The sequence below is a fragment of the Geotrypetes seraphini genome, chromosome 17, assembly GCF_902459505.1.
Source record: "Geotrypetes seraphini chromosome 17, aGeoSer1.1, whole genome shotgun sequence".
Classification (NCBI taxonomy): domain Eukaryota; kingdom Metazoa; phylum Chordata; class Amphibia; order Gymnophiona; family Dermophiidae; genus Geotrypetes; species Geotrypetes seraphini.
This window is the reverse complement of record NC_047100.1, coordinates 30,558,197-30,663,196: the sequence shown is the minus strand read 5'-3', so window position 1 is coordinate 30,663,196 and position 105,000 is coordinate 30,558,197. Positions and strand designations below refer to the sequence as shown.

The following is a 105,000-nucleotide window of genomic DNA, read 5'->3' as shown; positions in this document are numbered from 1 at the left end:
TCCAACTCAAGTCAGGTGATGTCTGTATTGGTACTAGCTGTCAATCTTTCTCTTTATATCTGTCACCTTAGTATTGACCAGTCATTGCAGCAAACAGCCAAAGCCCATGCATCAGAGCAGCTCCTAAAATCTGGCCTCAGGCTACCATTATGAGACTGATTCAAGCCTTGCATACTGCCTCTGAAACACAGAGCTGAGCAGACAGTAAGCCCCAAGGTTTGACTCAACTCGCTTAAGTTTACTTGTGCTTTTACACTTTGTACAGTTGTTTATACAGATGGGGGGGGGGGGGGGGGTTAAGCCATTTAGTGTTTGATCCTTTTATCCCTTTCTTTGTGTTTGGGATTAAGGGCTTTCTATCTGTTTAGAAATTGAATTCTCTTGAGAATAAGCAGGATGTAATAATCTTACTGATGGGTGCTGTTAACAGACGGAACCTGGGCAGGAAATACTTTTTTTTTTTAGCGTTGGGAAGCGCATGCCCATTTACTCGTTTGCCTTATACTTGTCACCGTCATGTTGCAGGTGCCCATTTCTTGTTTTCTTAGGGCTCCTTTTACTAAGCCATGCTAGCTAGATGCTAATGCCTCCATTGAGCTGGTGTTAGTTTTTCTGCATAGTGCTGGGGGCAGCAAGCGATAAAAGCGCTACCACAGCTTACTAAAAGGAGCCCTTAGTGTCTTTCTCCATAACCCGCTAGGTTCTCTTAGGCCTTTGGTACTACCCCAGTCAACTTTAAATTTTCCAACATAAAGTTGTTTAATATTATTGTAGTCACTTTTTTAGATGTTTGTATATTAAGAATTTTTTTTTTTTTAATTCTTTATTCGTTTTTAAACTTTCATCAAGTGTACAGAAATCATAATAAACACTATTAATTAGATCCCTTGAACATCTTATCATTGTATCTTATAAATATAAATGCAACCCTCCCTTTAAGCCCATTATTCATTATAAGATCATAAACCCTCCCATTAAACCCTTCTCCTCTTTCAACACTAAGTGGTGTATAATTAATAGAAAAATGGCATTTAATTTTTTAAACCGCTCTGATGAACAGATTGGAGCAGTTTACAATGCAAAGTTTTTCTAAAGAATAGAAAGTAATGCCACTGTATGGTTCTTGTACAATCCCAGACTGTTTGTAGGAAACCTCATTTACATAATTTTTTTCAGACTTTTTCTTACCTCAGGTATTCAGTGTTCTCCCCAGAAATTTTTTCCAGCCGGGTGGCATGAAAAAGTAGCCGGGTGGGATGGGGAAATTTGGTGGCGGGGAAAATTAAATGTGCACTGTTTTAATTAATTATTTTCCAATGCTCAATATGACTTCCTTTAAGGTTTGACACTTAGGCAGTGTTCCAGTAGCATTTAAGCCACCCTTGAAAAAAAGTAATGCAGATCCTCTTATTCCAAATAACTACTGGCCAGTATCAAACCTTCCATTTCTTTCAAAACTACCGTACTTGAGTGGTATTCAACCAACTTCAAACTCATGTTGAATCTAATGCACAGAGACAGTAATTCCTGCCTTAGGGCTCCTTATACAAAGCTGCAATAGCAATTCTGCCACAGTAAATGCACTGAAGCTCATAGGAATTGAATGGACTTTGGTGCATTTGCCATGGGAGAATTGCTACTATAGCTTTGTAAAAGGGGCCCTTACTGCATAAACTCCATAGTCACCTAGACCAGTGTTTCTCAACTTCTTCAAGTACCCCCTAAGTCTAACAAATACCAAATGAGTACTCCATCCCAAGCCCGCCCCTGACCTCACCGCCATTATCTAATATAATAAAATGCTAGGCCGCGCATGCACACTAAAAAATCGTGTTCCCTGATCCGTTGCGAAAACACGATTGCGCATGCATGGGTTTTACGTCACCACTTGCTTGCGGTGGCTTTCAAATAAAAAACAAAAATTACACAGCTGCGGCAACCTTACTCACCCCCGCCTCTCACTGTGAATGGTACCGGCTCATCTCTTGAACTGCACCAGGATTGAGAGAGGAGTTGCAGCGCCGGCTTTCAACTTAAAACAAAAAAAAAAAAAAACCCAACTGGAGATCGCCGCTTTCACACGGCTCCCATTGTGCAAACCCCCCCCCCCCCAACTTGAGATCACCGCTCTCACCCGGCTCCCACTGTGCAACCCCCCCCCCCCCAACTTGAAATCGCTGCTCTCACCTGGCTCCCACTGTGCAAACCCTCCCCCCCCCATGGGAGGATGCGCCGCAGCAAAGTGCTGCACAGGTTCTGGAGGGGGAGAGACATATCGCTTCTGCACCGGTACAAACATCCCTCCAGCGTTGGCAGTCGCTGCACGTTAAACAGGCTGCTTCGGGCTTTCTCCTGCAGTTGAGTCCCTCTGCCGCGGCACCGATGACGTCATCAATGACGCGACAGAGAGACTCAACGGCAGAAGAAAGCCGAAGCAGCCTGTTTAGCGTGCTGCAGCTGCCAACGCTGGAGGGAGGTTTGATATTAAAGTCATCTTGCTGGGAGGGTCGCAGAGTCAGCGGGGATTGGGCTGGGAGGGGAGAGAAGCGTCTGCCTCGGGTGCTTCAGGTAGCAGCAGCGTTTACAATTCGCTGCTGTTGCTGGCTTCAGGCCTTCCTCTCTGGCCGGTCCTGCCTACTTCCTGTTTTCATGAAGACAGGACCGGCCAGAGAGAAAGACCTGAAGCCAGCAACAGCAATGAATTGTGAATGCTGCTGCTGACCAATGAAGTAGTTAAATGAGGAAAGGGAGCAGAGTGGGAGATAATGGCTTGGAGGGAAGGAGGCAAAAGGAAGGAGGAGATGGAGAGAGGCCATATGGGACAGAGAGAGAGGGCGGACACTGGATGGAAAGAGAAGAGAGGGCAGTGAATGGAAGGGGCAACATAGAGGGTGAACAGTATTCTAGCACCCGTTAATGTAACGGGCTTAAAGACTAGTAATAGTACTAATTGTAATGCAATTTCTTCCATTCATTTTTTATATACACAATAGAATCTTATTAATTCATAATGGTAACTACAAAATTTTTTTTAAAAACCCACAAAGCACACTGTATGCAGAGAAAATGTCAATTATCATTTATATTTGTTTTATTTTTCAAAGAGGTCAAGGCAGATGCTTTTAAAATATGCAATGTCGCCTCAGTAACAACTATAGAAGAATAGACAGCAGATTATAAATTCTCAAAACTGACACATTTCGATCACTAAATTGAAAATAAAATCATTTTTCCTACCTTTGGTTATTTAATTATTTTCTGGGAGGAATTCCCTTCTTCCAACCAACATCTCTCTCTGTCCCTCCATGAGTCCAACTTTTCTTCTTCTCTCCTCCACTTGTATTGGCAACATGTCTCCCTCTCCCTCCTCTATTATGTTCATGCATCTCTCTGTTCTTCCTCAAGGTCTCTCTCCCTCTGTCTCTTCTGTCTGCACCTCCTATAGTCCAGCATCTGCCTCCTGTCTTTCCCTTTGGTCCAGGCCTATCTCTCTGTCTTTTGCTTACAACACCCCCCAGCTCAAGCATTTGTTCTCCTTTCTCTACCTCTCTATCTCCCTTCCTCCCTCCCTGGTCCAGAATCTTTCTACCTCTCTACAGTCTCTCTCTCTCTTCCCTCTATACACCCCTAAGTCCCAACATCTGCTCCCCTGTCTTCTGCCTCTTTGTTTCAGGTTTCTCCCTCCCTCTCTCTACCTTCTAACATTTTGAGTCCTCCCACCTTTGATCTGGGTCTTTCTGTCTCTCTTACTGTCTTCCCCCTCTCAGGGCCTGGCATCTCTCTCCTCGGTACAGGGTGTTTCCCCTATCTACTACCCCCTCTAGTCCAGCATCTGCATTGTCTTCCCCCTCCCTTTTGGTTCAAGTCTGCTTTCCCGTCCCTCCTCATGGTCTTTTTCTGTCTCTCTCCCTCCCCCCTGGTGTCCAGATCCAGTGTCTCTTTGGCAATCCCAATTCTGCTGGTGCCCTCGCAACGGGCGGGGCCTTACCTCAGCTGCTTCCCACACCCAGTAAGAGAGGTCATCTTCCATGCTGTGACTGCCGCTTATCGAGGACCAATCTTTAAAGCTAATTTAAGGCAGCCTGCAGACCGAACTTAGTAAGCTGCCGTTGGGTCAGACCAATGATCTTATCAGTAGCCCGTGCTCATGGTGGCCAATTCAGGTCACAGTACCTGGCCAAAACCCAGTGGCGGGACTGCAGCAAAGGGAATGTGCTGCGGGGGCCGACAGCAGCCTGCTAGGTTCGTTCTGCGGGCTGCCATAATTAGCTTTAAAATTGAGACTAAAGGGGAATCCGGAGGATGCTGAGGGGTAAGCGCCCGGCTAAAAGATGCTAGGGAGAGCACTGCTCTTGGTTGAGCTGACAACTTTTCAGCAGCACATTGTAGCTGCAAATGAAGGGTCATGGGGCACTAGCAAAGCTGAAAAGCATACAAGAGGAAACAGACTCACAAAATTATCATAATGATTTTAGTCTGCAGTTATTTATGAAAACCGATCAATTGTATATTCTTCACAGCAATTCCATGCAGTTCCATTTACCTGTATCAGATGTACATAATACTCCATCCAGTACTTGTTTTTCAATGCATATTCTTTTCATTTGCAAAATTCTACCTGTCCATTATTCTGAAATGTCCCTTCTAAAATTCTGTTTCTAAAAGTTATGAAATGAAGAGTAAAGTGCATTTCCTAACCACCTTATACAAATGAATCAGAAAAGAGCAGATGATGCACTGTAGGTTCTGGATAGGAAAGTTCTTTTTGTTTGAACACTGTAAAATTGTGTTAAAGTAAAACTAATCCTATTGATAGTTCAATTAGCAAACTAAGTACCCTAAATTTGTCTTATGGAGAATGTGATAAGCAGGAGCACGCTACAGGGCTTCAAAGAAGGTTTGGATAGGTACCTGGAGGACAAAGGGATCGAGGGGTACAGATAGGAGTAGAGGTAGGTTATAAAATTAGTCAGGGACCACTGTTCAGACAATAAGCCTGATGGGCCACCGCGGGAGCGGACCGCTGGGCAAGATGGACCTCTGGTCTGTCTCAGCGGAGGCAACTTCTTATGTTCTTAAATTTAAACCTTTCAAACATCAATTTTGAGTCATTTAGATTTATATGCAGCTAGAATGCATACAGACTTGATTGCTAAGTCCACTTGCACAGAGATTAACAGTGCACCTGAATATAACTGGTTTTCAGCAAAGATTTGGAAGGAAAAGGCAGTAAAATACAAATCTAAAACGAGAGCCCTATTTACTAAGAAATCATATTTTTCCATAGGCACCAAACGGGATCTAATTTTTAGTAACTAGGCCCCTCCCTGCTTCCTTCTGAAAGGTCAGATTAGTTTACATTTTAGGTATTGCCTTTCCCCTCAGTAGCCAAACTGCCTAGCACATCCACAACTCCTCTGCTAATGCCCCTTTCTGCAGAAAATCCTTTGCGCTGCAGAAGAGGAAGCCTGGATTTTGGCAATGCACTCTGAGAAAGGAAAAGCAGTGTAAACACACAACCCCCACAAGTACTCAGGGAAGCTTGCAGCGTGCAGCACTGCTCTCCGCCTCCACTGTGCCCGCAAAATCAACCAAATGAACACAGGGTAGCCCAATTATCCTTTCAGTGCGGGCTAAGCTATTTATTTAGCCTCTCTATGCTTGCAGCTTGCCCATCCTGCCATCCCTTGAGGATTGTGTTGGTTGCTGTCGCACCCATCCGGCACTAATTATGTGCACTCACCTTGTGCAGCTTCCACATGGTCCCTGGAATGTTTGCCCAACTCCAGGCACTGGTAGCAGACGGGAATCTTGCACTGCACGCAATACATGCTGTGGTTCTCCAGCTTGTGGGCTGTGCAGGTAGCGATCTTGCTGGGGCTCAGCCTGCGGCTCACCCGGCCCTGAGCGGGGCTCACCAGATGGTGCTTAGCCAGGGGCCTGTGAGGCAGATGGCAGGGCTCACAGTAGAAGACATCGCACATGTAAAGCTTAATGCGGTATAAACCGGCCTTTTTTTTTTTTTTTTACAACTCTAATATTATTGCATTAATTTTTTTGTATCCAAAAAGGTTCGAAGCTGCTCTGGCTCAACAAATACATATTTTATCTGATATTTACATGGATAGGATAACAAGAAATTGTCCCATTTTTACAGCTTCTTCCCTCACAACTAGAAACAACTTTCTGCGGTCCTGTGGTATTTTAGTAACATCTGGGAAAGTTCTAATTTTTTGTCCCATAAACACTATGGGGAAATCGAAAAAAGGCCTTCATAATTAAATTCAAAACCCAGTACAATAGAAACATAGAATACGACGGCAGAAAAGGGCCACTGGCCCAACAAGTCTGCCCACTCTAAGGACCCTCCACCCTAAGCCCTTCCTCAAAGTAAACCCACATGCTTATCCCATTTTTTTCTTAAAATCGAGGACGTTGCTTACCTCAATTACCTGAAGTGGAAGATCATTCCAACGATCAACCACCCTTTCAGTGAAGAAATATTTCCTAGTGTTGCTATGAAATCTCCCACCCCTGAGATTCAACAGATACTCTCTTGTTGCCGTAGGTGCAATGTTCCTCAGTATTCGATTTCCTCCTTATAATTTTCTAATAAGATGCACACAGTTTGTATACAGCACAGACAACTGAAGAGCAGACCTTCAGAGCCCTATGCAAGTGTCCCCTTGATAGTCATAACAGCATGAACACAATACAGATAGCTGGAAAGCAGATTTTTAGCAGTCTCATGCAACCATCACACATCTAGAAGTTGTAAGAATGTGATACACAAGTATGACAAATGATACAGAGAATGAATGGAATAGGTAGCTGAAGGCAGTAGAGAGGGTGCTGCAGGGCAGGAATGAGGTGCATTGGCAGAGCTCTGTGTATGAGGGTCTCCGTACCAGGGAAGGAGTGAGATGCATTGGTAGAGGGATCTCTTTGTCTGTGTGAGGGTCTCAGAACTGGAACAGCAGAGCAGAAAGGAGGTGCATTGGCAGAGCAAGAATACTGGAATAGGAGCAGAAAAGGTCTTGGCACTGGCGATGTTGCAGGGCAGGAGCGAGGTCCTTTAATAGAGCTCTGCGGGGGAGGCTCCATTCACATATCACTTGCCCCTAAGCTGATTTTTGACTGCCTTCTCTCCCTGCTCTAATCTTTATTCCTCCCAGCATGATATGAGCTCTCCATCCTATTAGAGCTTTTTATCTGCTTTCATCAGTTTCTAGAGCTAGTGGACCCTGTGCGACTCTGGAGTCCTGTACGGTTCAGAGTTATTGTTTATTCTGAACTTATCTGTAATAGAAGTCAAAGGGATTCACAAATTAAAATTCTAAAACCAAATCAAGGGGGTGGGGAACCCCCTCCAATTAACTATAGTGCAGGTTAAAGCCTGCGCAGGAGAAAGCAGATGCAGCTCCCTCTTTAAAGTCATGGCAAAAGACACCTCTAGGCACAGATCACCCATCGGAAATCCATCCCTGGCCGTTGCCCAGAGTCACTGCTGTCAGACAGAGGAGGAATGAGAGCTGTGCCAAAAGACCTGGGATGACATTTCAAGTCTTCTACTTTTCATATCAAAAAAGCTGAGTTATCGATGTGAGCTATGCAGACCTTTGCAGGTAAAGTGACACTTTTATCAAGTGGAATTTATATTTCCTCTGTCACACACACACAAATCTCAATGACTTGGGGCCTCTTCTATCAAACTGCAGTAGCAGTTCTAAGCACAGAGAGCCACGCTAAATGGCCTGCGCTGCTCCCGACACTCATAGGAACTCTTTGGCCTCCTTTTACGAAACTGTGATAACAGTTTTGAGCACGGGGAGCCGCAGTGAATGGCCCACGCTGCTCGTGACACTCATAGTGTTCATATGAATGTCGGGAGCAGCGCAGCCATTCGGCGCAGCTCAGCAGTTTAATAGAAGAGAGGGTGAGTGCAAGGTAATACAGAAAACATCCACAAATACATAGCAAAATAAAATAAAAATCAACCTGTAGATAAATCGTGGGCGAGAAAATAAACATACAATTTAAGTAAGCTGAAACTGATGGGGAAAATATATGTATAACTAGTGTTTTAGCCCATTATATTAACGGGTGCTAGAGTACATGTCTTTTTTTGGGGGGGAGGGGGTGTGTTCTTTTGTCTCTTTCTCCTTGGACGCTGTCTGTCATTCTTTCTGTCTCTGTCTCCCTGGCTGCCTGTATTTCTCTGTTGTGTCATGCCTGCCTGTCTCTCAGTGGCCCCTTTCCTATGTCCATAGTGCCCCCAGTGCTGCATTCCTATGTCCTTAGTACCCCAGTGCTTCCTTCCCATGTCCTTAGTGTCCCCAGTGCCTCCATCCTGTGTCCATAGTACCCCCAGTGTCTCCTTCCCATTTCCTTAGTACCCCTTCCTACAGCTTTAGTGCCCCCCAGTGCTGCCTTCCTTTGTCCTTAGTGCCCCCCAGTGCTGCTTTCCTATGTCCTTAGTGCCCTCAGTATTTCCTTCCTATGTCCTTAGTGCCCCAGTGCTTCCTTCCCATGTCCTTAGTACCCCCAGTGCTTCCTTCCCATGTCCTTACTGTCCGCAGTGCCTCCGTCCTGTGTCCATAGTACCCCTAGTGTCTCCTTCCCATTTCCTTAGTACCCCTTCCTACAGCTTTAGTGTCCCCAGTGCTGCCTTCCGTTGTCCTTAGTGCCCCCCAGTGCTGCTTTCCTATGTCCTTAGTGCCCCCAGTGCCTCCTTCCTGTGTCCTTAGTGCCCCATGCCTCCTTCCTGTGTCCTTAGTGCCCCCAGTGTCTCCTTCCTATGTCCTTAGTGCCCCCAGTGCTGCCTTCCTATGTCCTTAGTGCTTGCAGTGCTTCCTTCCCATGTCCTTAGTACCCCTTCCTACGGCTTTAGTGCCCCCAGTGCCTCCTTCCTATGTCCTTAGTGCCCCAGGTGCTGCCTTCCTTTGTCCTTAGTGCCCCAAGTGCTGCCTTCCTTTGTCCTTAGTGCTTCCTTCCTCTATCCTTAGTGCCCTTTCCTATGTCCTTAGTACCCCATTGCTTCCTTCCCATGTCCTTAGTGGCCCCAGTGCCTCCGTCCTGTGTCCATAGTACCCCCAGTGCTGCCTTCCCATTTCCTTAGTACCCCTTCCTACAGCTTTAGTGCCCCCAGTGTCTCTTTCCTATGTCCTTAGTGCCCCCAGTGCTGCCTTCCTATGTCCTTAGTGCTCGCAGTGCTTCCTTCCCATGTCCTTAGTACCCCTTCCTACGGATTTAGTGCCCCCAGTGCCGCCTTCCTATGTCCTTAGTGCCCCAAGTGCTGCCTTCCTTTGTCCTTAGTGCCCTCAGTGCTTCCTTCCTCTATCCTTAGTGCCCTTTCCTATGTCCTTAGTACCCCATTGCTTCCTTCCCATGTCCTTAGTGGCCCCAGTGCCTCTGTCCTGTGTCCATAGTACCCCCAGTGCTGCCTTCCCATTTCCTTAGTACCCCTTCCTACAGCTTTAGTGCCCCCAGTGTCTCTTTCCTATGTCCTTAGTGCCCCCAGTGCTGCCTTCCTATGTCCTTAGTGCTCGCAGTGCTTCCTTCCCATGTCCTTAGTACCCCTTCCTACGGATTTAGTGCCCCCAGTGCCGCCTTCCTATGTCCTTAGTGCCCCAAGTGCTGCCTTCCTATGTCCTTAGTGCTTGCAGTGCTTCCTTCCCATGTCCTTAGTACCCCTTCCTACAGCTTTAGTGCCCCCAGTGCCTCCTTCCTATGTCCTTAGTGCCCCAGGTGCTGCCTTCCTTTGTCCTTAGTGCCCCAAGTGCTGCCTTCCTTTGTCCTTAGTGCCCTTAGTGCTTCCTTCCTCTATCCTTAGTGCCCTTTCCTATGTCCTTAGTACCCCATTGCTTCCTTCCCATGTCCTTAGTGGCCCCAGTGCCCCCGTCCTGTTTCCATAGTACCCCCAGTGTCTTCTTCCTATGTCCTTAGTGCCCCCCAGTGCCTCCTTCCCGTGTCCTTGGTACCCGCAGTGTCTCTTTCCCATTTCCTTAGTACCCCTTCCTACGGCTTTAGTCCCTCAGTGCCTCCTTCCTATGTCCTTAGTGCCCACAGTGCTGCCTTCCTATGTCCTTAGTGCCCGCAGTGCTTCCTTCCCATGTCCTTAGTACCCTTTCCTACAGCTTTAGTGCCCCCAGAGACTCCTTCCTATGTCCTTAGTGCCCTTTCCTATGTCCTTAGTACCCCAGTGTTTCCTTCTCATGTCCTTAGTGGCCCCAGTGCCTCCGTTCTGTGTTCATAGTACCCCTAGTGTCTCCTTCCCATGTCCTTAGTGGCCTTTGTGCCTCCGTCCTGTGTCCATAGTACCCCCAGTGTCTCCTTCCCATGTCCTTAGGGGCCCCAGTGCATCCGCCCTGTGTCCTTAGTGCCCTCAGTGCCACTTCCTATGTCCTTAGTGCCCCCCAGTGCCTCCTTCCTATGTCCTTAGTGCCCCAAGTGCTGCCTTCCTTTGTCTTTAGTGCCCTCAGTGCTTCCTTCCTCTATCCTTAGTGCCCTTTCCTATGTCCTTAGTACCCCATTGCTTCCTTCCCATGTCCTTAGTGGCCCCAGTGCCTCCGTCCTGTGTCCATAGTAGCCCCAGTGTCTCCTTCCCATGTCCTCAGTGGCCCCAGTGCATCTGCCCTGTGTCCTATGTGCCCCCAGTGCCTCTTTCCCATGTCAATGCCTCTGTCCTGTGTTCTTAGTACCCTCAGTTTCCCTTCCTATGTCCTTAGTGCCCCCAGTGCTGCCTTATGTCCTTAGTGCCCCCCAGTGCCTCTGTCCTGTGTCCTTAGTGCCCCCCCTGGGTGCGGCAGGGCGGGGCGGGGGGGGGGAGGCGAAGATGATGAACCGCTTCCTTAGAGTGAGTCAAGGGAGGGAGTAAAAGCGCGCATGCGCACTCTATCGCCATCTGGTGGAAGCGGTAAATAAAGACAATGTGAATGGGCTGAAAAGTAAAAGATACAGTATTTCAATTACAATGGCGCCATCTGGTGGAACCCATCACAAAGGACAACGAATGGACTGCAAGTGAAAAAAAGATGTATTAAATAAATAAATGTTTAAAACAGTTGTAATATGTAATGTTTAAAAAAGGCACTATAATAAATATCAGCATTCAGACCATAATAGTGAAGGGTATTAAACTGATAACTGAGTCTCTTTTCTTCCTTATATAAAATATTGTTGATGTTGCCTGGTCGCCATTCATGCTTTAAAGGCGAGGCTTACTATTGCCCATACGAGAAACAGGACTCTATGTGAGATCTCTGCAAACATGTGGTATGCATTGATTCCTTCACAGATCCACATACTAATAAAGGTTTAAATATACATCATTTATCCGATTGCAATGCCTATCAAGTTGTTCATCATAATTTGTCCATGTGATAAACTATTCTATTCAAACTGCTATCGCAGTTTTTATTTAGCGCGGGGAGCCAGTTCATACATTGCCTTTTTTATTGTTTCCACTAGATCAGGTGTGCCCAATACGTCGATCGCTCAGGCAACCCCAGTCGATCGCAGAGCCGGGTTCTCATCCCTTCTTTTTCCCCCCCCCCCCTCCTGAAAGGCCGCCTCTTGAAGAACGCCGGCCAATCAGAGTGCTGGTAGGGCGTGGTGAAAGTCGTTAGGGGAGGAGAAAGAAGCCTGTTGAGGTAAGAGCTAGAACTTCTTAGTCCTGCCCGATTCGAATCGATACGATTAAAACTAAAAAACCCAAATCGGCCTCGCCCCCTAAAGCAGAATCGGCAGCACTGCCTCTTGCTGTCTGGCCGCCGCCACCCCTGCTTTAGAGGGCGAGGGGGGAGGGTCAGTAGGGAAGTCAGTTGTTAAGTCCCCGTCGCCCTCCGGGCCCCCCAGACTGTCGCTGCTGGTGGCAGAGGAAGAGGAGTCCTCGGCGCAGAGAGGGCGGTGGACGTGCTTGAAGGAGCGGGGAAGGGAGAAGTAGGAGTAGACGGGCTTGTGCAGGTCGTCGGTCGGGTTTAGGTAGAAATCGAGAGGGGTGCTGGCGTGGAGCCGCTGGCTGGGGACATGTTAATGTAGCTTGCCCTCGTTATTCTCCACGGAAAGTTTGGGGTTGGCCCTGTTGGTTCACATCTTGCCCTAGCCGTTGGGCTAGCAGCTGCAGCTGGGCGATATCCGGCTTTCTCCGCAGGTTGCCATATGCCTCAGGAGCTGTCTTCCCTCTGCCGCGGTCTCACCCCTCCAATGAGTCAGAGGCAGGATCGGGGCAGAGGGAAGACAGCTCCTGAGGCCTATGGCAACCTGCAATCATTGCTAAAGTACCAGCGATCCTCCCTGCAGGAATTAAGTAAATGGATGTGGCAGGACAGGGAGGAACATGCAGGGGGGGGATGTGGAGGCCTTCAAGGGGGTAGTGCTGGTCTTCAGGGGTGGGGTGCAAGCCTTCGGGGAGGGGGGCCCTGGTGTAGAAATACATGGAGGGAAAGGGGGGTTCAAAGAGATAGGCATATACTGGACTTTGGGGGGAAGAAATAATGAGTCTAAAAACAGGAGTGGGAGAGAGATAGTGGATTTAGGGAGGGAAGGAACAGAAAGGGAGAGAAGTTGGACACAAGGGATGGTGTGGAGGGGGATAGAGATACTGGATAGGAGGGTAGTTGGGAAAAGAAAGGGAGAGATGGTGGACCCTGGGGTGGTGGGGAAGGAAGGAGAGATGCCGGATGAAAGGGTAGTTGAGAAAAAGTGCATTTGTGGATGGAGACGAGAAAAAGGAAAGATGCCAGACTTCTAGGGAAGGGAAACAGAAAGGGAGGACAGAGATAGAAGAAGAAAGAAGAAGACCCTGGCAAGCAAGTTATCAGAAGACAACCAGAGCCTGGGACCAACAAGATTTTAATAATGACCAGACAACAAAGGTAAGAAGAATGATTTTATTTTCAATTTAGTGATCAAAATGTGTCCGTTTTGAGAATTGATATCTGCTGTCTATATTTTGCACTATGGCCCCCTTTTATTAAACCACAATAGCGGTTTTTAGTGCAGGGAGCCTATGAGTATCGAGAGCAGTGCAGGGCATTCAGCACAGCTCCCTGCGCTAAAAAACGCTATCGCGGTTTAGTAAAAAGGCAGGGAGTGTATTTGTTTATTTTTGTATAGTTGTTACTGAAGTGACATTGCATAAAGTCATCTGCCTTGATCTCTTTGAAAAAAAACCCAAAATATAAATTATAAATAACATTTTCTCTGTGTACAGTGTGCTTTGTGTTTTTTAAAATTTTATTGTTGGTAGATTATTTTGACTTGGTCATTTTAAAAGTAGCTTGCAATCCGATTTCTGCAAATAATAACAAGTTGTTATTAATATTGACAGGGGTCGCCATGCAACAAATTACTCAAAATTGGAAAGATTATACTAAATTAAATTATACATTTTGGTGGAATTCAGTTTCTCACATATATAAGATGGAAAAGGGGATAGCGTTACAACAAGGGAATATTCATAATTTTAAAACAATATGGGGGCCATTGACTAGTTATTCTAATGATCAGACATTTTAGCACATGGGTAGAACATATGTGGGGTTGGGGTGGGGAATGTATATCATATGGAATAGGAATAAGGATAAAAAGGGGGATATTTAATTTATCATATAAGAATATTTGATTGTAAATACAAGTGAAATGTGAAAATGGTTTTATTATGTTTAATTCAATTGATGCAAGATTCAAAAATGAATAAAGAATTAAAAAAAAAAAAGCTTGCAAGCCATAAAAGTGTGGGCACCCCTGCACTAAATGGTGTCATTGTAATTGAAATATTATACTTTTCTTGTGTACCATTTTCCCTTTTGCATTTGTGTTTTGTAAAACTTTCAATAAATTTTCAAGGGAAAAAAAAGAAATACTGTATCTTTTACTTTGCAGCCCATTCACATTCAGTGTCTTTTTTTACTATTTCCACCAGATGGCGCCATTGTAATTGAAATACTGTATCTTTTACTTTTCAGCCCAATCACATTCAGTGTCTTTTTTTCACTGTTTCCACCAGACGGCGCCATTGTAATTGAAATACTGTATCTTTTAATTTTCAGCCTGTCTTTTTTTTACTGTTTCCACCAGATGGTGTTAAGGTTTTTAGCACGGACCTGCACATTAAATGCCCCAGCACTTATAGAATTCATGTGAGCACTTATCTCACTGGCCTGCAATAAAAGCCTCTGCACTGCTTACACATCACTGTTGCCTCCTTGGGGATCTTCTCGCAGAGCTAGCACTTGAGCGTTTTAAAGGTGAGACACTGAGTAGGGGGAAGCGCGTCATTCGAGGAAGACATCTGGGCGCTCACCTAAATTAGCCGGGCGGAGCGCCTGGCTAAAAGACGCTGGGGAGAACACTAGGTATTCATTTGCTTTTCTACAAGCGAAACAGAAGGAGCTAGTCTTTTCTGCTTGTATTTATTTTTCTTTAAAGTCATGGGTTTTTGTTTTGTTTTTTTGTACCTGATTGCAGGAGATCAGACTTTGAGGAAAAGTCTGTTTCCAGGGGGTTGGCTGCCTGTCAGTACACCCTCTGGATAGCCTGCAATTTCAGATCAGGGCATAGGGACTGTTCCCTTAGGATTCATGCCTTTTTTGTAATGGATGTCTGTCTGGTGAGTGACCATGTTCTCCATGCTCTGCAGTGCAGGAGGGAGCAAAATATAATCTGCCCAAGTTTCTTCAACCCCTAAAAGGGGTCCTGATACTCTCTCCAACTGAGGGCAGCCCAAAAAGTTGAAAGTAGGCCCTGGAGATAGCACCCTTGCAGCCATGGTAAAACACAATTCGCTGCATTTAAAATAAATTAAACTGACATCTGGCATTCACAGTTTTCAATAAAGTCACTTAACTTCTCTGGATCCTCAAAATTAAGAGTCTTATTGTCATATGTGACCTTCATTATGGCTGGATAAAACAGCCCATATCTCGCCCCTAGACTCTTTAATTTCGGTCTAAAGTCCAAAAGTTTCTTTCTTTTCTAAGCCGTAGCCCTGGCGAAGTCTGGCACAATGTATATTTTTGAATCCTGATATTTTAAATTCCGGTTTTCTTTAGCCAGTCTCAGGATTTCTGCAACCTGCTGAAATCTTAACAGCTTGAATATCAAAGGACGTGGTCCCAGCTGTTTATTTGATCTTCTTGTCGGAATTCTGTGAGCCCTTTCAAACTCCATCGGATACTTGAACTTTAACGGCAGGATTTTAGGTAAAAAATTTTCTAGAAATGAAACAGGATCATTTTTTTCTGATCCTTCTGGCAGCCCAATTACCCTCAAATTATTCCTTTTACTGCGATTAATACAATCTTCCAGATCACTTGTAAGGCTCATAAGTAACTTTTTATTTGTTTTAAACTGTCTAATCTCTGCTTCAGTCACCTCAGTTCTTTTTTCTAACTGATCCATTTTTTTATCTAACACTGCCATTTTCCTTGTAAGAAGCGCCACTTCATCAATGGCTTCTTGTATCTTTTTTGAATTATTCAGTACTATTTCTTTAATCTGTCTGAGTTCATTTCCTACATCAATTCTTTCCTCACCTGGCAACGGAGCTTTTGAGGGGGGTCAACGTTTCTGTTTTTTATCTTTTTGCACTTACTCCGCTTGTACCAGCCACCTCTCCCTTTGATTGTTTTGAAGCTGCCATTATATTCACAGAAACACCGTCTCAAATGAAAAAATTTCTTCTTCAAAGCTTATTTATCCAAGATATGAGGGAGCTACTATATCACCCGTCCATTCCGTTGCAGCTCCAAGCCACGCCCCCCAAGATACTGTATTTCAATTACAATGGAAACAATACAAAAGGCAATGAATGGACTGGCTCCCGTGCTAAAAACTGCGATAGCAGTTTGGATAGAATAGTTTATCACATGGACAAATTATGATGTAAACAACTTGATGTATATTGAAACCTTTATTAGTATGTGGATCTGTGAAGGAATCAATGCATACCGCATGTTTGCAGACAAAGCAGCAACCGCAGGCTCGAACCAGGTAAAATAGATGGCATCAAGATCTCACATTCGGCCTCTTTTACAAAGCCGCACGGCAACAGCCCCAAAGCCCTTTAAATCTCTATGGGCTTCGGGGCCGTTAGCACAGCACAGCCGCAAGCGTGGATTTGTAAAAGAGGCCGATAGATTCCTGTTTCTCGTATGGGCAATTGTAAGCATCGCCTTTAAAGCATGAATGGCGACCAGGCAACATCAACAATATTTTATATAGGGAAGAAAAGAGACTCAGTTATCAGCTTAATCCTATTAGTTCATTCGTTGTCCTTTGTGATGGCTTCCACCAGATGGCGCCATTGTATTAGAAATACAGTATTTTTATTACTTTTCAGCCTATTCACATTCACTTTTTTTTACCGTATCCATCAGATGGCGCCATTGTATCAGAAATACAGTATTTTGATTACTTTTCAGCCTATTCACATTCACTCTTTTTTTTACCGTTTCCACCAGATGGCGACACTATAATTGAAATATAGTATTTTTTACTTTTCAGCCCATTCATCGTTCATTGTCTTTTTTACCATCTGCACGAGATGGCGATACTACTACATTACTATTATACATAGATTTCACCCATCAGTTTCAGCTTCTTTAAATTGTATGTTTATTTTTATTTTATTTCCTATGTATTTGTGGGTGTTTTCTGTATTGACTATATAGCCACAGGGCATCTCCGGATCTTCTCTTGTGATATATGATGACTTACCCCCTCTTCTACGAAACTGCCATAGCTAATAGAAGAGGGCCAAGTCTTTTCTCTGCATGTCCCTAGAGGCTTTGGTGCATTTCTCGCGGGGGACTCCCTACTGCAGCTTTGAAAGGGAAGCCTTTGGGGATTTTTGAATGTCTTTGGGCTGGCGCGGTTCCTTTTTCTCGCTGACCTCTTTTGGTTCCTTTCCGTTTATAAGGTGAGAGAACAGAGAGTCATGAGCTTGATGCCCGTCACCTTTTCCGTCTGAATACTGAGACTTGCTTAAACATTTATTAATTACATCTCTTTTCACTTTGCAGCCTATTCACATTCAGTCTTTTTTTTCTCGTTTCCACCAGATGGCGCCATTGTAATTGAAATACTGTATTTTTAACTTTTTTCAGCCTATTCACATTCAGTCTTTTTTTACTGTTTCCACCAGATGGCGATAGAATGCGCATGCGCACTTCTACTCTCTCGACTCACTATAAGGAAGCAGTTCGTCGTCTTCGGCCGCCCCCGAACCCCCTTGAGCCTCCCATCCCATCCAATCGCGAAGACGCGGCTTCGCGATTTCCCTGTCTCTGTCTCTAATGATGTCATCAGGGTCGCGAAGTCGCATCTTTCAAGTGCTGGGGACGCTGCTGGTTCCGGAAGGTTTTTTGTTGTTTTGGGGTGCATGGGAGGCTCAAGGGGGTCGGTTGCACAGTGGGGGGAGATGGAAACAGGCTGATCACCGGTTCTACTGCACAGGGGGATGGGAGGCAGGCTGGCTTCTGGGGTGGGGTTGGGTCAAAGTCTGGAAGGCAGTGAGGGGGACACAGGACAGAGGCACTAGGGGCACTGTCAGAGGAAGGAGGCACTGGGGGCACTAAGGACACAGGACGGAGGCACTGGGGCCACTAAGGACATGGGAAGGAGGCACTGGGGGCACTAAGGACACAGGACGGATGCACTGGGGCCACTAAGAACATGGGAAGGAGGCACTGGGGGTACTATGGTCACAAGACATAGGCACTGGGGGCACTTAGGACATGGGAAGGAGGCACTAAGGACGTAGGAAGGGGTACTAAGGACATGGGAAGGAAGCACTGGGGTACTAAGGACATAGGAAAGGGCATTAAGGACACAGGACAGATGCACTGGGGCCACTAAAGACATGGGAAGGAGGCACTGGGGAGTACTAAGGACGTAGGAAGGGGTATTAAGGACATAGGAAGGAAGCGCTGGGGGGCACTAAGGACACAGGACAGAGGTACTGGAGGCACTAAGGACGTAGGAAGTGGTACTAAGGACATGGGAAGGAAGCACTGGGATACTAAGGACATAGAAAAGGGCTCTAAGGACAAAGGAAGGAGGCAATGGAGGGCACTAAGGACATAGGAAGGGGCACTAAGGACACAGGACTCGTTATTCCAATGGTCAAATTTCATAGCACATTAATAATGGTTATATTAGAATGGGGAGGGAAGGGGAATGTATATTATATGGATTTAAAAAATGAAAAAAGGGGAGGGTTATATTTTATATGATAAATTGAATTATTTGTAATCACAATTTTTCATGTATTATTTGAAGTTTTATGTACAATTAAAATATTGTAAGAATGAAAAATTTATAAATAAAATATTTTAAAAAAAAAGAAAAAAACAACAACACAATTCGGAGTCTTTAAGATGCACAAGTTCTCCAAAAGTTCTAAGGGGTTCCCAGGTGGTGGCTACTGGCTCGGATGATGGCAGTGGCCTGTGTCTGAATTCAAGAGGGCCTGGGATAGGCACGTGGGATCTCTCAGAGAGAGAAAGAGATAATGGTTACTGTGGATGGGCAGATTAGATAGGCCATTTGACCTTTATCTGCCGTCATGTTTCTATGTTTCCAATTTATTAATATACTTTATCAGGTTTATTTGGCCAAGAAAAAGATACCTTCTGCTCCTCTTCTGGCATCCTTGCCGGCTATAGGGGTTCCACCATCCCAGAATATGGGTAGATAGTAACATAGTAGATGACGGCAGATAAAGACCCGAATGGTCCATCCAGTCTGCCCAACCTGATTCAATTTAAATTTTTTTTATTATTTTATTTTTTTTAATTTTTCTTCTTAGCTATTTCTGGGCAAGAATCCAAAGCTTTACCCGGTACTGTGCTTGGGTTCCAACTGCCAAAATCTCTGTTAAGACTTACTCCAGCCTATCTACACCCTCCCAGCCATTGAAGCCCTCCCCTGCCCATCCTCCACCAAACGGCCATACACAGACACAGACCGTGCAAGTCTGCCCAGTAACTGGCCTAGTTCAATATTTAATATTATTTTCTGATTCTAAATCTTCTGTGTTCATCCCACGCTTCTTTGAACTCAGTCACAGTTTTACTCTCCACCACCTCTCTCGGGAGCGCATTCCAGGCATCCACTACCCTCTCCGTAAAGTAGAATTTCCTAACATTGCCCCTGAATCTACCACCCCTCAACCTCAAATTATGTCCTCTGGTTTTACCATTTTCCTTTCTCTGGAAAATATTTTGTTCTACGTTAATACCCTTCAAGTATTTGAACATCTGAATCATATCTCCCCTGTCTCTCCTTTCCTCTAGGGTATACATATCCAGGGCTTCCAGTCTCTTCTCATACGTCTTCTGGCGCAAGCCTCCTATCATTTTCGTCGCCCTCCTCTGGACCGCCTCAAGTCTTCTTACGTCTTTCGCCAGATACGGTCTCCAAAAGTGAACACAGTACTCCAAGTGGGGCCTCACCAATGACCTGTACAGGGGCATCAACACCTTCTTCCTTCTACTGACTACGCCTCTCTTTATACAGCCCAGCATCCTTCTGGCAGCAGCCACTGCCTTGTCACACTGTTTTTTCGCCTTTAGATCTTCGGACACTATCACCCCAAGGTCCCTCTCCCTGTCTGTGCATATCAGCTTCTCTCCTCCCAGCATATACGGTTCCTTCCTATTATTAATCCCCAAATGCATTACTCTGCATTTCTTTGCATTGAATTTTAGTTGCCAGATCCTTTTTCATGTTTTCCACTCCCTCTTCGGTGTCTACTCTGTTACAAATCTTGGTATCATCTGCAAAAAGGCACACTTTTCCTTCTAACCCTTCAGCAATGTCACTCACATACATATTGAACAGGATTGGCCCCAGCATCGAACCCTGAGGGACTTCACTAGTCACCTTTCCTTCCTTCGAGCGACTTCCATTAACCACCACCCTCTGGCGTCTGTCCGACAGCCAGTTTCTGACCCAGTTCACCACTTTGGGTCCTAACTTCAGCCCATCAAGTTTGTTCAACAGCCTCCTATGAGGAACTGTATCAAAGGCTTTGCTGAAATCCAAGTAAATTACATCTAGCATATGTCCTCGATCCAGCTCTCTGGTCACCCAATCAAAAAATTCAATCAGGTTCGTTTGGCACGATTTACCTTTTGTAAAGCCATGTTGCCTCGGATCCTGTAACCCATTAGATTCAAGGAAGTACACTATCCTTTCTTTCAGCAACACTTCCATTATTTTTCCAACAACTGAAGTGAGGCTCACCGGCCTGTAGTTTCCTGCTTCATCCCTGTGACCACTTTTATGAATAGGGACCACATCCGCTCTCCTCCAATCCCCAGGAATCACTCCCGTCTCCAGAGATTTGTTGAACAAGTCTTTAATAGGACTCGCCAGAACCTCTCTGAGCTCCCTTAGTATCCTGGGATGGATCCCGTCTGGTCCCATCGCTTTGTCCACCTTCAGTTTTTCAAGTTGCTCATAAACACCCTCCTCCATGAACGGCGCAGAATCTACTCCATTTTCTCGTGTAACTTTGCCAGACAATCTCGGTCCTTCTCCAGGATTTTCTTCTGTGAACACAGAACAGAAGTATTTGTTTAGCACATTTGCTTTCTCCTCATCACTCTCCACATATTTGTTCCCAGCATCTTTTAGCCTAGCAATTCCATTTTTTATCTTCCTCCTTTCATTAATATATCTTAAAAAATTTTTATCTTCCTTTTTTACATTTTTAGCCATTTGTTCTTCCGCCTGTGCCTTCGCCAAACGTATCTCTCTCTTGGCTTCTTTCAGTTTCACCCTGTAGTCCTTTCTGCTCTCCTCTTCTTGGGTTTTTTTATATTTCATGAACGCCAACTCTTTCGCCTTTATTTTCTCAGCCACTAGGATGGAGAACCATATTGGCTTCCTTTTTCTCTTGTTTTTATTGATTTTCTTCACATAAAGGTCCGTAGCCATTTTTATCGCTCCTTTCAGCTTAGACCACTGTCTTTCCACTTCTCTTATGTCCTCCCATCCTAACAGCTCTTTCTTCAGGTACTTTCCCATTGCATTAAAGTCCATACGTTTGAAATCTAGGACTTTAAGTATCGTGCGGCCGCTCTCTACTTTAGCCGTTATATCAAACCAAACCGTTTGATGATCGCTACTACCCAGGTGAGCACCCACTCGAACATTAGAGATACTCTCTCCATTTGTGAGGACCAGATCCAATATCGCTTTTTCCCTTGTGGGTTCCGTCTGAGCAGAGCCTCTTGAAAGGCATCCACAATCTCCCTACTTCTTTCCGATTCCGCAGACGGAACATTCCAGTCCGCATCCGGCAGGTTGAAATCTCCCAACAGCAGAACCTCCTCTTTCCTTCCAAACTTTTGGATATCCACAATCGGATCCTTATCAATTTGCTGCGATTGAGTCGGAGGTCTGTAGACTACACCCACGTAGATAGAAGTTCCATCTTCTCTTTTCAGAGCAATCCATATCGCTTCTTCCTCTCCCCAGGTCCCTTGCATTTCGGTCGCTTGGATATTGATCTTTACATAGAGAGCTACTCCTCCACCTTTATGACCATCTCTGTCCTTCCTAAAAAGATTATATCCCGGTATGTTTGCATCCCATCCATGTGATTCACTGAACCATGTCTCTGTGATAGCAACAATATCTAGATCTGCCTCTAATATCAGGGCTTGCAGATCATGAACTTTGTTGCTTAGACTGCGAGCATTTGTGGTCATCGCTTTCCAGCTATTTTTCAGCGATAATCTCCTTTTTCGTATGGATTTTTGTGTCGTTTCACTTTCCGTTGCAATACTAAGAAATGAGTTGCTGATATTGCTTATGTTGCAGCCTTTACTACTATCACATCTTTTCTTTTGCCGGGGGTGGTCTCTATAATTGTCCTTCGTACATACACCACTCCCACCTTCTAGTTTAAATGCCTAGAAAAATATTGTCTAAATTTCTCTGCAAGGTTTCTTTTTCCTGCTGTAGTAATATGTAGCCCATCAGTGCAATATAGCTTCTTGTCCTTCCATGTATTTCCCCATCCTCCTATGTACCTGAAGCCTTCTTGATGACACCAGGCTCTGAGCCATCTATTAAAGTCCTCTGTGTTTTTCACTCTTTGCTCTCCCTTTCCATATGCAGGCAGTATTTCAGAAAAAGCTAAAGTCTTTACAAAGCTCCCGAAAAGCTTTCTGTGCTGCAAGTGTGGAGTTGTTGGCCAGGTCATTTGTTCCCAGATGGATAACAACATCAGTGTTAAAATCCTTAGTTTCTTCCTTAATTATAGTCAGTATTTGCCTGGAACTCCTAGTAGCTGAGGATCCTGGAAGACATTTCACTATTTTGGTCTCCTCGCCTTGTGTTCCAAGGTTAATGCCTCTGATGATGCAATCCCCCAACAGTAATAGTTTTCTGTTTTTGGCTTTTTTATTTGTGCTTAGGGTGCGCTTGTTCTCTTGAGTTACCTTCATTGGTTCCAGTCCCACCTCCCTTCTGTTTTCTTGAGTATCGCAGTGCACTAGTGGAGCGAAGGAATTCTGTAGAGGTAATATTAGTGAAGGTGGATGTTTCTGTGTTGCATGTCGCAGTCTTCCTGAGCCTACTGTGACCCATTTATTCCTGGGCTGTTTTATTCTTTGAGGTAGAGGTGGTAAGTTGGTATGATTTTGTGGAGTGATGGAAGCTGCTTTAATTGTATTCAATTCCTGTTTAAGTTTGCAGAGCTCCTCCTTAATACTGGCAAGTTGAAGACAGATGGGGCAAGCCTTAAGCCTCCAAATAGTATGTCTTGGAATTAAAGCACCACAGTGATTGCATAGAATAAAGGTCATCTTGATTGGTTGTGAAGTCCTGATTATATGGGTCTCTATATATGAATAGTGGTCCCTGGGGTTGGTGGGACTATAAGTCTTACCCTTATTCCTATGAAGGGAAAGGGAAAGAGGAAATAAGATTTAACAGAGGAAAGAGAAGGGTTTATTTTTTTGTGCTTTTTTTTTTTTTTTTTTTAGTAAGAAATAGGGATGAGAAGAGAAATTAAGCAGATATAATGCTGAAAACCAGTGAAAAGAGCAGAATATGAAATGCAGAGCAACTTTTCTTATTGAATGAAGTTCCAGGGCAGCCTTGTTCACAGCAATGTCCCAAAGATAATGCAATTAACCTTAGAAGTAAACCAGAGCCCCTCCCTTCTCCACCTAATCAGCAGAAAACAATGGCTGAATACTAGTAAGACAGAAATATAGACTCTATACCACCTAAAACACAGTATTTTAAACAAAATGCAGGTTCTATCAGTGCTACCCTAAAACACAGGATTTATAACAGGATTTTCCCTACTTTAGTCACCCTGAGCCACAGGCACCAGGATTTAATTAGAGTTAACAAAGTCTTACCCTTTTTCCTATGAAGAGGAAGAGGAAATAAGATTTAACAGAGGAAAGAGAAGGGTTTATTTTTTTAGTCTCCCCCAAGTTGTCTTAGGATGTTTCGGCAGCTGACAACCAGGATGATATGACTACCTTTGCTTACGCAGCCTGGTACTACCACTGCAGGGGATGTTATGGTGCTTGTGAACCTCCAAGATCTGGGTGAGGACTCCACAGTGCGAAAATTCTTCAAATCTGTGGCTTTCGTTAATTTGATCTCTGAGTCCCTCCAGGCACTGAAGTTGGAGATTGGGCAGTCAGCTGCTGCAGAATGCTTTGAATAGTGCGATGCATTCTTCTCTGATCATCCAGGTATTGTCAAGATGCTTACGGACCACTGAGGGTCCCTTGAGATGCACTTAAGCCATGTCCAACTCTAGCCGATGGCGGACGCCTTTAGCCAGAGTTTTGCATCCCCAGATTACTCCAGAGACCTGCTTGCTGTTAAGAGGGATGGCTATAATATCTACTGCTGTCATACAGGTTGGTATGTACTGTTTCATTCATATTTTGGGAGGGGGGTCAATGACCATTGGGAGAGTAAGGGAGGCCATGCCTTCATGAGTCCATTAGTCATCTGGTCAGTTTGGCTAACCTTTTGATACTTGTTATTGAAACATGTCTAATTGCAAACATCCAAGTTCTTTGCCCTGGATATTTTCTGTAATTTTCTACTGCATAAAAACATCCAAATCATAAGTCTGCCCTAGTCCTGCTCAAAACAGATCCCCTTGAGATTTAGATGCACTGCAGAAAAATAGCATAGAAAACGGTCTAAAATACGTGTTTTGAAATGGCAGTTTGGATGTTTGAGCAAACAAAATGTCCAAACGCTCCCTTATGCCATTTTTGGGACATTTTTCTCTTTTGTAAATGAGCCCCTAAGTGCAACAATTCCAAAGTTAGAAAAAAAGAAGCATACCAACAACAGTAATAGAAGAAGAAGTTGAAATTTTATTTACTGTAACTTATGGAGGTCTAACATAAGTCACCTGATAGGGCCACATTTTGCCCTCCTAAGAGCTGCATAAAAAAAATCAAGAAAGCATAAAGGACTATGAAATTGAAACCAGTGAGAAGAAATGCATAATTAACATAGCCAAAATCTCAAGTCTGTGCAAATTATATAATGCAATAAAACCATGATGCCTAGTACTAAGGACATTTTCAATATATATGGAACTAATAAAGATAGAAAAAATATTCAAAATCCTCAAACCTTGCAAATCTAACATGTAAACTATCTGACTGAAAACCTTGTATCGTAAACTTGTACTGAAATGAAGTATGTTTAACCTGAGCTCTTTGGGGACAGCTGGATAGAGAGCGACTTATCCAAATCTATTTATCAAAACACAGCCATAGACAAAGGAACTACATGTCCTTCCAGATAAGTGTTAAAGTTCAAAAGGATCTTTGAAAAAGTAATAAAACAGCTTTAAACTAGCTCTTGAGTTGATGTGAATTGGGTGTAGTGGGGATGTGTCAAAGCTTTCAACACGTAACATAGTGGAATGAGCTCTGCAGAGCTCTGATACTGTCATTTAAATCCAGATCATGTGTCCCTTGGTCACCAAACTGTAATGCCAGCTTTCTTCTTTCAGAGCAGAATCGGAACGTGTGTTGAGGGACGTGACAGAAGAGCACGCGAACGTTGCAGGTGCCCTTTGGGTCTGGACTAAGCTACTCAGCTGGCTGAAGAAATCCAGAATCTAGAGGTAAAGAATTCTTGAACGTTTGTGCTGAAGATGTTATTTCGATAGGCTTTCTTGACCTATTTATTCTCTTCCGTTATCCTATTAGGACCTGTTATTTCTTTGAATTTGGCTCCCACCTTTTCCCTAGTCACTCTAGGTGAGCTACATTTAGCTACAATAGTTTATTTCCTTGTCCTCAATCTAAGGGGTCCTTTTATAAGGTGTGTGTGAAGTGCCATGCACCCAGGTAAAAAGATCCCTAAGTTTGTACTCAGTGGAGGATGAAAATGTGCCGTCGGGATTTAAATCCTGAGTCCCAGTTTACTGGTTTGTGTTAATCACTAGGCTAAGTATTTAAAACACTTATACCCTGCCTGAAGCCAAGCAGAAGACCAAGCTTCTTTTGCAAAGCCGAGGGAGTTAGTCTGCCCAGAGATTACGTTTCTGAGAACAGCTTTCAAAGCCCAAAAATTATATATTGGAGAATGCCTGTTAAAATATATATATCTAATATAATAAAACCCTAAGCGCGCATGTTCCGTTTTCCATGAACCTGTAGGTCCCCACTGGCAAGAGTGCGCATGCGCGCTGGTACTCCCTCCCTCGACTCACTATAAGGAAGCAGTTCATCGTCTTCGGCCGCCCCCCTGCCTGCCACACCCGAACCCCCGTTGAGCCTCCCATCCACCCCAAAACAACAAAAAAACCTTCCGGAACCAGGAGCGTCCCCAGCACTTTAAAGATGCTGCTTTGTGACTCTGATGACATCATCAGAGACAGAGACGCGGCAGAGGAAATCGGCATTAGAAGGTCGTGAAGCAGCGTCTTTAAAGTGCTGGGGACACTGCTGGTTCCGGAAGGTTTGTAGGTCGTCTCGCAGTGGGAGGGTCAATGAAGTCAGCTGCACGGTGGGGGGAGGGGGGGGGAAGATGGAAACAGGCTGATCACTGGTTCTACTGCACAGGGGGGATGGGAGGGAGGGAAATAAAAATTCCGGGGGGAATGGGGGGGGGTAGAAATTTTAAAGATGCTGCTCATTGGGTCTACTACACAGGGGGATGGGAGAGAGGCAGGCTGGCTTCGGGGGTGGAGTTGGGTAAAAGTCTGGAAGGCAGTGAGGGGGACATAGGAAGGAGGCATTGGGGGCACTAAGGACATAGGAAGGGGCACCGAGGGCACTAAGGACACAGGACAGAGGCACTGGGGGTACAATGGACACAGGACGGAGGCGCTGAGGGCACTTAGGACTTGGGAAGGGGGCCACTGAGAGACAGGCAGGCATGGCGCAACACAGAAATACAGGTAGACAGAGACAGAAAGAAAGATAGACAGACAGCGTCCAAGGAGAAAGAGACAAAGAAACCCCCCCCCCCAAAAAAAAAAAAAATAGACATCTACTCTAGCACCTGTTAATGTAACGGGCTAAAACACTAGTATATCTATATACATTTGAAAGTAAAACTGGTTGCAATGAAGTTCAAAAGCAGACATAGCCACTACCTGCCGTAATGTGAATTAATCAAAATCATGTCATCTTTAGGAAGTTGTCACTGTAACCCATTCTGAACTCTCCGGGCAGGACGGGATGTAAAACAAATGAATAATTACAAGGGGCCGCTGAAAAGTTCTCAGCCCAACCTCCAAAATCGGCAAAGTCTCCATTGAGGGCTGTACACTTAGTCCATTGGAAAAATCCAGAACAAAAAAGAGGAAAATCACTCGATGGAGACTGGCCCAACTTGGTTTAAAACATTTATATGTTCTATGCAGTTCACAATGATTAAAAATGCTGCAAATTGAGTAGAACTAACAAAGTTGGAGATGAGTGACTAATAGTTTTAGTTTCCTAAATTCCCCATAGTCATTAGCATGCAAAAGTAATTTTTCCAGATCTTTACCCTATAATGCTGCTTGATAAGAGAAAAGATGTCGATGATGTCTTTTAACTGGTGGAGAGACAACTTCAGGTGTGAGCTTCTCTTATGTCTAAACCGAATAGTACCTTAAAGCAAAAACATCCAAATTTAAACTTCGTACTTGCTTCCATTGGCAACCAGTGGAAGAGTCGGACTTCTTCAACCCAAAAATCAGCCTGACGGTTTCCGTGTGCCTATCCCAGGCCCTTTTGAATTCAGACACAGTCTGTCTCGGGTTGGGCTGAGAACTTTTCAGCAGCCCCTTCTAATAATGTTCACTTACATGATTTAGTGATTTCAGGTTACCTAAATCTTTATTTTATATCTATATATGTTCATTTTGTGTGTTGTATTTGTCCCTTCAGTGGCAGTGCAAGTGAAAAAAATTTATCATTCAAAAATACAATATTTATGCAGGTGCAAAAATAGAAAATATTCTGTGAAATATCGACAAGGCAGTAGCTAAAGCCAAAGAGATCAAAACATATTAGTAAAAATGCCCAGCTACTAAAATTAGGATTTTTTATTAGCTGGGCAGGGGCCATACTTACTATATGGTTTGATCACTAGCTCACTAAGTAAGTGATTTGTTGAGGCTGCATAGAGAGGCATAACCAGCAGAAGAAATGAGCGATTAATGGACCTGAAGCCCCAGTTGCAGAATCTAGCCAAGTGGTTCAGGGGAAGGTGACAATAATGGTATTAAGTTTACATCAAAAGATATATGAGAAGCGACTTGAAGCTCTGAATAAGTATACTCTAGCAGTGGTTCTCAACTGGTATGTCCCCAAGAGGTGGGAAGCGTGTCGCAAAAAAAAAAAAAAAAAAGTACTATCTAGCTGCAAGCTGGGGGCCATCGGCAATTTTGAAATCTCTCTAACTGGTTCTTATTTCTGCTTCCCCACTGCCCCCAATAATCAACTGCTTTTGCCAGCGCCAACTGAAAATGTTGCAAGTCTGCTGGCCTTAGATTCTGTTGGCTATACACTCCTTCCTCCATATTCGCGGGGGTCAGGGGCAAAGCCGGCCTGTGAATAAGAAAACTTCACGAATAGCTTTAGGGCTGACTCTGACCCACCCCTGCTTCTCTGTCGCCTCCTGGACCCTTCCACAACTTACTTAGGGACAATTCTGACCTACTCCTGCCTCCCAAACCCCTCCACAACTTTTTAAAGTCTGCTAGTCCAGCAGTGAACTAGGCAGGAGCAATCTTCCTATGCTCCTGCCTCTTGCAGAGCTGTGAGTTCCCACTAGTCTTGTAGGAACTCAAGGCAGCCATTTATGTTTGTGGCTCTGCCCAGGGCAGGAGCGTAGGAAGATTGCTCCTACCCCACTTCACTACTAGACCAGCAGGCTGGAAAAGTAAGTTATGGAGGGGTTTGGGAGGCAGGAGTAGGTCAGAGTTGTCCCTAAGTAAGTTGTGGAAGGGCCCAGGAGGCGACAGAGAGGCAGGGGTGGGTCAGAGTCAGCCCTAAAGCTATTTGGGAAGTTTTCTTATTCACAGGCCGGCTTTGCCCCTGACCCCTGCGAATATGGAGGGAGGAGTGTATAGCCAGCAGATTATAATGTGATGAGCTACGAGTCGGGTCTCAGAGCTGCTACCTATACCAGATTTCATCTGTGGCAGTAAATTTTAGATGAAAAATTTAATTTGAAGATCACAGTTCAGCCAGAAGCCAAAGCAATTCGGCAGCTCTGCTCCAGATCTATGGCTCTTACCATAAAAAAAATAAAATCATAGCCCTATATTGTTGTAGGCAGGGTTTAATTAAACCAGATAATGCATTAAATATACCTTTTCTATCTGTTCAATAACATTTAAATTCAGTTCTGTATTATTTTGAAAGCAACAGACTTTATTATAAAGGATTTCTTTAGTTTCAGTGAAAATGTCCACTCATCATTCCTACTATATGTTCAATTAGATTAACTATTTTAATTTTAATTTCAGGGCTTTTATGTTGGCTGTTGAATAACACGGTTTCTAAGGTGGAAGACAGATTAGGAAAGGTAAACTGACAATTGTTTTAGCCAACTAAATGTTTTTTACGGAGTCAAGATAATAGTTGGGTGAAGATAAAAGGATTGAAAACAAAATAGCCTTACATTTCAAATACCTATTGCAAACTTCTCCAGGAAGAAATATGGCCTGCAGAAGAAATTAATCTTGAACAGATGATGGACGTTCATGAGATTAAGTCAGAATCAGATGCTGTTTCTTCTCAAGCAGAAGAATACTTACAGGACCTAAGAGAGCTGGATGGAAAGGATGATTATAAGAGTGAAATAGAATCGAATAATCGAGCATCTCAGAAAGAGCCATCAAAGAGAACGGGAATTGGGGATCACAGGACTGAACCAGATATGGCTGTTCTTCCTCCTCAGGTAGATTTTGTAAAGAGTTTGGAGAAGATGATTGGAACTGAAGATATGACTGAGCTAGGATCAGAGGTTTTTTTCGTAGAATGTGATGTGACAGACCAGACAAAGAGGACTGAAATTGGAGATCACATGACTGAACCAGAAACAGTTGCACCTCAAACAGAATCTGTAAAGAGCCCAAGTGAGAGAGAAGAATTTGGGCAAGACCTAACTGAACCTAAAGTAGAGACTCCCCATCCTCAGGTAGATACATCAAAGAACCAGAACATGATGACTGAGAGTGGAGATTCTATAAATGAGTATCTAAAACGCACCAAGGAAGCTTTATGTTCTGACATAAGTGATCTAAGTGGTGAAAAGGTCCTTAGTGAAAGTTTTAAAAAGAGAATTTCAGACCAAAGAAAGAAGAGAAGACAAAGCATACTAAGAAAAATGGACAATGTTTCAGCTGAAATTACTGCTTATAAACCCATGGAAGCAGAAGACATTGTGTATGGGACTCAGGAATCGCACTATGATGAGACACACAGACGCAACCCTCTCTCCAAGGCTTTCTTATCTGATAAGGCTTACGATAGTCTATTGACTAGGATCTCAACTCAAAATACCTCTCAAATTACAAATGCAGGCAACAAACTAAGAAATCTGAAGTCTAAACACCACTACGATGGCTTCCATAGCCAATCCCTTCCAGATATGACTGATTTTGCCCCAGGCGCTGACGACATTGATTCCACACACACAATGAAGGATAATGAGAAAAATAGCACTTATGGAAAGGATCTTGGACTAGACCCTGCCCACAATTCATCTTTAATTGATCTGCTCTCATTGTGTCATTTCAAAGTAGAGCAGTTGGAGGAGCTGAAGAACACTTCAAAAGAGCTGGCTACAAAAGTAAGAGCTGTACATTTCATGCAATTGGGGGAGGGGCGCAATTGCCAAAAAGTCTGCGCGCTTCTACTGCATGGCCTATGCATCAAATTTTCAAGTTTCTCCTTCTAAATTAGCTATTTCTTGGAGGGGGTATATTGGGGGGGGAGGGGAGTTCACCCCGGCCACTGAAACTATGCCCAGGTGTTGGTGGGGGCGCAGCACTTGTCCTCCCCACTGCCATGCGCCCCTTCCCTCATGCATTTTTAATCTTCCTGGCGTGAGCAATATCATGAACTTGCTGCCTGTGTCGGTGTCATCTCTTTCTGCTGTCACTTCTTGGTCCCGTGCCTAGCAAGTGACATCAGACGGAGAGCCAACACGATGGAGGAAGCAGATTTGTAATGCTGCTCGCGCTGGGAAAATAGGGAAGGGAAGGGGGGTTTGAGAAGGAGCAGGGAGGGGCACCACTCAGCCTCGCTTTACCCTGGGTATATTCAGCCAACAGTAGTCGGTATTTTTGTCTTCTTAATGCTGACTGCTGCCACTGAAACTATGCCCAGATAGTCATTGCATATCAGGTATGTGTTGACAAATGGCACTTAAGTGGCATTCAAGCATACCTAATGCGGGATGCACACAAGCCTTCTGTATTAGCCCTACTGGCATGGCTATACTAGTTTCAGGTTTTATTATTTTTCATATACCGACCATCAGCATATATCTGGCTGGTTTACAATGCTAAAAGATAAAATAATAATTATGTAAGGGGGAAGAGTGAACATTAAAAAGACAATTAACAAATACTAACATGAACTTGAGGATAATAAGGGGAAGGGAGGGGTCAATAATTACATTATTAAAACAGAATTTAAAAAGAAAAGGAAGGAGGGGGATATAACATCAGGGATCACTTCATAAAAGCGGTTGATGATTTTGCTAGCTTTAGGAGAGGAGGTATTTAAAGCTTATGGTATGCATCTTGAAATAAGAATGTTTTTAGTTTAGTCTTGAACTTGTCGAGAAGATGTTCATGACAGAGTTGAGGTGGCATGGCGTTCCATAAAGTTGGAGCAACTACGGAGAAATTAGTTTTCCTAGTGTAGTAGAATTCTTTGATGGAAGGGACGGCCAGTAAATGCTGATCTAAGGGTCCGAGAAGGGCAGAGAGGGATGATGAGTTTGTTGAGAAAAGATGGAAGACGTGAGAGTTTGATGTTAAAGACTAGCATTAAGGTTTTCTAAGTGATACGGTGCGTGATGGGTAACCAGTGGGCTTCTTTCAGAAGAGGAGTAACGTGATCATATTTCCCTACTTTATGGATAAGTTTGATTGCTGTATTTTGGATGAGCTGCAAACGACGTAGTTCTTTTTGGGGAAGTCCATTATATAGGGAATTACAGTAGTCAAGATGAAAGATGACCAGTGAGCGGATGAGGGTTGTGATAGTATTAGTTTCGAGAATTTAAGTTAAGGAACGGATAAGCCGAAGTTTGTAAAAGCGGGTTTTTGCAACGGAGCTTATCTGGTTGTGAAAGGTTAAATCTTTGTCTATAGTTACTCCGAGCAGTTTTATTTTTGGTTCAATTTTTTACTGGGCTAATCAGCTAACACACTCGTAGGCTTTCTGGTTAGTACATTCATAATGTGGGAACCTTAAGGCTCAGATTCTCTAACTGGTACTGATTTTTCTATTTAATTTTTTTAGGTGCCTAAGCTCAGTTAAAAAAAAAAAAGGCCAAGGGAGTCAAGACAAGGTTAGAACCAGAACGTATGCAGGTAAAGCTAAACTCGGGGCACTGGATAGACTGCTGGGCACGATGGATCACGGGTCTGACCCAGCAGCGGCAATTCTTATGTTTTTAACTGAGTTTCAAGGCACCCAAAAATCGTGCCTGCCTAGATGCTTTAGGCTGCCTAATGCCACTGTGGGTGTGGCTAATGCCAGAAGTGGCATTGTGGCCTAAAGTGCCTATGTAAGCACAATTCACAGCAAAGTTAGGTGGTGGAAATGTAGGTCTGAAAACCCTGGCCTATCTTTCCGCCATGCGATGGAATCTGAGCTTAACGCTAACATTAGCAAACAGCCCAAAAAAGATGTCATAGAAAGAGGCCAAATTCATGGGCTTAGTGGATGGGAAAGACCTGACGTAAAGAACCCAATGGGATGATCATGAAAATACGCTATATTGTAGACCCTGCAAAGCAAACCATAAAATGAGTAAAATACATGGAGAGAAAACAGAACAGCTGAAACTTAGACCTGGTTTTCATAGGGTTTGTGTTTTGATAGTTGCAGATTCATTTTGAATAAATATTTTTTTTCATTATCAACAGTTCTGCCATAGCCAGAGACTCTTGTTCCATCTTGTGTTGTTTTGGAGTCGCCAGTCCTTTTTTTTTTTGGGTTGTTGCTTTTCATAGGGTGTTTACAACATCCACATGGCAGAATGTTTGGTCATTTAAAGCAGTGATTCCCAACCCTGTCCTGGAGGTTTTCAGGATAGCCCTAATGAATATGCAAGGACCTCCATTACATGCAAATTTCTCTCATGCATATTATTCAGTAGGGCTGTCCTGAAAACCTGACAGGAACCACTGATTTAAAGTCTTGTGACAGAAAGTGTGGCCAAGTGCTATGGTCCATTTTTAGCATTTAGCTCAAGGTGTTATATGCAAATCCAGTAGGTTTCTCCCTCCCCCCTCCCCCCGAGAGCTCATAATCTAAAGGTCCGTTTTACTAAAGTGCCCTCAAATCTTGGCTTACGTGAGACTTTCCCATGTGCTAAGGTGTAGGCTAATAGCGCATTAGACCTATAAAAAAAATGAACGTGGAAGTTCTTACTGTTTTCTGTGAGAAGATTCTAAATGCTCACAAAGTAACTTAGTTATCACATGCTATTTATTTATTTATTTTATGAATTGCTTTTTCAGGAAGAGGTTCACCAAAAAGCAGTTTGTATTATCTGTGGTACCAGGGCAAATGGAATGCTAAGTGAGCAGGCTAGGACGTAATGCTCAGGTCACATTTGCTACTCATACTAGGGGTACCAGATGAAAAATAAATAAGAGGATGGGTGGCCCTGTCCCAGTCCCCACACTAACTGCATCTGTGTATGCGTACATGTATGTGACATCACATCACATGCTCAATGGTTCTCGAAACCCGGACAAACTGTTGGGTTTTGAAAACCTGTCTGGATGCCTTGATCAAAGAGTAAATCCTGACATCTGCTAACCGGATCACCCACTTTCTGTTCATGACCTATCCCCTCTCAACTCGTTTTTAGCATGTGAAAGCAACCACAATACCACAACCTTAATGCTCCTTAGTAGAAGGGCTCCAAAGTTTGTATCTAAGATAATGGAGGGTTAATTGACTTGGTCAAGACCACAAGGAGTGTTGTGTTGGTGGGATTCAAACCCTGCCAAGGCCATGTTTTGCTGTTAAGTGCAAGAACCTGACCTAAATCCCTACCCTTTCCTCTCTCTCTCTACTGGCTTTACTTGAATGGTGTCTAACTGCCTATTCTTTTTCTTATTTTAGCTTTGGCAGACAAAAGAGACCGTTGCAAACTTTAGGCAAAAAATAATGGAATTAGAAATGGAAAATTGTCAGAAAGGGCGAGAGATCAGTTTCCTGTCTGAGGAACTGATGGAGTCAAAGAGATTGCTCTGTGAAAAAAATAAGGAGATTACTGACCTGAAACTGCTGATTCGAAACTTCAGCAATCAACTACCGAAGAAACGTGAGTCGTGTCAACCCAAAACATCCTCCCTTGTGAAGACGGGGCACTTGAGCCAAAGCTCGGAGGAGCTACAGAACAAAGATCATCCAAGTCATTCCAAAATCTGCATCCTCTTCTGACTGCAGCACAAAATGCATTTTAAATGTTTGGTTGGTTGGTTTATTCATTTATATTCTGCCCTTACTTACAAAATGATAACACTCCCACCTGATGACAAAGCAAACAATACAAACCATCAAATACATAGGTGACCAGCATGATGAATGAAAAGTGGGAAAACCAACACTTTATGTTAACATTCAGGCTGTAGAAAGGTTTGCTGCAGAAAGCGAGCTACTGATTACATTTTCTCAGGGGCCCTAAATAGTGAATTAAGCCTCTTTTAGCTGGTTGTGACTCTGACCCTGCTCAAAACTGCAACTATATTATTCTGTATTACTTTATGCATGAGTGATCCTTTTGACGTTTGCCAGAGGTTGTGGTAAGAGCAGACAGCGTAGCTGGTTTCATGAAGTGTTTGGACAATTTCCTGGAGGAAAAGTCCACAGTCTGTTATTGAGAAAGACATGTGGGAAGCCACTGCTTGCCCTGGATCGGTAGCATGGAATGTTGCTACTCTTTGGGTTTTGGCAAGGTACTAGTGACCTGGATGGGCCACCATGCTAACAGGCTACTGGGCTTGATGAATCATTGGTCTGACCCACTAAGGCTATTCTTATGTTCTTACCATCAACCTCTACACCAACCCTGTCCTGGAGGACCCCCAGGCCAGTAAGGTTTTCAGGATAGCCCTAATGAATATGCATGACAGAGATCTGCATGGCGCTGCCAGGCATGCAAATCTTCTCCATTAGGGCTGTCCTGAAAACCCGATGAGCCTGGGGGTCCTCCAGGACAGGGTTGGGAACCACTGCAGAAGACTTGCTTTTGCTACGAAGAGCAAAGGCCAAAGTATACAGTACTTGGTTATCGTCCCTCCAGACTGGCATAGAATCCTGCCCTAGTGTGTTATTCTGTGTTTTTTGTGAAGAGTATGGCTTTTTTTCCTGCAGATGTTGGTTGTTGGGGGAGTTACAAAAGCAGCGGCATTTGGTTTGGTTGGTGAACTATGGGATGTTTGGGGAAAGTTCTTGTTTTAATAGGTATCCAACACTGTTTTCCTGGTACTCATGGGCTATGCTTATGTTTTATCTCCATGTGAGTGTGGAGTTGCATGTTCTGAATCAGTCGTCGATATCTGCTTGCCTATTCGTAAAGACTGATTGTAAGAAGGCCTGCACGGCCCACTTGTACTGATGCCAAAAGTCAGTGTCTCCACCTGCTAGCAGAGGAGTATAAAACCAGCTGTTTCTGTGCTGGTCTGGAGCGACTAAAGGAAAGAAAATTAGCAGGTAAGGACTCAAGTTCTTTTTCCACGCTTATTACCTTTAAAATAGACCTGAAACTACATCCATTGACCATGTTCAGAAAGCAATAGGAGAAAGGAAAGTTAACAAAAAACAAACAAACCCACAACTTAAGTCATAATAAAAAGTTTAAGGAGAGGGAAGACTCACAGGTATGCAAAAAAACAATCTCATTCCCACTGCACAGCTTGCATTGGTAGCAGAACACACTATCTAAAGCTAAGTTGGGCTGCTCTGAGAGCTGCAAACTGACTGTCTAGGATGGGAAAAAGGAGGCTTATCTGTCCACCACAAGTGAATCTTCCTTGGTGTTTGAAACTCCAGAAATACAGGTGTCTACTGCAACATCCGCACATCCTGCAGAAGAAACTATAGACAAGTAAGAGATTTGTTGTTGCAAATAAAGGTTTTCTATTTTTTTCTGTTGTAATTGCACTTATGTTTTTGAAATGTTGAAGACAGTCGTACCCATTTTCCCATTACTGTATAGGAATGGGATGTTTTAGCCCTTTCCCAGAGATCCTCTCAGCACAGGACAGTTCATCTTCAGCCAGGCGGGAAGAGCAGCTAAAACATTTACACCTGAACAGTCTTGCAAAAGGATTACAGGACATGTGGCAAAAGCTTGAACAGTACTAACTTTCTAAATCCTGCCACTGTAGCTGAAAAAGTGTTGGGTGCCAATTTGCAGAAACAAAATTCTGATATTGTTTCAGATCTTTGATTGAACCATATCGTTCTCTTCTCGGTTGGTCTGAGAACTTTTCAACACCCCCTCATATGCACCAGGGGCATAGTCCTACCTCCTCCTCATGCAGGCAGGAATGCCGAAGCCCCACCAAACAAAGAAATGTGGTTCCTGAGCTGCTCCCCTTCTGATGTAATGCAAAAGTTAGTGATGGGCCTCCAGCGGCTGACTCTAGGACTCCCCAAGCATGCAGAAGAAGTCCTGGTGTCGAGGGTGGAGGCTATCACTGACTTTTGTATTACAGCAGGAGCACAAGGAAGAGGGGATCAGCTCAGATACTGAATTTCTTTGGCTGACTGCTGCAAAGTTGGAAGGGATTGAGCCCATAGTGGGAGGAGGGCAGGCTCCTTTCCCCCACCCCCATGGCTACCACCACTGATTACACAAGGATTCATTTATATGTTCAAGCAATATTAACTTTTGCTATCGGTTTGACCTGAAAGCTAATGTGAGCTGTGTGCAATTGCACTTTTTAAAATATCACCTTAAATGTATTTTTGTTCATTGACATTTCTTTCTACACAACCTATGTGAAACATTTTTTAAACTGCCCAAGTTTAAAATATGATAAACTCACAGTATAATGGCAATTATTAGACTTGTATTTACTGAAAACAATATTGGTGAACCAATATTCAAAAACATTAACACATTGGGTACCACACCAAACATAGATGAGCTTTTAAACAAAAAAGTAACCAATATTGTACATATACTACCAAACATATATTTTGGAGGAGAGGTGGGAGAGGGGAGATATGACGGAGTCTCATTTGAAAGGAAGTGCCAGAATAAGAGGGCTTAGGATGAAGTGAAAAGGTGATAGGCAAGGGTAGTGGATGCATGGAATTGGCTCCCGGTAGAGGTGGTGGAGACTGGCATGTGGGATCTCATAGGGATGGACCATTTTGCCTTTATCTGTCCTACACATTTCTATTCTAAGAATGGTGCTTTGAGTTGCACATGAAAATTTGAGGGCAGCTTTGGGCTTAAATGGAGGCATTGAATCTGCCAAAACATCCATCTGGAAAAAAACAGGTGTAACTTGGGCAACATGGCAAAACATAGCTCCTGGCAGGTGCAAGTGCTAATACTAGGTCTGAATCTCTTAATCCAATCTTTAGTTTATTATCATAGAACATAGTATATAAATGCACTTATGTGAGCAGTTTCTTCGATGAAGCTCCCAGAGGCCTTGGCTGCATCCTGGGGTTGGAACCCGCCTTCTCTTCAGCCTCTTTGAAAGAACAGAATCCATTGCGACAGGCAGTGGCCCCTCCCCAGGTTTTAACCCTTTACAGCTTAGGTTCAGTAACTAAGAGGAAGATTCTCAAAACTGGTTCTGGCTGGTTAGTGTTCATATATTGTAGTGGTGGATTATCAAAATGGCTTACCCCAGTCTTTCCTGAGCTTTCTAGCAGTCTCCGACTCTGCCATGAGGTCACTGCGTGGCCTTACTTTCTGGTCAGTGTCTGAGTGCCGACTGATACAGGCATTGACAGGAAAGTAAGGCTTGAAGCTCAGACCTACCACAAAACTTTGCTGCCGCTACCAAGCAACACCGGGAGAGATGCCCACTCCCTCCTACTGCAATGCAATAACCCCTGACCCCTCACCCCACCCTGGCAGGGGAAGAGATATCCACTCCTTCCCACTGCAAAAATCCCCCCCTGAGATGCCCACTGCCACACAACAACCCTTGAAACCCCCCAGCAGTGGAAGATATGCCCACTCCCTCCTGCTGACATCTGAGCATCACTATAATTATAAATGGTATGCTGTATATTCAATTATATTTGCTGTATGCCACCCTGGGTGATTTTTTTAAATTTATTTAATTACTTATCCTACAATTCTATGCAGATTACAAATTATTCAGGTACTCGAGTATTTTTCCCTATCTAATGTACCTGGGAGATTAAGTGACTTGGCCAGGGTCACAAGGAGCTGTGCAGGATTTGAACCCACAGCCCTTTGCATTGGTATTGTCTTAATGCAGGGGTGTCCAATGTCGGTCCTCGAGGTCCGCAATCCAGTCGGGTTTTCAGGATTTCCCCAATGAATATGTATGAGATCTATTAGCATACAATGAAAGCAGTGCATGCAAATAGATCTCATGCATATTCATTGGGGAAATCCTGAAAACCCGACTGGATTGAGGCCCTCGAGGACTGACATTGGACACCCCTGCCTTAATGTTTAGAATACCTTCCAAAAAGACAGACGGTCATCTAAATGAAAGTCACTAGCAATGGTTTTTTCTTTAAAGATATTTCCACATACAGAAATAAGATAGGTCAGGGCTGCCCAAGTCCAGTCCTTGAGATCTACTCGCAGGCCAGGTTTTCAGGATATCCACAATGAATATGCATGAGAAAGATTTGCATACCAAGAAGGCAGTGCTGGCAAATCTCTCTCATGCATATTCATAGAAACATAGAAAATGAGGGCAGAAAAGGGCCACGGCCCATCTAGTTTGCCCACCCCCTAACTACCTCCATGAAGAGATCCCACATGCCAATCCCATCTTTTCTTACAATCTGGCACGCTGCTGGCCTCAATTACCTGTTGTGGAAGATTATTCCAGCAGTTGACCACCCTTTCGGTGAAGAAATATTTTCTGGTGTCGCCATGAAATTTCCCACCCCTGATTTTCAATGGATGCCCTCTTGTTGCCCTGGGTCCTTTAAGGAAAAAGAGATCCTCTTCTACCTCATTGTGCATATCCTGAAAACCTGGCCTGCCAGTAGATCTCAAAGACTGGACTTGGGCAGCCCTGAGATAGGCTATACCAGTGGTTCCCAACCCTGTTCTGGCTAGCCCTAATGAATATGCATGGAGCAGATTTGCATGCCTGGCACCTCCATTACATGCAGATCTCTCGCATGCATATTCATTAGGGCTATCCTGAAAACCCGACTGGCCTGGTGGTCGTCCAGGACAGGGTTGGGAACCACTAACCTAATTCATGGGGTTCCCGGAGAGGAAAGATACTGAGGAGCTGCGGAGTGACTACAGTTGTAGGAGTTTGAACTGTACGTGGAAATGGATAGGGAGCCAATAAAGCAGGGGTCTCCAAAGTCCCTCCTCGAGGGCCGAATCCAGTCAGGTTTTTGGGGTTTCCCCAATGAATATGCAGTGAAAGCAGTACATGCACATAGATCTTATGCATATTCATTGGGGAAATCCCGAAAACCTGACTGGCTTCGGCCCTCGAGGAGGGACTTTGGAGACCCCCTGCAATAAAGTGACCTGAGGAAAGGGGGTCATGTGAGCATAGTGACACTAGTGCAGGGGTAGGCAATTCGAGAGCCAGAGCCAGATCAGGTTTTCAGGATATCCACAATGAATATGTATGAGATGGATTTGCATGCAGTGCCTCCTTGAGATGCAAATCTAGGAAGAAAGAAAAGATGACCCCCAAGGCACTACTCAAGATTTGAAAGCCAAAAAGCATTATGTCTGAGTAAGGAAAGAAATGTTTATTGTAGTAACACAAAGGGCTCCTTTTACGAAGGTGCGCAGAAAAATTACCGCACGCTACACTTCTAGAACTAATGCCGGCGTTAAGCCCTAGTGCACCTTCATAAAAGGATCCTCATGTTTATGACTTTCATGAAGAAAAGCGACCAGAAGGGTAGATCTTGTAGTAATAATATCTTGCAAATCCTCCACAAATGTTAACAGTGAGATTGGAGCTGGCTAAGGTTTCTTTGCTGAATAGTTGAAATGAGAATCCTGCTTCCTACCAGGAATAGCCTTGTCAGCAACCCTGAGCCCGTTACAAAGCGGCACTGACAGCACTCATTCGCCTCTGAAAGAACCCAGCACGCAAAGCCTGAAGCACAGAAGAGCTGAAAATGACACTTCATAAATGTTTTAAGAGGGTGAAAGAACTGATTCTGCTGAAGACTTCATTTTGAGACAATGTGACTACATTGAAGCTGATTTCTTTGGCTCAGTGGTCTTCACTAGTTTGTAAGCTGGAGCTGCCTCTTCCCGTGTGAGACCATGACATTGTGTCAATTATATCCTCTGCCAACCCAGATTCTTCATCGAGGGTATCATCAAAGAGATGGACATTCTCTTTATCTATTGAGAATTGCCTTGTTTTCCCCCAAATTCACTTTCTCCTCTATGTCATGAACATAGGTAGAGAGGCAACGAGTACACTGGTCCAAGGCTTTGCACTAGAGCTGTCCAATTCAGGGGAAAAAGTGTTTCATTCAATTCAATTCACTTAAAATGATACAGCTTTTTAAGTTTAAAGTTGAATCAATTTTCATTGCAAAATGTGGTGGCAGCTACATTGCGAAAGCGGAAGGATATGCAATCGGTGACCACCTATCTTCATAGGGAAGGCCTCCGCTACAGGTGGCTTTATCTCTTTGCCTTGGCCTTGACAGTGGGGAGTGGCCTAGTCAGTGCTGAAAGAATCTGCCAAAAGGGGGACCTGCAGGAGAGAGCGCGGAGGAGAGAGCTGGACCTTCCGGTTGGTGGCGGCAGACCAGAGGAGTGACGGTGCGGAGTGCAGTGAGCAGGGGGCCTCCTGGGCAGCCCACGTGAGAGGGAGGCCACCAGCATTGGGACTTAAATGCAGGCCTAGGCAGTCTTACTGCAGAATGGCCAAGGGGACTGTAATAGGGAGGTGTGTAGTGGTTATGTGCTGGGTGAGTGTTTTGGGGAGGGCTGGAGGTTCTGTTTGGGGAGTCTGAATGTGGTGGGGAATTGGGCGGAGTGCTGTGTGTTTTCATTGAGTTGATTTATTGGGTGGTTGGTATATGCTTTGGGGCAGCTGGGGTGGTGGTGTTGCTTCTTCCTAGAGGGATCTCGAGCTCTGATTAGATGGTCTCGAGATGTAGTCTGGGGTGGGGAATAGGGGGGAGGGGGGTCTTTGGAGGATGGCAGGTGGGGAAGTTGGGATGCGGGGAAGGGGTTGGGAGCTGGGGTATGGAGTTGTTCGGGTGATGGTACTATCCGCCCCGCGTTGGTTTTGGGTGATCAGCTGATGCTCTGGTGGGGCCTGGTCAGGGGCTGGGGTGGTCAGGTCATATGAATAATGATGGTGGAGTATGTGGAGTGGATGATGCCAGTGGATCCTGGTTAACTTTATAACTTGGAATGTGGGGGCGATCAATTCCCCAGTTAAGCGCTCCACAATTTTGCAACATTTACAGCACCATAAGGTGGATGTGGCGTTTCTCCAGGAAACCCATTTGACTGATCTTGAGCATGCTAAGTGGAAACAATGGTGAGTGGGGGAGTGTGTAGCGGCTTCTGCGAAGGGGAAACACATGGGGGGAAGCAATTTTATTCCGTAAGAGATGGGGAAGGCAGATATTGCTCTGTCGGGGGGTGATTGCAACAGGACATGGTATTTTGCTGTGTCTATGCTCCCAATGACAGTGACCCAGCATTCTATGCCAAGATGACACACTTGCTATTGCCCTTCTCTCAGGTTCCCCTTATTGTTGGGGGGGGGGGGACTTTAATGCACTTCGGGATTCTGGTTTTGGATTGCATGGGGCCAGGAGGGGCTCTCCGTTGAGTTGGGGAGAGGGAGCTTCGAAAATTTAGTGATAACCTGGAGTTAATTCACACCTGGAGAGTGCTGCATGGTGCTGAGAGGGATTATACCCATATGTCCCAGGCGTATGGTACTCAGTCACGCATAGATTATATTTGGGTGACGGAACCAGTGTTCCAGGCCCTTGAGAGGGCAGACATAGGTCTGTATAAAATTTCAGATCACGCCTGGGTTCAGGTATGCTGGAAGGAGGGAGTGGGGCCTCGGCGGGCGTGGCACTGGGTATTTCCGCTCGCTTCGTATGGGGATCAGAAATATCTGGAGCGGTTGCTGGCTTTGTGGAAAGACTATAAAAGGCATAATGCCCATACGGAAGGAGACACCATTTTATTTTGGGAAGCCGCAAAGGTGGTGTTAAGGGGGGATACCCTTTGTTATAGCAGTCACGTGAAAAAAGCGTGAGACAGGGAAATTTTGCGTCTTGAGAGGGACATAGCTGGGGCAAGGCGGCAGTACAGCACATCTGGCGATCCCACGCACAGACAGGAGTTGATGGAATATCAAGTAGCTCTTAATTCCCTACTACATCAGTGGGCGCGTAAATCCCTCGCTTATTATAAGTATCAACTCTATAGATTTGATAATAGGGGGGGGGGGAAACTGTTGGCCCGACTGGTATCGATCAGGATGAGCCCCCGCAGGGTTCAGGCCCTGTGGAATGAGCGGGGGGCGTTAAGGTCTAGAGCACACGGCAAAGTAGCGCGTGCTATTCTGTGTGTAAAAGCACTAACGTGGCTTAGTAAAAGGAGACCTTAGTGTTAGCGGGGTGCGTACGTTTTCATCATGCGCTAACCCCGCACGGGCCTAAAACTACCGCCTGCTCAAGAGGAGGCGGTAGCGGCATGCGCGGTTGGCAGTTTAGCGCGCGGTATTTCGTGTGGTAAACCGCTAGTGTGTTTTCAAATGCTCATTAAACCGCTATGGTGCGGTTTTACGCGCATTATACTGCGCATTCACCTTTATAAAAAGATCCCTTAGTCTTAGGGTTCCTTTTATTAAGCCGCGCTAGCGGGGTTAACACGCGTGAGTTTTCATCACGCGCTAACCCTGGCGCTGGCCTAAAAACTACCGCCTGCTCAAGAGGTGGTGGTAGCGGCTTGCGCGGTTGGCGGTTAAGCGCGCGGTATTTTGTGTGGTAAACCGCTAGCGTGTGGTATTACACTCATTAAACCACTAGGGCGCGGTATTACGCGCATTAAACTGCGCATTCACCTTTATAAAAGGATCCCTTAGTGTTAGGGTTCCTTTTATTAAGCCGCGCTAGCGGGGTTAACACGCGTGAGTTTTCATCACGCGCTAACCCTGGCGCTGGCCTAAAAACTACCGCCTGCTCAAGAGGAGGCGGTAGCGGCTTGTGCGGTTGGCGGATTAGCGAGCGCTATTTTGTTTGGTGAACCGCTAGCGTGTGGTGTTACGCTCGTTAAACCGCTATGGCACGGTATTACGCGCATTAAACTGCGCATTCACCTTTATAAAAGGATCCCTTAGTCTTAGGGTTCCTTTTATTAAGCTGCGCTAGTGGGGTTAACTCGCGTGAGTTTTCATCACGCGCTAACCCCCTCACGCTGGCCTAAAAACTACCGCCTGCTCAACAGGAGGCGGTAGCGGCTTGCGCGGTTGGCGGTTTAGCACGCGGTATTTTGTGGGGTAAGCCGGTAGCGTGCGGTATTACGCTCGTTAGACCGATATGGCGCGGGATTACGCGCATTAAACTGCGCATTCATCTTTATAAAAGGATCCCTTAGTCTTAGGGTTCGTTTTATTAAGCTGCGCTAGCGGGGTTAACACGCGTGAGTTTTCATCACGCGCTAACCCCCCCCCCCCGCGCTGGCCTAAAAACTACCGCCTATTCAAGAGGAGGCGGTAGCGGCTTGCGCGGTTGGCGGTTTAGCGTGCGGTATTTCGTGGGGTAAACCGCTAGCGCTCGTTAAGTCGCTGTGGCGCAGTATTACGCGCGTTAAACGCCAGCGCACCTTTATAAAAGGAGCCCTTAGTTCTTAGTCCTCTAAGCCAGTCAGCTGACTAACGTTCCTCTTAACTGTATCTATGACATCCTGTTTGTGTATTTAGACTGTCAGCTCTTTGGAGCAGGGGCTGCACTAGCGCTCTCGCGTGTTCCCAACGTTACGCCCGAGAATGACGTCATCCGTTGCCATGGCAACGAGCAGCAGTCGCCGGCTGCGTCCGAACTTGCACTTGGGAGGTACTTCCGGTTCGTCACATCCGGCCGAGGGCGCTTCTCTTGCAGCTTTTTCGGTGCTCGCGGGACCATGGTGCGTGGCCGTTGCTGGGGGAGGCGGGGGCCTGAGCGCCAGCACGTGGCGTCGGGGAGGGGGGTAGAGGTGCGCGAGCGGATCGCGCAGGCTTCTGGCCTACGATGTCCAATGTGAAGGGGGGGGGGGAGGGGGGGGGGAGGGGTGGCATGATCGGGAAATCTGAGTGTCATGTATTGCACTATTGAACTGACGAGCTCGAATACTAACCGGCATCATTTTGTTTCCTCTCGTACAGGCTCGAAATGCAGAAAAGGCCATGTAAGTGTATATAGTTCAATGAGCGAAACTAGTGCAATGCTTGCCAGGACCTAGTAGGTAAAGCAGACACTGGCTTTTTGTGTGTTTGATTACTTCCTTCTCTTAGAACCAGTGTTTACCTTGGACTAGAGACTGACACGGTGGCACTTACCCACAGCTAGCTGCGGGCGCGGGGACAAGGCCATCCACCGTCCCGTGGAGCGGTGAATGGCCTTGTTCCCTCAGTTAAGGGATGGAAGGCGTGCGGTCACCTCCCTTCCTACAGCCAAATCTATCTCTCTCCCGTAAGGGCTATTGGGGTTTTGGGAGTCTCGCCGTAACCTATAAAGGATTTCTGGTGAGATGTTTATCTGGCACCTTTTTTGTGCAGTTCACAGCATTAAGGTGCCCCACTGCTCTCTTGCCATGTCTGCTCCCCCGTCCAAATGGTCTTGTTTCGGGCATTTGGGACTTGGACGACATTTTGTTCGAAAATGTGGTATAAAGATAGATGTCCTGGCAGTCTGTGTGTCTCAATGGCTTGGATGTCCAGATAGAGGATTAAAAAAATAAATAAATTTCTAGACATATAGTGGTTTGCCTTTCAAAAATGGTAATTTTCTTACTGCCAACTTTGGATCTCTAGCGCCTTACATCCAAATCAGACTTAGATGTATGTTTTGAAAATGCTCCTCTATTTGTCTAACTTGAAGTCTACAGAAATGCATAGGCTCTGCTCTCAACAGCAAGGCTGGTGCAAATGCAAATTTTCTTTTTTGGTAGTCACCCATGCATCTCTTCTAGTGTGATAACTGGATATAACTCCCTCTTCCAGCGACGGACCAGCACTCCGCCCCTCCCCACCGCCACTGAGTCAGTTGGAAGGCTCAGCAACTTAAGTTTTGAATTTCACCCTCCTCTACGTACCCTGCCTCCCTCTTCCAGCAACAGACCGGGACGGGACTCGGGCATGGGAGAGCACTCCATCCCTCCCCACCGCTGCTAGTCGCTGAGCCAGTTAAAAGGCGAGCGCCTTTGCAAAGCAACCAAGAAGCGACCAAACCAATACCATACCCTCTCAAAGCCGCCAACCCAATCCAGCCAAGCTACAAACCAACACTACTCATCCACAACGACACGGACCACCCGCTCCTTCCTCGGAGCCTGAAGAGACAAACAACTTTCAACAAGCCAAGAAGGGAAAGACTTTCCCCACCACTACCCACAACTACAATATCTGCCACACTTAGCACCACTATGATAATTACACCACGAAAATACCCACAAACTATCCTACTGATTACCCTGCTCCTAACCAACAAATGGAAGGCAACAGCAAACAACATCTCCCCTATACCAACCATAGCAAATTCCAAGGGTATTACCCAACCAACCAGGCGACTCGCAATAGACAGAAACCCAAACTGTCAGACATACACATACCAACCCACCTCACAAACAAGAAGAAGAAGACCGACAAACCCTTACAAGACCAAAACACAACCCCACCAAAGATCACTCATCTACCCGAAAACAACTCACAACACACCAACAGATTACACCACTCACACGTGCATATGTGGACATCAGAGCCATAGGCCCCAAGACAGAACTCATAAAAAACTGAATAGAAGAAGATAACCTAGATTGCCTTTTCCTCACAGAGACTTGGCTAACTTCTGATTCAGAGCCCAGAATAACGGAAGTATGCCCAAAGAGTCACAGGATAACAATGGTCTGCAGAGAAAATAAGAGGAGGAGGAATTGCCATCGTAGCCAGAAACACCATAAACCTAAAAATACAAGACAAAACAACCAACCAATACATGGATTTACTAGCCTGCCAACTTTCAAGCACATCACTCAAAGGAACACTAACATGCATGCTCTGCTACGTAACCCCAGGTAACTGGAGTACAGCAAAACCAATATTTGAAGATTTTATATACTGAAACTTACTAACGACAACTTACAACTTAATCCTAGGCGACCTCAACCTCCACCTTGAAAACTAATCCTGCAAACAAGTAGAAACCTTACTATCATACCTTGAGGCCTTAACATACAAAATATTAGACCCTCAAACCACACATGAAAAAGGACACCAACTCGGCATCGCAGCCTTCATGTCCCAACATCCCACAAAACCAGAAATCCAAACAGAAAATGGAACCGTTCCCTCTGGTCAGATCACTATACTTACTCCTTCAAAATCAACTGGACCAATAACAAAAGCACACCAATTACTCAAAAAATAACTAACAACTCACGTAAATACATCGACCCCACCATATTCTGGACAAAAGCAGACACCTTAATCCAAGACCACACTCCCAAAGACTTCATCTCATAATGGAGCCATCTAAGTACAGCAACCCTAGATGAACTAGCCCTGGAACAACCCAAAACCAGAATCCATAGAAAATCAGACAAATGGTTCAACAACGAACTACTCCTACTCAAAAGGCAATGCAGACAACTCGAAAGAAAATGGAGGCAAAATAACCAAGATTCCACAAAACCAGCATGGAGAATACTGAACCAAAAATGCAAACAAAAACTGAAAGAAAAAAGAAAGACATACTAAACAAAGCAAATAGGAGAAGGATCCCAAGACACAAAAAAACTGTTCCAGTTACTAAAAGAACTCACAGATACCACACCCTACCTAGCCAACAGCAACTCCCCCCCCAACCCTCAGCCACCCTCTTCAAAAACAAGATCGCAACATTCAGAGCCTCGTTCAATGGGACACCTACGCACCTAGAAGAGATACCAAACCCCCCTACAGAGAAAGAATCAGTTGCAGCAGAGAGAACCTGGTCTCACTTCTCACCCATACAATGGTCAGACTTCAACAAACTGTATAATAAATACAGCCACGCAGCATGTGACCTTAACCACTGCCCCCCCATACTTACTGAAACTATTCTGCACTGCAATGGATGCATACTTTACTCACAGATGGCCTTTTCACACAAGACCTCAGCGAAATCATCATAACTCCGATACTAAAAGACCCCAAAGGATCAATGGACCAACCATCCAACTACAGACCCATAGCCTCAATTCCATTGTACGTCAAACTAATAGAAGGCCTCGTAGCTAAAGCCCTAACCTACCTAGAAAACCACAACTTACTCCACCCCACATAGTCCGGTTTCAGAACCAACTACAGCACTGAGACCCTACTAGGAACACTCATGGACAAAGCTAAACAACACCTCAGCACAGGCAAGAAAATGCTGATCATACAACTAGACCTCCGCAGCCTTCGACCTGGTAGACCATGACATCCTCCTACAAACACTAGACTCCATAGGAATCTCAGGCAAGGTACTATCATGGTTTAAAGCAGGGGTGTCCAACCTTTGGGCTTCCCTGGGTCGCATTGGCTGAAAAAAAATTTTCTGGGGCCACATAAACACTAACACTAGCTGATGAGCCAAAAAAAGGTTGAGCAGGTCCCAAATTTGCAATCGCTAATATAGAAGATGTACGTATCTAATAATAAACCTTCATTAAAGGGACACTGGAGAGGAACCCAAAAAAGCAGCAATACTTACCCTGACTGAGAGATCCCTCCATGTGCACCGCTGACAGTGGGAGCAGCCACAGGCTTCTTCATCCCCATTCTGATGAGCAGGGATGCACTCTCCTGGTTCTCCCATTCACTTCTATTACAGCTACGATGAGCCTCATCATAGCGAGGATGCTGCATTTAACAGTCAGCGGCGCACGTGGAGGATCATTTAATCAGGAAAAATATTACTGTTTTTTTGGGCTTCCCACTTTGAGCTTAGGCTCCTTCAAAATGAACATCTCCCCTGCTGTAGCTAGTAGGGATCCCCAAGCCTCACCAACTGACAGCCACCTCCTCCCCCCTCCAACTGCCCAAGTTCTGCAGCTGGCAGCAATATTGCAGAGCTGCTGCCTTCCCTCCTCCCTGCCCCCCTTGGCTTTCATGCATGCATGATAGCAGTGGCAGCTTGAGGATATTGCCATTGGCTGCAAAGCTTGGAGATTTTGGGTTGCCAGACTAGAGGACGATGTCTTCAGTTGGCAGGGCTTGGGAATCCCCAATAGCTCAAGAATTTGTAAACTGCACTCAGGCAGGGAGAAACTTTGGTGCCCATCCACTAATCTTGGGCTCCAGTTCCTCCCCCAAATCAGCCATATATGACTAAGCCACTGAATACAAAAATAATTGTGGTGCACATATCCTAAAGCTAAAATATTCCAGTTAATAAATTCAAAATAAAACAATTTTTTCTACCTTGTCTGGATGTTTTGTTTTTCCATCATCTTGGTCCCAGTTTCTCTTTCTGCTTTTTCTCTATCTTCAGCTAATTCTCTTTCCAGTGTCTGCTGTCCATTTTATTTTCTCCTCTTCTCTCATTCCATTTCCTTATGCCTGCCTCCAACGTATTGATTTTTCTCTTTCAGCTTTCTTAACTTTTTCTTTTCTGCCTCTGTCTACTCAAATCTTGCCTTCTTTCTCACCCTTCTTTTTAAATGTTCACCTACCTCTCAATTCTCCATCTTCTCTCAGTCCCTAGCTCTCCCATTTCCCATCTCACTTATTTTCCAGCCTCCTATTCCCTTCTATCTACTCCCCATTACCACATTTCTACCACTGTACGCACTGCTCTCTCACTCATCTTGTCATCTCCCTTTTGACCTCATCCACATGGCTCACCACTTTCAGAATCCCCCTTCCCCTCTCCACTGGTCAGGCTATAACTCCATGTCCCTTTCTTTCCATCCTCTAGCATCATCTTATCCCAGCTCTCTTCCCTCCTGCCCTTCCATGATTCCATCTCTCCTCCTCTTATCTCCATGGTCCAACATTTTGCTCCCTCTCTTTTCTGTTTTTCTTCTTCCCTCCCCCTTGATACTGAACAATGAAATGGAGAAAAAAAAGAGATGCTGCATCTCTCTGCCTTCCATCCACAGGCCTAACATTTCTCCCTCCCTCCCATCCCCAGATCCAACTTTTCTCCCTTTCTCTTCCCAACTGCCTCCTATCCCATCTCTCCCCCTGCCTACCTGCCTCCCTTCCCCTTCCCCTTTCTTTCTTTCTCTTCGCAACAGTTCTCCCTTCAAGTATCTCTTTCCCTTTTCCTCCACGCTACCCCAGGTCCAACTTCTCTCCCTTCAGACCATTGCCTACCATCTCTCTCTGTCCTTTGTTTTTGGTCCTGGTCCCATAAGCTCTTCCCCCATGCCTAATCTGGCACTTCTTTTAATAACTCCCCCCCCCAAAAAAAAAAAAAAAGTCCAGGAGGCTTCCTCGGCCCAGCATATTCTCTCCCCTTCTCTCTGCGCCCATGCATCTCTATCTCGCTCCTCTTCCTCCACTATACCAATAATTATCTATCTCCGTCCCTCCTCTCTCTGCCCAACAGTTCTCCTCTTTCTTTATCTCCCCAATTGCACCATCTTTCCCTCTCATACACCCAGTTCTCCCTTTCTATTATCTCCCTCACCTCTGCATCTCTTTCCTTCACGCCCTCCATTCTTCCATCTTATGGCTCATGCTCCCCTCTATCGTTCCCTTCATTCTATCTCCTTCACTGCTGCCCCCATCCCTCTCTGCCTTCTCCTGAAGGGCTACTCGCTGCTGGTATCTGTAATTCCCAGTTCCTAAGCCCGCAGATTTTAAAGATTATTTTGGCACAGGGGAAGAGCTTGGATCTTTATGAGACTGGAGAAGAGAGGGCTTAGTCCCTGAAGTTCCCTCAAATCTATGAGCTGTACAGAAGGAGGGAAGGTGGTGAGGAGAATGAATGAACTCCGCGCCGCCCTTCGGGACTAGAAACCACTGGATGGGCTTCTCTCTGCAAGAAGCATGTGGTCCCGCTCACGCTCGAGGGTGATGCGATGTTTTCCTCTGCCACCCTCGGGTGTTTACCATCTTGCTTGCTCCCTCCTCCATCTTCCTGCAGCGTTCGCTCAAAGCTGCAGGCAGCGGCTTCCACACGCCTCCTGCAGCTGATCTGGAAGCATATCCTCTGACGTAGTGACGTCGGAGGGAACGCTTCCGGGTCAGCCGCAAGAGGCACATAGGATCAGCTGCTCGCGGTTTTGAGCAAACCATGCAGCAAGATGGAGGAGGGAGCCGGCAAGATGGTAAACAGCTGGGGGCGGCAGAGGAAAACACTGCATCGCCCTCTAGTGTGAGCGGGGCTGCACAAAATACTTCAGGGGACTGCATGCGGCCCTTGGGCCGCGGGTTGGACATCCCTGGTTTAAAGGCTTCCTACAATCCAGAATGTACAGGGTTAAAACAGACAAAGAAAAATTAGAACCATGGTCCAACCCTTGCGGAGTACCCCAAGGATCACCACTATCTCCCACACTCTTCAACCTATACATTGCTTCCCTCAGCTCCTACCTAGACAAACATGGCCTAACCTACAGCCATGCAGATGACATCACCATCCTCCCCTTCGACCAACCAGCGTCCACCATGATAGGCACAATACACTTGAAACAGTAGCAACATGGATGACAGAACACAAACTAAAACTTAACCCTGACAAAACAAACTTCATCCTCCTAGAAAACCTTAACAAACCTAGTAATAAACTCGATCTCTTACCCCATTCCTTGGAGTACTGATTGACAGAGGCTGTACCATGCAACCACAAATCAACAAAATAATAAAAACATCATTCGCAACCATGAGAAACCTAAGACAAGTTCAAAAATTATTTGACAGAAAACAATTCCAACTTTTGGTACAATCGCTAATCCTCGGCCTAACAGAGTATTGCAACATACAATAACCCCCCGCCCAGCGATCATGATAAAACAATTACAAACAATACAAAACACAGCCCTAAGACTCATTTACTCACTGAAAAAATACAACCACATCACAGAGGCATACCACGACTCACACTGGCTCCCAATACAAGCAAGAGTACACTTCAAATTCTATTGCCTACTATTCAAAGCTATAAACGGAAACAGCCCTACCTACTGGAACAACCAACTAACTCAATCCACCTCAACCAGACACAGGAGAACCCACTCACTATTCACACACCCGCCAACCAAAAATGTCAAACGAAGAAAACTATATGACAACCTAATGGCCACCAGAGCAGCAAAACTAGACAGACAACTCACCAATCTGCTGTCTTTGACCACAGACTACAAAACCTTTAAAAAAGAAACAAAAACCCTACTCTTCAAAAAAATACATAAAACCTATATAACACAACCAAACCTGTCCCAAGCTTCACCTACAATACTATCTACTCCTTAGCAAATCTAAAATGTTCAAACTACCCCTTATGTATTTCCTAATATCCTGACAATTCATATATAATCCGCCTTTATGTATTTCAAATTATCTTGACAATTCTTATGTAATCCGCCTTGAACCTCAAGGTAATGGCGGAATAGAAATCACTAATGTAATGTAATGTAACTTCTCCTCCCTCACCTGAACTTATTCCTTTTGAGTCTCTGGTGGGGTCTTTAACATTTTCCTTCTCTTTTGAGCATGTATCTTCTTTCCTGTCCCCACTATTTGGAGATGTATTTTTGAAAATGTAGGATAAAACTGAGCTTAACTTCAAGTTTTTTAGTTAATCTTATATCTAGTTAATCTTATGTTCAAATTTCAACACTATGACTGCTTTACTATTCATTTAACCTCTTCCTTATTCAGTTACCTTCAATATTCAAACAGCTTTTTTTCTTGATCATAATACATAGAGTCGTATCGCCAGCAGATAAAGAATCAAACTCATAAGTTTATCCTTTTGAATGTATTTATCTCGGTAAAGCTGGGGTCCTCAAACTGCTCTTCTGATTTCAGTGCACATTCAAACTTTTATCATGACATTCCTTCTTTTCAAATTCTCCTCTTCAAATTATTACTCACTGCCACTTTCCTTAAATCCAATGCAGCCAGCGTTTTGTGGCAGTTGGCTGCTGCATCAGGGTTTTTAAATTTAGCAGCTTTTTGCAATTCTAAAGAAGAGGTGAACAAAACTTTTCTTACTTAAATATATGAGTATCTATCTTGTAAAAGCTCTATATTTTTATGTCAAGAACTTTACCTTCTTTAAATATATATATATATATATTTATATATATATATATATATATATATATATTTATATATATATACATATACACAAAATATATATACAGTACTCCCCTGAAATTCACGGGGGTTCCTGAATCTTGAAAAACCACGAATACGTTTTTTTGTGGGGGAGACTAGAGAGGGCAGTGGGAGAGGCAGGAGAGAGCAGCCAGAACACCGACGAGTGAAGAAAATCACTCGCTGTATGCTCTGACCTGCACTAAAGTTGGGCCTTACCAATCAGCAGCATATAACCTAATCCTAGGAGATCAAAACCTACATCTTAAAGGCCAATCATCCAAACCAGTAGATAACTTTCTATCATTTCTCAATGTCTTATCTTTCCAAATTTTAAACCCACAAACTATTCATAAGAAAGGACACCAACTTGACATCGTAGCCTTCATGACCCATCAACCATCTACTTCAGAAATTCAAACATCTAATGGAACTTGGTCCTCATCCCTCTGGTCAGACCACTACACATACACCTTCAACATCAACTGGACCAAAAACAAAACCACACCAAAATCCAAAAAAGTAACTTACACCTTACGCAAACACATCGAGCCCACCAAATTCTGGATAAAAATAGATGAAACAATCCAGAAATGCTACCCCAAGGACTTCATTTCACATTGGGGCAAATTGAGCACTAACACCCTTGATGAACTAGCCCCACTACAAACCAAAACTAGAACCAGCAGACGATCAGACCAATGGTTTGACAACAAACTACTCCTACTCAAAAGACAATGCAGACGACTAGAAAGAAAATGGAGAAAAACCAACCTAGATCACACGAAAACAGCCTGGAAAAAAATTAACAAACAATACAAACTACAACTAAAGGATAAGAGAAAAGTACAATACACTAACCTAATAGGCACAGAAACCGAAGACACCAAAAAACTATTCCAAATATTAAAAGATCTAAGAGACACCAAACCCTACATGACCACTAACAATACCTCCCCAGCCACCCTCTTAGCAGAACACTTTAAGAATAAAATTACAAATTCCAGAGCTATCCTCAATTGTACCCCATCCCACCTATTGAATTCACAATACATCCCACAGAAAAATAATCAACTGCCGCAGACAGAACTTGGTCCCAATTCCCCAATATACAATGGTCCGAACTCAACAAACTCTAGAAAAAGTACAGCCATGCATCCTGTGACCTCAACCACTGCCCACTATATCTCCTAACAACATCCAGCACAAAATTCTGTACTCTACTCCTACAGTGGATACAAACCATGCTCACAGACAGCCCTTTCCCAACTGACCTCAGCATAATCATCATCACCCCGATCCAAAAAGACCCAAAAGGACCAACAAACCAACCATCCAACTACAGACCCATTGCCTCAATATCTCTATATGTCAAACTAACAGAAGGACTAGTAGCCAAACTCCTCACCAACTATCTAGAAGACCATAACATACTCCACCCCACTCAATCTGGCTTCAGAACCAACTTCAGCACAGAGACATTACTAGGCTCCCTTATTGACACAGCTAGATAACACCTCAGCACAGGAAAAAAAATGCTGCTCATACAACTGGATCTGACCGTAGCATTTGACCTGGTAGACCATAGCATCCTACTGCAAATTTTGGACACAATAGGTATCTCAGATAAAGTATATTCATGGTTTGAAGGTTTCCTAAAAATCCAGAATATACAGAGTAAAATCGAATAAAGAAAAATCAGAACCTTGGTCCAATCCTTGCGGCATACCACAAGGATCCCCACTATCCCCTACTCTCTTCAACCTATTTACTGCCTCCCTCGGGACATACCTGGACAAACTAGGCATAACCTCCTATAGTTATGCAAACGACATTACCATTCTCATACCTTTTGATCAACCAAAGCTCGCCATGACAGACACACTACACTGAACACTAGAAACAATAATAATAATAATTTATTTTTGTATACCGCCATACCCAGGGAGTTCTAGGTGGTTCACAACAAATAGATGAATTACATATAGTGCGATTGGGAAAAGAAGAACATAGCAAGGCAATCGAAAGGTCAAAACTAGCAACTTGGATGGAAGATCACAAACTGAAATTTAACCCAGACAAAACAAAATTCATCCTCCTCGAAAATAACAAAGTCCCAACCATAACCAATATAGAAATCAACTCAATTACCCCATTCAAACCACCCTAAAACTACTAGGAATGACAACAGACAGATGCTGCACCATGCAACCACAAATGAATAAAACAATACAGAAATCTTTCGTAATTATGATAAACCTAAGACAAGTCCGAAAATTCTACAAAAGAACACAATTCCAGCTCATAGTACAATCCCTAATCCTAGGTCTACTAGACTATTGCAACATCCTCTACCTCCCCTGCAACAATGACTAAACAATTACAAACAATTCAAAATACAGCTCTGAGGCTTGTCTACTCATTGAGGAAACAACCACATTACAGAGGCATACCTCAACTCACACTGGCTTCCAATTCAGGAAAGCATACTATTTAAATTCTACTGCAGGGCTGCCCAAGTCTGGTCCTTGAGATCTACTGGCAGGCCAGGTTTTCAGGATAGCCACAATGAATATGCATGAGAGAGATTTGCCTGCACTGCCTTCTTGGTATGCAAATCTCTCTCATGCATATTCATTGTGGATATCCTGAAAACCTGGCCTACCAGTAGATCTCGAAGACTTGGGCAGCCCTGTTCTATTGTATTCTATTTAAAACTATAAACAGAGACAGCCCAACTTACCTAAACAACCACCTCATCCAAACTACCTCAACCAGACATAGAAAAACACCCCCCCATTCACACACCCTCCAATCAAAGAAGTTAAACGGAAAAAACTATACGATGACCTCCTAGCCACTAAAGAAGCAAAACTAGATAACCAAATCTCCAATCTACTGATAACCCCAGACTACAAGATGTTTAGAAAAGAAATAGACTATACTCTTCAAGAAATCCCTGAAAAAGTCTTAACACCACAAGTAGCTTATTTCTTCCCATCTTCTTCCTGACTCACCGATACTACCTGATCTACTCTTTACCTTCATTAGAAATGACCAATGATCTTCTTTTGTAACCCACCTTCTATAACTCTTTTGTAATCTGCCTTGAACCGCAAGAAATCTCTAATGTAATACTTTGTATGTCTATATATATATATATACACATACACCAGCTGTCCTCTCTCTTGGTTGGTGGTTTGCGGTCGGAAAATACCGCAAATGACTGGGACTGCGAAATCACGGGGTTGCACTGTATATACACTGCATATACAGTGCTCCCCTCGTGAATTCGTGGTCCCGGTCATTCGCGGTATTTTCCAACCGCGAACCGCCAACCAGGAGAGGACAGCTGAAGAGGCAGGAGAGAGCAGCCGGAGCGCTGGCGAGTGAAGGAAATCACTCGCTGTATGCTCCGACCGCCTCTTCCTGTACTAAAGTCGGGCCTACTATGAGCATCGGAGCTTTTATTGCTGTGACCATCGATAAAAAAACCGCTACTAATGTGGCTTCCTAAAAAGGGGGGTAACTTTGGCACAAAATGCATTTGTTATCAAAGCATATTGCTTTAAAAAGGATCCTGTCACCAGGAGTGGGTTCCCTAGGATAATAGACTTGGGGGTGGGTCAGTAGAGTGGGCAGACCTGATGGGCTATGGCCCTTATCTGCCGTCATCTTCTATGTTTCTATGTTTAAAAATGTAGATGCACATGTATTCTTTTTCCAAATTAGTCTTAATTTTCTTTATTACACTATAGGACAGCCTTGGCAAGATTTCGTCAAGCTCAACTTGAGGATGGGAAAGTTAAGGTAGGTGAAAACCAAATATCAATCCATTATTCATCATACACAGACACCGGAGAACTCACAAACCGTTCACGCATTCCTCAATCAGAGGCGTCAAACGAAAAAAAACTGTACGAGGGCCTTCAAGCCAAACAAGCAGCAAAACTAGACTACCAACTCTCCAACTTACTGATATCGACTCCAGACTACAATCTGTTCAGAAAAGAAATAAAAACCATCCTATTCAAGAAACCGCAAGACTCATCTCAATTCTCTGAAGCAACTCGCTCTACTCTTCAATTCCTCTGGAAATGGCCAGATAACTTCTTTTGTAATCCGCCTTGAACTGCAAGGTATTGGCGGAATAGAAATCACTAATGTAATATGCCTGGGGTTAGTGTTTTGGTAGTGTTTCTGATAAGGAGGGAGTCTACTAGACTAGTAAAACCTAGCAGCGTCAAGTTAGTTATACAAATATATTGACGGCACAAACTGAACTAAAGCTCTAACTTTATATACCGGTTCATCAACCTAAGGAAGCTCGACTCGGTTTACAACAATTAAATAAGAAATGAAAAAAGTAAAAGCAAAGGTTTCAAAAGAGATTAATTTTCAAAATGTTTAGCAAATAGAAAATTTTTTAGAGATTTACGAAAAGATTGGAAAGGACTGGGGAGTTAAGGGGAGTCATTCCATAGTTGCAAAAGTTTAAAAGCCAAAGATTGACTAAAGATTTTAACTCCTTTAATTATTTTTCTGAAAGGAAGGGAGAGTTTGAATTGTTGGATGCCTCTTGCAAAGGAAAATATGTAAGCGTTCCATAATAAAGGAACAAGGTGAATAAAAATGCCATATAAAATTCTGAAAGAGATGCAGGCACATTTGAATTGAATTCTAAGATAAACCGGGAGCCAATGAAGACTCGGGAGTAAAGGGGTCACATGGTCAAATTTGCTTTTTCCAAAAATCAACTTGTAATCTTTGGCACAAGCCTTTAGTCCCTGAGAAGTCAGCCTATGTCATGCAGTTAGACACAAATGGGGTAATTATTTGTGAAAATATTTCTGTACTTCACCATCTAATACTTTGTGGGAAACCAGCAGAAATGAGAGAATTTAAAACTAAGAAGATTCTGTGAAATCTAGGTTAGAAAATGCTGACGCATGATAATGCCCTTGTGTGATGGATACATGTGAATGGCTTCCTGATTATAGGTCACGATTTGTTCCAGATTTTATGAACTGTTTTATAGAAAACCTTAAATAGCATTTTTGAATCTGTTGTTGGGCTGAAACTCTAAAACGTCACTTTTTCTGTTGATTTCGATTGTCATGAGAAACTAGTAGCAACCAGCAAAGCAGGATCCTAATTTCAGCAGCAAACCTCAGTACAGTGGTGCCTCGCATAACGAACGCCTCGCACAACGAACGCCATGTCTTGATTCACACAACGAACTTCGTTTCACACAACGAACTTCGTTTCACACAACGAACTTCGTTTCACACAACGAAGTCGCCCGAGCTGCCGATGTATTGCATCCTTCCGCGCAGGCACTGCAGGCAGTCGTTAGTCACTGCGCTTAACTGCCCTCTCTCACTGTATACAGTCGTCCTTTTAAGATAAACTCAATATTTTTTATATATCATGGCTTCTAAAAAAAGCAGGAAGGTGATTTCTGTTGAAATGAAACGGGAAATAATTAGAAGGAGTGAATGTGGGGTAAAACAGTGTGACCTCGTCAAAGAGTTTGGCCTCAGCAAGACCACCATTTTCACCATTTTGACAAATTTATCTTTTTTTATGTCATCTTAGCATATTTTATGCTGCAGAACGAATTATTTTTTTAACATATATTGTTATGGGAAAACGCGTTTCACATAACGAACTTTTCGCATAACAAACTTGCTCCTGGAACGAATTAAGTTCGTTGTGTGAGGCACCACTGTATATGGAGGTGAGCTTGGTCTTGGGTGCAGTAAATATGTCTGCCTCAAGAGTGAAACAGGCCAAGCAGAATTCATCACCGCTCCTCAAATCAAAACTTACTGACAATCCCATCACTAAGACACATTAACACTATGCGAACTAGTATTTTCTCTGTTACAGCCCCTACAATCTGGAATTTGGCACCGAATCACATAAGAGAAATTTACATCCCTCGATAAATTTAAAAGCAGTTTAAAGACCTTTGATGTTTGATAGTCTTTTTAAGGACAGTAATAGAGGTCTGTTCCCTTCCTTTAGCCTTATATTTTTAGATAATTTGCCTGTTTCCCCTTCCATCTCTTTTACTCTCTCCCAGTTACCCCATGTATCATAAGAACATAAGAAGTTGCCTCCACTGGTCAGACCAGAGATCCATCCCGCCCAGCAGTTCGCTCCCGCAGCGGCCCATCAGGTCCATGACCTGTGAAGTGGTTTGACCATTCTTATAACCTACTTCTACTTCTATCTGTACCCCTCAATCCCTTTATCATTTAGGAACCTATCTAAACCTTCCTTGAACCCCTGTACTGTGCTCTGGCTTATCACAACCTCCGGAAGCGCATTCCATGTGTCCACTATCCTCTGGGTAAAAAAGAACTTCCTAGCGTTTGTTCTAAACCTGTCCTCTTTCAGTTTCTCTGAGTGACCCCTGGTACTTGTGGTTCCCCACAGTCTGAAGAATCTGTCCCTGTCTACCTTCTCTATGCCCTTCAGGATTTTGAAGGTTTCTATCATGTCTCCTCTAAGTCTCCTCTTCTCCAGGGAGAACAGCCCCAGCATTTTCAACCTGTCGGCGTATGAAAAATTTTCCATACCTCTTATCAGTCATTGTTTGTCAGTGCGTCTGTTATTGTATTGAAATTTGTTCTTAAAGTATTTTTTATATCGTTTCTTTTTTATACAATGTAAAACTGCCTTGATATTTGATAAGGCGGTATATCAAATCAGTTCTGTAATGGTATTTTTCTGGCCTCTAGGAGAGAAGACCTTTTCTGGCATCGGAGTGCAATGAATTGCCAAAAGCTGAGAAATGGAGACGACAGGTTTGTGTTGTAGACGTGCTGGAACATTTTCTCATGTCCTTTATTCCTTGGCGTTTCCTCTAGTAAACTGGATGAGAAGCGACATCTAGGTTGAACTGGGTCCCTGTTTTGGCACTATATTTACTTTAGCATTTACTCTTACTTGAGAAGAGTTTTATGTAAAACCAGAATAATTTGGGCTTATAAGGCAGGTGTCTTAAGACACTGCTTTTATATGCCCCTAATAGAAGGGTTGATGTTGAAGGCCGTGTCTTGGAGCCACATGCTGAGTATTCTGCTTCTACTGCAGAACATAAGGATAGTATCCCGTCTTCACAATCCAGGTTACAAGTACCTGGCAAAAATCCAAATAGCAATACGTACACCGATCCTATTGTAAAACGAATACAGGCAAGTTTAAACCTAAAGCCTCAGAACCCCACCACCTTCCAGTTTGAGTATGGGTAGGTGGCAAATGGGGTGATCACTGGCATAAAAAACCCTCTTTTGCTAATTATGTGAGGGTGGCTTCTTGGAATGCTATCTTTGAACGTTGGGTGTATCTTTTAGTGTGCTCCAATGCAGTGGCGTACCTAGGGTATGTGGCACCCGGGGCCCATCATTTTTTGACACCCCCCCCCCCCCCTCATGTAAAATTTTTTTTTTTTTTTTTGCAATAACCATGAAATGGAATAAATGGTCAGAATAGAAACAGGCAGTGAAAATTTTCTTTTTTTTTTTCCAAAGTATTTTTATTGAGAATGGCAAAAGGTCCAGACAAGCAACCATGGTCTGTACAGAAACTTATACATTATCAAAAAGAACACAGAATGAGAGTAACAGCAACAACAAGCATGAACAAGCCTCTCCCAAGAGAAAATTGCCAATGAGAGGCATAGCAATACACAACAAAAGGCCAAAACTTGGGGCAAGCAAACAAATCCCACCCCAGAACCCACAAGAATAATAAGCCGGACTAGACCCTCAGCCATATTTTATAATGAAAAAAACCCCCACAAGCAACAACACCCAGACCGCTCACCAGACACACCAATCCGCACAACAAGCACCCAAGAAACACCCAGCCACCACCCAGACAAAACTACCAGACACACCTACCCCACCAAGCCCAGACCCAACCCCCCCTCCCCAGAGAGTGCAAGCGCAAAGTGGACCGTGAAAAGGGCAGCTGCAGAAGTGGAAAGCCCCAGATAAGTAGGTTAGCTAAAGAAAGCCCACAGATAGAAGAAATCAGGATAACAGAAGTTCCAACAAATGCTCCCACAGAAAATTTTCTTTTATTGAACCTCATTTATGTAACCATTATTCCAAACATAACATAACATAAATTATGTCTGAATTGTCATGACATCAGAAGTACATATGGAGTAGTTGCAGGTGATGCTTGGGACAGTTCTGATTATGTTAGTTTGGTTTTATGTGTTTTTTTAATAGAAGGGTTTTTATTTCTTTTTTTAAGGTTTTGTAGTTTGTGGTCGAGGTCAATAGGTTGTAGAGTTGGGGGTCAAGTGTTGCAGCTCGAATGGCTAGGAGGTTGTCGAACAGTTTTTTTTCTTTTGACATTTTTGGTTGGAGGGTGTGTGAATGGTGCGTGAGTTCTCCTATGTCTGTTTGAAGTGGATTGAATTATTTAGCTGAAGAAATTAGTTACCCCCCCCCCCCATTCCACACACATTAATTCTCTTCCATTTTTGTTCCCATTATAAAAAAACACTGATAAGTTCCCAGGAAAAAAATACATTAAAATAAGAAGTGAAAACAAAGGCCCCTACAGATGAGAACATAACATAAGAATAGCCTAACTGGGTCACACCAATGGTCCATCATGCCCAGTAGCCCATTCTCATGGTAGCCAATAGTGCTGCCCGATTCAGAGAAAAATATTTCATTCGATCCGATTCACCCTGTTGAATCGATTTTTCGATTAGATTCACTGTTAATGACACCGCTTTTTAAGTTTAAACAAAGTATAACAATAAATTTCACAACAACAATAAATTTCACAAAGTACTTAAAAAAAAAAAAATCACATTTTTCCATTAAAGCAGTTCTGGAGACATTTGCTTGAACAGTCTTTTTTCCCAGTCCATAAGCAAGCAATATGAAAAAGATTTCCTTAATTATCTACTCAAACATTTTTGCTATTTACTTTCATTGTACCTATACTATTATTCAGTAGAAAAAATGGACTTAACTGTGCAGGAAATGAATCTCCTCATACACCCACCATATAGTGCAAAAATGTGCAAAGGTCTGTTTTTTTCTTTCGATCACTACATAGCCTAATGCCACACAAGCAGCGCTGTTACAAACATATTCTGAAGGTCAATGCTAAGGTTGACAAAGTTTCCTTCCTTGGACCAGAAGGAGATACTGACAAACCACTGGAAGAGATTCTAAAACAACTACCCAGAAATAACACCCAAAGACCCACTCAGTGTGTGAACCAGTTGAGTGGAGTGGACTAACTGGGGGTGGAAATGGGCCCAGAGTTTGCTCAGCAGAATTTCCCAGACTACCTCTTCCTCTCAACACACTGACATGCTACCACCACCACCAACACTAGGAACACCTCACCGAGTATGCCAGCAATGCTTATAAACTTTATAAAACACATTATTATATTTTCTTATAAAGCATATATTTTAACTGAACTCAGCCTTGCCATTCACAAAAATAGAAAAGTTCCCATTTCAAGCTGTCTCATGTACACTTTTCAAATCTAACATATTGTAATCACAAAACAGAAAATAAAATTATTTTTTCTACCTTTTGTTCTCTGATCAATATTCAAATCTTGTTGGTCCCAGGCTCTTGTTGTCTTGCTTGCCAGGGTCTCCTTTCTCCGTGCTAACCATCCGTCTGCCATCTCTGTTCTCCCCTTCCGTTTCCCTTCCCTCTCCCGGAGATCTGGCATCTTTCCTTTTTTTTGTCTCCATCCACAGATTCACCTTTTCTCAACTCCCCACCACCCCAGGATCCACCATCTCTCCCTTTCTGTTCCCAACTATCCTCCTATCCAGTATCTCTATCCCCCCTCCACACCATCCCCTGTTTCCAAGTTCTCTCCCTTTCTGTTCCTTCCCTCCCTAAATCCCATTATGCACCATCTCTCTCCCACTCCTCTGTTTTTAGACCCATTATTTCTAACCCCCAAAGTCTGGCATATGCATGTATCTTTGAACCCCCCCTTCCCTCTCTCCCTCTGTGTACTTTTACACCAGGACCCCCCTCCCCCGAAGGTCTGTCCCCCCTCCCCTGAAGACCTGCACCCCCCGAAGGACTTTACCTCCCACCCGAAGGTCTGTCCCCCTCTGAAGGCCTAAACCCCACCCCTGAAGGACTGCACCCCCCCCCCGAAGGCCTGCACTCCCTTGAAGGTCTGCACCCCCCCGAAGGCCTGTCCCCCCCTTGAAGGCCTGTCCCACCCCCTTGTAGGCCTGTCCCCCCTTTAAGGCCTGCCTGCCTGCCTTTCCCCCCCTTGAAGGCCTGTCTCCCCCTTGAAGGCCTGCACCCCCCTTGAAGGCCTGCACCCCCCCTTGAAGGCCTGTCCCACCCCCTTGTAGGCCTGTCCCCCCTTTAAGGCCTGCCTGCCTGCCTTTCCCCCCCTTGAAGGCCTGTCTCCCCCTTGAAGGCCTGCACCCCCCTTGAAGGCCTGCACCCCCCTTGAAGGCCTGCACCCCCCCTTGAAGGCCTGTCCCCCCCTTGTAGGCCTGTCCCCCCCCTTGTACGCCTGTCCCCCCCCCTTGTAGGCCTGTCCCCCCCTTGAAGGCCTGCCTGCCTTTCCCCCCTTGAAGGCCTGCACCCCCTTGAAGGTCTGCACCCCCCCAAAGGCCTACACCCCCCCCCGAAGGTCTGCACCCCCCTTGAAGGCCTGCACCCCCCCTTGAAGGCCTGCACCCCCCCTTGAAGGCCTGTCCCCCCCCTTGTAGGCCTGTCCCCCCCCTTGTAGGCCTGTCCCCCACCCCTTGTAGGCCTGTCCCCCCCTTGAAGGCCTGCCTGCCTTTCCCCCCTTGAAGGCCTGCACCCCCCTTGAAGGCCTGCACCCCCCCTTGAAGGCCTGTCCCCCCCCCTTGTAGGCCTGTCCCCCCCCTTGTAGGCCTGTCCCCCCCCTTGTAGGCCTGTCCCCCCCTTGAAGGCCTGCCTGCCTTTCCCCCCTTGAAGGCCTGCACCCCCTTGAAGGTCTGCACCCCCCCAAAGGCCTACACCCCCCCCCCGAAGGTCTGCACCCCCCTGAAGGCCTGCCTGCCCCCCTTGAAGGCCTGCACCCCTTGAATGTCTGCACCCCCCCCCCGAAGGCCTGTCCCCCCTTGAAGGCCTGCCTGCCTGCCTGTCACCCCCTCCCCCTTGAAAGCCTGCTTGCCTGCCCGCCCGCCCCACCCTGAAGGCCTGATGCCCCGACCCACCCCGAAGGACCGCTCGCCCCCCTGGCCTCCCCGCACCACCTATGAACAGCCGCAGCAGGATCGCGAAGTCAGCGTCGGGTACCAGCCCTAAGGGGGTGTTCCCGGCCTTGCCGTTCAGTCCCCCGCCACCCCCGAAGGACCGCTCGCCCCCCTGGCCTCCCCGCACCACCTATGAACAGCCGCAGCAGGATCGCGAAGTCAGCGTCAGCGATCCCTGCTGCTTCCTGCGCCACGGTCCCGCCCCTCCTCTGACGTCAGAGGAGGGGCGGGATCGCGTCGTAGGAAGCAGCGCAGGGATGCTGACGCTGACTTCGCGATCCTGCTGCGGCTGTTCATAGGTGGTGCGGGGAGGCCAGGGGGGCGAGCGGTCCTTCGGGGGTGGCGGGGGACTGAACGGCAAGGCCGGGAACACCCCCTTAGGGCTGGTACCCGGGGCGGCCCGCCCCCCCCCGCCCCCCCCTAGGTACGCCACTGCTCCAATGACATCGCAATAGACGAACGATGATTTTAATTCACGCTTTTTCTTTCTTTCACAGATTATTGGTGAAATTTCAAAGAAAGTGGCACAGATTCAAAATGGTAAATTTAATTTACTTGGTTATAGTGATGAAGTAGCCATCTGCTTAGAGCAACTCCAGTCCTTGAGGGCTGGAATCCAATCGGGCTTTCAGGATTTCCCCAATGAATATGCATTGAAAGCAGTGCATGCACATAGATCTCATGAAAACCCGCCTGGATTCTGGCCCTCGAGGACAGGAGTTGCCCATGTCTGGGTTAACCTGATCCTTGGGACACAACCAGTTGAGTTTTCAGGATATTTACAATAAATGAGATTTGCATAGAATGGAGGTAATGCCTGTACATTTCTTAAGCATATTCATTGTGAATACAGTGGTACCTCAGTTTACAAGTGCACCGGTTTGCGAGTGTTTTGCAAGATGAGCAAAACATTTGCAAACTTGGTGCCTCGTAAACTGAGCTTGCCTCTGTATGAGTGCCCCCCCCCCCCATCGAACCGGCACCTTCCCCCCCCCGCGAACCGGCACCCCCCCTGCCGCAATCTGAGATCCCCCAACCCACCCGAACCCTCTTCTTACTTCCAGTGGAACCTCCGCATCGACACCAGCATGTCCTGTGTGTTGGTACCGGTGCCCGAAAATCTGCTTCCTGTGCTGGGCCGTGAGCATGCATGCATGCTCAAGGCCCGGCACAGGAAGCAAATTTTCAGGCACCGGCACCAATGCACAGAACATGCCGGTGCCGATGCAGAGGCTACACTGGAAGTAAAAAGAGGGTTCGGGTGGGTTGGGGGATCTCAGGTCGCGGCGGGGGGGGTGCCGGTGGTGTCGGGGAGGTGCCTGATGGCGGGGGGGGGTGCCGGATAACGGGGGGAGGGTGCCGGTTCACGGGGGGGGTGCCTTCGGGGGGAGCAATGCCGGTTCTCGTGGGCGGGGGAGCAGCGCTGCTGGCCTTGGGGGGGGGAAGGTGGGGGGGGGAACATATCAAAGCAAGTTTCCCTTACTTCCTATGGGGAAACGCTTTGATATACGAGCATTTTGGATTACGAGCATGCTCCTGGAACGGATTATGCTCGTAATCCAAGGTACCACTGTATTTTGAAAACCATATGGCTTTTTATTTGCCTTCATTTTTTAATGTTTGTGTTGAAAACCTTGTCTTAAAGTATTCACAATGAATATGCATGAAAAATTTGCAGGCTAATCCTGAGGACTAGCAAGAAAAGCCCTGCTGTAGAATGGTGGGCCCAAGAACCAGAGGAGTCGGCTTTCAAATCCTACTTGTGCTGCTAATACTCCTTTGGATTGCAGACGAGCAATTCTTTCACTGCTTTAGGTACTCACTTAATCATCAGTGTATGTCCAGCAACACTGCGAATATAAGTGTTCCGTTTGTTGGACAAGGCAGTTTGTACACACCTGCAAAGACACAGACTATTCTGAAGCTGATTCCCGGAAAAGGGACAGCTAAGTGCTTGTTTTGTGTGCTTTTGGTTCTGAAATTGTGCAAGTTCAATCATGTTCCTTATATTCAACTTGATGTATTTGATCTGTTCTTCGTATTACTTCTTTCCCTGCCATGCCGGTATTTTCTGCATTATATTGTAAATGCTTTCTGTCTTTATCTGTTTTTAAGTCCATTATTCTAATTTGTATTTATCTGTATCAGCTCACCTTATTGTGAACCGCCTAGAACTTTTTCAGTATGGCAGTATATAAGAATAAAATTATTATTATTATTATTATAATAAAATTACTTGTGATGCTGGAATCTTTTCAGTAGGAAGAATTCTTGAGGACAGAGATATTAAGTTCATTCTGCCCATGAATTCTGACTCCAAAGGGTTGCTTGACTTGAAGCATACTGTACTTAACTTTATTCTTGTGGGTCACTCCTTAAACTATGGAGCTCAGTGGTTTTCATTAAAGATTGTATCTGTCCTTAATAGAGAAACTGCTTTCTTTAGATTGGAGTCCATGGTTTCAATAGCTCTCCATAGAGCTTCCATATCTCCAAACTGATAGACCTCATTCCCAGATACAGTTTTTATCGTTTCTGTACAGGTCACTATTGACAAAGGTTTTGTTAGAGAATTCTCTTCAGGGCTGGCGCTTGCAAGTTCCCGGCGGGATGGGGATTGCCATAGATGCTGGATCTGGGCACCGGGGGTGGGGACAGAAAAGGACCTTGAGGAGGGAAGGGAAAGCAGACTTGAACTAAAAGGGAGGGAGAAGACAGGGCAGATTCTGGACTAGAGGGATAAAGAGGGGAAACACCCTGAACTGAGGAAAGAGAGATGCCAGACCCTGGAATGGGGGAAGACAAAGAGAGTGAGAGACAGAAAGACCTGGATCAAAGGTGGGAGGACTCAAAATGTTAGCAGTTTGAGAGAGGGAGAAACCGGAAACAAAGGGGAGGCAGAAGAGAGGGGAGCAGATGTTGGACTTGGAGTTGTGTAGTGAAGTGAAATTCTCTTATGTTGTAAATCTTTCAAAAAATAAAATAGAGGCAAGAGAGAGAAAGAGATTTCAGAGAGGTAGAAAGATTCTGTATCAGGGAGGGAGAAGGGAAGGAGAGAGAGAAGCAGAGAAAGACATGGAAGAAAGGAGAACAAATTCGGGGGGAGGGAGTTGTAAGCAGAAGAAAGAGAGAGAGAGAGGCCTGGACCTAAGGGGAAATACAGGAGGCAGATACTGGACTATGGGAGGTGCAGACAGAGGGGGAGAGACCCTGAGGAAGAACAGAGAGATGGAAGATCATAACAGAGGAGGAAGAGAGAGGGAGACCTGGAACAAAGGTGGTGGTGGGTACAAAGGAGAACTGACACTTGATCTGGGGAGGGAAAGTAGAGGGAAAAGAGATAGAGACCTGGACCCAAAGGGAATAGGGCTAGATTGTGGAAGAAATGTTGGATGCACAGTCAGAAGGAAGTCCAAATAATTAAATCACCAGACAACAAAGGTAGGAAAAATTATTTTATTTTTAATTTAGTGATTGAAATGTCAGTTTTGAGAATTTGTTTCTGCTGTATATATTGTGTGTATATGAAAAATGAAAGGAAAAAATTGCATTACAATTAGTAAAGGGGGCAGAGCTTGGGTGGATTTAGGGTGAGGCTTGGGAGGCCTGTGGTTGGGGGTCCTTAGCTTGAAGTACTTGAGAAATATTGCTGTAGGCAATCAGCCGCCATCAGTGCCTCTCCTGCCCTCTTCCCTGCTGGTGTCTCAGGACCCGTCTGGAAGGCCTCTGCGCATGTGTGTGATGCCATCACGGCAACGTCCGCACACTTCTGGGTGCCTCGAGCTGTGGCCCTCGCTACATTTTCCAACTTTGTTTTGGCCCCGGACCATTTTTGAGTTGTGCAGGCCTGCCTTATTCCAACCCTGATTGTTATTTTGGTTTTGTTTTGAAGCTGGTTTAGGTGAATTCAGGATTCGTGATTTAAATGATGAAATTAACAAACTTCTAAGAGAGAAGGGGCACTGGGAAGTCCGAATAAAGGAGCTTGGAGGGCCTGATTATGCAGTAAGTATATGAGTTTATTCTTTAAATATTGTATATTGCATGTGTTGAAGCTGCTTTATTGTAAAACCATCTGATTCAAGTATACTAGAACATTATGCATGATATGAGTTTTGACAGGTAGCCAGTGGAAGTTCTTATAGTAAGAACATAAAAATGGCCTTACTGGATCAGAGCAATGGTTCATCTAGCCCAGTATCCTGTCTTCACGGAGGACAATCCAAGTCACAAGTACCTGACAAAAACCCAAATAATAGCAGCATTACATGCCACTGATCCAGGGCAAGCAGTGGCTTCTCCCATACCTGTCTTAACAATAGTTTATGGATTTTTCCTCCAGGAACTTGTCCAAACCTATTTTAAAACCAGCTACATTAACCGCTTTGACCATATCCTAGAGGGGAGTGTGTTGCGCAGTGGTTGGATCTACAGCCTCAGCACCCTGGGGTTGTGGGTTCAAACCCCGCACTGCTCCTTGTGACCCTGGGCAAGTCACTCAGTCCTCCATAGCCCCAGGTACGTTAGCTAGATTGTGAGCCCACCGGGACAGAGAGGGAAAATGCTTGAGTACCTGATTGTAAAAACCGCTTAGATAACCTTGACAGGCGGTATATAAAAAATCCTAATAAACTTGAAACTTAAACTTAAACTCAATACATTCAAGAGCTTAACTATTTGACAAGTTCGTTTGATCCTCCAAGCCCCTGACCCATTCTAAAAGCCCCTCTCTTCCCCTTCCCCCCTCTCTTTCCTTCTTCCCCTTACTTGTATTGATAACTGTCCCCACAATTCCACTACTCCTTGCTCCTGCCCGCTGCACCTCCACCAGATCGGCAGAGGTAGGGAGGGGGGCATTCTGGGAGGGGGCATTGACCCGAATATAAACAGGAACTCCCATTCTTGGGCCAATTTTTTGGCTCCAAAATCCCGGTTTATATTCGAGTATTTACGGTAAATGTGACTCTCTGAGGGACAGCCCATCTCTGGTGAGTAACATTTGGTTTTGGAATTAGATTGTTACTGTGCCCTGAAAGAGCATAACAGGCAGTCAGATAGTGACATGTTGCTCCAATCCACTGTGGTCCCCCTGGAACTAGGGGAGCCTTTCAGGATTTTTACCCCTAGGCAACAGCCTAGAATTGCTCTTTCAATGGTCCTCTAAAGAATATTACATTACATTGTACTCATAGACCATGTAGCCATTATTTCAACGCAGTTTACAAAAGATTACTAACAATGCTCACACTGGGAGAAATAAAATAAGTTAAGTAAAAAGATAGGTCTTCAGTTGTGTCAGGAATGTTTGAAATTCTTTATCATGAATTGCTGCTTGGGACACTAACATGTGCTTTAGAAATGTCTTACTTTTGCAGCCCTGAACAGAAGGAGTTAAATAAGGGATGAGATTTTCTACTGTGTATAAGAAGCTAAAGAAAATCTGTTAACCAAGTAAAGAGGAGCTGTGCCATAAAGAGTCAGAATGGCCGTAAGCTTCATTTGGCCAAAGGCCCCCAAATCATAGTCCAACACAGGTTTCCTTAGCTCAATTGCCAGCACATTATATGCAGTCCTCTTCACAGGCAACGAGCAAGAGACCGAATCATTTACACTTCTGGGAAGCAGGTTCCTTAGCAAGGCACAGCTTTATAGCAGTTTTACACTCAGAGATTCTCAATCCCTTGCTGAGAAGCAGGTAGGCCAAATGCAATTAACAGGCTGCTGGAGTAACCACTATCAGCTGTTAACAGTGAATCAGAGAAACAAACAGGCTGAGTTTCCAGCTCAGCATTGGTTTAATTTAGTCACTGTTTTGTACAATAACATAGTAAATGACAGCAGATAAAGACCCAAGTGGTCCATCCAGTCTGCCCAACCATACAAGCTCCATTTAGTTTAAATGGTCCTTTTTCTTAGATATTACTGGGCCAGAAACCCAGAGCCAAAGGATAAAGCATAAAGGAAAAATGCAGAAAACTTTACAGTCCAAAATTACTCTCTCTGGTAGCTCACAGAGGAAAATAAACCAGCCATGGAAAACATCCAAAACACTCACGTTTGTTTCAAGCCACTTCCAGTTGCTTGTAGCATTGCTGTCTTCCCATATCATATCCTCCCTCAGCTCTGAGGAACAGACTCCTGAAGGAAGGTTTCCTTCAACTTGCTCATCTTTCATTCCCCAGTCAGGGCTGCCTGCCTGGTCTGGGGTAAGCTCAGTCCTGTTCCGAGCTTCCTGTCCTGCCCTCTTCTGCTCTCTGCTGAGCCTCGCTTTAAGCTGAGGAAAAACACCACACACCCTTGGCTTCAGTGGGGGGAAGGACTTTCCTTCCTTAGCCTGGGATGTTTCTCTGAGGGCAAACTGTCTTTCTGCTTTCTGTCTCACACGAACTGGGTAATAGTAGGGTAGAGATTTCCTGCTTTTCACTGCACATAGCGTAGTCAGCTAAATTACTGTTCTGGGCTCTGACCTGGTCTGCTCTTCTGCACCGGAGTTTATATGTTTTCCTATATTTCCCTATAAACCTTGGGGCTGCAGTACGTTTGTAACATACTACAGTGCGTGCGAGGCAGGTCTCTTTCATTTGAAAGTATGCTCCAGAATGAGAGGGCATAGGATGAAGTTAAGAGGTGATAGGCTCAGGAGTAATCTAAGGAAATACTTTTTTACAGAAAGGGTGGTAGATGCATGGAATAGTCAAAGACTGTCTGAATTCAACAAAGCATGGACAGGCACCTGGGATCTCTTTAGGGAAGGGGTTTTCAGGATTTCCTCAATGAATATGCATGAGATCTATTAGCATACAATGAAAGCAGTGCATGCAAATAGATCTCGTGCATATTCATTGGGGAAATCCTGAAAACCCGACTGGATTGTGGTCCTTGAGGAGCGACTTTGAAAGCCTTTCTTAGAGAGAAGAGGAGATAGTGGATACTGCACATGGGCAAACTGGATGGACCATTTAGCCTTTATCTGCCATCATGTTTCTATGTTTATACTGCCCAAGCTTGCAGAAAGAGTTATGGGGGAAAGCAGAATGGGCAACTCCGGTCCTCGAGTGCCGGAATCCAATCGGGTTTTCAGGATTTCCCCAATGAATATGCATTGAAAGCAGTGCAAGGAAATAGATCTCATGCAGATTCATTGGGGAAATCCTGAAAACCCAATTGGATTCCGGCCCTCGAGGACCAGAGTTGCCCATGTCTGTGCTAGAGCCAGATGAGAGGAAAAACTGGGTGAAGTTTTTTGGGGGGCTACTTGAGATAGAGAGAGACAGACTGGGTGAGGGCTGCAGGAGTACATGAGACAGAGAGACTAAGTGTTCTCAGAGTATGTGAGTGTGTGATTCTCAAAAGGAGAACACAAGTTTGTGTGTGCACTTGCATTTGTGTTTTGGCCTTCTGAATATTACAAAACAGAGAATAGTTAAGCTCTGGAATGCGTTGCCAGAGGATGTGTTAAGAGCAGATAGCGGAGCTGGTTTTAAAAAAGGTATGGACAAGTTCCTGGAGGTAAAGTCCTTAGTCTATTATTGAGAAAGACATGTGGGAGCCACTGGTTGTCCTGTATCAGTAGCTTGGAATATTGCTACTCTTCAGGTTTTGGCCAGGTACTAGTGACCTGATTGGCCACTGTGAGAACAGGCTGCTGGGCTTGATGGACCCAGTAAGGCTATTCTTATGTTCTTAAGCCTGGTCTAAAACCTAGTCCAAATCTCTCAGGCTCATTCTCTGTAATAACCCAGTAAACACATCCAAAGCCCCCATTCACATTCCCTCTGTGACATCTCTCAGACTAAATCTGGCATCTACTCCCAAAATATGAATGTCTGGACATGATCACAAATATGTACAGTCAATCCTCGGTTTGCGAGTAACCCGGTTTGTGAGTGTTTTGCAAGACGAGCAAAATATTTTCACAAAACTTGTCTCGCAAACCAAGTGTTGACTGGATTTGCGAGCACCCCCCCTCGAGAACCGGCATCGCTCCCCCCCGCTCGCAAAGCCCCCCCCATCTTGAACCGGCATCCCCCCCCCCGCGCGAACCGGCACCCCCCTGCCCAAACAACTTGAACTTACACCCTGTCTGGCATCGGCACGCAGCCCACAGGACGTGCCGGTGCCGCTTGAAGATCTTCCTTCCTCTACCGGGCCTTGAGCATGCATCTGCGCATGCTCAAGGCCTTCTAATTCTCCCTCTTGCCGAGAATTCTTTGGAATTTTTTGCTGGCTGCACAGTGGTATATGCAGCAGTTATTGACTTGAGTTCCCATACCACATATGCTTTTGTTTGCTCCTTTTGCAGAAGCACTTCAATCAGACTGTCTCAAAAATTATGCCTTCCACCCACCATAGATGCTTTTCAGCTGTAATACTGTTCGCTATCAATGGGGTAAACCAGGGATGCCCACACTTTTTGGACTTGCGAGCTACTTTTAAAATGACCCAAGTCAAAATGATCTACCAACAATAAAATTTTAAAAAACAAAGCACACTGTACTAAACTAAACTAAACCTTAAGTTTATATACTGCATCATCTCCACGGAAGTAGAGTTTGGCACGGTTCGCAGAGAAAATGTGAATTATCATTTATATTACAGGGTTTTCAAAGAGGTCAAGGCAGATGACTTTATGCAATGTCACCTCAGTAACAACCATACAAAAATAGACAAATATACTCCCTCCCTTTTTACTAAACCACGATAGTAGTTTTTAGCGCAGGGAGCTGTGCTGAATGCCCCACGCTACTCTCGAAGCTCATAGGCTCCCTGTGCTAAAAACAGCTATTGTGGTTTAGTAAAAGGGGGCCATAGTGCAAAATATAGACAGCAGATATAAATTCTCAAAACGGACACATTTTGATCACTAAATTGAAAATAAAATAATTTATCCCAGGACAAGCAGGCAGGTATTCTCACTAGTGGGTGATGTCATCTGACAGAGCCCCGATGCAGACATCTCACAAGCATACTTGCTTGAAGAAACTTCAGAAGTTTCGAGATGCCCGCACCGCGCATGTGCGAGTGCCTTCTCGCCCGATGCACCGGGCGTGTCTCCTCAGTTCTTTTCTTTCCGCGGAGCTGAGAAGTTTTGCTTCAACTCTCTGCGCTGAGTGAACCCTTGTTCTTGCCTTCTAGTGCTCGTGGTTTTGAGTTTTTTTCTCTTATCGTGTGTTCTATTCTGTCGTTTTATTGTTTAAAAAAAAATAAAAAAAATTTTCCGTAGATTCGACCGGGTCGGCCGCGTGGCTGGGGCCCCGCTGCTTCGATCTAGCAGTGGAGCTTTTTCGGCCTATGTCCCGGCCTATTACCGGTTTTAAAAAGTGTATCAAGTGCCAGCGCGCAATTTTGTTGATGGACCCGCATCGACGCTGTTTACAGTGTCTTGGGCCTCAACATCTTCCGAAATCGTGCCAGCCTTGTTCCACTCTAACAGCATGTGCTTTCAAGCGTCGCTGTTTCGCCTGCCAAGCCGTCTCCCGACCCATGGCATGCTGCTTGGGAGGCGTCGACCCACCCTCCTCTTCGTTCTACAGCCTCCAGCCCCATCTACTCGTTGGAGGCCTCAGGGGAGCCATCTTCGCATCGTCGTTCCAGGTCCCCTTCGAGGAAGAGTGGGGGGCACCGCTCCAGACATTCTTCGAGGCATTCGTCCAGACATTCTACAGTCTCGCCTCAGAAGAAGCTTCCTCGTATGGTGTATTCGTCTTCGGATGTCTCGCCTCCTCCGGGCCCGGAGTTCGAGGATACCTTCAGATCGTTCTCCCCTTGTAGATCCCATGTCTCTTTGGATCAGGAGGCCTCTATTTCATCGAGTCCGTCTCAGCGTCCTGTGTTGGCGGACCAGCTGTCTTTTTCCTCCTTTCTGCGGCAGATGGCAGATGATCTCGACATCACCTTGGACTCGGGTTCCCGCTACTCCAAGGAGTACCTGGATACCATGCATCTGCCTCATCCTCCTGCTGAGTCTCTTCGCCTGCCTCTACTTCGGGAGGCGCATCTACCAGAACTCGATGATGGCTTCCCGAGTTCTCAATTACACCTTCCATTTTGCCACCTATTTGGAGTTCTTCCTTCCAGTGCTTCGGAAGTTTATGCCTTACATCGACTCTCAAGCTCGTTTTGAATACGAGGAGGTCATTGCCTCGCTGTCCCAGCTGCGTCTTCAATTGATGCAATCCTCATATGATGCGTTTGAGCTCTCGGCACGGGCTGCCGCCTTTTCTGTGGCCATGCGCCACTTGGCATGGCTTCGGACCATTGATATGGACCCGAACCTCCAGGACAGCCTTGCCAACGTCCCGTGTGCAGGTGCGGATTTGTTTGATGAATCCATCGAGACGGTGACGAAGAAGCTGTCGGACCATGAGAAGTCATTCCAGTCCATCCTTCGTCCGAAGCCTAAACCTACTCAGTCTCGACCTTCTCGACCTCCCTTGATATACCAACGGCGTTACACTCCCAGGCAGGCTCCTGCTGCGAGACAACTGGCGAAGAGACAGCCTCCGCAGAAGTCTCAACAAAAACCTCAGCCGTCTGCTGTTCCCAAGGCTCCTCAGCCTTTTTGACTCTCTTGTCGGGAGCATAACCAACACCGTTCTGCTATCCCCTGTCTTTCCAATTGGGAGTCGCCTCCATCATTTTTACCATCGATGGATGGCTATAACTACTGACCTTTGGGTCCTTACCATCATCAGGGAAGGATACTCTCTTCAGTTCCATCGGGTCCCCCCGGACCATCCTCCAAGAGAGTATCCTTCCAACTTGACCCAGACCGCTCTTCTTCTTCAGGAAGCTCAGGCTTTGCTCCGGCTTCGGGCCGTCGAGCCGGTCCCTGTGGACCAACAAAACTGGGGTTTCTACTCCTGGTACTTTCTTGTTCCGAAGAAGACGGGCGACCTGCGTCCTATTCTGGACCTCAGGGTGCTCAACAAGTTCCTGGTCAAGGAGAGATTTCGCATGCTGACCCTTGCTTCTCTCTACCCCCTCCTCGAGCAGAACGACTGGTTATGCTCTCTGGATCTAAAAGAGGCCTACACTCACATTCCCATTCATCCGGCCTCTCGCAAATTCCTCAGATTTGGGGTGGGACATCTTCATCTGCAGTATCGAGTGCTCCCTTTCGACCTGTCCTCGTCTCCAAGAGTTTTCACCAAGTGTCTGGTGGTGGTGTCTGGTGGTGGTGGCCGCTGCACTCCGGAACCATGGTCTTCAGGTGTTTCCCTACCTCAACGACTGGCTCATCAAAGCCGCCTCAGCTCCAGGGGTCATCTCGGCGACCCAAAGGACTATTTGGTTCCTGCAGAGTCTGGGGTTCGAGATCAACTTCCCAAAATCTCATCTGCAACCTACCCAGTCTCTTCTTTTCATCGGGGCAGTTCTGGATACTATCCAGCTCAGAGCATTCCTTCCTCCACAGCGCCTGGAAGCTCTTCTTCATCTCTGTCAGTCAGTGTCTTCTCGCCAGTCCATCTCAGCGAGACACATGATGGTTCTCCTGGGCCACTTGGCCTCTACGGTTCATGTGACTCCTTTTGCCAGACTTCACCTCAGAATTCCTCAGTGGACCCTGGCTTCTCAATGGACACAGGTGTCAGATCCTTTGACTCATCACATCCTGGTCACTCCTGCTCTTCAGCAGTCTCTACGTTGGTGGATGATCTCTTCCAATCTATCCAGAGGTTTGCTGTTTCACACTCCTCCCCATCAAAAGGTTCTCACAACCGATTCCTCAACTTATGCATGGGGGGCTCATCTGGATGGTCTTCGCACTCAAGGCTTCTGGACCAGTGCGGACCGGCTGTGCCATATCAATCTTCTGGAACTCAGGGCGATTTTCAATGCTCTTCAAGCTTTTCAACATCTGCTTCACGACCTGGTGGTCCTCATTCACACGGACAATCAGGTCGCCATGTATTATGTCAACAAGCAGGGGGGCAAGGGATCGGCCTCCCTCTGCCAGGAAGCTCTCAGAGTCTGGGATTGGGCGATTCGCCACAACACCTTCCTCAAAGCTGTCTACATTCAGGGAGCGGACAACTTAAGTCGTCTCCTCCAGCCTCACGAATGGACCCTCCATTCCAAGCCTCTTCATCAGATCTTCTCTCAGTGGGGGACGCCTCAGATAGACCTCTTTGCGGCTCCCCACAACTTCAAACTGTCTCAATTCTGCTCCAGGATCTACACTCCTCATCGCCTCGAGCCAGATGCCTTTCTTCTGGACTGGAGGAATCTCTTTCTATATGCGTTTCCTCCGTTTCCTCTCATTCAAAAGACTCTGGTCAAGCTGAAGTCCGACCATGCCACCATGATTCTGATAGCTCCTCGGTGGCCCAGACAGCCTTGGTACTCCCTTCTACTTCAACTCAGCAGCAGGGAGTCGTTCCTTCTTCCAGTGTTTCTTTCACTGCTTACTCAGCATCAAGGATCTCTGCTCCATCCCAACCTGCAGTCTCTCCACCTGACAGCTTGGTTCCTCTCAACGTAACTCCTCTCCAGTTTTCCAAAGCAGTGAGGGATGTGTTGGAGGCTTCCCGGAAGCCTGCTACAAGACAATGCTACTCCCAAAAATGGACTAGATTTTCTACCTGGTGTGTTTCTAATCGTAAGGAGCCTCAAGGAGCCTCCCTATCTTCTGTGTTGGACTATCTTCTGCACCTATCTCATTCTGGCCTCAAGTCTACATCGATACGAGTCCATCTGAGTACAATTGCGGCTTTCCATCAGCCTCTGCAAGGGAAACATCTCTCTGCTCATCCTGTGGTTTCCAGATTTATGAAAGGACTTTTCCATGTCAATCCTCCTCTCAAACCTCCTCCAGTGGTTTGGGACCTCAATGTTGTCCTTTCTCACCTTATGAAGCCTCCTTTTGAGCCTCTCAACAAGGCTCCGCTGAAGTTTCTCACTTGGAAAGTGGTTTTTCTTGTTGCCCTCACTTCTGCTCGCCGAGTCAGTGAGCTTCAGGCCTTAGTGGCGGATCCGCCTTTCACAGTATTCCATCATGACAAGGTGGTCCTCCGCACTCATCCGAAATTCCTGCCTAAAGTGGTCTCTGAATTTCATCTCAACCAATCCATAGTTCTTCCTGTGTTTTTTCCAAAGCCTCATTCTCATCCTGGAGAATCAGCTCTTCACACTCTGGACTGTAAACGTGCTTTGGCTTTCTACCTGGATCGCACCAAACCACACAGAACTGCTCCTCAACTTTTCGTCTCCTTTGATCCGAACAAGTTGGGACGCCCTGTATCGAAGCGTACCATCTCCAACTGGATGGCGGCTTGTATCTCTTCTGCTATGCCCAGGCTGGATTACCCCTTCCCTGTAAAGTCACAGCCCATAAGGTCAGAGCAATGGCGGCCTCTGTAGCCTTCCTCAGATCGACACCGATTGAGGAGATTTGTAAGGCTGCCACTTGGTCCTCGGTTCATACCTTCACTTCTCATTATTGTCTGGATACTTTCTCCAGACGGGATGGACAGTTTGGCCAAACAGTATTGCAAAATGTATTCTCCTAAGTTGCCAACTCTCCCACCATCCCATTGGGGTTAGCTTGGAGGTCACCTACTAATGAGAATACCTGCCTGCTTGTCCTGGGATAAAGCAATGTTACTTACCATAACAGTTGTTATCCAGGGACAGCAGGCAGCTATTCTCACGTCCCACCCACCTCCCCTGGGTTGGCTTCTCTGCTAGCTATCTGAACTGAGGAGACACGCCCGGTGCATTGGGCGGGAAGGCACTGGCGCATGCGCGGTTCGGGCATCTCGAAACTTCTGAAGTTTCTTCAAGCAAGTATGCTTGTGAGACGTCCGCATCGGGGCTCTGTCGGATGACATCACCCACTAGTGAGAATAGCTGCCTGCTGTCCCTGGATAACTGTTACGGTAAGTAACATTGCTTTTTCCTACCTTTGTTGTCTGGTGATTTCATGAGTCTCTGGTTGCATTTTCTTCTTCTGACTGTGCATCCAGTATTTCTTCCCTTCTTTCAGCCTGCTGTATGCTTCCAGATCTCATTCCCTCCACCAACTTTTTCTTCCTCTGCCCCCACCCCTTTCTTTCTTTCTGTCTGTCTGTCTTTCTTTGTCTCCCTGTCCCCCTTTCTTTCTGTCTGTCTTTCTCTCCATGCCCATTTTCTTTCTGTCTCCCTGTCCCCACTTTCTTTCTTTTTCCCTTCTTTCTTTCTGGCTCCCTGCTCCCCCTTCTTTCTGTCTCCCTGCCTGCTCCCAAGCCACTGCCGCAGCCATTGGGGAACAGGCCTCCAAACCACCGCCGCCCCAAGCTCTCCCTGCTTCCTCACGCAGAAGCGTCGGCTGACCAGCATTCCTCTCCCTGACATCATTTCTGAAGTCAGAAAGGAAGTTCCAGGCCAGCCAGGCAGCGATTGGCTGGCCCGGAACTTCCTCTTCGACATCAGAATTGACGTTGGGTGGGGAAAGTTGGTCGTCTTGACGCTTCTGAGTCGGGAAGCAAGTAGAATGCAAAGGTAACATGATCAACTCGCGTTGCCTTCGCGATCTATCGGTCGATCACGATCGACCTTTTGGGCACCCCTGGGGTAAACCAATTGAAGGATGACAGAAATTAAACCACCCCCCTTCTTTGTATTTTTTATTAAAGCGAATTGGACCCAAGATGTTGGATCATGAAGGAAAGGAAGTTCCAGGAAACAGGGGTTACAAATATTTTGGAGCAGCGAAAGATTTACCTGGTGTCCGGGAGCTATTTGAGAAAGAACGTAAGTAACAGGTTTTTTTAGTTGAATTATCTTCGTGGATAATGACAGGTTTGCTAGCTGGAGCTTATATATTATAAATCTAAGACTTTAACAGGATGAATTGGAGGAGGACAGCCAATTAATATTTGAACCAATTAAGATTGGCTAGATGTCATTTTTTCCCCGTTAGGATTAATACTTATATTCAGAAGCCGAGAATTTTGCTTTTGGGCCATGGTTTTGTGGGCCCTAAGGAATTGAGAATGCCGTCGTTCACGGGGGAGTTGACCATGTTTATTAGAGACAAGTTTTTGAATCTGGAACAACAGTCTACTGGTTAGGAGGGTAGCTATTACAGATGTTGCTAGAATTGGGGAGGAGTATCGGCTGATGTTTCAGGAGTTTTACTCAATTCTTGCTTTATGCCAGCAAACCCAGCCCCGACTGTGGTGTTCAGGGAGTGTTCAGATTCATGTTTGACTGTTCAGCACAGAATATTGGTGCAGTATTAGAAGCAAGCATTGTTGAAAAAGGAAGAATTGTGTAGCGAGAGTTGTGAGAACTATTGCCCTATATCTAATTGAGTTCTTTTTGGAGGAAACAGAGGTTGGCTTGAGGGCCTGTCTGACTTTAGAAGGGACTCGTATACAAAGAGCCTAGAGAAGAGGAGACTTAGAGGGGATATGATAGAGACTTATAAGATCATGAAGGGCACAGAGAGAGTAGAGAGGGACAAATTCTTCAAACTTTCAAAAAATAAAAGAACAAGAGGGCACTCGGAAAAGTTAAAAGGGGACAGATTCAAAACGAATGCTAGGAAGTTTTTCTTTACCCAACGTGTGGTGGACACCTGGAATGCACTTCCAGAGGACGTTATAGGGCAGAGTACGGTACTGGGATTTAAGAGAGGATTGGACAATTTCCTGCTGGAAAAGGGAATAGAAGGGTATAAATAGAGGATTATTGCTCAGGTCCTGGACCTGTTGGGCCGCCGCGTGAGCGGATTGCTGGGCAAGATGGACCTCAGGTCTGACCCAGCAGAGGCATTGCTTATGTTCTTATGTCAATGTTGGTGTCTTTGTTAGATGAGATTTATAACTAGGGGGATAAGGAGAAGACCGTCTGAATTCTATTGATCCGAGTTCTGCATTAGCCCAGTAGGTCTGTGAGGATGATGAATTTATTTGTTGGAATCTATAAAATGAAGTTTCAGGATCAGTAGTCTGAGGAGACTTAGAGGGGATATGATAGAGACTTACAAGATTATGAAAGGCATAGAGAGAGTAGAGAGGGACAGATTCTTCAAACTTTCAGAAAATAAAAAAACAAGAGGGCATTCGGAAAAGTTGAAAGGGGACAGATTCAAAACGAATGCTAGGAAGTTCTTCTTTACCCAACGTGTGGTCGACACCTGGAACGCGCTTCCAGAGGACGTTATAGGGCAGGGAACAGTATCGGGGTTTAAGAAAGGATTGGACAATTTCCTGCTGGAAAAGGGGATAGAAGGGTATAGATAGAGGTTTACTACATAGGTCCTGGACCTGTTGGGCCGCCGCGTGAGCGGACTGCTGGGCGCGATGGACCTCAGGTCTGACCCAGCAGAGGCATTGCTTATGTTCTTATGTTCTTATCCCCTTTCTTATTTAATGTTTGTTGTCTTTGGTGAGGTGGTTTGACTTCTGTTTTTATGCTTATGCTGATGTTCAGCTTATTTTACTGATTGTTGGAGATGGGACTAGTCAACAGGTTGAGGTATCTCAATGAATGATGACATTGGATGATTGGTTTGTCTTAAGTGCTTTGTTTTGATATTGATTAGAGAATGACACAGTGACAGAATTCATCACCATTTCTGTCCCCGCAGATAACCACGGGAAACCATCTCCATGTCATTCTTTAAGGAGAGCGGGTAGAATCAGAGTATGAATGGACACAGCCACTGACCTTCAAACTTTGCATTGAAGAATGACGGTGTAGAAGGACTGAGGTTGAGATAGACACTAAAGAATGACAGTCTCTGGTATCCAGAGCTGATACTGCGATGTCATAATGCTTTATTCCACCAATAAGAGCCAACCTCTTCGGTGATGTCACAATGGTTTCATTATCCCTCACTTGGTTCATATAAGAATCAGAGTAAGAATGGGCAGAGCCACTGACCCTCAAGCCTTGCATTGAAGAATGCCAGTGTAGAAGGACTGAGGTTGAGATAGACACTAAAGAATGACAGTCTCTGGTATCCAGAGCTGATACTGTGATGTCATAATGCTTTATTCCACCAATAAGAGCCAACCTCATCGGTGATGTCGCAATGGCTTCATTATCCCTCACTTGGTTCCTATAAGAATCAGAGTATATACAAGGGGCGTGGCTTGGACACGCATGAGGAAGGTCGGCTAACAGAAGAGCTCCGTAAAAAAAAGTCCGTGAAAGAACAAAAAGTCGCAAAAAATTTGAAGATTTAAGAATTATCTTCATGATAAATAAAGAAAAAAACGCAATGGCGTCAGGAAAACAAAACAAAAACGATTTGCAGTCTCGGGTAGCAGCAAAAGAGCGAAGCCAGAACAAGAGACGGGTTTAAAAACTGGAGATTCGGAAGTAATGAAAGAACTGAAAGAAATCAAAGAAATGCTTTCAATTCTCACTAAAAAAGTTACCGAATTAACTGATGATGTTTCAACATTAAATAAAAAGATGGATCTAATAGAGCTAAAATCTAATGATTTAGAAGAAAGAATGATAACAGTGGAAGAGGAAATACTCAACAACAAAATTGAAAAAAAGAAAATTGAAACACTTACTAAAGAGTTGGAGGATTACTCGAATCATGAGAGAAGGAGCAATGTTCGTCTGATAGGTCTGCCGGAAGGAGCAGAAAAAGGAAATCCGGTGGCCTTTATCGAAAACTTACTACCAAAACTACTTCCTCTAAAAACCAAATATCCCATAGAGATAGAAAGAGCACATAGAGTGCCGACAAAAAGATCAGAAAAATATCAAGGTCCAAGGCCACTGATCTTTAAGCTGTTGCGACACCAACAGGTTATAGAAATATTTCAACTTGCAAAACAAAATAAGGGATTACAATATCAAGATGCCCGTATTCATTTTGTCCCGGATTTCGCAAAAAACACCGCGATTAAAAGAAAGAAGCTGTTAGATTTGAGACCACAACTACGAGAGATGGGTGCAAAGTTTGGTCTAGTATACCCAGCAAATATGAAAGTGACCATTGCAAATAAAACCTTAACTTTTGATAATGCAGAAGAGCTACAAAAATTTATACAAAACCAGGAAATGCCAATGTCACCTTAATCTTTTCTTTAATATAAGTTGAATATTTTAATTGTCAAATTTTAGGAATATTATATGGTACTAGTCGTTAAGCCCGTTACATTAACGGGTGCTAGAATTTATGTCTGTCTGTATTTTTCTTTCTGTCTCTTTCCTCCCTCCATTTCCCTGTGTAGCGCTGTCTCTGCTTTCTTCCTCAGTCTGCACTCTCAAGCTGTAACATTACTGCTTAGCTTTTTCTCCCTGCAAGCATCTCTGCTCTCTTTCTCATCCCCAGTCTCTTTGCTATTTTTCTCTTCTTGCAGGGGTCTCTGCTCTCCTTTCTCTATATGTTCCTGATTCCTGCAAACTTCTGTTTTCTCTGTATGCTCTTGATCCTGTGTTTCCCTGTAGGTGTCTTTACCCTTTTTTTATTTTTTTATTCCTTTTTCATGTATGGTTGATTTATTAAAAGTTTTTTTATTTTTCCTATTTGTTGCATGCCTGTCTCCTTGGCCGCTGTATGTTTCTAATTTTTTGCTTTGTGTGTTTGTTTGTGTTTTTTTGCTGATTGTCTACTTGGTCGCTGTCAGTCTGTCTGTCTCATTGGCTGCTGTATGTCTGTATGCCTTTTTTTCAGTCTAACTCCTTGGCCACTGTATGTCTGGAAGGTTTTTTTTCCTGAATTTATCCTTGGGCATTGTAATTTTTATTTTTTTCTGTTTGTCTCCTTGGCTGTTTGTATTTTTTTGCTGTCTCTCTGTCTGTCTACTTGGACGCTGTATGTAAGTATGTCTGTCTCCTTGGCTGCTGTATGTCTGTTTGTCATTTTTTTTCCTGTGTCTCTCTCTCCTTGTCCTCTGTGTTTTGTTATTTTTTCAATCTGTCTCTTTAGCCCCCTGTCCTTCTGTGAGTGTCTGTGTCACTCTCTCTCCTTGTCCTCTGTGTTTTGTTATTTTTTCAATCTGTGTCTTTAGCCCCCTGTCCTTCTGTGACTGTCTGTGTGTCTCTCTCTACTTGTGCACTGTTGTTTGTTTGTTTTTTTCAATCTCTCTTTAGCTCCTGATCCCCTCTCACTGACCCTTGATCCCCTCTCACTGACCCTTGCGCGACTGCATGTAATTCCGGTTAGGTTTCCATGGCAACCCTGCTCGCGGGTCTGTGAGTGTAGGGCCGTTTTGTCGGGTCTGGCGGCGCCGGGTTGGGAAGAGTCCTGGCTCCTTTTTTGGTTTGGGCCCGTGCAGAGGGGCTCAACAGCGCACAACCACCTTTCCTTCCCTCCCTCCATCAGGTGCAGTGCAGCTCCACCAATGTTAAAAGCAGCCGCGTTGAAATCGGAGCCCTGCCACTGCCGTAGCACTTTCCCCTCTGCCTTGGTCCCGCCCCTTCTCTGACATATGGGACCGCGGCAGAGGGAACTTGTTACGGTGGCGGCAGGGCTCCAATTTCAAAGCAGCTGCTTTTAACATAGGCGGAGCTGAACTGTACCTGATGGAGGAAGGGAAGGAACGGTGGGGCAAATTTGGTCAACGGCAGGAATTGTTTGGCGGACCAAGCACCGTGAAACCGTGAGGAAGGCCGCCGCAGCCTCGCAGCTAGGTAGGGGGACAACAATGGCGCTTATGCTCAAGCCCCCGCCGCAGCTCCTCTCTCGATCCTGGTGCGGTTCGAGAGAGGATTCGTGGCGGCGGCTTGAGCATAAGCGCGATTGTTGTCCAAGTTGCCGAGTTTGGTGACGTAAACCCGCGCATGCGCACTAAAAAAAACGGGACGGATCAGGGAACACGTTTTTTTTAGTGCGCATGCGCGTCCTATCATTTTATTATATTAGATAAGCAAATAATAATAATATTGTTTTTTCCATACTAACGATTTAGAACGTTTTTAATTCTGTTCAAAATTTCACTTCAACGATCTTTCTACTACAGCTAAAGAGAAGATAAACATTCTATATTGGAATGATTATGATAATTTAACACCTGAAATTTAAGGATCTCAGACAATAAGTAATATAATAATATAAACAAGTAAGAATATAAAAGTTAATATGGGAATGCTATAAAATCTTTAAATTTAGTATCAGAAAATTGAAACGTACAATACTAATTGTTATTAACATTGAAAGAAAACGTAATAAAAAAGTTCTAAAGATTAAATGCGATTTGTTTTACGAACCGGAGCTTCCTTCCTTTAAACTTGAATGCAAGAATGTATGAGGGTATGTATATATGTATGAATATCTACTTCTTAAAATTAGTGGCAGGGAAAAAAAAATACTACCGTGTTTCCCCGATGATAAGGCAGGGCCATCAAATAAGACAGCCCCCCCTTTTTAGAAAAAATTGTAAAATAAGGCACCCCCCCCGCAAATAAGCCACCCACCGATACCTGCACTTACCCGAATCGGGTGGTACGGTGGGTGACTCCGTGTGGTCCCTCCGTCTACCGCGGGGGTCGGCAACCCGCGGCTCCAGAGCCGCAAGCGGCTCTTTTCCACCTTTGCCGTGGCTCCGGTAGTGTGTCACGCAGGCATGCAACTTACAAGTCCGGCGTCGCGGCGGGAAATAGCCATGCTGAGCAGTGAGCTCAGCACGTACACAGATGAAAGCCTTGCTTGCTGATTGGTCCGGCAGCCGTGCCGCCGGACCAATCAGCAAGCAAGGCTTTCATCTGTGTAGTGCTGAGCTCACTGCTCAGCATGGCAATTTCCCGCCGCGACGCCGGACTTGTAAGATGCATGCCTGAAAAAGAAATTATCCTGGCCGGGGTCGGTGTCATGCTCCGGAGATCTACAGCCTTCCTATCTCCCTCTCCCTTCTACCTGCTTCCGGCCACATCCCCTGCTCCGCGGCTCTCTTCGGCAACTCAGCAGCAGCGATCGACACAAGCTTCTGACGTCGGGGCCTACCCTCTGCGAGTCCCGCTTGTTTCAACTTCCTTTTTCCACAAAGGCGGGACTCGTAGAGGGAAGGCCTCGATGTCGGTAGCTTGTCTTGATCACCGCTGCTGACAAGTTGCTGAAGAGAGCCGCGGAGCAGGGGGGTGTTGCCAGGTGCAGGTAGAAGGGAGAGGGCCAGATGCAGGACTTGTGGGTGAGGGAGCAGAAGAGAGAGAGAAAGAGAGAGGGGAGGGAAACAAAAGGAAATATTTCATACTGGGCTGGGCCGGAGTGGAGGGAGGGTGGAAAGATTCTAGCTACAGGGTGCAGTAACAAAGGAAAAGGGGGGGAAAGCTGAAAATGGAGATAGTGACACAAAGAAGAGAAAGGGTAAGCAGGACCTACTGAATAAGGATAGAGATACAGAGGGGACATGAAAGGGTAAATAAGGCATCCCCCCGAAAATAAGCCCTAGAGCATATTTTGGCCTTCCAAAAAAAATAAGACAGTGTCTTACCATCGGGGAAACACGGTACTAAATTTTTATGTTCATTGCAACTACAAATCCCAGACATCTCTATGAAAGGAACTAGATGAAAGAAGATCTCAAAAAATCGGAAGGATGACGAATAACAGGATTAAGTATTTTTCTTGACTTGATATTAAAGGATTACATCGGAATACCATAAAATAAAATCTTCCAAAAAGATCAGACATTACAGAAGATAAATATGAAAGGAAAAGAAGTAAAGAACGAATAATAAACTAAAAATAGATCGACGTTGGAACCGGAACTCACTCGGACTATATAGATTTGTGAAAAGAAAAGGAAAACATACTGGTTATAGAAATATCAAGAGGACATGAAGGAAAATAATAATTAATTGAAAGAATAACGAAGATGGAACTGATACTTCATTGACTTTCATAAACTTCAAAACAGAGAAAAATTTGACATTATAAACATAAAAATGTGATCAGGAAGTATGATATACGAATGAGGTATGCATCTGCTTTTGAAGGAGGGGAGCTCTGGATTGAAGAGATTTATCGTATGCTTAGCTTCATATTTCTGAAACGTTCTCTGAATTTCAAAGATAAGTACTATAGAAACCAATAATTGATTGGATTTAAGTTAATGAAAGAAAAATTTCATTTTACTATGAGGGAGGAAAGAGACAGAAAGAAAAATACAGACATAAATTCTAGCACCCGTTAATGTAACGGGCTTAACGACTAGTATAAGTATAATATGAATATAAAGAGATATATTATTTCATATATTTATATATGATTTAAAATAACATGAAGAACAGAAATGGAATTTATAAAGGTGATTTATATGAAATATAATAAGGAACTCAAATTATATTTCAAATTATCTGAATCAATACATTTATAATAAAATATGTAAATATTGAAATGGGTAGATAATAATATAATTTAAAGAGTATAATTAAAATTGGAAAAAAAAACCAACCTGTTTAAATGTTATAAGGAATGTTAATGAAAATATTAATTTTCTTTAATAATATTTGAAATATTTGTGACTTAATTTTTGATTCTTAACAGGAACTGGACTTTTGTGGAGTGTTTTGATACCGATCTAAAATGCGTGTTGCCAAGTATTCACAGCTAATATTGGGGGGGATGGGAGGGAAAAAAGGGAGGAGAGGGAGGGAAGGAATGGGAAGAATATATTATTACAATGTGTGGATATCTGATCGCAATAGTCATATGATTTTATGTCAAATTTTAACTATAAATGTAAATGGATATTAAAATTTTTACAATTAATGTCAATGGTTTAAACCATCCTATCAAAAGAAAGAAATTATTAGGATTTCTCCACAAGCAAAACGCAGATATTTATTTCATACAAGAGACACATCTTTCAGATACTGAATCTAGGAAGCTAACAGGGGGTTGGATATCAAAATGTTTTTATTCACCTGCTTTAGGGAAAAAGGCAGGAGTAGCGATCCTGATAAATAAGAAATGCAATGCTGATTTTAAGTTAATAAATTTTGATCCTTCAGGAAGGTGGGTACATATTAAAATGGTTCTGGGAAATACAACCCTAGATTTATTTAATCTTTATGCTCCTAATTCGAACCAAATGGAGTTTTTCAATCAAATTTAACAGATATTATTACCACTGGCTGCTTCTAATTTAGTAGTAGCTGGAGATTTCAATGCTGTAATGGATCCAATTTTGGACAAAAAACCAAGTAAATTTATAAAATCTTTAGGATTAGATAATCTGGTACAATCTTGTAATTTAATAGATATATGGCGTATTCTTTATTTTAATGATCGGAAATATTCATTTTGTTCTCAGGTCCATAAGTCTTTCTCACGAATTGATTATATATTTGTCTCTAATAACATTGCGCAGCGTGTATTAAATGCAGTTATTGATCCCATTATAATTTCAGATCATGCTGGTGTGTGGATTAACCTTCAGAATTATGACATTGATCAATTTAACTCAATATGGAGATTTAATAATGCTTTACTAGCAGACTCGAATTTCATAGAAGATCTTAAATTAAAAACGCAAGAATTTTTTCAAATTAATGATTCAGATAACATTAATATTGAGATTCTATGGGACGCTTTTAAAGCAACAATGAGAGGAAATATTATTTCATATTCAGCTTTTATTAAAAAACAACTTAAAAACCAATTTGATGATATGGAAAAACAAATTAAAATTTTAGAAAATAAATTAATTGAGAAATGGGAAAACAATACACTACAAGAGTTATTAAAAGTAAAGGTTAAATATAATGAGATTTCTTCTCAAATTGTGAGGAAAGATATATTTTATAAACAAGTGCAATTCTATGGCAACTCAAATAAAGCTGGAAAATTATTAGCAAATTTTATTAAAGCAAAGAAAAGAAAATCCAAGATTATTACAATTAAAGACACACAAGGTAATACACACACCAACACTAAAAATATTTTAACACAATTTCTTGATTTTTATAAAGAATTATATTCTTCTAATTCTTATGAAAAGAAAGAACAAGATGGAATAACTTTCTTAAATTCATTTATTGGGACAAATGTTCCGGATCATATAAAAAGAAGTTTAGAAGAACCTATATCTTTAAAAGAAATAGAAACAGCATTGAAGTCTCTTAGAGTTGGATCCGCTCCAGGTGGAGATGGATATACTGTTGAATTTTATAATTCATTTCAAAATATTATTTTACCATATCTGTTAAAATTGTATCAATATCAAATGAATAATGGTAATATATCAGGTACTATGGCAGAATCGATAATTATTGTCTTACCAAAACCAAACAAGGATCCTACTCTGGTTTCAAATTACAGGCCTATATCATTATTAAATGTAGACAATAAACTAATTGCTAAAGTATTAGCAATAAGACTGGCAAAAGCTCTTCCTTTTATTATTGATGTACACCAAACATGATTTATTGCTAAAAGACATTCATCAAATAATACTAGACTAGCATTTCACTCATTAAATTTAGCAAAAAATATTAATGATCCAGCTTTTCTAGTTTCTTTAGATGCAGAAAAAGCTTTTGATAGAGTGGAATGGACTTTTATGTATCAAGCTTTAGAATGGTTTGTTATAGGCCCCGGTTTTGTTAAAATGATTCAGACATTGTATAGCTCTCCTGCAAGATTATATATTAATAATAATTTATCAGATAGATTTAACTTGTGTAGGGGAGTTAGACAAGGATGCCCTTTGTCTCCATTACTTTTTGATGTTGTTCTAGAACCTTTATTAATTGCAATAAATAAAACTAAGGATATAAAGGGAATCACGTTTTCCAACTGGGAATTTAAACTTTCAGCCTATGCTGATGATATTTTATTATATTTAATAAAACCGGAGACTATTATTCCATGTATACTTAATTTTTTTTTTTTATAACAAAATTACTATTTACTCAATCAAAATTAAAGTCCCAAAATTTGAGATCCAAGATGTTCCTGAGTGAGAAACTATTTAAAGGAAAAAGAGAAATTCAAATTACAAATTAGGCGGTCAGATGAGAATGGACCAAGAGTAAATTTATGCATTTAGATTTTCTTGATCCCCTTCAAGGCCCCTCCTGGAGAGAAATCCTGTCAGCTGCGAAGGTTCAAAGAAAATCCATGTATACTTAATTTATTAGAGAAATTCGGTAAATTTTCAGGATATAAAATTAATTGGAATAAATCTGAAGTCCTCCTAATTAATGTTCATTGTACCAAAGGACTATTTGATTCATATTCATTTATCTGGAAAGATGATGGTTTAAAATACTTAGGAATTATGATCAAAAATACAATTGAAGACACAGTCAAAGAGAATGAAAAACTTTTATTAAGAAAAATAACAGAAATGTGTGAGCAATGGAATCCTTTACATCTTTCTTGGTGGGGAAGAATTCAAACAATTAAAATGATGATTTTGCCTGTGGTTTGCTACCAAATGAGTATGATACCAATATTTTTTCAGGGGTCATTTTATAAAAAATTAAATAATATTCTCACAAAATTTGTTTGGTTTGGGAAAAGACCCAGAATTGCTTTAGTATCTTTACAAAGACCAATTGTGGAGTGAGGGGTAAATTTTCCAAATTTTTATAGGTACCATCAAGCCTATATTTTAAGACAGGGAATGTATTGGATCCTCCCAGATCTCATGGAAAATGTACCAGATTGGTTGTATTTAGAATGGCGGCTCCTGTTTCCATTACATTTAGAACATTTAATTAGCATAACAATGCCTAGAAGATATAAAGACAACAGAATCATTTCAGATACATAGAAAATATTAAGATATATAAGTAACCTATCACCAGAACCAATAACTAAATCACTTAATCAATCTATTTGGGTAAACTCCAGGATCAAAATTGGCGGATTTAAAATCGTCTGGAAACAATGGATAATTGCAGGTATACGGACATTGAAAGATGTCATTTCAGAAGGATCATTGCTTAGTTTTTCACAATTGCAAAATAAATTTGGACTAAATAAAACACAATATTTTAAATGGTTGCAATTGAAGCATGCCATTCAGGTAGGGTTCCCTGAATGGAAAGATCTTAATACTCAATATAGTCTGCAGGTTTTATGTTTTCAGGCAAGTTTCAAGTTTTATTGAATTTGATAAATCGCCTATTTCGTACTAAGCGAGCAACAATTAAAAAAAAAAAAAATGCTGTACATTCTAATCCCAACTGGACCAGAATTCAAGTGTTCGTGGGATCGTAATAGCAGGGCAGGAGCAAGGTGGGGTATACAAGTTCAGCCGTCAAAGGTACAAAAAGAGGTACAAAAAGAAAAAAAAACAACAAAACATCTGACAGACAAACTAGAAAAACAATGGGAAGGGGTAAAGTAGGTTAAAGTTACATAGTACATTTCTCGGAGGAGAAGAAAGTGAAAATATGATAGAGGAAAAAACATTAGGATTGGGGATTTAGAAAAGTCGTATTGAGAGATAGTTAAAAATGATTAAAAAATTAAAAATAATAATAAGAGAGAAAGTTTTAAATATTAAAAGAAGTTTTAAAAAGAAAAGTTTTTAAGTTAGATTTAAATAGGTTCAGGTCTTTGATTTCTCTAATATGTAGAGGAAGGGCATTCCAAGTTAGAGGGGCCATGACTGATTTCTTGGGACACCAAGCCGCAAAATGGTATAAATTAATATATGGATTTCTAAATAAAAAAAAGAAAACTGGACTTAGGGATATTTGGAGTATTGAGATTGGACAGATAATTTCTGCATCTCAATGGCCAAGATTCTGGTCCTGGAGATTAAGATCTACAAAGTCAGCATCTATGAGTCAAACATGGATATTTTTATTACATAGAGTGTTATGGACCCCGACGCACCTGCAAAAAATAGATAGTACTAGATCCAATAGATGCTGGCATTGTAAAATAGAAGTAGGGACATTAGATCATTTACTTTTTTTTTGTCCCTGTATAAAGGCCTTTTGGAATTTAATTTGGCCCCAAATTAACAAATTACTAGAAAATCATGTAGGTCTTTCATATGACACAATACTATTTGGTACTGCAATGAGAACACAAAGTCCAATATCAGCTAATAATAATAAACTGCTTTTAATTTTGACAGGAGTCGCAATACAGTGGTGCCTCACACAACGAACTTAATTCGTTCCAGGAGCAAGTTTGTTATGCGAAAAGTTCGTTATGTGAAACGCGTTTTCCCATAAAAATACATGTTAAAAAAAATAATTCGTTCTGCAGCATAAAATATGCTAAGATGACATAAAAAAAGATAAATTTGTGAAAATGGTGAAAATGGTGGTCTTGCTGAGGCCAAACTCTTTGACGAGGTCACACTGTTTTACCCCACATTCACTCCTTCTAATTATTTCCCGTTTCATTTCAACAGAAATCACCTTCCTGTTTTTTTTAGAAGCCATGATATATAAAAAATATTGAGTTTATCTTAAAAGGACGACTGTATACAGTGAGAGAGGGCAGTTAAGTGCAGTGACTAACGACTGCCTGCAGTGCCTGCGCGGAAGGATGCAATACATCGGCAGCTCGGGCGACTTCGTTGTGTGAAACGAAGTTCGTTGTGTGAAACGAAGTTCGTTGTGTGAAACGAAGTTCGTTGTGTGAAGTTCGTTGTGTGAAACGAAGTTCGTTGTGTAAATCAAGACATGAAGTTCGTTGTGTGCAGCGTTCGTTGTGCGAGGCGTTCGTTATGCGAGGCACCACTGTACAACAAATCACTCAAAATTGGAAGGACTACACCAAGTTAGATTATACATTCTGGTGGAACTCGGTTTGTCATATATACAAAATGGAGAAAGTAATAGCGTTACAACAAGGGAATATACATAAATTTAAGAAAATATGGGATCCATTGACTAAATATTCTAATGATCAGATATCTTAACACATTGATAATATTATTAAAGGGTTAGGGTGGGATATAAAGAATTCTTGTATATAAATATGGAAAAAAAAAATAAAAGGGGTGGGTTACATTATTTATGATAAGATATAGTAAATATATTTATAATAATTATGAAATAATCAAATATAATATATGTGAAATATTTATTGTATGAATATAAAATTATAAATAAAAATTAAAAAAAAAAAAAAAGAATCAGAGTATGAATGGGCAGAGCCACTAACCCTCAAGCCTTGCATTGAAGAATGCCGGTGTAGAAGGACTGAGGTTGAGATAGACACTAAAGAATGACAGTCTCTGGTATCCAGAGCTGATACTGTGATGTCATAATGCTTTATTCCACCAATAAGAGCCAACCTCATCGGTGATGTCGCAATGGCTTCATTATCCCTCACTTGGTTCCTATAAGAATCAGAGTATGAATGGGCAGAGCCACTGACCCTCAAGCCTTGCATTAAAGAATGCCAGTGTAGAAGGACTAGGGCTGAGAGAGACAATAAAGAATGGCACCAGATGGTTAGAACATAAGACCATAAGTGTTGCCATAGTTGGACAGACTGAAGATCCATCAAGCCTAGTATCCTGTTTCCAACAGTGGCCAATTCAGGTTACAAGTACCTGCCAGAACCCCAAAGAATAGCAACATGCCAGAACTGAGATTGTGATGTCATAATGCCTCATTCCACCAATGCCTTAAGAGCCAACTTCAACAATGATGTCACAATGGCTTCATTATTCTGAACTTGGCTTATATAAGAATCAGAGTATGAATGGGCAGAGCCACTGACCCTCAAGTCTTACATTGAAGAATGCTGGTGTAGAAGGTCTAAGGTTGAGATAGACTCTAAAGAATGACATGGGATTGTTTCCTGTGGTTATCAGTGATGAATTTTGTTACCTTGTCATTCTCTAATATACTCGCTCCTCCATTTCTCTACTTTCTGACTCCAAATTCTTTGTTCTGGATTTAAATATGAATGGGCAAACTTTCCCGGTCCGAATCCCGCAAAGTTGAACTTCAACGGCAACTCTAGTAGTTGCAAACTTATGGTAAATTACAACTTATTTGAAAATTAAGACTATTTTTGAATGTCCCATTTAGGACAGTGATAGAAGCATTTATCTGCTCTTTTGATTATCGTAATACCTTGTATGGAAGGTTACCAGAAAAATTACCGCGGCACCTTCAAGTTGTGCAGATTTTTGTTGAGAAGGTCTTGAAATATCTTTTGCTCTGTCTCCTTATCAGGGTGGATAAAAATCAATGATTTTATTTTTAAAACTCAAAACAATTTGATTTTATTTATTTAAATTGGATTATTTTTAAATAAAATGCTTTTCTGAGGAAAAAGTAGTTTTCTATTTACAATACAATATAGTTCAAAAGGTGTTCATCATGAGATAAAGATTAGTTTTTAATTATGTAGTATGAGTCTGTAAATTCATGCAATGTTTAAAAATTTTTGATAGAAACATGACTGCAGATAAAGGCCATCTGGAGCATCCACTATCTCCTCTTCTCCCTATGAGATCCCATGTATCTGTCCCAAGCTTTCTTGAATTCAGACAGCCTTTGTCTCTACCACCTCCACTAGAAGACTATGAACCAACATGGCTTTGTGTTTGCATTTTGGGCAGGATCCATCTGTATTGAGTTTAGCTTTGAATGGCCTCCGTGGCCCAACAGGCATCCGGAGTAAAAATGTTTTATTCAATAGTAGAAATATTAAGAAAGTAATTGCATAGATCTTCACACCCTTTGTCCTAGCAAACACTGCTTAAGAGATATTCAAATACATTGACATTTGCTTATAGCCTTCCCCCAATTGTAACTGTTTAAAGAGTATTGAGGCAATTTGAATCTTCATCTGTTCATGTTTTCTTGGTTCTGGCAAAGACTCACAATAGAGTTTTTTCTATTGTTGAACTCTTTCCTTCAAAAAATGTTATGCATGTTTGCAAAATGGTGAAAGCACATTTTTTAAGTAGACTTTTCATAAGGTTGGCACTTAGATTTGTGTCCTGTCTATGCTTCTATACGTGTGAAGATTTTTTGTGATTAGGTGAGAATGACTTAGTGATGCTATTACATTTCATCTAGCTGTCCCTCCTCCGAGGAAAACTCGAGCTGAGCTTATGAAGGATATCGATGCAGAGTATTACGGCTACAGAGATGAAGATGATGGAGTTTTAGTGCCTTTGGAACAGGAGTATGAAAAAAAAGGTTCGTATTCTCATCTATTTCAGATTTGCTGTCCTCTTCTGTGATGGCCAACCAGCTGAATTCAGGGACAAGCACCGAACAATTTGTAATCGAATCGAGTCATTTGGAATCATTTCAACTTCATTGTCTTGAGTGGTTTCTGGGTTGTCTAATCCCTATCAAAGTAAAAGGATTGCGTTTCTGTATTCAACATATTGCCTCTCCCCTAACATTTTCAATTTTACTCTTAACAGGGTGCATAGGTTAGGAGTCTGTTCTATAAGGAACACACATACCTGTCTTCCTTTATAGAACTCTAGCGTAACTGACAGACTCTCCATTTCTGACCGTGTGGGTAGTCAATCCCTTCTTGCGAGAATACTTCATTAGCATTCTTTTGCTCTGCGTGCCATCCTTCTGGGCTTGCCTCCAATTCTCCAGTTGTCTTTCTGCAAACGAGATGGTAGGAGCTTGTCTTTTCTACTCGTGTTTCTTTTCATTTAAATTTGGCCTTTTTGGTGCTGCAGAGGATCCCTCTTTTGGGACAGCTCTGGCTGTGGGAGAGCGCATACTCAGAGATCATGGGTCTGCTTCCAAGGGGCAGACTGCTTTGCATTGCACCCACTTGGACAGCCTGCACTAACAGGGACCGTTCTCAGGAGAGCAAGGCTCGCCCCAGTGTTGTCTGCAGTGGGCTTGACCACAGGCTGAGTGGCTCCGTGATGTTTTTTCCAGGACCGGGGCCGACTACTTTCCACCCTCCATTTGGGGGTTGAGGTCTCTGGCTGGTTCGTTGGGCCTGGAAGGCAGTCAGAGGACACAAGCAATCCGGATTTCTGGTTTGTTGAAGTAGAGGTTCTCCCTGTAAGCTGTTTCCAGCTTCCATACTTGCAGCTCCCAGCACACAACATGGCACACCGTCCTAGGCTTCAAGAGCAAACTAGATGCATATCTCCTTAAGAGAGGCATATAAAGATATGATGGACTATAAATTACGCCAGGGTACACCTGGCAGGGCCTCCGCGTGCGCGGATCGCCGGACTTGATGGACCAAAGGTCTGATCCGGAGATGGCAGTTCTTATGTTCTTATGGCACAGTAACAGACTAACAAACTGGAAAACGAAATGGGGGGAGAGGTCTTTAAAATGGACTTTAAAAAAAAATAAAGTTCAGGAGTTAGTTAGGTTCCCCCACCTCTAAAATTGCTCATTTTTAATCCCCAGTGTAGCTCCCCTGGGCCCTTTTTGGTGCTAATATTGCTGCCGTTGTGGCCATCTTGGATTTCCTGATTTGAAAAATAAAAGCCTCTATCTACCTCGGTTTTGCTTAAAAACAGGTGTGATGAATCATCTGTGTTCCACATACCACATAGGGAGATGGTGAGAGCCAGTGGCTTAGCTTCCTCTAGTTCCTCAGGGGGGTGTTAGTGGCCAGTTGGTCCGAGGGCCAGGGAAAAAGTCCAGATTTGAACTGTGGAACAGCACAAGTGCAGCCGTGACGTGGCCACAAAACCCCTGAAAGGAGCTTGTGAGCATCCTCAGGGGCTGTGTGATGTTTGAACTTTACCTGATTAACAATGGTCGCATGGAACCCTCGGAGAGCTGGTGTTGGGGGTCCCCCCCATAGTGCCATGCGCAAGATGGGAAGTTCAGTCTGAGGGCGACTGGGATGAAAAGGGCTTAGAAACATAGAAACATAGAAATAGACGGCAGATAAGGGCCACGGCCCATCTAGTCTGCCCACCCTAATGACCCTCCCCTACCTTTCTCTGTGAATAGATCCCACGTGTCTATCCCATTTGGCCTTAAAATCAGGCACGCTGCTGGCCTCAATCACCTGTAGTGGAAGACTGTTCCAGCGATCAACCACTCTTTCAGTGAAAAATAATTTCCTGGTGTCACCTCGCAGTTTCCCGCCCCTGATTTTCCACGGATGCCCTCTTGTTGTCGTGGGACCCTTGAAAAAGAAGATATCTTCCTCCGCCTCGATGCGGCCCGTAAGATACTTGAACGTCTCGATCATGTCTCCCCTCTCTCTGCGTTCCTCGAGCGAGTATAGCTGTAATTTGTCAAGCCGTTCTTCATATGGAAGATCCTTGAGTCCCGACACCATCCGGGTGGCCATTCTCTGCACCGACTCCAGTCTCAGCACATCCTTGCGATAATGCGGCCTCCAGAATTGCACACAGTATTCCAGGTGGGGCCTCACCATGGATCTATACAATGGCATAATGACTTCCTCCTTACGGCTGACGAAACCCCTTCGTATGCAACCCATTACCCATTACCCCTTCGTATGCAACCCATTACCCAACCCATTATCCATTACCCATTACCCATTTGTTTCAATGTCAGGGTAATCGTTAGCAGGCGATGCTGCTTTGCCTCGAGAGGGGCTGGATCCAGATCTGGGGGAGGACCTGACTTGGTGCTTTTAGTTTTTGCAAAGATTCATGCCAAAGAAACATAAGAGAACCTCCCTGATTTATGACTGCGTTGACTGAACGAAACATGACTGCTGCCAAAACTGACTTGATTATGTGGCAGGTTGCTGTGGGTTGCAAAGCTCCTGAGGAAACATCCACAGACTAGGCAAAGAGCCATGTCTTTTGGAGTCTTTTATGTACGTGTTTTGGACAATTTGCCAAGTTTCCATGCCATTAATATATGTTAAGGTTTAGCACAAATGAGGAGGGAAGTGCCAGGCTATTCAGTAATTGCTTAATGGTAATGTGACCTAGTGATGCAAAATTTAACATGATCTGTTCTGAAATTTTGATTTAATTTTCTCCTCTCTTTCATTCTAATCCCAACTGGACCAGAATTCAAGCGTTCGTGGGATCGTAATAGCAGGGCGGGAGCAAGGTGGGGTATACAAGTTCAGCCGTCAAAGGTTGCAGAGATGTATATCCCTAGTGAATATGTGTGAAGTGTGCATGCATATCTCTCTCGAAATGGAGAAACTCGAGTATATATCAAACAACAACTAACCTCCAGTATTAGATACCGAGTGTATCGCCATTAATTAAATTAAAGGCGATACACTCGGTCTATAATACTGGAGGTCATGCATAATAATTAGGATCTACTGAAAACCTAGCTTTGTTGTATCCAAAGTATGAATTCAACATGGTATGGAAGGGGAAAAGAATCAAATTCATTGAATGTTGCTTTTATGCCAAATCCTGCTTTTGTCTTAAGTCATTGCAGAAGCTGTGGAAAAATGGAAGGCTGAGAAAGAGAATCATCTCGCCAGAGGAGAAAAAGCAGAAGAGGATGACATCAATATTTATGCCGTTAATGACAAGGAGGTACTGAAAGGATAAATGGCTCAGCTTATGGGAAAGAAAATGATTTGATCTGTATGAACACCTTCATACTGGGAGTGGTGCAGCTGCATGCATAATTTCATGCTATTTTGAATCTTGCAAAAATGGGTTGAAGATCCATTATGGTGAAAGAAAATGAAAGTTTTGGCCATTTGGACAGATTCTCTTTTATCCATGAAGGATCTGCTTTTCTCTGCTTTCTATCGGATGCGGCTTTTGAGTAGATGAAAATCAATGCTGTCCCCATATGATTTTCGTCTTGTGATTCAGAGTGCTGGATTGCAAAGGTTGGATTATTATAATGCACTGGATTTGGGGATGTCATCCTCCAAATGTGGATCTTTACAAGTGGTTTGGAATGCTGCAGTGTGTTTAATCTTTTGTGGCAGTAAATTTGAGCACGTGGCAGTTTTACTACGAAAATTGCATTAGCTACCTTTTGAATCTCAAATAGTGTTTAATGTGTCGGTATTGATTTTTCATGCAATTCACCAGATACTGTGGTATCTTTCACATGCTGTGATATTACATCAGCCCATCGATCCTTAAGATGTGTTAAGAGTGGATAGAGTAGCTGGTTTTAAGAAAGGTTTGGACAGGTTCCCGGAGGAAAAGTCCATAGTCTGTTATTGAGAAAGATGTGGGAAGCCACTGCTTGCCTTGTTTCGGTAGCGTGGAATATTGCTACTCCTTTGGTTTTGGACAGGTACTAGGGACTTGGATTGGCCACTGTGAGAACGGGCTACTGGGCTTGATGGACCATTGGTCTGACCCAGTAAGGCTATTCTTATGTCCTTAAGATCAGAGAACAGCATGTGAGGTATGCTAATACCACAGCTATGGCTATTTTGGAATAATCTGGTGGGACAACTGAGAATGAATAATAACTTTCAGAGTTAAAAAAAAAAATGATTAAAAGCATCTCTTTTTATAGAAGCTTTTTAAGTGGTTAAGAAGCAGTGAGTGAAGAATTGAAGTGATTAATGGAAATGTTCTCTGTTTGTTTTGTTTTATACTATCTCTGGGGTTTTGATCTTATGATTGTTTTTATGTATAAGTGAAATATACTTTTTTTAAATAAATAAAATAACACATGCTGATAACTTGTATATGTTTAGAATAATTACATATGTTCATAGCTGCCAAAATTGGGCCTATGCATTATTCTGTAAATTGCTGCTTCAACTTGCTTCGTATTTGATTGGGGCTGTACACATGGGTGGAGCTCAGGCAAGGCTCAAACCTGTACAAGGAATTACAGAATATAATGGTTCCCCTAAGCAACCTGGGACAATCAGAGCCTTAGGTCCTACATTGCATTAATTTAGAGGAAAGGATAAGACTTTATGAAAGTCAGAGAATCCTATGAATGGAGCTATTCAAGATGTTATACATTTCTCGCAGTTCTGCATGCTATAGTGTAACTGTAACAGCTTAGTACGGTTTTATTGAATTTATGCAGCAACTTGAAAATGTATCTAAACTGCCACTCTCCAACTAGTTTCTTGTTGTTGACTTGCAGTCTGATGATGAGGACGACAAAGAAAAAGATGATGAAGGGCAGCAGACGTTTATTGCACATGTCCCAGTGCCGTCACAGCAGGAGGTGAGTAAGAAATCGCTGCCTTGGGGTAGCTCATTCCCATTCATTTTAATATTTGCTTCGGTTCAAGACCATTTTCTGCGTTAGATACCCACAAACCTATGCCCAGATGTCACCCTTAACTGTCTGTGCTAGCTTGAAAGTTTCAGTGATTGTCAGTTTATAGCCTGATGCCTTTTCCATATGTCTTGCACTTGCAGATTGAAGAGGCTCTTGTCCGGCGAAAGAAAATGGAGCTTTTACAAAAGTACGCCAGTGAAACACTCATGGCACAAAGCGAAGAAGCTAAACGCCTCCTTGGAATCTAGCATCTTTTTGCTATTAAAGCAGGTTACTTTGCAAAAGACAGACTTGACAAGTACCTGAACATGGCTGGTCTTTGTACAGAGCTAAATGAAACAGTTAACGTGCCTGGAGTTGATTCCTCCCCCTTAAAAAAAAAATATTTTTATTAGGTATACTTCAACAATACAAGGTACATCCAACTAACATCAGTGACAAAAGTCGTTCAAAATCCGTATGAAGAATATCTAGCACATACGGACCTCTACCTCCCAAACATTACAAGGAAGCAACTGAAACTCTGATGAAAACATAGTATATAACAATTTACAACAAAATAGAGCACCCAGGTATACCTTCTTAGGTTTTCTCATTTTGGGGGCTATAATCCCCCCCATTTGATGTTCAGCAATAATTATAGTGAAAAAAAGTAACATTGATGACAAGTCAACATGGCAATAGCCAAAGGAAGTAACCCATAATGCAAGAAAAAGAGAGAAACCCCGGAAACAAGAGAGAGACAATTTAATTAAGTAATAGGCTTCTCTCTCCATGTGATAGTACACCCCAATAAGGTCCCAGACAGCTTGGATTTTTTCCATAGAACAATTTCCCCATAACCAGTACCTTTCCTCTCATACACAAGGTAAAGCCATTGATCTAGTGTGTAGAAGAGACAGTATCTCCCCAGTGCAACAATATAGCTTTCTTCCCAAGCCCCAGGGCCTTGCTTAAGAACAGATGGGATCCCTCTATTAAAATAATATTGTCTTTGCAACAAAAGCTAAAGTACCAGTCAGTAGCGGACTAAGAAACTCCCACACTTGACTCCAAAATCTGTTTACTAGCGGGCACATCCAAAACATGTGACCCACTGTAGTTCTTAGGGACCCACATTTGGGGCTGCTGCCAGTAGGTGTTATATGGGCCTGATACGCTCTGAATAAAAATTTTATATTCACTCTCTTGGAAGAGCATGTTGAGAGAAAAGAATGAAATCCAAATTCCTTTAAATGGTGTCTATTTCTATCCCTAAGTCATCAGCTGGTTCAGCCGAAAGATTGTCTAATGGTGACGTCTTTTGTAGATAAGATAAAGATAATTTCCTAGTGTGGCACAAACCCAAACACACATGTAATTTTTGGGCTGCTGCTACCATCTTGTCTCGCTTAGCCAAACTTGAAATATAATGATGATGAAACCCAGAATTATCTATAGTAGGCAAGTTAAAAAGATTGTAATTGCCTTGGTCATTCATCATATCACCCACCCATTACAATCCTATGTCCCTCCAGCGTCTAAAAATCCTCCCCCTACCCCCACCGCCCTGGCAGGAAATCCCTGTTTCCCAACAAGATCAAGAAAAGATTATATTTAAACAGTTGTGGCATAATCGTTTCCAACTATTTCTCTTATATGACTAAATTAAATGGCTAGCAACACCTTTTCCTAAGCTTAAAGACTTGGCATGTAATAAGTATGTTTATCTCAGGACAAGCAGGCAGCATATTCTCATGTATGGGTGACGTCACCGACGGAGCCCCGGTATGGACCACTTTAAAAGTGCATCACCATTTTAAGACTTTAGTAAGTTCGCGATAGCCCAAACTGCGCATGCACAAGTGCCTTCCTGCCCGACGTAGGGCACGCGGTCCCTCAGTTTTCTAGTTTCCGCGGAGCTAGTAAGACTCACTTCAGCTTCTGTTGAAGATTATTTTTCTTGCTTGCCTTCCCGCTCTCGCGAATTGTGATTTTTTTTTTTTTTCCTCATAATTTGTTTCTTATCGTTTTTTCTTTAAAAAAAAAAAAGAACAGTAGTAGTTTTTTAAATTTTATTTTCCTGTTGCGGGCTCTGGCCCACTTGGGCCTTATGGACTCTTCGCCATAGAGTTCGATTTGTCAGCGGCTGTCTTCCCGTCCACATCCCGGCCGTCGATGGGTTTCAAAAAGTGCAGTCGCTGTGCTTGGGCAATTTCGTTAACTGACCCTCACCGCTGGTGCTTGCAGTGTCTGGGACTCGAGCACCATGCCGACTCTTGCTCCTATTGCTCGTCCCTTCAGAAACGCGCCCTCAAAAACCGGTTACTTCAGCAAAGACTACTATTCGGCGCCGCAATGAACATGGAGCCAAGTTCATCTCTGACACCGTCCGTGATACCCAAGACCGCACCGACCAAGACGATGCCAAGGGTGCATCCACCATTGTTAACTCTGGTGTCGCAACTCACAGTGGGTAAGCTGGCTAGGAAGCCTTCCCCTACCCCCTCTGGGCCTCAGCAGCAGTGAGCCAAGTCCTGTGAACCTCGAGGAAACCCAAAAAACGTTCCGCTCCGATTTCGGTGAGTGCCTCGACTTCGGCCTCCTCATTGCCAGAGCATAGAACCACACTGAAGGTATTGGCAAAAAAGCCAGCAGTACTGGTGCATACTTTGAAGCAACAGATTCAAGACTTGCTTAGGGATGAGTTACGGGACCAGTTACAAATTCTGCTCCCGACTCAAATTTTTCCCTTGTCGACATCGACTCCACTGGTGCCAGTCCGGTCTGAGCCTCAAGGCTTTTCATCGTCTACTCAAGTCCTCCTCCTTCACACAGACAATCAAGTAGCAATGTACTACATAAACAAGCAAGGAGGCACGGGCTCTCTCCTGTTGTGTCAGGAGGCCCAGACGACAGCTCGCAATCTGTTCTTAAAGGCTGTCTATATTCAAGGGGAGAAGAATTCCCTAGCAGACAACCTCAGCAGAATTCTTCAGCCTCACAAATGGACTCTCAACTCTGCAACTCTCCAGTCCATCTTTGCTCAGTGGGGCACTCCTCAAGTGGACTTGTTTGTGGCTCTTCACAATCACCAGCTGCCCCAGTTTTGCTCCAGACTTTACTCTCCCCTCCATCTGGAAACAGATCCATTTTTCCTAGATTGGACGGTCCTGTGTCTTCCTTCCAATCCCTCTCGTGAAGAACTCTGTTCAAACTCAAGAGAGAAGCAGCCACCATGATTCTTATTGCTCTACGGTGGCCCAAGCAACATTGGTTCTCCCTTCTTCTTCAACAGCTCCAGGGAGGCCATATCTCTTCCAATATTTCCTACTATGCTTACTCAGAATCAGGAATCACTCTTACATCCCAACCTGCCATCACTACACCTGACAGCTTGGTTTTTCTCGGGTTAAGTTCTTCTGAATTACGTCTCTCTCAGCCTGTACGTTCCATTATTGATGCCTCCCGGAAACCAGCCACTCAACAATGTTACCAAGAAAAGTGGACTCGGTTTTCTTCCTGGTGTCTTCATCATCATCATCATCATGATCCAACTTTCTTAGCAGTGGAATTGGTGTTGGATTATCTATTTTCTCTGTCTGACTCTGGACTCAAATCTACATCTATCAGAGTTCATCTCAGTGCTTTTACAGCTTTTCACCTACCAGTGGAGGGAAAGCCTCTCACTTCTCATCCTTTTGGTTTCCAGATTCTCGAAGGGACTTTTCAATATTAAACCACCTCTCAAACCCCCACCTGTAGTCTGGGACCTCAATGTGATACATTCCAGCTTGATGAAGCCACCATTTGAACCAATGGCCACCTGGAAAGTAGTTTTCCTTATTGCTCTCATCCCTGCCAGGAGGGTCAGTGAGTTAGAAGCATTAGTAGCAAATCCACCCTTCACAGTTTTTCATCATGACAAGGTGGTTCTTCGAACACATCCAAAGTTTCTTCCAAAAGTTGTCACTGAATTTCATTTCAATCAGTCAATTGTTCTACCAGTGTTTTTTCCTAAGCCTCATTCTCATGCTGGAGAAACTGCATTACATTGACCGGACAAAGCCACATCAAACATCTCCCCAACTGTTCATCTCGTTTGATCCAAATAAGTTGGGGCATCCTGTTTCCAAGAGAACGCTTTCCAACTGGCTGGCTGGCTGCATCTCGTACTGCTATGCTCAGACTAGACTGGCACTGGAGAGTCGTGTCACAGCCCACAAAATTAGAGCTATGGCAGCTTCTGTGGCTTTTCTCAGATCTACTCCCATTGAGGAAATCTGTAAAGCTGGCACCTTGTCCTCAGGTCATACCTTCATTTCTCACTACTGTCTGGAGTCCTTCTCCAGACGGGATGGGCACTTCAGCCAATCTGTATTACAACATTTATTTTCCTAAGGCCAACACTCCTACCATCCCATTTCTGTTAGTTTGGAGGTCACCCATACGTGAGACTCTGCTGCCTGCTTGTCCAGGGATAAAACACAGTTACTTACCGTAATAGGTTGCCCCGTTATCCAGGGACAGCAGGCAGATATTCTCACAACCCACTCATCTCCGTGGGTTGGCTTCTTAACTGGCTTATCTTAACTGAGGGACTGTGTGCCTTACGTCGGGCGGGAAGGCACTCTTGCATGTGCGGTTCGGGCTATCGCAAACTTTCTAAAGTCTTAAAGTGGTCCGTATCGGGGCTCCGTCAGTGACATCACCCTTACGTGAGAATATCTGCCTGCTGTCCCTGGATAAAGGGGCAACCTATTACGGTAAGTAACTGTGCTGTATGATAATGGTGACAATATTGAGAACTCTGCACCAGAGAGTAATAAGTACCCAGCAACAAATCTCTTGATTGCATTCCATAGAACAAATTATAAAACTTTAAATCAACCAAATCCCAACTCCCCTTCACTCTGTATCCTGGGATGTTTCCCACCCCATTTAAAGCATAAATAGTTACAATACTGTAGAAACCATGGCATGAAACTAGCAGCATATTGTACAAGAAAATCTGACCCGATTAAAGATATAGGTCAGGCTTCCCAGAGCACTAATTTCTCCAGAGTGCATGAATATTAATTCCTAGATATCAGATAGAGATCCCACTACCTCTTTCAGAGGATCACTGAAGTGGAAACTAAGCTTGTGCTTTTGGTGCCAAAATGGAGATTAGCCATCAGGGGGTTGCCCTGGGATTGATGAGACTGTTCCCAGAGATTTTACAGCGTACTCATTTCTAACTGGGCCTCCTAGAATTTGTTCTCTTGAGCAGTGAAGACTACAAAGCTATAGCTATTTTAGATTTCTAAAATCTAAAAATACCAAAAGTTTGAGTATTTTATAGCAATGTTAATATTTTTCTGTTTATAGTGTAAACCAGACAAATGTGTGTGTAATGTGCTGTCTTTCTGGTTAATGAGTCTAATGCTGAATATTTCAGCTAATATTTTGTAAATACTTTGTTTTATAAATATGTAATTCAGTTTTATAAGTTGTAGAAATCCTTTTTCAAATGCACAGATTACTATTTCAGCAAATAAAATGTCCATTTCATCATTGAACGTCCCTTTGAATAGTATGAATGGAAACATCTGTGCAGATCCATTGAATAAATAATGGTTAGAGTACATGACTGAGATAGTACTGATGCCTTAGAACATTTATTTGATTTCCTTCCTGTTTTAAAAATTCTTTGTGAAAAAAATTGTCACATTATTTTAAGTTATTGTTTCGCTTTGAATTAGAGGTGGCATGGTCAGATAATGTGCCATCACTGTTGCCACAGTTTTTGTGAAATCCAGGCATTTCCTGTTGATAATTAAGGAGTACATTTTATTTAGTCTTTATGATATGGATGGACGTCTTTGCTAACACTGGATTACTTTGACTTTTCTATAACTAAAAGTTTAGGCCTGGATTCCCTAAACCAGTGTATCACAAACTGTGTGCCATGGCATAATAGTGTGCCTTCTGAGATTTTAAGTGTGCCGTGGCACACTGGGCAGGAAGAGAGGCTGCGGCCCCTGTGTCAGCTGACTTCTCCTACTGCCGCGTATGCTGGGACTGAGTTTTATGGTCATTATCTGCCGGGACTCCTGGCTTCTCTCTGCACCCCCGTCAGCTGCTCTGTGTGCTTTTAATTTCGGCACACAGCTGCTGCTAGCAGTAGTTTAGCCGCGGTTTCATCAGGCAGCCTCGGGGCCTTTGCTAAGCCAGCTCACATTGAATCATTGAAGCGGGCCGGCCTAGCAAAAGCCCCGAGGCTGCCTGATGAAACCGCAGCTAAACTACTGCTAGCGGCAGCTGTCTGCCAAACTTAAAAATATACATTGAGTTGCTG

General features: G+C 43.9%; 2 protein-coding genes across 12 annotated transcripts; both read left to right on the top strand.

Annotated features, from left to right (window-relative positions):
• Positions 1–11,573: 11,573 nt before the first annotated feature.
• On the top strand, positions 11,574–34,620 carry LOC117351036. 11 transcript variants are annotated; one of them, XM_033925709.1, is made up of 5 exons: positions 11,574–11,651; positions 23,733–23,907; positions 25,025–25,138; positions 28,985–30,312; positions 33,837–34,620. In XM_033925709.1, the coding sequence occupies exons 4-5, from the start codon at positions 29,209–29,211 to the stop codon at positions 34,155–34,157; spliced, it is 1,425 nt and encodes a 474-aa protein (XP_033781600.1). In that variant the 5' UTR covers positions 11,574–11,651; positions 23,733–23,907; positions 25,025–25,138; positions 28,985–29,208; the 3' UTR covers positions 34,158–34,620. The 11 variants fall into 11 exon arrangements, with proteins under 11 accessions (XP_033781600.1, XP_033781605.1, XP_033781602.1 ...); XM_033925705.1 differs by lacking the exon at positions 11,574–11,651 and adding an exon at positions 12,827–12,875; XM_033925715.1 differs by lacking the exon at positions 11,574–11,651 and having other exon boundaries at positions 23,478–23,907; positions 28,985–29,043; positions 29,419–30,312.
• Positions 34,621–43,967: 9,347 nt separating this feature from the next.
• LOC117351304 (pre-mRNA-splicing factor ISY1 homolog) lies at positions 43,968–101,548 on the top strand. Its single transcript, XM_033926433.1, has 11 exons — positions 43,968–44,052; positions 44,291–44,313; positions 56,176–56,227; positions 59,167–59,232; positions 64,175–64,217; positions 67,570–67,682; positions 78,293–78,410; positions 93,588–93,710; positions 96,891–97,000; positions 98,541–98,624; positions 98,822–101,548. The coding sequence occupies exons 1-11, from the start codon at positions 44,050–44,052 to the stop codon at positions 98,927–98,929; spliced, it is 843 nt and encodes a 280-aa protein (XP_033782324.1). The 5' UTR covers positions 43,968–44,049; the 3' UTR covers positions 98,930–101,548.
• The last annotated feature ends 3,452 nt before the right edge of the window (positions 101,549–105,000 follow it).

Bases quoted from the DNA above. Each gene is read 5' to 3' on its own strand.
- LOC117351036 (XM_033925709.1), top strand. From the start codon at position 29,209: ATGATGGACGTTCATGAGATTAAGTCAGAATCAGATGCTGTTTCTTCT. The intron at 30,313-33,836 runs GTAAGAGCTGTA...TTCTTATTTTAG, and splicing joins CAAAAGAGCTGGCTACAAAA to CTTTGGCAGACAAAAGAGAC.
- LOC117351304 (XM_033926433.1), top strand. The intron at 59,233-64,174 runs GTTTGTGTTGTA...TTTCTTTCACAG, and splicing joins CTGAGAAATGGAGACGACAG to ATTATTGGTGAAATTTCAAA. The intron at 93,711-96,890 runs GTTCGTATTCTC...TTTTGTCTTAAG, and splicing joins ACAGGAGTATGAAAAAAAAG to TCATTGCAGAAGCTGTGGAA.